At 37.0% G+C, this 144,179-nt stretch overlaps 5 protein-coding genes across 9 annotated transcripts in view; 3 read left to right on the top strand and 2 right to left on the bottom strand.

Annotated features, from left to right (window-relative positions):
• The first annotated feature begins 25,856 nt into the window (after positions 1-25,856).
• Positions 25,857-94,806, top strand: LOC141401142 (uncharacterized). Of its 5 annotated transcripts, none has more exons than XM_073981046.1 (4): positions 25,857-26,032; positions 26,277-26,423; positions 76,140-76,334; positions 92,687-94,806. In XM_073981046.1, exons 3-4 carry the CDS (start codon positions 76,272-76,274, stop codon positions 94,412-94,414), a joined length of 1,791 nt encoding a protein of 596 aa, XP_073837147.1. In that variant the 5' UTR covers positions 25,857-26,032; positions 26,277-26,423; positions 76,140-76,271; the 3' UTR covers positions 94,415-94,806. The 5 variants fall into 5 exon arrangements, with proteins under 5 accessions (XP_073837147.1, XP_073837148.1, XP_073837151.1 ...); XM_073981047.1 differs by having other exon boundaries at positions 25,860-26,032; positions 26,282-26,423; XM_073981050.1 differs by lacking the exons at positions 25,857-26,032; positions 26,277-26,423 and adding an exon at positions 26,732-26,747.
• Positions 94,807-105,445: 10,639 nt separating this feature from the next.
• LOC141400940 (adrenodoxin-like protein 2, mitochondrial) lies at positions 105,446-106,337 on the bottom strand. Its single transcript, XM_073980643.1, has 2 exons — positions 106,080-106,337; positions 105,446-106,002 (listed from the first exon to the last, which is right to left on the bottom strand). The coding sequence occupies exons 1-2, from the start codon at positions 106,199-106,201 to the stop codon at positions 105,663-105,665; spliced, it is 462 nt and encodes a 153-aa protein (XP_073836744.1). The 5' UTR covers positions 106,202-106,337; the 3' UTR covers positions 105,446-105,662.
• Positions 106,338-114,320: 7,983 nt separating this feature from the next.
• LOC141401138 (uncharacterized) lies at positions 114,321-115,651 on the top strand. The gene is made up of 2 exons (XM_073981039.1): positions 114,321-114,461; positions 114,527-115,651. The coding sequence occupies exons 1-2, from the start codon at positions 114,368-114,370 to the stop codon at positions 115,525-115,527; spliced, it is 1,095 nt and encodes a 364-aa protein (XP_073837140.1). The 5' UTR covers positions 114,321-114,367; the 3' UTR covers positions 115,528-115,651.
• A 1,228-nt stretch (positions 115,652-116,879) lies between these two features.
• LOC141401137 (uncharacterized) lies at positions 116,880-123,715 on the bottom strand. The gene is made up of 4 exons (XM_073981038.1): positions 123,519-123,715; positions 118,506-119,318; positions 117,186-118,447; positions 116,880-117,114 (listed from the first exon to the last, which is right to left on the bottom strand). Exons 1-4 carry the CDS (start codon positions 123,544-123,546, stop codon positions 117,064-117,066), a joined length of 2,154 nt encoding a protein of 717 aa, XP_073837139.1. The 5' UTR covers positions 123,547-123,715; the 3' UTR covers positions 116,880-117,063.
• Positions 123,716-139,553: 15,838 nt separating this feature from the next.
• The window catches only part of Ctr9 (RNA polymerase-associated protein Ctr9), a 5,081-nt gene continuing 455 nt past the window's right edge, over positions 139,554-144,179 (top strand). The window contains exons 1-9 of the mRNA XM_073981024.1: positions 139,554-139,707; positions 139,766-139,864; positions 139,932-140,864; positions 140,928-141,553; positions 142,475-142,685; positions 142,749-143,087; positions 143,155-143,273; positions 143,332-143,666; positions 143,726-144,179. The exon at positions 143,726-144,179 is cut by the window's right edge and continues 455 nt beyond it. Coding sequence (XP_073837125.1) covers positions 139,666-139,707; positions 139,766-139,864; positions 139,932-140,864; positions 140,928-141,553; positions 142,475-142,685; positions 142,749-143,087; positions 143,155-143,273; positions 143,332-143,666; positions 143,726-144,179 — 3,158 coding nt within the window. The 5' untranslated portion in view covers positions 139,554-139,665. The remainder of the gene's footprint in view (positions 139,708-139,765; positions 139,865-139,931; positions 140,865-140,927; positions 141,554-142,474; positions 142,686-142,748; positions 143,088-143,154; positions 143,274-143,331; positions 143,667-143,725) is intronic.

Here is a 144,179-nt window from a genome sequence, read left to right as displayed (position 1 = left end):
ACGGGAAACCGAAGTCTCCGTGTGGGACGGGAAGCCGAAGTCTCCGTGTGGGACAGAAAACCGAAGTCTCTGTGTGGAACAGGAAACCGAAGTCTCTGTGGGGGACAGTAAACAGAATTCACTGTGTGCAATTTATTAATGGGACAGCCACAATGGGTAGTCCCTTCCAAAATTTGCCAACGCAACAAACCACCCAGGAATGCCTTGGTGGATAGCAAGCCCCCAGCAGTAGCAAGCTGACTTCAACGGTGAAAACTGGAATACTAAAGTATAAACTGGAATGAAGTGAATGCGAATTAATGTGTACTGAGTACAGCAAGTAAATGACTTCAATGCATGACTGGCAGAGATGGAGATGCTGTTGAGTGCATATCGACTCATTGCTACTATGGTGGTAAGGGATGACTGTAGGTGTTGTTGTATGTATGTGGCACTTGTCACGTTACATCTCCCCCCCCCCCGCTTCGGAAAGGGATACATAGTAGACCAAAGGGACGTAAACTAAATGTTTATTCTGGCTCTTATCATCGTATTTTCTTTCTGTTTCTCTTATTCGCCTTCGGAACATTTTGCAAATCTCGTATAACTTCTTCCCTCGTGCTTTCGGATTTCTTTTCAGTTCCACTGTTTTTGTTGGCATGGTCGGTCTCATCATTACTGTCATTATTGGGTACTGTAGCAACGAGCGGCGTATCGGTTTTCAATGCACCGACTCTAGTTGACGGGTTGACGAACTGGTCTTTGAGGATAGGCAGGATTAATGTTGATTCTCGGTTTGAGGTCTGTGGCGAACGTTGTCTGCAATGTTCGGGTCGGGCCCCAGTCGATGTTTTGGTTATGGGACGAGTTGGACACGAGTTCTTAGTTTGTGAGCCGCTTGGTTTGTCTGGTTGGTTTTGATCTGTTGGGCTATAGAGGTAGTATAAACCGTTTCCGTCACTTATCGCGGCCTGAGGAACGACTTCCCCATCAAGCACGATATTAAGGCCTCTTTTCAAAAGGAAGTCCATTCCCAAAACCACATGTTCAGCTAGACTCGGCAATACTGATACCCTCATATGTGTGACTTTTGCGTTATAACTGATGTTCACCGGGTATACATTGTTACAATTAACCATTTCCTGGTCGGCCATCTGCACTCTCCGGTTAGCTGCAACTGGGGCCACCCCACTACTTTCTAGGAAACTGGCAACTGATTTGTCTATGAAAGTAAGGGAGGATCCGGTGTCGACTAAAGCCCACATCTTTCGACCGTTAATCTCCACCCAGATGTAATACCGACCGGGGTGTTCAACGTCGACGTTAACGCCATTTCGGCATTCACAGTCCCTTGACAGTACATCGTCCATGCCGCAGTACGAACAAAATTTCCTTCTTTTGCCTCTACACTGGAACCGAATGTGTCCTCTTCTTTTACAACGCCAGCAGTGGGTTGATTGGTTGTAAATTTCGGTTGCTTCGGACACCATGTGCGATTTGTGTGGTCTTTCATGGCGGGTTTCTTCCTTCTTCAACTGCTCAAACTCATCTGTTAGCGATATTAACTCGTCTAGGCTATTGAAGTCTTTTCGGCGAACATAAAGGCGGTAGTCTGGTCGTAGGCCATCATATATGCGGTCCAGATGATCCATGGTTCGGAGGGTAGGGTGTTGTCTGGCTATTGTTAATAGTTGAATTATGTATTGCTTTGCGTTTTCTCGGCCGGACTGTCGGCAGTTGTAGAAGGAGTGTTCAACCTGCTGTAAGTATCGCTTCGGCAAAAAGAATTTTTCGTCTTCCCTGCGAAACGAGTGCCACGTAGCTATGCCATCCTTCTTAATTCTGTACCACTTGAGAGCGTTACCTTCCAAAATGCTCGGTAATGTAGAAATTAATCGATTATGTGGGATCTGGTAACAATCGGCTAGTTCCTCCAGCCTTTCCAAAAACTCTGGGAGATTCTCTTCGCCAGTAAATTTTAGGTTCCATTGACGGACTATTTCCATCGTCTCAAAATTACAAGCTTCTCGGTTTCTAGGTTGCAATTCCTTATAGCATTTCTGACTCGATCCGTCCTCGTTGGCGGGGGTTTCGATTTTTCAGCAGTTCGATTTCGAATCGGGTCCCTGCTCGGGCGCCATTTGTAACGTGGTTTTCTCAACGGCTGGGGTAGCTCCAGTCGCGTCCAGGGGCTCCATAAGGACCCACTAAACCTTATGAATTAAAAGACTAGTGTTTTCCCTTTTGGGGCTAAATCAGTACTTTATTGATTTAAAAGAAACTAGCAAGTTCTACTTCAATGAAATGCGATATTATTACTTTGGCCCTTCTTCGGAGGGGAGGATGCTGATAGGACAGATGCTGACGATTTGTAGATGATCGGGAACTTTATCAACTCTATGTGTTCGTGTTCGGCAACTCGGCAAAAGCTGTTCGGGGACGACGATGGTTGATAAAGCTCGGTGATGTTCGGGAACGAAAATGGTTGACGAAGATCGGTGACGATGACTCGGCTAAAGTTGTTCGGCAACGACGACGGTGGACGAAGCTCGGTGACGACGATTCGGAGATGTTCGGTAACTCGTCCGAAGCTGTTCGGGAACGGCGACGGGTGACGACGTTCGGTGATGACGTTTCGGGGGTTCGGGAACGCCGACGGCTGGCGGGGATCGGTGATGACGATGCTGGCTGCTAACGATAGTTGTCGATGATCGGAAGCGACGATCCTGGTTGCTGATTCGTTTCAGTAGTGATCGGGAACGTGTTGATTGATGTCGGGCGGGTTGACGATGATCTGCTGTTCTGTTCGGAACGACTACTATACAACACTAATTACAGCTACGAACTCATACAGACTACTGCGTATAACTAGGAACAAAGAACCAAGGTCCCTGTGTGGGACGGGAAACCGAAGTCTCCGTGTGGGACGGGAAACCGAAGTCTCCGTGTGGTACGGGAAACCGAAGTCTCCGTGTGGGACGGGAAACCGAAGTCTCCGTGTTGGACAGAAAACCGAAGTCTCTGTGTGGAACAGGAAACCGAAGTCTCTGTGGGGGACAGTAAACAGAATTCACTGTGTGCAATTTATTAATGGGACAGCCACAATTGGTAGTCCCTTCCAAAATTTGCCAACGCAACAAACCACCCAGGAATGCCTTGGTGGATAGCAAGCCCCCAGCAGTAGCAAGCTGACTTCAACGGTGAAAACTGGAATACTAAAGTATAAACTGGAATGAAGTGAATGCGAATTAATGTGTACTGAGTACAGCAAGCAAATGACTTCAATGCATGACTGGCATAGATGGAGATGCTGTTGAGTGCATATCGACTCATTGCTACTATGGTGGTAAGGGATGACTGTAGGTGTTTTTGTATGTATGTGGCACTTGTCACGTTACACCACTACTGATGCCAGCCATGGTGAATCGAATTGGAGACTTGTTTCATCCCCAGCATAGGAAATAGCTTTCAAGTTGCCGATCATCAGCATGGGTTCCGTAAGCAGCACAGCACTACAGCAGCGCTGCACGACCTATCCACACACATTAGTCCAGGAGTCAACCAGAGCAAGTCGTGTGGTAGAAGAGTGAAGGTGGCTCTCGATTTATCGAAAGCATTTGCTACTGTCAAGCACTCCACTCTGTTTGGGGAGATTAAGCAGACTAATCAAGTTTGAAATGTTGGATAACCCCAGTCGTACCTGGAATTCAGGAACAAAATGTTCAAGCCCAGTTGAGTGAAACAGGGTGTTCGCCAACATGGAGTGATTGTACATCTTGGCGTCTGGTACCTTCTCTGATGTCATTTGTGAAAGGCTGAACATCTATTTGAATGATCTTACCACATTTTTCACCACGAGGAAAATGCAAATACTCGCCAATAAAACTAAGACCACTCTGTTCACCACATGGACTGCAGAGGTGAACACTGAGTTGAATGTTATGGTCCGGCCACAAACTATCCCAATTTTATAGCACATCCACGTCGTCCGCGCATGCCACAGCTATCTGCGACAAGTTGAGATGTAGGAACTACTATCATAGGCCCCCATCCGGCGGAATTTGGGCTGCACACAAAGAAACCTTGTTGGCCGCTTATAACGCGATAGTTCGGTCTTTGGTAAGTTATGCTGCGCCAGTGTAGTCTGTGAATAAAAGTGCAACGCAATCGAAAAATATTCAAATGTGTCAGAATGTCGCCCTGAGAACCTCAACAGGGTACTTCCTCATGTTATCAGTGGTCCATGAGTAGTCGAAGATTCTTCCAGTACGGCAACACAATGGCATGTCATCCACTATAGTACCCCCACCTAGGCATGCCAGAAGACAGGTTTGAATAGCGTTCACACAACTGCAGTCGCAGATGCCATAAACAACTATCGTTTGAATACGGTCCTCGTTGTACATCCCCCGTCTATCTCAGCTGAGGAGCCGTCCAGGTGGTGAAAAGTATTTCTCATATGAAAGAACTGCACCATCGATGATGCCGAGAAATGTAGATGTTAAACAAATCCGGAATACCCCACCTGGAGCAACTCACTGCCTCGGCCTGTACGATTCGACTCTGCTGTCATCCTTGGTGGCTAACGACAACTTATGGACATTTATTAAATACTCAACTTCGGTTTTATTTAGTCGATTATGCATTATCATTGAGATTCCGTGTGGGCTTAGCACTTTGGATGATTTCATGTTTCGAATGGCATCTGCAACATCGCTCATCGTAAATTGTGGTGCTACTGAGAGAATTCTTATACGGCGTATTACGACTCGCCCTATAATTCTCGGGGTAATTTACGAATTCACGGTTAAAAGAACGTTCCATCATCCTTTTTTCCCGGATTCGAGAGTGATTTAAACGTTTACTTAATCCTGTACCAATGTTGCATTGCTTCAGGTGGTCTAACCACTTTTTCTGTCTATGCTTTCGTTAACTTCTAGAGTCTTCAGGATTCGTACGATGAAACTTATCATGTTCTTTTGCCAGTACTATTGCCTCTGTTGGAAAATTTGTGATGTATGATTGGGTGACGTAGGGGATGGAAGATACCAAGGAACGGTCCTGACCGGCTTTAACATGGCAAAGCCCAGGATTTATCTTGGTCCCTCTTTCATCTCAAGTGGACACTGACCTCCCCGTGGTATCACCTCGGAAACTGTCTTTTCCATCCGTTAAAGGTAGTGAGCTAACATGTGCCGCGCGTTCACCCATAAGAACTTGGGTTTGGGCGTCGGGTTAGTAACCCTCCCCTAGAAAAAACAGGCTACTATGAAGAAACGAAAGAAAAGAAAAACAAATCCCTCAAAAGTTGACGGCCCTCGCAAACGCTTTAAGGACCATGATCTGCGAATCTGCACCTGGAATGTTCGCACTCTTTATAGAGAAGGTGCAGTTTACGCATTGGCAGATGTACTTGAAAAGTACAAGGCCGACATTACTGCCATACAGGAAATACGATGAAACGGGAAAGGCGTCACAACAACACCTAAAGGTGACGCACTGTATTGTAGCTGCCAAGACACAAAGCATGAGTTTGGTTACGGATTTGTAGTTGGTCGGAGGTTAAAATATCTGGTCTCCACCTTCACCCCAGTGAATGAAAGACTCGCTGCGATTCGATTAAATGCAAAATTCTTCAACATCAGCTTTATTTGCGCTCATGCTTCCACTGAAGACAAGGACGAACAGACCAAAGATATATTTTACGAGCGCTTAGAAGAAACTCTGCCCATGACATTAAAATTATACTAGGCGATTTTAATGCCAAAATTGGAAAGGAGAATATCTTTGGCCCAACAGTTGGGAAATTCAGTCTCCACAGTGAAACATCTGACAATGGTATGAGGCTGATAGACTTTGCAGCTGCAAAAAACATGGTAGTTAGCAGTACCAGATTTAAGCATCTCGATATTCATAAGGGCACCTGGCTGTCGCCAGAAAAAAGAACAAGAAATCAAATTGATCACGTTGTGATAGATGGAAGACATGCATCAAGCGTGTTGGATGGTCGATCGTTCCGAGGTGCAAACACAGACTCGGAGCACTACCTTGTTGCAGCAAAGGTACGTACCAGATTAAACGTAGCAAACAAAGTGCAAACAGACACAACACGGAAGTTAAACTTCGGTAAGCTGCAATCATAACAGATAGCCACAGCATATTCCACTCAACTGGTCCAACTACTTAATCAACCACCAAGGAATCCTTGGTATGATCAGGAGTGTCGTGCTGCTACCGAAGAGAAAAATGCGGCATATAGAACTACTTTACAATCTGTAGCAACGCGTACCGCACGAGAGAGATATCGGGAGAAAAGGAGAGAGGAGAAACGTCTTTTCCGCAGGAAAAAGAGAGAGATGGAAAAGCGGGAGTGTGAGCAAATCGAGATGTACAGGAGACAGAAAGAAGTCCGAAAATTCTACCAAAGAGTGAAAAATCAAACTGATGGCTTTGGAACTGGCACATCCTCCTGTAGAGACCAGCAAGGTAATCTGGTAACTGATACAGATAGTGTGCTAAGGATATAGAAAGAGCATTTTTCCAAATTGTTGGAAAAATAAACCGGCTGAAGAATAATAAGGCAGCAGGAGCTGATGGCCTACCGGCCGAGCTGTTTAAAGCCGGAGGCGACACGCTGATAAGGTGTATGCATCAGGTAGTTTGCTCCATCTGGCAGGAAGAACGCGTACCCGACGATTGGAACCTAAGCATCCTGCGTCCCGTCCATAAGAAAGGAGATAAGACTTAAAGCTCCAATTATAGGGGCATTTATCAGACCAGGTGCCACAATAATGATGTCTGGCGTGCTGTACCAATCTCCTCTCGGAAGTGGAGAGTGAAAATGCTCGAAATAGAGTATTAAATAGAGTATTAATTGATGTATTTTTGGAAAAATGTTTGTATAGTGCGGACTAATTTCAGACACTACTATTCACTACTATTCATCGGCGGTATATACACTAGGGTGGGGCGATTTGAACATTTTAAGGGGCGCTTCGCGTTTCTGATTCCATGTATTGTACTGAACAAAAAAAGGCCACTGGACCATACGTCTACGGTGAAAATCGACCCTCCTGAGTTTGACTTGGAGTTTTTTTTCAGACTTTTATCACGTTATTTTATACTTTGGCATATAACAGCCAAGACAATAAATAAGAAATCGCTAGTACTTCGCAAAAGCTTTTTTCAACATTGTTCATCCTCTATTTGTTACTTCATTATAATTTTTCATCGATTTCATTCATCCAAAGACCATTGTTATCTTGACTTTGTAAACTTGGAAAACCTATCAGCACAATCCCAAGAATCAGAATCGCGCCCACTAAGATGTTGTCCTTCCATATATACCGCCCGACCCTACTATACATATTAAGCAACTCTACCTCGGCAGTCCTACACTTTACTGCTTTCTGTGTTTGTGTTCGTATCTCAGTGGGTAGTTGTATTAGTTGCGGCAGGATTTCCAGAAGTCTGCAGAACTTTGATCGCATGCTGACAGTACTGATTGCTTGGAACAAATTCATCTATTTTCCAGTGTAGGGTAGTCATTCAAAGCTACATATGGTTCTCCAAAGTCCACAGCGCGAAACATTTGACTATTAAACCAAAGATCGGTATTGGCTTTATATAATAATTATAATTTACTGCATTGAAAATTGCACTTTAAAATTGTCCTTGAAAATAAATACTAAAAAATCCTTTGAAATTTTCCAGCAATTTTTTTCCACAAAATGGGGAGTAAGGGCTGCATAAGGTAAAGTGGCTAAAGCGACCCTTTTTAAGACTTACAATCCAAATAAGCAGAAGGTAAAGTGTTCCCACAATCCTTAATAAGACAAGTTAAGTCCCATTGCAGAAGCAATGGCCTCCGCGTGGTACTCCCTGGGGACCACTTCATAGTTATGTAGTGGTAGCTAATACGAGCACCAAATCTTACAAATTGATATTCAGCTAACGATAAGATTAATATATCTAATTATTAATCACTTTTGGTCGAACGAGCACCTGCCGAAACAACTAAAAGAGGGATTAGTCATAAAGTTGCCCGAAAAATGCGATCTTCAAAACGTTAGCAACTGGAGAGGAATAACGTTGCTAAATATGTTAAATAAAATCATTGCACTTATTCTTCATAAGCGCATATCAACAATTATTGAACCCCAACTAAGACGAGAGCAAGCCGGTTTCAGACCAAACAAGTCATGTGTAGACCACATTAACAGCATCCGAGTGATCGTGGAACAGTCTGCTGAATGGCGTTCTCCACTGAATCTAATATTTGTGGACTTTAAACGAGCGTTCGACACAATCCACCACAACGCTATTTGGAATGCATTGGAATGTAAAGGTGTACCCCGTAAAATAATTAACATGATCAAAGAGCTATGCAAAGATGCACATTGCCTTATATCTCACGAAGGCCACGTAAGTGAAGAATAAAGGTTAATGTTGGAATAAGACAAGGCTGCCTCCTATCGCCGCTTCTATTTAACATTGTTCTTGATGTTATTATGAGAAGAGCTATGGCAGAACAATGTGGAGTAACAATAGGCCTACATGGAAATTTAAATGACCTTGACTACGCAGATGACATTTGCCTCCTGTCACACCGTTTCTCCGACATGTCTTCAAACTTAAAAATCTTACGGATAGAGCTGTTACAGCTGGACTTCACATCAAAATAGCAAAAACCAAATCAATGAGAGTATATAGCGGAAACACCAACCACTTCCAAGTAATGAATCAGCCAATTGAAGATGTATCCTCATTCAATTATCTTGGCAGTATTATAACTACAAATGGCGGTAGCGACAAAGACATACAATGTATACTAAACAAAGCTAAAACTGCATTTGGAATGCTTAATAAACTATGGAGAGATAGGACTATATACTCGGGAACCAAACTAAATGTATTTAACAGCAATGTTAAAGCTGTTATGCTATATGGCTGTAAAACCTGGATGATTCCAAAGAACCTAATGCGCTCCATGTAAGCATTTACGAATAGGTGCCTGACGCATATATGGTATTTACTGGCCCAACACCATAACCAACAATGGAATATGTGGAATCAACAACCACTGGAAGCAGAAAATAAGCGAAAGAAATACAGATGGCTTGGTCATACCATGAGAAAAGCTTCAACAGACGTAACCAAACAACTAATCGAGTACAATCCTTAAGGTTCGAGACGTATTGGTCGACCGAAATGCACCTCCAGGCGCCAAGTAGAATCTGAATTAAAACAGAGCCGAATAACAGGAATGTAATGAAAAATCTTGCCATGGATAGAGTTAGATGGAAAACATTTATGACGGCCCTATGTTCCAGGCGGAATTAAAAGGACTATATATATTTTCCACAAAATATATGTTAATATCCTTCATATAGTGCAACACTTCCCGATTCAATATTCTATTCTAGAAACTGGTTTTTGAGATCAAAGTTGATCATGAAACTGAACTGTAGACCAAAACGCAAAAAAAAAATATTATAGGGCAAAAAGGCCTTGAAGATGAGGTTTGGAGGATCTTATGTGTTCAGAATTTATGATCTTTAAGACAAGAGGTACAACTTTGCCTCCGAAAGCCTGAAAAAATTATCACTTTTGAAAACAAGGCCTCAAACCTTCGGGGAAAATAACCGCGAAAGAGGAAGTGATGGGGAAACACACCAGAACAGGTGTCTTCTTATTTTTGATTTTCTATCATGCTGCGGTGTTAAAATAGGGTTATTTATTTCGTGTCGCACATTGAAATAAAGCAAAATATTTTTTTTTATGAATTTCCTGTAAGTATTAAAAAAACTACAAGGCTAGAATATTGAAACTTCCGGAAGTGTTCAAAAAAATTGCAGAATATTTTCAAAGGATTTTTTAGTATTTATTTTTTCAAGATAATAATATGACACCAACACCAGCATCGTGTGTTAAGTACAAGTATTTAAAATATTTATTTTTTTTTTTGAAAAATGTCGTTTGAAATTTGGAAGTTCTTTGAAAGGTCTGATTCAAATTCCTTAGAATCATCTTTACATATCATTGTTGCTTTAAAACATTATTCACAACTATATTAATTCTTCCATATTCCCAACCATTCGTGTTGTTACAAACTTTTGAACACAACTGTCATTGGTATTTTAAGTAGATTTGCTCAAAACCCATTTCTTTATCATCACGTACAAACAAACGTACAATATGACTCTATGACTATGATATTGTGTAATAAAGCCGAAGGCAAAATACAACAACCAGCACAGCAATGGTAAGAAAATAAGGTAATAATACTACACATTTCCACAAAATGGAAACAATTTAAAGAGTCACCAGCAACACAAATACAAAATACCACCACCATTACAATAATAAGAAAAAAACTGAAGAAACAGTCATCGTCGCCAACAAGCGGTAGTGCCTGCGCGGTAGTAAAAAAAACAACAAAACTTACAATCGCAACAAAAACAAAACATAATTGGTGTCAATAAATTATGCGATTTGAGTTTTGAGTAAAAATAATGCTAATTTAAATAAATTAAATAAGGGCATACAAACAAACGGACAGACAGATAGACAAACAGACATACGGTGTTCACACCGGTTGCTGGTGATAATGCCCAAATGCGGACGATTATGGTGGCGATGTTATTTGTTTATTCCCGTCTATGACAAAAGCTTTCGCTTTCATTCTGCAAAATAATTTATAAAGGTGACACATGAGAGCTTATTGTTGCTGTTGCGTTAACCTGTTAGTCAGCCCTTAGAGGTCACAATAAAAACAAAAGACTTAGGTAACAAACGTTTTTTTTTACTTCTGTTTGACCTATAAAATGCATTCCAGCCTATTATAGTCATTTTTTATTGTTTTTGTTATTATTTTGCAAATGATGTGTTATGTCTTTTTCATTTATTATTTCAACACATGGAACATGGAGAATCCCACAACAGAATTCCACTTGCATCATACATATTGTTCAATTGCGAAACCAGAAGTTTAGGTGGGACACCAAATGTTGAGTGAACTGTATTTTGGAATGTGAAGCATCCAAACAATGGGTGGTTGACACACGACTAAAATGAAGTTAAACTAGAATAACAAAAACGCCATTTGAACTTTAACACATATTGTTCATGTTTTTTAAAATTGTTTTTTGTATTTGTTGTTAGAGTATAATTTTATTGGGCAACCTAAAGAAGAGAGCATCAGGAGAGAAGTGAGTAGGCTTTGCTGGACAATGAAAGAAATTCAACGTTGGATATCGGAAAGGGTATATAGAAGCACTTTTCTTTCAGAAAGGGTCTATAGAAGCACCCTTCTTTTCAGAAAGGGTCTATAGAAGCACCTGCTTTTATTGACCCTTTCTGAAAGACAGGGTGCTTCTATAGAGCTTTCTGAAAGAAAGGGTGTTCCTATAGACCCTTTCTGCAAGAAAGTGTGCTTGTGTCTTAAAGGGTGCCTTCTGTAGTGTGCTGCGATAGACACTTTCTGAAAGAAAGCTTGTTTCTATAGACCCCTTCTGAAGGAAAGGATGCTTTGATAGACCCTTTCTGAAAGGATGGGTGGTTCTATAGACCCTTTCTGAAAGAAAAAGTGTTTCTATAGACTCTTTCTGAAAGGGTGCTTTCTGTAGTGTGCTGCGATAGACCCTTTCTGAAAGAAAGGTTGCTTCTATAGACACCTTCTGAAGGAAAGGATGCTTTGATGGACCCTTTCTGAAAGAAAGGGTGCTCCTATAGAACCTTTCTGAAAGATAGGGTGTTCCTATAGAACCTTTCTGAAAGAAAGGTTGTTCCTATAGAATCTTTCTGAAAGAAAAGGGTGCTCCTATAGAACCTTTCTGAAAAAAAGGTGCTTCAATATACTCCTTCTAAAAGAAAGTGTGCTTCTTTAGACCCTTTCTGAAAGATGGTTAAGTCATTCTCGAACTTCCGAAAAAGGAAAATAGGAATCAGTCTCTTTTGAAAGAAAGGGTGCTTCTATATACTCCTTCTAAAAGAAATTGTGCTTCTATAGACCCTTTCTGAAAGAAAGGTTGCTTCTATAGAACCTTTCTGAGTTAGAGAGTTACTTAACCGCCTTGCAGAAAGGGTCTAAAGAAGCGCACTTTCTTTTAAAAAGAGTATATTGAACCACCCTTTCTTTCAGAAATGGTCTATCAACGCATCCTCTCTTTCAGAAAGGGTCTATAGAAGCACCCTTTCTTTCAGAAAGGGTCAATAAAAGCAGGTGCTTTTTTAGACCCTTTCTGAAAGAAAGGGTACTCCTATAGAACCTTTCTGAAAGAAAGGGTACTCCTATAGACCCTTTCTGAAAGAAAGGATGCGTTGATAGACCCTTTCTGAAAGAAAGGATGCGTTGATAGACCCTTTCTGAAAGGATGGGTGGTTCTATAGACCCTTTCTGAAAGAAATTGGTGTTTCTGTCGACCCTTTCTGAAAGAAAAAGAGCTTCTATAGACTCTTTCTGAAAGGGTGAATTCTGTAGTGTGCTCCTATAGGCCCTTTCTGAAAGTAAAAGTGCTTCTATAGACTCTTTCTGAAAGAGTGCCTTCTGTAGTGTGCTCCTATAGATCCTTTCTGAAAGAAAGGATGCTTCTATAGACCCCTTTTGAAAGAAAGGGTGCTTCTGTAGACACTTTCTGAAAGAAAGCGTGCTCCTATAGAACCTTTTATCAAGAATGTGTGCTTCTGTAGACCCTTCTGCAAGAAAGTGTGCTTGTGTCTACAGAAGCACACTTTCTTGCAGAAGGTTCTATAGTAGCACCCTTTCTTTCAGAAAGTTTCTATCAGCATCCTTTCCTTCAGAAGAAGTCTATAGAAGCAACCTTTCTTTCAGAAAGGGTCTATAGAAGCACAATTTCTTTTAGAAGGAGTATATAGAAGCACCCTTTCTTTCAAAAGAGACTGATTCCTATTTTCCTTTTTCGGAAGTTCGAGAATGACTTAACCATCTTTCAGAAAGGGTCTAAAGAAGCACACTTTCTTTTAGAAGGAGTATATTGAAGCACCCTTTCTTTCAGAAAGGGTCTATAAAATCACCCGTTTGAAAGGGTGACTGATTCCTATCTTCCTTTTTCCGGGGTTCGAGAGCGACATAACTTTGCCCACAATTTCGACCCTTCACATGAACTAGTCGCTTGCTCCGCTTATGCTCACCGACCATCCTATAAACTTCCAGTGTCATAGGAGTGGCGTGACGAAGCTCATTACGCTCATTTGCTTGTCCCGCCGCTTCCGTTAAGAAATTCCGTCACACTTCGGGTATGCAACAAGCAGGTATAACATCCTTTCTGCTACCCGAACATCAGAGGGAGCGGTGATTGGAGAACTCTGTAAAACTACGCCAATTAACTTTCCCATGATTGACGAAAGTGCGTCGTTCAGAGGTGATGAAGGTCATGAAGACGATTATAGGGAGATGGTTGGACCAAAGGAAACAACAGGTTGCCATTTGTCAGACCAGGTGACAGGATGGCGTTAATTGTGGCATAGGCGTCCTCATCGACCATGGGCAATCATATTCTAAGAGCAAAATAGTGTATTTTAAAAAATGTGAAAATATCAGCAACCTAAGTGCCGCCGGGCAACGACTTGAGAACCTTGTTCCTACTTCTGATGTCGTCGCAAATAAATGCAGAACACCCAATATCTTGGGGTGGTTAGTGGTCAGAATCAGGGCATCATCGACAAATGTGTTCAGAGGGAGCCTCATTGAAACAGTCCAGGTGGTGAACGCTACCAAGATCGTACAACCATCCACATACATACATTATGATCTCTATGCCGTCTGGATAGTGTGGAATTTCAGAAAGGTAGAGGTTAAACAGTTCCTGAGATATCACCCCGCCTGCTTCACTCTACGGGTTTTGGACTTCCAACGTTACAAACGCGGCTGGTGGGAAGTCTTCTGTATATCCTCGGACAACTTGGTATAGTTGGCGGTATCGAAGGCCTTCCATAGGTTAAGAGCCACTATAAGCCTTTCGCTCGCACGGCGCCTGATTCAGTCCTCAACTATATGTGTGAATATGGCGTGTGATGCTGTTGTGTCGCAGTGAATTTTCCGGAAACCATACTGATGTTAGGCAAATAGGAAACTGCTATTCATCATGGGGAGGAGTAGTGACTCTAGAATCATTGCTACTGGCGACAAGAGGGAGATAAGTCTGTGGTATTCTGCTGGTATCTTTGTCTAACTTCAGTATTCCGGTATTATATGGGCGGCTAACGATAGATTGACGACACTTGTTAAATACTCAAAACCGCGTTCATCTAGTTCCTTGAGAGCCCTTGTGGACCCAAGGCTTTGAATGATTTAGCGTATCGGATGACGTCTGCAACATCGCTCAATGAAGTCGGGCGGTATGTTTATGGAGACGATTGAAGGAAGATGGCTTGACCCAAAACAAATGACGGACAGCCAGGGGACGTTATTACTCAAAGCAGGTGACAAGATATTTGACCATATGTGACATTTTCCACCAATTCTGGTAGGGACGTCCTTATTGACCGTGCGAAACGTAGAACTATCAATCTGATTAGCAAGCCGTATACCTCTCTGGTCATTACAGAGGACCGAATACAACAACTATGATAGGCATAAAGTCCCCTAAGTCCAGTAGATTATGACTTTCCAACAGCGGGCTAATTTATCTGCGGGATGTATACGTTAAACAATTCTACCTCGGCAGTTCCACGCCTGACTAGAGTTGTGCCAATCTAGTTCAATGGACTCCGGCAGTTTGTATGAACAAAATGCGTATACGTAACACCTAACGTTTGTTTTTATGATGTTACTCATACGTTTTTGAACTAGGGTAGTGAACTATGAACTAGATTGTCCAACTCTACACCTGACTAATACCTCCATACACCATGTGTGAGTTATTAGAGCCAAGTTCAAGCGAGATAAGTCTGTAGTAAACAAACTGGTGCAATAGGAAACCTAGTACCCAGCCTCCACTTCTGGTTCGATGCTTTTTCAGTACGTTGCACTGTGCGGCCAAATCCAATATTTTTTGACAAAAATGCTGAAATATTTTTTTTTCAAAAATTCTCAAAAATTTGACATGGCGTGGTAGAAAAAAGCTAGTTAAGAGAGAAACATGAAAATTTCGTTTGTTGCACAGTTAAATTTTAAGTAACGGTACCTATAGCATGACCTTTTTTCGTTTGAAAAATACTCAAAAACGACCAGGAACTTCGCCCATTTTGTGTGGACCATATTATCTCGAGGTATTGGAATTTGTTAATGGTTATTTTTGCTATCTTCTTAGGAAATAACTAAAAAGTTCCACGGAGTTATAATAAAGTTAATGACTAAATTATACCGTAAATATTTTAATTATTAATTCACCTTTTGACAATTAAATTGATTTTTCATAATACAGAAAACAAATTTTAGCCAATTACAATTTCACAACTCCTCCACAAGCAACAATTATTTCGCAAGTTTGTGTCTTAAATCTTTTATACCACAAACCATAAAACACTAAATTCGTGACGCCGCCGGGTGTGTGGGTCGTCATCCACTAATGGCAATATTTTTCTAGGGATTATTTTTTTTTTCTTTTTGGTAATGAAAATGTTTTATGTAAATGCTGAGACAAGCCGAAATCTCAAAATGTGTGACTAATTATTTGTGAATGCCATAACGGCCAAACACCATCGAATGCGGATGAATGAATGACTGAATGACGATTACAATGAAATTACGCACGTCACGAGTTACCTTGACACAACAAATCAACAGCAACAGTAGGCAAACATAAGCAACGATTAAAAGCGAACGCAGCAGGAGGAGAGGAATATTATTACTTACAGTAATATAAAACCAACAACAACAAACATTAATTCCCATATGCAATCAAAACCGAACACACATCCATCCAAACATTGATGCAGGCAGGCGTGCCGCATGTACGTGAGCCAGCACAATTGATACTAATTTTAAGGAATCTTCAGAGAAAATTTCGACTAAGATTAAATGGCAAAAACTACAACAATATTATGTCAATTTGTTTTCCGTTAAAATTAAAATTCCTTTCAAGTTTTGTAGCAGTAGCCGCAAAAATTAACGTTGAAAAGAAGACAGCGATCATCAGTTGAATGAAAAGCCATCATCCACATCCAATGCCGTGATCATTATCGCCCCATTATTGCAATGCACAAAATAATGTATGTATGTATGAGATAAGCTTCTTCTAACGTGTATCCCTCGCATTTACCTTTTCCGCCAATGGGTAGACTGAAAAAAAAAACAAAAACGCTTGTAACATATGGCATTGGATGAGGCAAAAAAAAAACCCAACAACTCACTCTTACTATCGTTGAGGAAACCCGTACGGTACCAGTTGTAAAGGTTTTATTTATTTTTCTTTTTGTTTAAACGAACACAATCAAAGAAACCCACAATAAAGCTTAGCACATTTTCAAAGATTGTCTGGAGTAGATTGGCTTTGGCTATGAAGAGAATATAACATTTTCTCTTTTTGTTATGAGAGAAATACTTCTCTTAACTAATAGTCGTGAAATCTTCATAAATGTGGCGGAGATGGTAAACATTTTAGTGCAACAAATTTATGTTTTTGAAGTTAAAAATAATACTTAATTTTAAGAAGCACCCTTTCCCTGGGAAGGTTTCTTAAGGAGCAGCCTTTCCTTGGGAAAGAGTCTTAAGGTGCATCTTTTACTTAGGAATGGGTTCTAAGAAGCACTCTTTCCTTTGGCATGGGACTTAAGAAATATCCTTTCTTGGGAAGGCTTCTTATGAAGCAAATGAAGGGAAGGGAATGTTTCTTAAGTAGCACCATGTCCTTGGGAAAGTTTCTTAAATGTCACCCTTTTTTTGGGAAAGGGACTTAAGAAGAAACGTTTCTTGGGGAAAGGGTCTTAAGAAGAAACCTTTCTTTGGGAAAGGGTCTTAAGAAGCACCCTATCCTTGGGAAAGGGTCTTAAGAAGCACCCTATCCTTGGGAAAGGGTTTTATGAAGCACCCTTTCCTTGTTGTTTCGAAGCACCCTTTCCTGGAAAGGGTCTTAAGAAGCACCATTTCCTTGGAAAGGGTCTTACGAATCACCCTTTCCTTGGTAAAGGGTCTTAAGAAGCGTCCGTTCCGTGGGAAAGATTCGTAAGAAGCACCATTTCTTTGGGAAAGGGTCTTAAGAAGCACCCTTTCCTTGAGCAATGGTCTTAAAAAGCAACCTATCCTTGGGAAAGGGTCTTAAAAAGCACCCTATCCTTGGGAAAGGGTCTTAAAAAGCACCCTATCCTTAGGAAAGGGTCTTAAGAAGCACCCTTTTCTTAGGAAAGGGTCTTAAGAAGCAACCTTTTCTTAGGAAAGGGTCTTAAGAAGCACCCTTTTCTTAGGAAAGTGTCTTAAAAATCACCCTTTTCTTAGGAAAGGGTCTTAAGAAGCACCTTTTCTTTGCGAAAGGGTCTTAAAAAGCAAAGGGTCATATGAAGCAACCTTTCCTTGGGAAAGAGTCTTAAGAAGCACCCTTTCCTTGGAAAAGGGTCTTAAGAAGCACCCGTTCCTTGGAAAAGGGTTTTACGAAGCTCCCTTTTCTTGGGAAAGATTCTTAAGAAGCACCATATCTTTGGGAAAGGGTCTTAAGAAGCACCCTTTTCTTGGGAAAGATTCTTAAGAAGCACCATATCTTTGGGAAAGGGTCTTAAGAAGCACCCATTCCTTGAGAAATGGTCCTTAAAAGCAAAGGGTCATATGAAGCACCCTTTCCTTGGGAAAGGATTTTTAGAAGCACCCTTTAATTGGGAAAGGGTCTAAAGAAGCAAACTTTCCTTGGGAAAGAGTCGTAAGAAGCACCATTTCCTTGGGAAAGTGTCTTAGGAAGAACCCTTTCCTTGGGAAAATGGATTAAGAAGCATGCTTTCCATGGGAAAGGGTCTTAAGAAGCATCCTTTCCTTGGGAAAGGGTCTTAAGAAGCACTCTTTTCGTGGGAAAGGGTCTGAAGAAGCACCTTTTCCTTGGGAAAGGGCCTTAAGAAGCACCCTTTCTTTAGGAAAGGGTCTTAAGAAGAGCCCTTTCTTTCGAAAAGGGTCTTACGAAGCTCCTTTTCTTTGGGAAATGGTCTATAGAAGCATCCTTTCTTTCGGAAAGGTTCTAATGAAGCACCATTTCCTTGGGAAAAGATTTTAAGAAGAACCCTTTCCTAGGGAAAAGATTTTAAGAAGAACCCTTTCCTAGGGAAAGGATCTTAAGAAGCACCCTTTCCTAGGGAAAGGATCTTAAGAAGCACCCTTTCCTTGGGAAAGTGTTTTAAGAAGCATCCGTTACTTGGGAAGGACTCTTAAGAGGCACCCTTTCCTTGGGAAAGGATCTTAAGGAGCAGTTTTTCCTGGGTAAAGGGTCTTAAGAAGCACCCTTTCCTGGGTAAAGGGTCTTAAGAAGCACCCTTTCCTTGGAAAAGGGTCTTAAGAGGCACCCTTTCCTTGGGAAGGGATCTTAAGGAGCACTCTTTCCTGGGTAAAGGGCTTTAAGAAGCACCCTTTCCTTGGAAAAGGGTCTTAAGAGGCACCCTTTCCTTGGGAAAGGATCTTAAGGAGCACTCTTTCCTGGGTAAAGGGTCTTAAGAAGCACCCTTTCCTTGGAAAAGGGTCTTAAGAAGCACCCTTTCCTGGGTAAAGGGTCTTAAGAAGCACCCTTTCCTTGGAAAAGGGTCTTAAGAGGCACCCTTTCCTTGGGAAAGGATCTTAAGGAGCACTCTTTCCTGGGTAAAGGGCTTTAAGAAGCACCCTTTCCTTGGAAAAGGGTCTTAAGAGGCACCCTTTCCTTGGGAAAGGATCTTAAGGAGCACTCTTTCCTGGGTAAAGGGTCTTAAGAGGCACCCTTTCCTTGGGAAAGGATCTTAAGGAGCACTCTTTCCTGGGTAAAGGGTCTTAAGAAGCACCCTTTCCTTGGAAAAGGGTCTTAAGAAGCACTCTTTCCTGGGTAAAGGGCTTTAAGAAGCACCCTTTCCTTGGAAAAGGGTCTTAAGAGGCAACCTTTCCTTGGGAAAGGATCTTAAGGAGCAGTATTTCCTGGGTAAAGGGTCTTAAGAAGCACCCTTTCCTGGGTAAAGGGTCTTAAGAAGCGCCCTTTCTTTTGGAAAGGGTCTTAAGAAGTGCCCTTTCTTTAAGAAAGGGTCTTAAGAAGCGCGCTTTCTTTAAGAAAGGGTCTTAAGAAGAGCCCTTTCTTTGGGAAAGGGTCTTAAGAAGCACCCTTTCCTCGGAAAAGGGTCTTACGAAGCACCCTATCTTTGGGATATGGTCCTAAGAAGCACCCTTTCATAGGGAAAGGGTCCTAAGAAGCACACTTTCCTTGGGAAAGGGTCCTAAGAAGCACCCTTTCCTTGGAAAAGGGTCTTAAGAAGCACCCTTTCCTTGGGAAAGAGTCTTAAGAAGCACCCTTCTTTGGAAAATGGTCTGAAGAAGCATCCTTTCTTTGGGAAAGATTCTAATGAAGCACCACTTCCTTGGGAAAGGATTTTTAGAAGCACCCTTTCTTAGGTAAAGGATCTTAAGAAGCACGCTTTCCTTGGGAAAGGGTTTTAAGAAGCACCCTTTCCTTGTGGAAGGGTTTTAAGAAGCATCCTTTACTTGGGAAAAGATCTTAAGAGGCACCCTTTCCTTGGGAAAGGATCTTAAGAGGCACCCTTTCCGTGGGAAAGGATCTTAAGGAGTAGTTTTTCCTGGGTAAAGGGTCTTTAGAAGCACGCTTTCCTCGGGAAAGGGTCTTAAGTAGCACGCTTTCCTTGGGAAAGGGTCTTAAGTAGCACGCTTTCCTTGGGAAAGGGTCTTAAGAGGCACCCTTTCCTTGGGAAAGGGTCTTAAGAAGCACCCTTTCCTTGGGAAAGGGTCTAAAGAAGCACCCTTTCCTTGGGAAAGGGTTTTAAGAAGCACCCTTTCCTTGGGAAAGGGTCTTAAGAAGCACCCTTTCCTTGGGAAAGGGTCTTAACAAGCACCCTTTCCTTGGGAAAGGGTCTAAAGAAGCACCCTTTCCTTGGGAAATGGTCTAAAGAAGCACCCTTTCCTTGGGAAAGGATCTTAAGAAGCACGCTTTCCTTGGGAAAGGGTTTTAAGAAGCACCCTTTCCTTGTGGAAGGGTTTTAAGAAGCATCCTTTACTTGGGAAAGGGTTTTAAGAAGCACCCTTTCCTTGGGAAAGGGTTTTAAGAAGCACCCTTTCCTTGGGAAAGGGTTTTAAGAAGCACCCTTTCTTAGGTAAAGGATCTTAAGAAGCACGCTTTCCTTGGGAAAGGGTTTTAAGAAGCACCCTTTCCTTGTGGAAGGGTTTTAAGAAGCATCCTTTACTTGGGAAAAGATCTTAAGAGGCACCCTTTCCTTGGGAAAGGATCTTAAGAGGCACCCTTTCCTTGGGAAAGGATCTTAAGAGGCACCCTTTCCATTGGAAAGGATCTTAAGAGGCACCCTTTCCGTGGGAAAGGGTCTTAAGGAGTAGTTTTTCCTGGGTAAAGGGTCTTAAGTAGCACGCTTTCCTTGGGAAAGGGTCTTAAGAAGCACCCTTTCCTTGGGAAAGGGTCTTAAGAAGCACCCTTTCCTTGGGAAAGGGTCTTAAGAAGCACCCTTTCCTTGGGAAAGGGTCTTAAGAAGCACCCTTTCCTTGGGAAAGGGTCTTAAGAAGCACCCTTTCCTTGGGGAACGGTCTTAAGAAGCACCCTTTCCTTGGGAAAGGGTCTTAAGAAGCACCCTTTCCTTGGGAAAGGGTCTTAAGAAGCACCCTTTCCTTGGGAAAGGGTCTTAAGAAGCACCCTTTCCTTGGGAAAGGGTCTTAAGAAGCACCCTTTCCTTGGGAAAGGGTCTTAACAAGCACCCTTTCCTTGGGAAACGGTCTTAAGAAGCACCCTTTCCTTGGGAAAGGGTCTTAAGAAGCACCCTTTCCTTGGGAAAGGGTCTTAAGAAGCACCCTTTCCTTGGGAAAGGGTCTTAAGAAGCACCCTTTCCTTGGGAAAGGGTCTTAACAAGCACCCTTTCCTTGGGAAACGGTCTAAAGAAGCACCCTTTCCTTGGGAAATGGTCTAAAGAAGCACCCTTTCCTTGGGAAAGGGTCTAAAGAAGCATCCTTTCCTTGGAAAAGGGTCTTAAGAAGCACCCTTTCCTTGGGAAAGGGTCTTAAGAAGCACCCTTTCCTTGGGAAAGGGTTTTAAGAAGCACCCTTTCCTTGGGAAAGGGTTTTAAGAAGCACCCTTTCCTTGGGGAAGGGTCTTAAGAAGCACGCTTTCCTTGGGAAAGGGTCTTAAGAAGCACCCTTTCCTTGGGAAAGGGTCTAAAGAAGCACCGTTTCCTTGGGAAAGGGTCTAAAGAAACACCCTTTCCTTGGGAAAGGGTCTAAAGAAGCACCGTTTCCTTGGGAAAGGGTCTAAAGAAGCACCGTTTCCTTGGGAAAGGGTCTAAAGAAGCACCGTTTCCTTGGGAAAGGGTCTAAAGAAGCACCCTTTCCTTGGGAAAGGGTCTAAAGAAGCACCCTTTCCTTGGGAAAGGGTCTAAAGAAGCACCGTTTCCTTGGGAAAGGGTCTAAAGAAGCACCGTTTCCTTGGTAAAGGGTCTAAGAAGCACCCTTTCCTTGGGAAAGGGTCTAAAGAAGCACCCTTTCCTTGGGAAAGGGTCTTAAAAAGCACCCTTTCTTTGGGAAAGGGTCTAAAGAAGCACCCTTTCTTTGGGAAAGGGTCTGAAGAAGCACCCTTTCTTTCGGAAAGGGTCTGAAGAAGCACCCTTTCTTTGGGAAAGGATCTTAAAGAGCACTTTTTTCCTGGGTAAAGGGTCTTAAGAAGCACCCTTTCCTGGGTAAAGGGTCTTAAGAAGCACCCTTTCCTTGGAAAAGGGTCTTAAGGAGCACTCTTTCCTGGGTAAAGGGCTTTAAGAAGCACCCTTTCCTTGGAAAAGGGTCTTAAGAGGCACCCTTTCCTTGGAAAAGGGTCTTAAGAGGCACCCTTTCCTTGGGAATGGATCTTAAGGAGCACTCTTTCCTGGGTAAAGGGCTTTAAGAAGCACCCTTTCCTTGGAAAAGGGTCTTGAGAGGCACCCTTTCCTTGGGAAAGGATCTTAAGGAGCACTCTTTCCTGGGTAAAGGGTCTTAAAAAGCAACCTATCCTTGGGAAAGGGTCTTAAGAAGCACCCTTTCCTGGGTAAAGGGTCTTAAAAAGCACCCTTTCCTTGGAAAAGGGTCTTAAGAGGCACCCTTTCCTTGGGAAAGGATCTTAAGGAGCACTCTTTCCTGGGTAAAGGGTCTTAAGAAGCACCCTTTCCTTGGGAAAGGGTCTTAAGAAGCACCCTTTTTTTAGGAAAGGGTCTTAAGAAGCACCTTTTTTAGGAAAGGGTCTTAAGAAGCACCTTTTTTAGGAAAGGGTCTTAAGAAGCACCTTTTTTTAGGAAAGGGTCTTAAGAAGCACCTTTTTTTAGGAAAGGGTCTTAAGAAGCACCTTTTTTAGGAAAGGGTCTTAAGAAGCACCCTTTCCGTGGGAAAGGATCTTAAGGAGTAGTTTTTCCTGGGTAAAGGGTCTTAAGTAGCACGCTTTACTTGGGAAAGGGTCCTAAGTAGCACCCTTTCTTAGGGAAAGGGTCCTAAGTAGCACCCTTTCTTAGGGAAAGGGTCCTAAGTAGCACCCTTTCTTAGGGAAAGGGTCTTAAAAAGCACCCTTTCTTTTGGAAAGGGTCTTAAGAAGTGCCCTTTCTTTAAGAAAGGGTCTTAAGAAGCGCGCTTTCTTTAAGAAAGGGTCTTAAGAAGAGCCTATTCTTTGGGAAAGGGTCTTAAGAAGCACCCTTTCCTCGGAAAAGGGTCTTACGAAGCACCCTATCTTTGGGATATGGTCCTAAGAAGCACCCTTTCATAGGGAAAGGGTCCTAAGAAGCACACTTTCCTTGGGAAAGGGTCCTAAGAAGCACCCTTTCCTTGGAAAAGGGTCTTAAGAAGCACCCTTTCCTTGGGAAAGAGTCTTAAGAAGCACCCTTCTTTGGAAAATGGTCTGAAGAAGCATCCTTTCTTTGGGAAAGATTCTAATGAAGCACCACTTCCTTGGGTAAGGATTTTTAGAAGCACCCTTTCTTAGGTAAAGGATCTTAAGAAGCACGCTTTCCTTGGGAAAGGGTTTTAAGAAGCACCCTTTCCTTGTGGAAGGGTTTTAAGAAGCATTCTTTACTTGGGAAAAGATCTTAAGAGGCACCCTTTCCTTGGGAAAGGATCTTAAGAGGCACCCTTTCCGTGGGAAAGGATCTTAAGGAGTAGTTTTTCCTGGGTAAAGGGTCTTAAGTAGCACGCTTTCCTTGGGAAAGGGTCTTAAGTAGCACGCTTTCCTTGGGAAAGGGTCTTAAGTAGCACGCTTTCCTTGGGAAAGGGTCTTAAGAGGCACCCTTTCCTTGGGAAAGGATCTTAAGAAGCACCCTTTCCTTGGGAAAGGGTCTTAAGAAGCACCCTTTCCTTGGGAAAGGGTCTTAAGAAGCACCCTTTCCTTGGGAAAGGGTCTTAAGAAGCACCCTTTCCTTGGGAAAGGGTCTTAAGAAGCACCCTTTCCTTGGGAAAGGGTCTTAAGAAGCACCCTTTCCTTGGGAAAGGGTCTTAAGAAGCACCCTTTCCTTGGGAAAGGGTCTTAAGAAGCACCCTTTCCTTGGGAAAGGGTCTTAACAAGCACCCTTTCCTTGGGAAAGGGTCTTAACAAGCACCCTTTCCTTGGGAAAGGGTCTAAAGAAGCACCCTTTCCTTGGGAAATGGTCTAAAGAATCACCCTTTCCTTGGGAAAGGGTCTAAAGAAGCATCCTTTCCTTGGGAAAGGGTCTTAAGAAGCACCCTTTCCTTGGGAAAGGGTTTTAAGAAGCACCCTTTCCTTGGGAAAGGGTTTTAAGAAGCACCCTTTCTTAGGTAAAGGATCTTAAGAAGCACGCTTTCCTTGGGAAAGGGTTTTAAGAAGCACCCTTTCCTTGTGGAAGGGTTTTAAGAAGCATCCTTTACTTGGGAAAAGATCTTAAGAGGCACCCTTTCCTTGGGAAAGGATCTTAAGAGGCACCCTTTCCTTGGGAAAGGATCTTAAGAGGCACCCTTTCCTTGGGAAAGGATCTTAAGAGGCACCCTTTCCGTGGGAAATAGTCTTAAGGAGTAGTTTTTCCTGGGTAAAGGGTCTTAAGTATCACGCTTTCCTGGGGAAAGGGTCTTAAGTAGCACGCTTTCCTTGGGAAAGGGTCTTAAGAAGCACCCTTTCCTTGGGAAAGGGTCTTAAGAGGCACCCTTTCCTTGGGAAAGGGTCTAAAGAAGCACCCTTTCCTTGGGAAAGGGTCTTAAGAAGCACCCTTTCCTTGGGAAAGGGTCTTAAGAAGCACCCTTTCCTTGGGAAAGGGTCTTAACAAGCACCCTTTCCTTGGGAAACGGTCTTAAGAAGCACCCTTTCCTTGGGAAAGGGTCTTAAGAAGCACCCTTTCCTTGGGAAAGGGTCTTAAGAAGCACCCTTTCCTTGGGAAAGGGTTTTAAGAAGCACCCTTTCCTTGGGGAAGGGTCTTAAGAAGCACGCTTTCCTTGGGAAAGGGTCTTAAGAAGCACCCTTTCCTTGGGAAAGGGTCTTAAGAAGCACCCTTTTCTCGGGAAAGGGTCTTAAGAAGCACCCTTTCCTTGGGAAAGGGTCTAAAGAAGCACCCTTTCCTTGGGAAAGGGTCTTAAAAAGCACCCTTTCTTTGGGAAAGGGTCTTAAGAAGCACCCTTTCTTTGGAAAAGGGTTTTATGTAGCACCCTTTGCTTGGGAAAGGATTTTAAGAAGCACCCTTTACTTGGGCAAATTTCTTAAGAAGCACCCTTTCTTTGGAAAAGGATATTAAGAAGCACCCTTTCTTTGGGAAAGGGTCTGAAGAAGCACCCTTTCTTTGGGAAAGGGTCTGAAGAAGCACCCTTTCTTTGGGAAAGGGTCTGAAGAAGCACCCTTTCTTTCGGAAAGGGTCTGAAGAAGCACCCTTTCTTTGGGAAAGGATCTTAAAGAGCACTTTTTTCCTGGGTAAAGGTTCTTAAGAAGCACCCTATCTTTGGAAAAGGGTTTTATGAAGCTTGTGAAAGGATTTTAAGAAGCACCCTTTCTTAAGAAGCATATTTTCCTTGGGAAAGGCTCTTAAGAAGGACCATTTCCTTGGGAAAGGCTATTAAGAAGCAGAAGATAAACAATTTGTACATCAAAAATTGGAAGGTCTATATGAAACAACGCCTTCGTGTATCTCCCTCCCAAAGGTGCAAAACTTTAAGTGCAATTTAAAGTCTGTTCGAGTATTGCTTTTAAATTGTCAGCGAATGTAGTCATTGTTATTCTTATTACTGATGTTGACGCTTGTAAAGCCGGTGTGACCTGGAAGAATCCATTCTAGTCTACTAATCGCTGTCTTACTTAGCGGAAATATATACTTAATTCTATCATTAAAAAGCTTAGTTGAAGGTTGGACCCATTCTGGGTCCTCGAAGTAAAAATGCTGGAAGTAGACATTCTGGCAATCGCCACCTTAATCATAGCCAAAATACGCCCATCCACCAATTCTTTCTTTTTCCAAGACTACTCGCCCACATTGGAAAATCTTCATTATAATGGTATTAAAAAATATTTTGATATTCTTTACCTTACGTGCAGAATGTACAATTAAATTTCAACACTGATGGCAATGAGTAACCCAACAAAAATCCAATCCATTATCTGTAATCCAACTTCAAAGTCTGCTTTATGTAATGCTCTTGTTTAAGCTTACTTTGACGAAACATGTTAAGCTCTCTTATACAGTAAAAAAAAGAGAAACGAAATGCTTTAAAGAGAAATTAAAACCAGAGTTGAAGTCAGCTGTGACGTTGTGAGCAGGGAAAGAGGTCACAACTTTCACGCAATATAAAATCATGTTATCAAAATGCCAGTGCCGCATTTGCGAGTGAACTGTTCGTCCGAAGAGAGGTGCTTCTTCTTAAGCAGATTTGAATAGAAAAAAAGAAAAACAATCTAAGCGACGTAACATTAATCAAATATCAAAATCCTGTATAAAAGCGGATATAAATTATTAACCCCAAAAAACTAATTCTATAGTGGATTAAACGGTAATAAAGGAAAATAATAAAAAATAAATAAAAAAACGCACAAAACACACAAAGAAACAAATAATACCAAAAACGAGTGCAAAGTGTTTCCAAGACAAATAAAACAATTTGAAACAAAATTTTGAAAATAATATAAAATAAAAATAACAATAAAAATTACATAGTGTGTTTGTTATGTAATTAAATTATTAAATAAATTCAAAATTGTAATTAAAACAAAATATTTCAATAATATTCCTTGCAGAGCAGCTGTATTTCACAAACAGTGTTGAGTTGAGAATATATAGAAGCGTGCCATTTTATAACGGATTATTTTCACAACAAAAAACAACCCAACCCAATTTTGTAACGGATTATTTCAAAACAAATTGAAAATTTAAAACACACACAGGTAAGAATTGAAAACAAAACAGTAATAAAAAAATCGAAAAAAGAATTTGAAATTAAAAGTCAAGAAATTAACAAAACAAAGTGTGAACTTTCAATTTTTATTTTAAAAATTTCCATTTTCTAAAAAGGAGACTTTTGTCTCAAAAAAAGGAAAGAAAAAACAAATTCTTTGCCCAAATTCAAAAGACAATATTATATTGCTAAGCAGTTTTCCATTGTTTGTGGTTTGAATGACTTTTGGGAAAGTGTTGCTTTGTGGTTAAAACGCTAATGTGGATGCTGGAGCTGCATTTAATATCTCAATTTTAGAGACACAAGTGACAATGTATGTATGTTTGAATGACTGTCTTTCTCTCTCGGCTTTTTTCTGTTACGAATTTTTGTCGTTTCTTTGCAATGATGGAAGATAATGATGCTGATCTTACCATCACACCACTCTGCTTGATAATGGCAAAAAAGATAGTTGGTCATTAACGGATTGTGTATGTATTTCTGTTCATTATTTTTTATATTTGTGAAATAGTTTCACTGCTGCATATCAGTGATTCCCAAATTGTTGTTTATTGATCATTAATCATTTTGCGGCGAAGAAAGCATAACAAACATTTTTAAAACTAGTTCGAATTTATGTTAAGTGGAATTAAGAACGTACTTATTTCCATTTACAAGTGGAAATCGAGTGTGGAACAAAATAAAAATGATAATTATTGATCGAAAGTTAAAAAAACGGATCATAATGGTGCTAGAATGGGTATTACACTCCTAATAAGACTTAAAATACACCTACAGAAGATCCGAAAATACAACAAGGGCCCAGATACACTGTCTACAGAAAATCAAATGTCCGAGAATTTAACTTTTTAGGATAAACGCCCAGAAAAATGCTAGTCGCATTTCCTGAATATTTTGGTTATATATCTCCTCCGGATTGCCTTCCAATTATCCTTTACAACGGACTGCATAAAATGTCCTACCTATGAAGGAGCAAAATGTTATTCTTACGAACGATTTAACATACTTCTTAGATGTTTTGTTAGTTACTCGCTCCGTTTACCCGAACTTACTTGAGTTTTGTTACTTTGACATTCAGAGCACCCGTCGGATTCCCCAAGTCCGTGCCAGTTCTGAATTGATTGCTAATTGATAGTCGTTAAACTGCAATGTTCATAGATGAAAAAAAACAAAAAACAAAAAAAATCGCGGAGCGCTTTTTAAATAAATCGCGATTCAAGTTGATATTTTTAGGGGTTGTTTAGGTTTTTGCGATTTTGCTTGGAAACTGCAAGTCCTATCAAAAAGGGAATAAAGAAAATGTTGTAGCTATCAAACTTCTCTACAAGATTGACCTTAATATGATATTTTCGTAGGTTTTACAACTTTTGAGATATAGAAATTGAAATTGGGACAATTCAAATTCAATTCAATTCTGTATTGTCTCCTTATAAAACAAAGTCATGACTGCAATTTCCCAACTTAAACTTCTATAACTAAAAAAATGGGACAACCTAGGAAAAATTACATAAGACAGTCTTGTAGAGAATTTGCACAGCTATAAGATTTTCTTAGGTCCCATGCCGATAAGACTTGCCGTATTCAAGCAAAATCGCGAAACCCTAACAAAAAAACCTAAAATGTAAACTGAGCTTCTTTATCTTAAAAATGGTACAGCCTGAGAACAAATCATAAACATCAGAATTTTCACAGCTACAACATTTTCTTTAGCTTCATTTCGATTGGACTTTCGGTTTCCAAGCAAAAGCGTGAAAACCTAAAAAAACATCTAAAAATGTTAATTTTGACCGCGATTTATTTGAAAATGCCTACAGCGATTATTTCTTGTTTTTGGATTTTTGCATTGCTGTTTCAGAATTCACAAAAACTTTCCCTGTGTAAGTGATTTTCATTAAAAGTTAGTTAAGGCGATACAGTCAGTGCATTGTCCCAATTTGAACTTCAATATCTCAAAAATGGTAAAACCTACGAAAATACCTTTAAGGTCAATCTTGTAGAGAATTTTCATAGCTACAACTTTTTTTACAGTCTCATTTTGATAGGATTTGCGGTTCCTAAGCTAAATCGTAAATACCTAAACAACCCCTAAAAATGTCAACTTGGATCGAGATTTATTTAAAAAACGCTCCGGCGATTTTTTTTCGTTTTTTGATTTATCTCATCTATAAACATTATAGTTTCAGAATCCGCAAAAACTTCCCAGTGTAAGCACCTTCCATTTAAATTTGATTCAAGAGCACCGTGTAAAATTTATAGAGTGCAAACCTTGAGATGCGACCCTAACAATTTTATCAAGGAACTTACAATTGGTTTCATAACCACTACTCCAGTAACAAGATCCGTAGACCTCTATATTATTGCTTCCCAATCAAGCCCGACTATCTCAATCTTCAAAGCCAATTCTTCTTTGCCTACTTCCCTTACATAAATTATTATATCGAATAGTGACTCTTCACCTTGGAGACCAGGAGCTGGATTCTTGTTCTATGAAAATTTCGAATGAAACAGAATTAAGCCCCAGTAGTGGAATTCTGTAACTAATTTTTTGAATACTGACAAAAATCGGTAAAATGAAAACGCGAAATTATGAATAAAAAATTATCAATAAAAGTTGACAACACTGTTGATATCAGTAGGACTTAGCAACGACTTTATTTTGGTTGCCAACTTACCGAAAATTTTTTTTAATACCGAAATTATAAGCATTGTAATTTTAACAATTTTTTCATTTGAGAATCGCACTACAGCTGCAGTTATTGGTATGGCCTATTGAGAAGATTGCGTCAACAGCCCTGTCAAGGTCCGAGGAGAAAATATCGACACAACAGTATAAGTGATTCTCTTCTAGTCCATCTTCCATATCTCTCTTCGAAAGGCATCTATATAATGGTTGTGCGACTATAAAACAGGAAAGAAAACTCATCCGATACGCCGAATCGTTCACGCTCAACGATTTATCGCTATAAACCAATCATATTTTACAGTAAAGTTAATTGAGTTTTTGAGAAAGACTATAGAGGAGCTCTTTCCTCTTCGCTCTCTCCCAAAACCTCAATTTACTTTACCAAAAATTGTTATGTGTGACTACTGACATAAATCCAGCACTCAATTTATTAAATCGTCACTATAGACAGGTTTGCGGATCTGTGTACAATTATCTTAACTTGAAACAAATTTTCAAGGACTTTTTATTTAGGAAACTAGTACTTGTACAGTTAGCATCAGTACCATTTTCGCTCCTTCCGTGTATACGCTTATAGTAGACTGAGATTTCATGTACACAGTTTATCTAGTGGCTCATCACCTGCTAGTGCCTTATTGTTCTTCAGTAGGGATAGGTAACTCGACTTTCGTTTAATATGCGAGCGATACAAAACTAATACCTCTACAGTTGACATCTGTACCATCTTGGAACTTTGCTAGTAGACGGCTATATTAGCTGAGAGTTCATGCATACAGTTTAGCTGTTGGCTCATTACATGCTGACGCCTTATTATTCTTCAGTAGGGATAAGTAACACCACTATCGATTAATCAATTCGTCGACTTTATATGTTGAAAGGTGTAAACATTGAATTCCACTTCTGATTATGGAGAAAATAGTTAAGTCGACTGGCATACGATAGCACCCATATCTACATATAAAAAAACAAGTGAGCAAAGGGTATAGTCGGGACGGGTCCTACCATGTGATACCCTACACCACTACCCCTGTGCATAAGCTTTTCACTGGTAAACATTTCTTTTAGGGAATATAAACCGACTACCACCAAAAATAATATGCCTATTTGTCTCTGGGACCCCCATAAGCAACCAAAATTTCGTGACCATCCGATCAAAATTACGACCTGTAGCTTGATTGCAAAAAAATGGAAGAATTGGATGCATTACCGACTATTGTGGTATCTCCCTTGTTTGACCACCTTCGCCAACCTGCTTTACACCAATGTAAAGGTAATATTTTCTTCTTCCATTGCCAGGCTTTGTCGTTGGAATACCCCTACTAGAAGCCAATATATTCACAAAGAATAAAACTTTGAATTTGTCTCCAAATGAGTTTTTCCCCATGCCGACCCCTAAATATTATCCGGCTATCACCAAAATCAATAGGCTTCTTCCTATGTGGGACCCGCATCAACTCCCAAAAAATTCGTGACGATCCGATCAAAATTGCGACCTGTGGCGTGATTACAAAAAAATCGGAAATCGGATTCATTATCGACTATTGCCATATCTCTGCTATTTGACCACCTATGACGACCTACTTTACACCGTTGTAAAGGTGATATTTTCTACTTTCCTTTCCAGGTTTTGCTTTTGATATACCTCTTAAAGAAACAGAGATATTGGCTTTGAAATAAAATGTTGACTTTTCTCCAAATAAGTGTTTGCCCATTCCGACCCCTAAATATTATCCGACCATCACCAAAATCAATATGCTTCTTCATCTGTGGGACCCGCATCAACTCCCAAAAAATTCGTGACGATCCGATCAAAATTGCGACCTGTGGCGTGATTACAAAAAAATCGGAAATCGGATGCATTATCGACTATTGCCATATCTCTGCTATTTGACCACCTATGACGACCTACTTTACACCGTTGTAAAGGTGATATTTTCTACTTTCCTTTCCAGGTTTTGCTTTTGATATACCTCTTAAAGAAACAGAGATATTGGCTTTGAAATAAAATGTTGACTTTTCTCCAAATAAGTGTTTGCCCATTCCGACCCCTAAATATTATCCGACCATCACCAAAATCAATATGCTTCTTCATCTGTGAGACCCCCATTAACCCTGAAATTTTCGTGACGATCCGACCAATATTGCGACCTGTAGCGTGATTTCCAAAAAAATAGGAAAATGGGATGTATTACTGACTATTGCGATATCTCCGTTATTTGGGTGCCTACGCCGACCTAGTTTGCATCATTGTAAAGACGGGATCTTCTACTTTCATAGTCAGGCTTTGCTTTTGGAAAATTTTCAACCAAAGCTGTGATATTTGTCAATATAATTAAAATCGCAAAAATGAAAATTAGGGTTTTATTTGCTACTATTGCGATATTTTCGTTGTTTGATCACCTACGAGCACCCACTTTACATCATTAGAAAGGTGATATTTTCTGCTTTCATTATCAGGTTTTGCTTTTGGAATACCCCATATAGAAGCTGAGATATTGGCTTTGAAAAAAAGCGTTGTCTTTTTTAAGTTTTTTGCCCTTTCCGACCCCTAAATATTATCCGACCATCACCAAAATCAATAGGCTTCTTCCCATCCGGGACCCCCATCAACATCCAAAATTTCGTGACGATCCGATCAAAATTGCGGCCTGTAGCGTGATTACAAGGTTTAGATGGACAGACGGACAGACGGACTGACGGACGGACACACATAGCAAGATCGACTCAGCTCGTCTAGACATTCATTTTGATATATATAAGTATGGGTCTACGACCATTATTTCGATACGTTACAAACTTTTTGGCCAAAACCAACTTATAATACCCTCCCCACATAGTGGTGTAGGGTATAAAAATCGATCACGCAACCGATTATAGTTAGTTTAACTGGTTTTTTAAAATCGAAATATCGAAAAGTCAACTCCTTAGTTTTAAGGCAAGTATTGAAAAGTCGATTAGTTATCCCTATTCTTTAGCTGATGAATTGCTGCCCAGACCTTACTGTGGGTACATGTTAGACTCCCAATAGCGACGTTCGGAATTCAAGGTCCGGAGTGCACAGCACAATGTACTCACGCCGATTCTGTTGCTGGTCCCAACACAAATGTCTGCCGTTTTTTTTTCATGCTGAACTATATCTCAATCGACTTTTTTCAATGGAAATCCTCCATTTCACAATCAACTTTTAACCGGCTTTTTTTGTATAGGCATGACACACTTTCTATATAAACTGCACGTCAGTGGTTCATTTTTCAGTTGAATACATCACTCTTGTGGTATTTCCTTCTTGGGTATTTTGTAGAATTGTGTAATTCCGGAACGAACTAGTTCCAAGGAACTATTCCGGACAAGGAACTATTGGAACTATATCCAGTTCTTGCGTTCATGTAGTTCCTTTAGTTCATATAGTTCCTTTCGTTCTTCTTGTTCTTTCAATTTAAAGTCGCTGCGATTTATTTATTTTTATGATTGGTGGATAATCCATGAAAACATTTCGGTCTCGGAACTATTTGGAACAAAGGAAACAAAAAGAGCGACGAAAGATTCGTTGAACTATATCGGTCTCGGAAGTATTTGGAACGAAAAGAACGATGAAAGTGAAAATTTCGTTGAACTATATCGGTCTCGGAACTATTTGATACTATGGAACTATATTAAGGGCCTAGCTTCTTTTGGGAAAAGGAACTAGAAGGTTCGATCCGCTCCGGGAACTAGATTGCCCAACTCTAGTATTTTGGTTTCATCAGCCTTTTTGACATTGAATGTATGTATTTTTATTCACTTTCAAATGTGGGTGCAAAGTTCGTATCGTACACCTAAAAACATTATGTATTATTCATCCAATTTTTTATTAAAACTATCGTTATTTTTACATTTTTCTACAGCACATGCATTGCAAAAGACGAAAAGAACAGAAATTAGTGCTATTTTGCTTAAAAAATGCTTAAATACCCCATATATAGTGCTTCTAGGTGTACGAAAACGAACTTTGTCACCCACACAGGCGCCATCCATACCTAAATGACGGAATAAATTCAAAATTTTTTTTGTTATTTTTAAATCTTTCTTCGTTATAGCAATTCCCATCAATTGTTTCATATTTGAATAAGACATATGGAATTAATAACGATTTAATTTATTTTTGATGGGTGAACGAATATGAACTTTGCATACTGTATAATGATTTATCTTCTAAAACACTTGGCAAACTTCAAAAGCTTTTTTGAAAATTTTTTAAAAATACGTTTTGATATAAATCCGATTTTATATATCATCCGGTTAAGGTCATAGTTTACCATGATGAAAACTATGACTGGCAAACCAAAACTCGAGTGTTGGCCTTTCGCTAAATTTTTCTGCTTTGTTTCATTTTTTTCTAGAATAAAAGGCAAAGGGCAATCTACACCATTTTCACATGTAATTCGAATAATTTCAGTTTAAATTCGAAACATTTCACCTATTATTTCAGTATTGCAATGGAATTTTGAATTATTTCATTTTTAATTTGATAATTCCAATTGAAATTCGAATTTTTTCATTTGTAATTCGAATTATTTCATTTGTAAATCGACTTGTTTCCTTTGTAATTCGAATTTTTCTATTTGTAATTTGAATTTTTTTATTTGTAATTTGAATATTTTCAGTTGAAATTACAAATAAAAAATTTGAATTACAAATGGAAAAATTCAAATTACAAATTGAAATATTCGAATAACAAATGAAGAAATTCCAACTTCAATTGGAATTCTCAAATTACAAGTGAAATATTTTGAATTTCAAGTGGAATAATCTAATTACAACTGAAATTCTTCGAATTACTTGTGAAAATGGCATAGTTCGAACTTCGAACTTGTCTCAGCCGTTCTTTATTTTTTTACCAACTAGTTCACCAAGCTATTTAAGAAACACTGCTAAGGAAAAAATTGCTGTTAATTTTTGTTACTCTTGTTGTTGCTGCTGTTGCCGTTGCTGTCTCTGATGTTATGCTTGTTTTCGTTGATTTTACACTCCAATGACGATTTGGTGAAATCGTTGATGTTGCTGCTGCTGCTGCCTAACTAACAGCCAACTACTGTTGTAACTTTTCTCGTTTTTTAGTTGTTATTGTTAAGCTGCTGATGGATATCATCGTCGTCGTTGTTGTTGTTGTATCGTGCGAATGAAAGTGTGAGGCGGCAACGGTAAGATGTAATGTGATTCAAAAGTGATCAGTTGTTGTTGCTTTTGTGTGTGTTTTCATCGCTTCTGCATGGTCGCACAATTGAGTGCCACTGCAGTTAAAATTAAAGCATTTTTTCATTTTCAAATAACTACCATAAGGCTGCACTTTCAGCCAAATACTGTACAAATTCAAGAAAACAGCAACAACAAGAGGCGCCAGGTCTACAAACATCTCAACATTGTGAATGATGCTATGATACAAAATTTTCTCTAAATAATAACAACAACAACACCAGAATCAAAATTATATGCAACTGACTAGTCAGCCTACTACTAACAATTAAATATATTTACTTACTTACCTGTGCACCACCACTTTATACGTACAAACACTCTTTGTTTGCTCCACTTTAAAATACCGAGCATACAGTATGTAGTGTTGTGTGTCAACATTGAGAAGAAAACACTCGAAGATTTTGCATCAACCTGCCACACTAAACAGCAGACAAAGCAGACACAAAATGCAATTCTGCTGCAGCATAGAGGAGATTTAATGCAGCCAACATTTCTTCTTTTTCAACACATATACATATGTATGAATGTATGTATGTGTGTACGTACACAGTTCGCCTATTTTCTGCTTCAAACGTCATAGTTTTCGAGGTTAGCAGGGAAGTATAGGGAATATATCTATGAATGTTATGAAGTTTCAATATTCCATTTTTAGAATTTTCAAAGCAAAAAGTAGACTAATCGAATGCCAACTTGCGTATCCCTGATATAAACGACCCATACAAATGTTGATATTTTCTTTACTTTTCTGGCCTTATGTTGTTGTAGCAACAAAAATATATTCGTTCGTGTATTTTATTCAGTTATCTGGTTCTGGTTCCTCTAAATCAAGATTCAAATTCTGCTACCTGGACTGGCTGCGTATATGAAGAATCAGGAAACAGATGAGTGGAGTACTGCATCAACAACATCTTGTTGTGTTGACGCACTGCTAAAACCACCTGCTGGCATCTGCGACTGCATTTGTGTGAATACTATTTAAACCTCCTTGAGAGACTTGTTGACCTGAGGGCTCTCTTTTGTATCGTTGGACCCCTCTTCCTAGATCATGAAGATCCCTCCTGACATGTCTGGGTGGGGGGTCCTATCCACCATATGGTGTTTAGAAAAGCTCCCACGGTAACACAGAATAAAGTACTGCAAATAGAGCATGCCATGGCGTTGCTGTACTGGAAGAATCTGTTTGTGTCCTCATGTAAATTATCCACTGAAGACTTGAGGAGGCACCCTGTTGCACCGGCCTATTACTTTATAAGTGGTCAACAAGGTTTTATTGTCAATACCCCAAGTTTTGCCGCCCAACGACTTAAGAACCATGTTCCTACTTCTGTTGTCACAAATACATAGCTGCGGCTCGGGTGGACGACTTAAATATTTTGTCGAACGTTACACCCAATACCTTGGGGGACAGTCGACCAATAAATTCAGAGGGATCCTCATTTCAACAGTCCAGGGGGTGAATAGTGTGACAGTGAATTTAGCGGCGGATATATACATATTCCTCAGACCGAGAAACTGCACTAAGTCAGCTCTCTAAACATTTAACCTATCACTAGACAGCGGAATCCTATGCAAATGCATATATGGTTAGGATGGTCGTAGAGAAAATCTGATTAGATAGAAACTCGTTTTATTACAAACTAAAACGAATTAGGCCCAGAAATTTTTGCATATTTTGCATATCGTGCATATTTTGACATATTTGTACATATCTGCATAAAATGAGTATATGCAAAAATATATTCAAGGATTTTTGGTCTAAATATCCCACCGAAATGGCTGAAATTTGGTATTAAGTCTTCGTTAGGGGTATGCAACTTTACAACTGAAATCTGTCCGCATAGGACCACGTCTTCATATAGCCCCCATAGAACGTTACCTACCGATATTCGGTATTTTGAAAGTTGTAGCCTCAATATCCCACCGAAATGACTGAAAATTGATATTTAGTCTTCGTTGGGGGTATAAACCATTCCACCTGAAATTTGTCGGCACAGGTCCACGTCTCATATAGGCCCCATAGAGCGGTTCTTTGGGATTTCTGGTATTTTAAAGGTTGTGCCCTCAATATCCCACCGAAATGACTGAAAATTGGTATTTAGTCTTCGTTGGGGGTATAAAACATTCCACCTGAAATTTGTCGGCACAGGTCCACGTCTTCATATAGACCCCATAGAATGGTACCTCCCGATTTTCGGTAGTTTGAAGGTTGTGGCCTCAATATCCCACCGAAATGACTGAAAATTGGTATTTAGTCTTCGTTGGGGGTATAAAACATTCCACCTGAAATTTGTCGGCACAGGTCCACGTCTTCATATAGACCCCATAGAATGGTACCTCCCGATTTTCGGTAGTTTGAAGGTTGTGGCCTCAACATCCCACCGAAATGACTGAAATTTGGTATTTAGTCTTCGTTGGGGGTATAAAACATTCCACCTGAAATTTCTCGGTATAGGTCCACGTCTTCATATAGACCCCATGGAATGGCACCTCCCGATTTTGGGTATTTTGAAGGTTGTGGCCTCAATATCCCACCGAAATGGCTGAAATTTGGTATTAAGTATTCGTTGTGGGTATAAAACTTTCCACCTGAAATTTGTCGATATAGGTCCACGTCTTCATATAGCCCCCATAGAACGGTACCTCCAGATTTCTGGTATTTTGAAGGTTGTGCCCTCAATATCCCTCCAAAATGGCTGAAGTTTGGTATTAAGTCTTCCTTGGGGGTAAAAAACTTTCCACCTAACATTTGTCGGGTTAGGTTCAGGCCTTCATATAGCCCCCATAGGACGATGCCTCCCGATTTTCGGTATTTTAAAGGTTGTGGCTGTGGTTATCAATTTCTCTATTTTATTGACTTGTCTGAAGAGAATTTTAAACAGAAAAATTGTACACACAAAAATTTTTGTACCTATTATTGAAATATTTGTTGCATACGAAAATATGTAAAATGCATAAATTTTGCATATGCAAAAATTTATGCATTTTGCATAATTTTGCATATGTCATATGTTTCGATTGCAATGTAAACAGAAGCCAAAAATATGCCCAGTCCCAACATTTGACATAAATCGGAACAAAAATAGGGGTTGCATAAAATTCCGCTGTCTACCTATCACATATGTCATCAACGATAGGACCGGACTCCAAGATCGTACAATCATCCGCAAACACTGCGATCTTTATGCCATCTGGAGGATGTGGAATTTCAGTAAGATAGAAGTTAAATAGTTTCGAAGATATCAGGGGAACTCCCTGTTTCACCCTACGAGTCTTAGACTTCTTATTTTTAATTCTATTGAATTGATTATTCAACGTTTCAAACACGGTTCTCTATATCCACGACGTTAGCGAAGGCCTTCTACAGGTCAAGAGCCACCAAAACTGTTCAGTCGCATGGCCTGCTCTGGTTCTGCCCTCGACTTATATGCATGTAATGTTGCATTGGTGCTGCGCTTTTTCCGAATTCCATGCTAATGTGGGAGTAGTAGTGCCTCGAGAATCTTTGCTACTGGCAACAAGGTGGAGATCGGCCTATACGATACACCTCTGCTAGCATCCTTGTCTCTTTGCCTTGGCTTCAGTAGCGGAACAACCCTGCCAACTTTCCAGGCTTCCGTTACAATATGGGGGTGGCTAATGATAGATTGAGGACACTTATTAAATACTCAACCCCGGGCTCATGCAGTTACTTAAGCATTGCCATTGAGATTCCGTGTGGACCTAACGCTTTGGATGATTTCGAATTTCGGATGACCTCTGCAACATCACTAATTGCAAATTGTGGTGGTACCTCCTCGGCTGGGAGGGCTCTTACACGGTGTAGAACGGTGTAGAACACTCCTCTTCCCCTCTATCACCCTCGGGGTGCTTTATAAATTGCACCAATATGGATCTGTTACTATAATGCAGTTGAAGGTAACTGTCGTCCTTCATTCTCGGATTCATATATTGGAACATATAAAAAACACAAAAAACGCTCATATTTTGATTCAAAATATGAACAAAATCAAAATTTTAACTTCGACCTTGAATTCCTCTGCAAGTACTAGACCGAATTTGATTCATCGGAAAGCTTCTTATCAAACAATAAAATTATGATACTCTATCCACTGAAAAGCTAGAGAGTTTTGACTAGGAAAAACATTCTGAGCCACAGTGCGCCGTAATTACATCACCAATTGGTTAAAAGTCAGCTGACCTAAATTAAAAAATTTGCAAGTTCTCAGTCACAGAACTGTCAAAAAATCTCTCTCAACTCGCTCTCTTTTACTGGACAATATTGTTATCGAACAGCATCCAGAAAAAATGTACGAATTTTTACGAATTTCTTTAACATAACACAAACTTGATGTTGTCAATTCCATTGTACATCTGTCAAATAAATGAACATCGTCATCATTGCAATATTCATATGTATAACGTTATTGACCATTACCAATTGAATACTTGGCATTACTTGATTGTTGAAAAATTCATTACAATTCATTTAAATAAAAGCATTAAATCCATATCACATTACTTTGTATGTATGTAAGTGATATGGATTTGCGATAACAGCTAACTAGAGAAAGTGAAACCAAATTTCCTGGAAGTATAAACTACATAGAGACCAACAATAACGGTAACTAGAAGACGGGGAAAAAGTAAAGTCCCACAGAAAAAAAAACTCACAAATAAGTGATACAAAGACAAAATCGCAATGAAATGATTGTAATAAATCAATGACAAATACAATCTATAATGTTTGACAGTTAGTTGTAGATAGCAAAGCAACTTTAAGCAGCAGCAGTGGTCAAAGTGGACAGCTCAAATATCGAAGCACGTATAAAACTTAACTTGGACATACCCTGCCAGCAATTGGAAGTGAGTTTTATCTAATTTTATAAATGAGGATCTTTTTGGTGTCTAATTTTTTGTAAAAATGCGACATTTGTCTAATATACAATAACAATTGCATTGTTATCCCATTTGTATCGTATCCAGTCACCATTTAGAATAGAATACGATAGACAAATAACAACAATAACATATGTATCTAAAAATAAATGTAAGCTATCTCATTTATATCCCAATAAAGGATGGAAATTAGATAGACATATCTATTTTCCATCCTTTATTTGGATACAAATTAGGCAGCTTACATTTATTTTTAGAACTGTTGTAAGTTGAACAAATAAGACATTTGTACACAGATGGTTACATACGCAGGTGGTGCAATGGTAAGCATGCTCGCTTTGCAATCTGAATGTCCGGGGTTCGATTACCAGGTCAGGCGACATCACATTTTTCAAATGACAAAATTAATATAAGCGACAATTCCTGAAACAATTATAAAAATATAAATATAAATAATGAATTAAAAATTAAATAAAAAAGGATTAAAAGGATTAACGACACAACAACAACAATAAAACAAAACATAAAATAAAAAGGAATTAAATTAAGTTAAAAAGAAAATCAAAATAAAATTTTGTTCTTTTTTATTTATTATTATTTTTATCAAGTTTTTAGCTATATTAATGTTTTATAGTTAAAAAAAAAATTTGTCATTAAAAAATGTCGACTGGCCTGGGAATCGAACCCGGGCATTCAGATTGCAAAGCGAGCATGCTTACCATTGCTCCACCGATATTATCGTTTTAATAACTTTCTGAAGTGTCCAATTAGACACTCAAAAAAGTATCTAATGAGTGGAACAGTTCTTCCCGAGAGCTTTATCTTTTTGGATAAGAATGCGACTATCGCATTCGTTTGTGCAATCTAATTGAAGTGACTCATTGGACAATAAACAGATAGCAAATGTTGGCAGGGTAAGTGACAATAAACACATAGACACACATTTACAAATACCAAACCAAAAGCACATCACATCTCCCCCATATGTGATCTGAAGATCATCAATCATTGATTTTCACAAAAATTTAAACCAATTGTGGTTTTGTGCAACAACAACAACAACACTGCTGTTGCGTTGTTGTTGTTGTTGATGCAAGTGACATTTTCCGCTGTAAGTCTGAAGATGAAACGTTAACAACTTTTATGCCTACAAAATAGACAAACGATCGCAACAGCATTGTTGTGTGCATGGCTGAATGGTTGGTTGGTTGGAGGATGAATGGAATAAGCCAAGAAATTGTCTAGCGAATGTAATTGGTCTTCTTTTAAAACGAAAGAAGCATGTTGAGTTTTCTCCTCACCAAGCAACGTACTTGGACAAAACAAAAAATAATATAAACTATAAAAACAGGCATATAACAACAATAATTATTGCTGCATTTTACATTATTTAATGGCGGCCGAAACACACACACTCCAGCTGACGCCGTCATCCACAAACATTTTGATTGTTGGACATTCAAAAATCGATAAAAAGTGCTATTTAAAACGGATCGTGTGTAGCCGTCAGTCAGCTGTGCCGTCAGAGAAGTAAACGCAGCACTTCTCACGTCTATAGGGTTTTTTTTTCAGTTTTGGACCAATTTCTCAGGAAGTACAAACTTGCCCTCGAAAAAAAATTGTACCGTTGTAACTAGGACCGCATACACAACATATGCTCTGTTCCAGAAACTGCAAGAATCTACAAATTTCTACTACGATAAACATTTTTCCTTTATGTTATCGAAAAAAATTGTAAAAATTAGTAGATTCCTGCAGTTCTGGAACAGACCAATAATTTAATTTAAAAACGATCCCAGGTGAGTTCTTAATCCGAAAGAGTGATCCGATATTCTGACATAATCTGAGTCTGCAATTAACAATACGATGTACAACGTTTGGATCAATCAGTTTTTTCCTTCGCGGGGTATCTTACGTACTATTTACATTTTGGGGAATTATCTCAAGAAGTATGGACATAGCCCCGAAAAAATCTGCGCCGTCGTAATAGGGCCCGCAAGAATAAGTTGTTGCAAAAAAATTCTAAAACGATCCGAGACGAGTTGTTAAACTGTACTTTTTCCAAATTTTGTGTGGCAGGTACACGAAGGAGTAAACCGATTTAGCCCATATTCAAACCTATGTCTAGGTCTATGCCGGGATGTAATATTACCATTTTTTTGATGAGGCAAAACATTGGTAGTACCAAAGTGTATATAACCCTATTTAGCCTTTAGACTGAGGGTATAATAAGGATGTACTAAAAACGCTGATTGAATGCGTCGCAGTATATAAGGTCAGAGCAAGTCCCAGCAATCCGTTTGTTGCCGTATATATTTCACCATGGGAGTGAAAATATATCTTAGAATGTCTGTTCCGAGCTCTTTTGGTGCAGGACTACTGTGATAGGAGTTGTGCTGCGCCATAATATCTCTTAGCACCTTGTCGTCGAAATACAGAAACCCCTGCAGTCTCCCCCAGTCTCTCTCTCTCCCAACAACAAACGCAGTATCTAACACCACAGGTTGTTATTTAGCTTTCCGAAAATATATAATTGCTGTAATACAATTGCAACGGTCTCCACAACAAAGTTAGCGAAATCGTAGACATTATGAGTCGGAGGTCTGCCGTATTGTAGCAGAAGCCCTCAGAGTCAGTTTGTATCGTAACGGGGGCCTCTATATCTTCCTGTATCGATACAGATGTATTCAGAGGCCGTCTATATAATAAAAGAAGGCTTTCGGAGTCTTCTTTATAATAACAGAAGGCCTCGGAAGTTTTCTGTTTATTAACAGAAGCTCTCTTAAAGCTCTTCTGTAAAGTAACAGAAGGCCTCAGAGGATCAAAGGTCTTCTGTATAGTAACAGAAAGCTCCTTAGATCTTCTGCAAAGTAACAAAACCCCTCAGAGATCTACTGTATCGTAACAAAAAGCCGAAGAGCCCTTTTTATTGTAATAGAAGGGTAAAGAGGCCGTCTAGTAATAGAAGGCCTTAAAGTTCTTCTTTACAGCAACAAATGCCTCCTAGGTCTTGTGTATACTAACAAAAGGCTTCAAATTTTTGGTATAGTACAGAAGGCCGCTGAGATCTGCGGTATAGTAAGGTCTTAGAGGTTTTTTTATGGCAACAGAAATCCTCAAAGGTCTTCTGTATACTAACAGTAAAAGAAGGTACATAAGGCATCTATTATAACAGAATGCCCCCTAGTTCTTATATATAGTAACAGATGGCCTCAGAAGTCTTCTGTGTTCACACAGAAGGCCTCAGAGACCTTATGTATAGTTACAGAAGGCCCTAGAAGCCACAGAGACGCTTGTACCACATCCAAAGGCTTTAGAGGTATATTGTGTAGTAACATAAGACCTCAGAGGTCTTCTGTATTGTAACAGTAGGCCTCAGAATTCTTCTGTATAGTAACAGAAGGCTATACAGATATTGTGTATACTAACAGGTCATTTGTATAGTAACAGAAGACCGCAGAAATCATCTATATAGTAACAGAAGGCCTTGGAGGTCTACAGTATAGTAACAGAAGGCCACAGAGGACGCCTGTATCGTATCCGAAGGCTTTACAGCCCTTCTGCATCGCAACAGAAGGCCTGAAAGATCTTCTGTATACTAACAGAAGACCACAGAGATCTTCTGTATACTAACAGTAAACCCCAGAGATCATCTGTATAGCAACAGAATGTCTCAGAGCTCTACAGTATAGTAACAGAAGGCCACAGAGACGCTTGTACCACATCCAAAGGCTTTAAAGGTATATTGTGTAGTAACATAAGACCTCAGAGGTCTTCTGTATTGTAACAGTAGGCCTCAGAATTCTTCTGTATAGTAACAGAAGGCTATACAGATTTGGTGCATACTAACAGGTATTTTGTATAGTAACAGAAGCCTTGTGTATACTAAAAAAAGGCTTCAAATTTTTGGTATAGTAACAGAAGGACGCGGAGATCTGCGGTATAGTAACGGAGGCCTTCAAAGATCATCTATACAGTAACCTAAGGTCTTAGAGGTTTTTTATAGCAATAGAAATCCTCAAAGGTCTTCTGTATACTAACAGAAGACCACAGTGATCATATGTATAGTAGCAGAAGGCTTCAGAGGTCTACAATATAGTAACAAAAGGTGCAGGACTACTGCGATAGGTGTTGTGCTGCGCCATAACATCTCCTAGCATGTCGCCAACTTCGTCTTCAAAATACAGAAACCTCTGCAGCCTATGAGTCGGAGGAACATACTGCGATGAATTGCTATGCCTTCCGTTATATGCCCGACATTAGTTCGGTTTTGGAGGGCAATAACCGTCTAGTGTTAGGAGACTTCAATGCTCATCAGCCCTTGGCAGAGACTTTGGCATTCAGCCCTTGATAGAGGAGAACAGCGCAAATCAAGCAAATTGACAGCTCTATATTTTGCACGATGAATAAAGCCGCTACTATGAGGATAAGAGGAGATTGCCACCGCTCGCCAGACATCACCATTGTGGCACCCGTACCGATAAATTAAGTGTACTGGCAACCCTGAATTTAAATTCAAAAAAATCCAATAAATCACTTGAAACCATAAAATATATGAATATAATTTTATCACAATTTGCCGCCACATGTGAGTATAATCTTAAATTTCATTTCCGATTCGGAAGCATAAAAAGTATTTCTCAAGCTGCAGACAAACTGGACTAGTCTTGTGTCTGAAGTGACAAAGAAAGAAAAAGAAATAAAAACAAAATGTGGAAATGATAGTCCAACATTCCCTCGTCATTGATATTGGATTACATGGAAAGGAAGAAAGTATGGAAGAAGAAAAAACTTAAATGTACTTTTGCTCTTTTTGCAATGTGGTGATGAATTTTAAAATAAGAACAACAAAAACAAAAAGATTTCTTTTGGAATACTTCACATTTGTTGAGCTGTAACCAAGTTTTTTTTTGTGTTTCTTTTCTAATGATTTATTATCAGATTTTGGCAAATCTATAAAATTTGCAAAACAAATGCTATGTATGAATAAATTAATCAAATGCATAGATAAAAAATTAAAGCATACATGCAGACATACAAATATTAACGATCATTATTATATGATGACATATACTACATACATACAATATGTATGTAGAGTAACATTTGTCAAGGAGGCCCAACTCTGACTAAGCCACAATAACAACAACAACATCTAAAACGCAAACAAAAACAAGTCGAGCAAATTTCAATTCAATCGTAAAGTTGTAATTTAATAAGGAAAATGAAAACCACTTTCTTCGCAAAGCAAAGAAAAACAAGAACAACAACTGAAAAAGCCCACAACTACACAGAAAATTAAGCGAGTGCACATCTGGTGCATAAACCATAAGAAAATATCTGAACAAAAAAAATAAAACTAAAACAACAATGCTGCAAAGACTTCGCACCAAAAGTAAATGTATAGCCGGTTCGTCGGTTTAGCCTACCAACCAGCTAACCAACCAAGCGCGTAGTTAAGTTTTCACAAAAGTCTGTTGCTGCTGCACTTCTTTGTTGTTGCATTTTTTTGCTTTTGCTTAAAACACTCACTCGAAATTGGGTCAACAATTAGCAAGCAGCCTGTTGTTGGTGGTGGTGGCAGTGGTAGTGCATGCAACCACCAGCCAGCCATCCAACCAGTCAACAACAAGTCATCTCTCTTTGCCCGGTTTTGTTTTTCTTTGTTCATCTCAAACTAAACTAAATTATGGGTATTGCCACACGTTGTGGCAAGGTAACTCTGCCGAAACGCATGCCTTCTTTTGGTCAAAATTGTATGTCATATCTCGTAAAAATTGAAAATTCACAGTGCTGTAAATTCAATTATTTGTTGTTCTAGGGAAGACGTATTCGAAGCTCCCACCCCGACATATTTGCGAATACAAATATAGACAAATATTGGCAAAAAAGTTCAGGAAATTCTTAACTTCAAAAAGGAATACCCAAGTCAACATTCAATGGTCGCGTTTTGGAATGTAACCCTTTGTTAAAAATAATATGCACCCAAAAGTCTCTAAAATCAATCTCGAAGTCGACTTTGAGGAAAAAATTCCAAAACTTCACCTTTTAGAGACCGGCTGTATTGAAACAAAAGGTCTCCAATGTAGGAGCAGAAGGACCCAGAGGTCTGCCTTTTATCTTAGAGGCCTGCCGTATAACAGCAGAAGGCCTCAGAGTCCGTCTGTATTGTCACAGAGGGCCTCAAAGTCTTTCTGTATCATAATAAAATGGCTTAGAGGCGCTCTATATAGTAAAAGAAGGTAACATAAGGCCTCTATTATAACAGAATGCCCCCGAGTTCTTATGTATACTAACAGATGGCTTCAGAAGTCTTTTGTATACCAACAGAAGGCCTCAGAGAACTTCTGTATAGTTACAGAAGGCCTTAGAAGTCTTCTGTATACAAACAGAAGGCTTTAGAGGTGTTTTGTATATTAACAGACAGCTTTGAAAGTAATTTGTATAGTAACAGAAGGATGCAAAGATCTTCTGTATAGCAACAGAAGGCCTCAGAGGTCTTCTATGTTGTAATAGTATTGTATTGAAACAGAAGGCCTTAGAGGTCTAATGTGTACCAACAGAAGGCCTAAGAGGTATTCTGTGTATTAACAGAAGGCCTTACATGACTTCTGTATATTAACAGAAGGAGAGTTCTTCTGTTTTGTAACAGAAGCACTTAGATGTTTTCTGTATACAAACAGAAGGATCTACAGATTTTCTGTATACTAACAGAAGGCGTTACAAGTCGTCTGTATAGTAACAGAAGGCATCTGTATTGTAACAGAATCCCTTAGAGGTCTTTTGTACACAAACAGAAGGGCCTAGAGATCTTCTGTATACAGATCTTCTATAACAGAAGGTCCCAAAGATCTTCTGTATGCTAACAGAGGGTCTTTGGCGTCTTCTGAATTGTAACAAAAGACCTCAATGGTATTCTGTATGCAAACAGAAGACCGCGGAGATCTTCTGTATACTAACATAAGGCCTTTGGAAGCTTTGTAGGTCTTCTGTATAGAAACCGAAGGTCTCAGTGGTCTTCCGTATAGTAACAGAAGACCGCAGAGATCATATGTATATTAACAGAAGGCCTTAGAGGTCTACAGTATAGTAACAGAAGGGCACAGAAGACGCCTGTATCGTATCCGAAGGCTTCAGAGTCCTTCTGTATCACAACAGAAGGCCTAAAAGATCTTCTTTACACTAACAGAAGACCACAGAGATCTTCTGTATACTAACAGTAGATCCCAGAGATCATCTGTATAGTAAGAGAATGTCTCAGTGCTCTACAGTATAGTAACAGAGGGCCACAGAGACGATTGTATCGCATCCAAAGGCTTTAAAGGTATATTGTGTAGTAACATAGGGCCTCAGAGGTCTTCTGTATCGTAACAGTAGGCCTCAGAATTCTTCTGTATAGTAACAGAAGGCAGGTCTTGTGTATACAGAATACAGGTCTTGTGTATACTAACTGGTCTTCTGTATAGTAACAGAAGGCCTCAGAGTTCTTCTGTATAGTAATATAAGGCCACAGAGATATACTGTATCGTAACATAAAGCCTTAGTGGTCTTCTGTATGCTATCAGAAGGCTTTTAAGGTCTTCTGTATAGTAACATAAACCCTTAGAGATCCTCTGTATAGTGCCAGAAGGCCTTAGGGGGCTTCTGTATACTAACAATTATTTTGTATAGTAACAAAAGTCGTCCGAGACTGCTTCTGTCATAACAGAAGGATTCAGAGACAGTCTGTATTGTTCTCATTTGGCGATGGACGGATGTGTGGAGCCGTGTATGGGTGTTTGGATCCGTCAAGGCGGAAATCATGTAAAACCATTACTGCAAGGCATTTTCTTAAATAACTATGACCGAGTATTAGTCACGGATGCCACAGGGGTGATGTGGGTTGCACGATCACCTTGCATATTGAGAGTTATTTGTTCTTGTTATATAAAACTCGGTTTAGGCTATCAGGACTCTTTGACAAGTAGTTCAGATTTAAACGTCTCAGAGTATCCATGAATGACGCTTCCAACTAAAATTTGATTCTGTGCTTGTACACCTTTAGGCAAAGTCTCCACGAGCTTTTATTTTTTAATACCTATACCCACCTATTTCCAGTAACTACCACAGACGCTGCTATATTTGGTTTAAAACCACTATGAATGTTGCGAATTTAGCTGGTTGTTGTTTCATTTCTTTTTCTTCTTTAAAAATGTAATGGGAAAGCCAGGCATAACAAGCAGAGACAACCACGTTGAATTTGCAAAACCGGTTAGAAGATGGCATGCAATGCAATTCAATCAATTCAACTTGCCTGGCGGCTGTTTGCTTATTATGGCAAAAACACACCAAAGAAGAACTAGAAGGCCAACAACGGCATACAACAATCATCATCTCCTTTCCTTTTAACGGTGCATAGGAGAGCTTATAACAAATACAGATACAAACTCTCACACACTTACTCATTCACTCACTCGCATTCACATTAACGACCGGTCTTGCGCTAAATGAAAAGTGTGAACGAGCCCTTGAGTTTTTACTTTCATTTCACTTTTCCACATTTACTGCTCCAGTTTGTTGTCAAAGTTCGTTGCTATCATGAGCAAGCTGTGTGTGTGTGTTTGTGAGGGACTAGGGGCCACCATTTTCATTCAAACTGCTGTATATAATGGCGGCATTGTTAATGCTATGTGTGTCTGTGTGCCTGAACGGATATTGGCAATAGTGATGGTGGTTGCTTGGTGGTAGTTTGGTTAACGGTTTATGAAAAGTAAAAGTTAAAAGAAATGCACAAAAAAGCCAAAAAAGAGGGGGAACCTGTATGCCGTTAATGGCCTTAAAGACATTCCCATATTAATATTTGCTAAACTTAAAAGTGGTTTATTTTATTTTCGAATTTTCGAGATAGTTATTAAAGTGTTGTTTTAGTTTTAAAATTGTGTTATTTAATGTTTTTAATTGTAGATTTTATGTTCAAAACATGTGTGTTTGTGTCTTAAGTCTTTTGTTTTGCAGAAATAAAATCACTATATTCCAAGGCAATCGCCCACTTTTGTATAGTAACAGTAACAGAAGTCTTCTACATTGTAAGAGGTCAGCTGTATATTAACAGAAGGACTCACAGGTATTCTGTATTGTAGTAGAAGGCCTTGTAGGTCTTCTGTATACTAACAGGTATTTTGTATAGAAGGATCCAGAGATATTCTGTATACTAACAGAAGGCCTCAGAGATCTTCTGTATAGTAATATAAGGCCTCAGAGATCTTCTGTATAGTAACATAAGATCTTAGAGGTATTCTAAATTGTAACAGAAGTTCTCTGGGGTCTTCTAAGTTGTAAAAGAAGGCCTTAGATGTTTTCTGTATACTAACAGATAGTTTTTAAGGTCTTTTGTATAGTAACAGAAGCCCCAGAGATCTTCTAAAAATTGTATAGTAACGAAAGACCTTAGCAAAAAATACCTCTGAGACCTTCTACATTGTAACAGAAGGCCTCAGAGGTCTTCTGTATAGTGACCGAATACCTTAGAGGTATTCTGAATTGTTAGAGACGTTCTTTGGGGTCTTTTGTGTTGTAACAGGAGGCCTTAGAGATTTTCTGTATACTAGAGTTTTTTGTATAGTAACAGAAGACCCAGAGATCTTATGTATATTAACAGAATGCCTCATAGGTCTACTGTATAGGAAGAGAAGGCCTCAGAGGCCGCTTTTATGGTAAAGAAGGTTTTAAAGGCCGCTTGTATCGTAACACGAGCTTTCAAGGTTCGTATATATAGTAACAGAACACCTCAGATGTCCTCTTTTTAGCAACAAATGCCTCTGAGGTCTTCTCCAACGTAACAAAAGGTCTTAGAGGTCTTCTATATTGTAAAATAAGGTTTTGTAGGTCTTTGTATACTAATAAAATGCTTTTTTGTTTGTTTTGTTTTTTGTTGAAGATTCAATCTCATTTTCGATTGCTTGAGTGGAGTATTCCCCCATTGGCTCAACTTCATTTATTACCCTCTATTACAGAGAGTAATGTTTTTCAAAACGAACTGACAGTGTTGCAAAATTTTACTGATCGCTACCAATATCATGATTTCATCCCGGCGAAGGGAATTATCAATTGGCTTCTCAGTTTTTGAAATGATGCCTTTTTAGTGAAAAACCGAACTCTTTAAGTGCTTTAAAAGTCTTTTGTATGTTAACCAAATGCCTCAGAGGTCTTCTGTATAGTAACAGACGGACACCCAGGTCTTCTGTATTGCAACAAATGCTTCAGAAGTCTTCTGCATAGTAACAGAAGTGCTCGGAGGTCTTTTGTATAGTAACGGAAGTCTTTTGTGGTGTTCTGAGTTGTAAGAGAAGTTCTATGGCGACTTCTGTATAGTAACAGAAGGACTCACAGGTCTTCTGTATTGTAACAGATGGCCTTAGAAGTCTTATTTATGTAAACATTGTAACAGAAGACCTCAGTGGTTTTCTGTATTACAGAAGACATTAGATGACTTCCGTATAGTACTCACAAATGGCTTGGACTCAAAGGTCTTCTGTTTCGTAACAGTAGGCCCTCCGAGATCGTCTGTGTAGTAACAGTATACTGTATACTAACAATACTTTTGTATTAACATAAGTCCTCCGAGACGCTTGTATCGTAACAGAAGAATTGAGAGGCCATATGTTTTGTTATCGTTCAGTGATGGACGGGAGTTTAGAGCCGTGGAGGCGAAAGCCATGTGAGACCCTTAATGTTTAATGCCCTTTTGCAAATGTATATGCCATAACAAACCATAACTTTAAGGAGGTTTCTCAAAGAACTACGGAAGCGTAAAAGTCATGGATGTCACCATGGTGCTGTGGTTTGCACGGTCGCCTTACACAAAGAGAATTGTGAGTTGGGCCTCATTCCTGAGTGTATAAATTCATTTACGTTATTAATTGATTACATGTTGTTGGTTCTGTTGCCTTCTCAGTGTAATATTGTCTTACATTTTCCAATTACTTAAGGCATGAGCTACAAATAGAATTGGGAATGTATCGTCTTTAAGAAACTGACCATTAAATTCTAGTACATTTAATATTTTTATTTAGTTTCAATTTTTTTCCCACCACTTTTGAAATATTTTCAAAATTTTTAAAAATAACTATGCTAATGAATTTCGTAATGAAACTTCACAACATGTGTCCGATATTCTAACAGCATCACAAATGAAAGTTATTTGTCTTACGTTAAGTCAATATTAGAAAGAAAAAAAAGAAAATACTTGCTAATTGTGGTAATCTGTTAATTATGCTAGAGATGTCTTCTTTGTGATTTTGAATACAAACACACACACATAGATATAATTTGATTAGCACATCAATACAAATACATATTATGAAAAATGAGTGAGTTTCACTTTCTCTCTTCATCATTGATATGTGGCTAATGAGCAGAGTATGACCAAATAAAGGGCTCATATGTTCTACTACGAAGGTTGTAAGCGGTCATTGGCGCCTCCGTACCTTCAAATATGTATGTGTAAAAGTCAAAATATCCATGTTCCAAGTAGTAAACGGCATAAACTTTTAAAAGAAAGCGCTCGAAAAGGATATTTTCAATGTATGGCATGTAATTAGGGTATATCGACGTAAGGAGAAAAAATACTTCTAGTGCAGAGATCAGCATACAATTTTGGTCACAGCCTTATAAAGGGGAAATCATTTCGTACAAACACCACATAACGTACCTTTCTTTCTAAGTCCTTCGTATTTTTGAGGGTTTTTCAATATATAGTTTTCGATTGGCTATCCTGTAATTGATACTTTTGGATTCTTAAGAGATCAAAAATCATCATACCAAAATTATCAGCGATAGACCCTAAGTGATGGTAACACCCAAAAAGAGAATTTTATATTTTCAACTATTTCTCAACATATGTGTATTTATTCCAAATTTTGGATGAAAAGTGGTAAATTGGATAATACTATATTTGAGAGGAAAGAGCTCCTTCAACTCCGCGCTCTCTTCCAAGCAATCCAAACATTTTCATAGAAACATGCCATTGCCTCTCTTCGGACTTATGCAGGTTCAATTTTTTCTTATTTTTAGATTTTTTTTAAATCATTTCTTTATACGACAGGAAGTTTTTGACTATGTACCCATCACCATCCAAAATAATTTATTGACATTTAAGAATATGACATTTGAGAAGTTATTTCAGGTGCCACTATGGTGCAATGATCACTTTACAGGCCTGGGTTCGAACATTTTCAATGGCGGCAAAACTGCCACAGCGAAATCTTGGCCTACTTTTCCTGGTTATTTTTCAGTCATGGTGTCGCTTCTGACTCCGCGGTAAAATAAATTTCTATATCTTAAAGCTAAACATAGAATCAGACTGTTTTCATTGATGTGAAATGTGAAAAAAGACCCCCATTATCCCGTATTCGTAATGTTCGGGGAAAATATTTTTCTAGCCTCAGCCTTTAGACTAATGTGGGAATATACACTTTGATAGGATGAAAATGTGCCTCCTCGAAACAATGGTTGGAGAAGCCACTTTGAAAACTTGCAAAAACTCAAGCTCGACACCAACGAGAAATTAATTAAAATTAATATTAAAATGATCTTCGCCCTATTAGGCAACATTTTTAAAGAGGCCAAGTATGTTTGGACGAAATGCATTTTAGACAATTTGGAGTCGGTCTGCCTCGAACGCGTAAACGTTTTTGTTCCAAAATTTGGTCCTTGTAATATTTTGTCCAAACCTTAAGGTACCTCTCCCTCAAAGGTTTGAAATGTTTACCTAAAATGTTTACGAAATTGTTCAGGTTCGAATATGGACTAAGTATGTATATGCAGTTGGAGGGAATGTCTCGGATCTATTTTTTGTTTTTTTGCAAAAGTGCAGTTTATGGACGTGCCTCGGATCATTTTGAATCTTTTGCCATATTTTTTATTGTTGGTAAGTCCAAATGTTTCGTGAAATAATGGCCCAGAAGCTCTAAAAATCCCTGCTGGAACCAACTTAAATTTTCTTGTAGAATTATTACATACGAATTTAGCATTCCTGAACTTTACACATCGTAAAATTTCTTCCTAACGTACATCATGTTTCAAGAAAGTCTATATCGGACAAAATCGTAGGGTACCAATTTAGGGGTTGTTTGAGTATCGTTTTGAAATGTTCACCATAGGTACTTCTTGTGGTCCTGTTTATAGCGATATATTGTGTTTTATGGGCAAGTCCATGCATCCTGACCATTAATCCAAAAACTCTAAAAATCCTACGAAGACCATTTAAATTGGCTGGCTGGTGGGTACGATAAGTATCGAAAGCAGTTGTTGTTGTTGTAATAGCGTTTCTTATTATGTTTGCATGTTCGTTCTTCTGTTCAATCTGGCTCTGGGTCTATCTTCAGTTCGAGGAAATTGGCTGCTTCGATGGGATGTAACCACAGATCCACCGGAGTTAGATGAGTACGTTTGGCGGGGCAGTTGAAAAGGTGTTTTGTGTCGGGCGCGGTCATGCCGCATACTTGGCAGATGTCGATCGATTTCCGCCCAATAAGAATTAAGGCGACTTCAATATCCCGAGAGTAGTTGAGCCAAAACTGGTTTGTCGTGGCAGCTGACGCTCCTCAGCTGCGATAGATTGGGGATGTATTCCGAGGATTTTATTCATACTATATTTGCTACCGTTGACCATTCTCTTCCAAACTGAGTTGCCCATGTGGTGAACAGAGTGGCTGTAGATTTTGTGGCGGAAATCTGCATATTCTTCGCGATCGGTTAAATAGGAGTTCATGTAGGAGGAGTAGGAGTACATGTGTTTGTCCATCGAAGGGAGTGACTGACATTGGTCCAACATGTGCATATCGTAATATTACTCTCAAACTTACATCAAGTTCCGAAAAGGTTTGTAACGGTCAACACCCTAGGTTATCTCCCTCAACTTTTACGGCTAAGTACTGCTCGAAAATCGTTTTGAAATTTTTACCATAGGTACTCATTGTGGGCATGGTTTAGAACGACGTAATGTATTTCGAGGGCAAGACCATGCTTCCAAAATCTATAAAAATCCTACGGTGGCCAATTTAAATGACTGGTGATCCCGATAATCGAAAGGAGTGACTGACATTGATCCAACCTTGGCAAATCAGCTACATTGAACATGGCCTTCGGGAGGTCTACCTCACAAAAGTATAACAATTTTAAGGTTTGTTCGAGGATAGTTTTAAAATTTTCACCTGGTCCTGTTTACAGCGATATAATGTGTTTCGTGGGCAAGTTCATGCTTCCAGATAGAATTAACAAAAAGCTGTGAATAATCCTACAATGACTAAACTTAATGGCTGGTTACCACGATATTGGTCCAATCTTTGAACATCGGAATATTTCTCTCAAATGTAGATCAATTTCCAAAAAAGGTCTACATCGAACAAGGTACGCTCCCAGACAAAAGCTTAAGTGTAATTTAAGGGCTATTGGAAGATTGTTTTGAAATGTTCATTAACACGGTAGTCTATGTGATTCTGATTACAATGATCTATTTTTTTTTCGTAGGAAAGACTATGCTTCCGGACATATTAACCCAAAATCCTCAAAAATGATTGTTTGGCACGATAACTATCGAAAGGAATGGCTTTAAAGTTAGATCAAATTCCAAGATGCACTGTGGCGTGTGGAAATTTTAATAGATTGTAGCTACAATATTAGGTCTGTTCCTTTACTTTGGAAAATGGTAAAACCGGCAAAAGTAGTAAACTGCCCCCATATGAATTGTATGGTATCCGAATTAAGGAACGCTTTTCGAGTAAAAAGTGGTGAAACATGAAGATTCTTGCACGTAAAGGAACAGAGCTATTATATATTGACTACAATATTATACATACAACATTTTTTGCTAGGGGTAGACAGACAATACTTTCTAAGAAATGGGCCCCGAAATGACGCAACAATTAGGGCCACATCATACATCTTTCACACTAAAGCTTTTAGAAATTTGTTTAAAATGCTTTAATTTTATTCTTTGTACACTGTGCATAACTGAGACTTGAAATCTCGACCTACTGTGTGCAAAACGGCCATTGGATAAAATTAGTTTAGCATGCAGTTAACCGTAGTTCCATTTGCAAATTGATTACTTCAATGAATTTTGTTTATGATGGGAAAATCTCCGCTTTTTTTGGTAAACAGCAAATGAAATTAATTAACTTAAATTTCTTTCTAATGGAGCTACCACCAACCATTTCACTCATTGATGGCTCCTGGTGGGTTAGTATTGGTCTTTCAACTCTACATGCTGTTATTAATAGCCATTAAATTATTGCTGTTTTTGCTAGTTTTGTCCGAAAATCTAAACCATTAACTTTGACTAACAGCAATTTGTAAAAGAAAAACGAAAAAAAAAAGTGCTACAATTTGTGGCCGAGTCGTTTGTATAAATTATTTTGTGTCTCTTTTAATAATTATGAACAAAACGAGTGTGTATGTGTGCGGAAACTCAGTCAATGGAATTTCACAAACCACTCACAACACATACGAGTACATGTGTGTGGTGATTTACAATAGACCAGCTCTCTTAAAAGTTTAATGATGATAGCATCGTTATTATGTTAGGTGAGGTTGTTGATATTTTTCTTCACTTTTGACTTCATTATCATTTTTCAGTTTGGCGGGCTGCTGACTTTCAGTTCGAAAGGAGTGCTGTTTCAAGGTGAAGCAGCAGCAATAATGAATGGTACCCCCATTGAGAGTTACATGTTAAATTGACGTTATATATGCACACGTGAAAGTGAAATTGGAATTTAAATTGAAATAATAATCAATGACATGTATTTTGTTGTTGTTGTTTTTGCATGGACCATTCATTGTGTAGACAAAAAATTGCCATAATTTGTAGGAGTCTTGACTTTTATAGAAATACATTGTCTACATTGGCTGTATTGTTATTAAATAATTATGACAATACAGGGTTGCAATTTAGGCCTTTTTGTCTATTAACGCCGTTTTATGTGCCATAAACAATGAACGAATTTGTAAAACCGTTTTTTTTTCGTTGTATTATTTGTTTGAGTGTTTTTTTCTTCTTTATTTTTTTATGAGTAATTAAATTAAGTCAGTATGTTTTTAGTAAGTTGAAAAATTGTATGTGGTCATTGTCTTGTTAAATGGATTTCCATCAATGTCACACATTTACAAAGTGAGGAGAAACAACTTTCTTCAAAAAATGTTGAATATGAATTTTATTGCCATTTTTATAATTATGGCTTGAAATCATGTTTTAGTTACAATAACTTTTTTTTGCTTAGTGTAATTTCACCCCAAAAAGCTTAAAAAAAGTTTAAATAAAAGTATTTATGAGACAGTTACTTGTTTTTTTTTTCTCGACAATTTCATTAATGATCAAAATTCAAAATTTATTCCAAGAGTTGATCGTCCCAACTCTAGTGGAAGCATACCTTACCGTGATGTTATATGGGGAGATGCCTTTAATACCTAAAGGTAATTAGCGGTGTCTGACATAACTCCCAAAGCAACTTTTGGGACTTGTGTCACCATTTTTCAGAATTATGTTCGATGTTCTGAGGTGAACATATTTCAAAAAAAAAATATATTTTTTTTTTTTGAAAAAATGTGTGAAATGAAAAAAATTCCTAAAAGTTATTTCCTGTTGCTAAAATAACGTTTATTCCATTCACATATTGGAAAAGGTCATACACCAATCAATTTGAAACAATTTTGAGTTTTGATTTTTCTTTCTTTTTTTTTTTTTGTAAAAAAATTATATCATTGAAAAAATTGTTTACGACATTTTTATGATTCTTAGAATTAAAGAAAACCAGTGAGAAACAAATGTTATGTCAGTTTGGATATCTCATGTGGCTCTACAGTTTACTTTCAATTATATATCTGCTTACAGTGACTTCACAAAATTGTCCTCAATTCTGATAAATTCAAATTTTAAAATCATTTTGTGCGTTACGTTTTTATTTCACCGAATCACCTTATAATTAAGATTTAATGTAATCTTATGTAGAAACGCTATGATACAGGGTTATGAGGTTGTAAAAAAGTCATAACCCTAGCGGACAAAACTTCGAGATAACTCAATAACAGTAGCTGTAGTCCTAAACGCGTCAGGATCCGATCCCTTGTTCTAAACCTAATTTGCATTTTTAGTAGGTGACAAAATAAGTTTTCAAAGTTTTCAGAGTAAATCTTTAAACGGTGGTCCTAATTTTATAATATACATATAATTGTTCCACAAACATCCCAGAAGGGACAAGGGAGACTTCTCTCGTATCAATGAGTGCACACCGATTCATATTAGATCAATAATATGGGACCTACAGTTTATCGCCGAGTCCGAACGGCGTGTCCTAAGACACCACTTGTGGAGAAGTTTTAGAAGGCTGAAATATTCAGAAAATGTCGCCAATATTACTGAGGCGTATTTTGCCTCCGTTGAAAATTTGATATTGCCTGGACGGGGAAACGAATCCACTACCTTTTGGGTGCAAGGTGGCTGTGTATACCATTGTACCACGGTGGCAACAATGAGAAATCTGATCAACACAATCTGCACAGAATAAAACTATAGTATTGTAACAAATACTACCATAATTATATATTTCGAGGCCCATATCTCTTAGTAAAAAAAATAATAAAATTCCCACACGCTAACTTGGAAGTGGATCTAATGTTGGGAGTCATTCCTTTTATAAGTTATGGCCACCGTTGGATTTTTTGGGGCTTTTATGTCAGAAAGAATGGACTTGGCCACGAAAAACAATTTATCGCTATAAACAGGACTACAACAAGTCGCTTCAGAATAATTTCCAAAGCAATCCTCGAACTTAAATGAAAATTGTTATCTTTCGTGATGTAAGTACCGGACCTTCACTTCATGAACGTTTGGACGCAATTTGGTTTCGAAGGCTTTATCTTAAGAAGCGTGGACTTGCCTCTGAAAAAATTATAACGTTATAGTAGGTGACGCGAGGACAATCTGAAGCAAAAAAAATCAAAACGATCCGAAACAGGTTCCTTTACTGCACTTCTTCAACAAATTTAGATTTTTTTTGGGAGAGGTACCCGACGAATTGGTCCGATATACTCCAAATTCCAAACCTAATGTATATCTGGTAGAAATATTACGAGGACCAAATTTTGAACCCTTCGATAGTTGTCATGTGTACCAGTCAGCCAGACAGACCGACATAAAGATGGACGGACAGAGCTAAATCGACACCAAATTATGTGAAAAGGATTTCTTCCAAAGATACTTGGGATCTAAAACCTTTGTATCGATGAGGCACAGTCAGACCAGCCAGTAACAGATCGTCGAGTCATCCAAGGTTTTAATTGCATAAAATTCCGATCGTTCTCTCCGTATCTAGTTTTCAGTCATAACACTTGACATTTTAGATACTACAAACCATCTTCCCGAGAGCCACTGAGTTTGCATGCAGTTTTAGTGGGTTCCCTCCCCTCCTTATTTCACTGCTGATGATTGCTAAGAGTTTGTCGTTTTGGAACAAATCGTTTGATACATTCGATAGTTTTCATGTGTACCAGTCAGCCAGACAGACCGACAGAGAGATGAACGGACAAAGCTAAATCGACACCCAATTATGTGAAAAGGATTTCTTCCAAAGATACTTGGGATCTAAAACCTTTGTATCGATGAGGAACAGTCAGACCAGCCACTAACAGATCGTCGAGTCCACGACAAGGTGGGACTCCATGTTAAAGGACTCTCATCTCTTCCCTTCGAAGGTCATCCAAGGTTTTAATTGCATAAAATTCAAATAGTGCTCTCCGTATCGAGTTTGCAGCCTTAACACTTTAGATACCACTAACCATCTCCCCGAGAGGCACTGAGTTTGCATGCAGTTTTAGTGGGTTCCCTCCCCTCCTTATTTCACTGCTGATGATTGCTAAGAGTTTGTCGTTTTGGAACAAATCGTTTGATCCATTCGATAGTGGTTATGCGCACCAGTCAGTCACACAGCCCACAGAGAGATGGACGGACAGAGCTAAATCGACACAAAATTATATGAAATGGATTTCTTCCAAACATACATACTTGGTGTCTAAAACTTTTATATCGATGAGGTACAGTCAGACCAGCCAGTAACAGTCCACGAGTCCACGACAAGGTGGGACTCCCTGTGAAAGACCTCTCATCTCATCCCTTCCAAGGTCATGCAAGGTTTTAATTACATAAAATTCCAACAGTGCTCTCCGTATCGAGTTTGCAGTCATAACACTTGACACTTTAGATACTACTAACCATCTCCCTGAGAGTGAATGAGTTTGCAAGCAGTTTTAGTAGGCTCCCTCCCCTCCTTATTTCACTGGTGATGATTGCTAAGAGTTTGTCGGTGACTATTTTCTCAAAGGGTTTCTGATGATCCGTGTACTTTTTAAACTTGAGTCCTGATAGCTGGTTGCTTTCGGTTGTGAGCTTTGCGATGCCCTAGTCACTTTGTCCACCATGTTGTGGTCATTCTGTTTGTGTTTATTTTGCTGTTTCTGCCGGATTCGGGGTCAGATTCGCTACCAGCTTTTGATGTTTTCTGTTAAACTCCTTCAGGATTTCCCTGCATCTTGCTTACTTTTTTTTACCCGTGCTTGTAGCATTGCCTTCGACCAAAGAACCAACATCTGTAGGAAAAAGTTGCGCACGATCGCTGGATGACGACCAATCGCCACCGGTACTGTCGTGTTTTGGCCTTTACTTTCTGACTTTTACCTTCTTCCGTATGTTTTTAGGGGAAAGCCCCCATGCGCAGTTTGTTTGTCTACTCTACTGCAAGCAGGTCATATCACAAGTGATTCCCTAATTCGGAGTAGAATAGTATGACCATACTGGGCTAAGATTCCACAAAATGGGGCATCCTTTCCTCATACCTAATTTTACAGTTCGGTGGATACATTCTCCTTAAAAGGATACCACAACATCTGTTAAATAATTAGCTCCTGTGATCTCATTATTTTTATGCTGCTAATCGCTACATGGATTCTTAGGATTGTCCAGGAGTTCAAAGGATCGGATACCATTGCGCTGCATTGGTTCGATTGCTCATTACATTTTCTGCGGTGCTAGTAGGGTTTTGGGTAGGGAAATCCCGCACCGGGAATTCCCGGGAATTCTCGGTTTCTTTGGTTACGGGATTTTCCCGGGAAACAAAATCGTATTTCCCGGGAAATCGGGAAATATATTTTTACATTTATCGCAACTAATATTGAATGAATGAATAAACTATGCACGTCACTTTTATACCATAGAATCAGAATTCGATTAGATTTTACAAAATCAATCAATTACAAAATCTACATAAGTGTTTTCAGGGAAAAAGTTATAAGAGCCGCACCAAAAACATAGACTATAACGACGGATTTTTATTCTGTTCCATTTAAGTGCGAAAGAATATTTTCTATTTTAAAGTCACATTTTTATACCCTCAGTCATTGGGCTAAAGACGATAACAAACGCGCACGATAACTATCGAACGAAGCCACCTATCAGGTTAAATATTTGGCATTCGAGATTTTTTTCAAACTTACAGCCAGTTTCTGTATGTCGAAAGAAGAATGTGTGCGAATGAAACACGCCCGAACATTAGTTTTCGAAATAATTTTACATTTGCTTTTGCTTCAAAACAAAAAACAAATTTGAAAAACACACAAGATTTTGGACGTGTTTCTTTCGCACACATTCTTCTTTCGACATACAGAAACAGTTAGTTTAAGTTCGAAGATGGACCATATCGGTGGTCCACTACTTCCGGTACCATCCCCACAAAAACTGAACAATTATCACTAAAATGGTGCGCACGACAACTCTCGAAGGGAGTCACCGAATCGGTCAAAATTTTGCATATGGTAATATTAGTTCCAGGCACAGAACGGGTTCCATGCAAAATTCGGAAAAAGTGAAGTTTAAGAGCTACTCTCTGATCGATTTGAAATTCTTTCCAAAAAGTTCTACGACGGCGTAATTTTTTTGGGAGTGCAAGTCCACATTTCCTGAGGTAAAGTCCCAAAATCTCAAAAAAAGCCTGCCGAATCCAACTACATTGGGTAGTACGTAAGATAACCGTCGAAGGGAGAAATCTTAAGCATAAGAACAATTTTCGAGGTCCATCAAATTGTATCAATAACTTCATTGCTTGAGCCAAATCACTTTCCGTGGAGCGATTTCCTTAGCTTTAATAATGGAAATGGTCAGTGTAGGCAAAATCCGGGCAACATGTTGCATTTTTCCAATTTTTATACCCTCAGCCTTTAGGCTAAAGAGGGTATTTACACTTTGATACGACCAAAAATGTGCCTCATCGAAATAATGGTTTTAGACCCCAAGTATGTTTGTACGATATCCGTTTCAGACAATTTTGAGTAGATCTAGCAATGTCCGTCCGTCTGTCTGTCTGTCTGTCCGTCTGTCTGTCTGTCTGTCCGTCTGTCTGGCTGGCTGGTGCGCACGATAACTCTCGAACGGATCAATCGATTCGGTTCAAATTTTGGGTATCAAAATATTTTGTCCAGATTCGATTTAAGTTCGAAGATGGGACATATAGGTCCACTCCTTCAGGTACCTCCCCCACAAATGTTCAAAAATTGTCGCAAAACTTGTGCGCACGATAACTCTTGTAGGGAATAACCGATTCGTTCCATACTTTGCACATCGTGTAATTTCTACCAAACTTTGATGAGGTTCCAATATGGACTCAATCGGTCCACACCTTCGGGTACCTCCCACACAAAATTTCGGAAAAGTTCAGTTTAGGACCTGGTCTCGAATCGCTTTGATTTTTGTTTAGTTTTGTAAGTTTCATTAGGGGCAAGTCCATACTTCCTGAGAAAATAGCCTGAAAGTTACAAAAAACCCTATGACACCGTGTGTAGTGGCTTTCGTAATATTTTGTCCAAACTTAGTTCAAGTTCAAAGATGGATTATATCGGTCCACTCCTTCCGGTACCTCCCCCACAAAAGTTCGAAAATGTTCGGAAAATTTGTGCGTACGATAACTCTTGAAGAAAGTAACCGACTTGGTTCATACTTTGCACATTATGACATTTCTACCAGACTTAGATGAGGTTCCAATATGGACTCAATCGGTAAACTCCTTCGAGTACCTCCCACACAAAACTTCGGAAAAGTTCAGTTTAGGACCTGCTCTCGAATCGCCTTGGTTTTTGTTGTAACATCTTGTATTCACTGTCCCCTATACGAAGGTACAAGTTTCCTCAGAGGCAAGTCCATACTTCCTAAAAAATAGCCTGAAAGTTGAAAAACAAACCCTATGACACCATGCTTATGTGTGGAAGCGCAAGATAATTCTCGAACGGAAATGCCGATTCCGGACAAAATTTGGCCTTCGTAATATTGTTTCCAAACTTAGTTTAAGTTCGTACATAAGCCATATCGGTCCACTCCTTCAGGTACCTACTCCACAAAAGTTCAAAAATATTCGGAAAAATTGTGCGCACGATAACTCTTGATGGGAGTGACCGATTTGGTCCATACTTTACACATTCTCATAATATCTACCGGATATATAGATCAGGTTCGAGTATGGACTATATTTGTCCACTCCATCCCGTACCTCCCACACAAAATTTTGGATAAGTTCACTTTAAGACCTGCTATTGAATCACTTTGATTTTTGTTGAAGCAACTTACATTCGCTGCCTCAATTACGATGGTAAAAGTTGTTTCAGGGGCAAGTCCATACTTCTTGAGAAAACAGCCCGAAGGGTGTAAAAACCCCCTATGGCACCCCCATGGTCTACGTCGGTCCATTCCTTTAAGTACCCTTTCCGCAAAATTTTTGAACTTTAATCCTAATCAACATTTTTGTCGGTTCATACGACCAAAATTTTGAAACACCCCAAAATACATAAGTTTTTTGTGAAAAAAGTGTTTCAATTTGCACAGGCTGAGGGTATATCTCTGTCGGCAAAGCCGACTGATAATTTTTTACTTGTTTTCGTTTTTAATCGATAGAACGAAAACGTGTAATCAATTTTTGAGCCCGCAACTCTCTGCAAATATTGTATTTCATATAAGTTACTATGGATCCACTCTTGTATTTTAAAATTTCCCGGGAAATCCCGGATTCCCGGGAATGGCGATTTTATGATTCCCGTTTCCCGGGAATGATAAAACCAGGGAAACCCCAAAACCCTAGGTGCTAGCTACATTATTTTAGAGTACCACACCCTGTAAAGAGGTGTCTTCTGACACAACACCAACAATTTGAAATCCCAATGTGATCAATTTACGTAAACTGATCATTTTTTTTGAAAATCTCCAATCAATGCAAAATTTATTTTCCAATACATATAAAAAATTAATTTTCAACATTAGGTTATTGACCAACCATTTAGGTGAAAGGTTAACAAACAACACTAAAAACAAAACAAATCAATAGGAAAACAAAATAAGTTTCCCTCCAAATTTCAATACAAAACTGTAATCAAATCAAAAGAAAACTTTCAATTTCTTTTTAAACAACATTCATTATAGTAACCACAAAAAAAAACTCTGTTTTACTTTTCCCTTTATCTCAATGCTGGACACTGATATTTTGTTATTCTTTTTTTGCCTCCGCCTTTTCTTCACTTTTAATGTATTTGCAATTTTTGTATCCCTCCTCAGCGTTTATTTTATAACGGTAGTTGTTGTACAGCAAGTCAAAGTAGCCAAGTCATTTTGCTCAATCGACCTTTACGTAATCGAAAGCAAAAAATCCCCAAACGTATTGTTTTCTTTCGAAAATTGTCTACTTTTTTGTTAAAAATACAACATACATAAAAGATTTGTTGTTGTTGTTGATTTTTATCATTTACTTTATTGCCAACAGCATTAAGGTAAAGGTTTACTACATTGGCTCCCCTTAATTGCAGAAGAGAAGACCGCCCAGCCATACCACTTTAGTTGTGTCTGTGTAAACTTTACACAGTAAAGTACAACAAACAAAAGCATCTCTATGTGGTACTCGGCGGTGGTACATTGGCTTTTGTATTTCGAAAATGATTTCAAGAAAAAAAGTTGTGAATTTGTATTGTTTGTTGTTGGTTAAACTTGTTTGTTGTTATTTTTGTAGTTCAAGTGAAAGTTTTTTTCAGCTCAGCTTTGCTCTTGAAGGTGAGAAGGGTAATTTTCTGTTTGTTTGTCTGTTTGCTTATCTAAGTGTGAAATATTTCTCACAGCAACGAAAAAGGAAATACGCATTTGTTGTTTTTTTATTTTGTTTTGTAAACAATAATAACAAAATTGTTGTGAATTTTTTACCAATTAATTTTTTCGTCATGTTTTAGGTTTTTTTTTTCAAAGGGACAATTTGTATTTTAAATTGAATGAAATGAGAAAAATAAAAATTGGTTTGAAGCAGGGACGTAGCCAGAATTACATTTCAAAACAATTTCGGGGTGGGGTAAACTTTACAAAATGTAGACAAATGATCAGGGACGTTAAAATAAAAATACGGACCTGTTTCGCTGTGAAAAGGATTTCTTCCAAACATACAGTCAGACCAGCCAATAACAGATCGTCGAGTCCCACTGCAAGCTGAAACTCCTTGTGAAAGATCTCTCATCTCATCCCTTCCAAGGTCATCCAAGGATTTAATTGCATAAAATTCCGATCATACTGTCCGTATCGGGTTTGCAGCCATAACACTTGACACTTTAGATACTACTAACCATCTCCCCGAGAGGGACTGAGTTTGCATGCAGTTTTAGTAGGTTCCCTCCCCTCCTTATTTCACTGCTAATGATTGCTAAGAGTTTGTAGGTGACCATTTTCTCAATGGTTTTCTGATGATCCCTGCCAGACCCTCTACTGGTGTCGATTACAGCAAAACGCAGTTTGTCCCTGTATTGCATTTATCGTAAGTTAATGGCGGCTCCTTGCCTGTCTCCTCGGCCATCTTCCTCTACTGAAAGGTCCAGGATTTCTTTCCCGATTCCCAATTTTTCCAGAAAATTCAATCATCGGTTTGACTTTCTTCATGTCCCAGCTCACTGTATCGCCCTCTGCCAAGGATTTCTCGAGACAGTTTGATATGCATGCGTCTTGACAACGTTTACTCGGGGCATTTGCTGGTGGAAAGCTGTTTTCCTTTATTAGTGGTTTCTTCTGGAGATCTTATCCTCTTTGCAGCTTCCGAGGAGGTGGGTAGCGTTTTTGATCTCCTTGGAAGCATCCTTCTTTTTTATTGTTTGTTCAACCGCGCCGTGTACTTTTTAAACTTGAGTCCTTGATAGGTGGTAGCTTTCTGTTGTGAGCTTTGCGATGCACTAGTCACTTCGTTCACCATGTTGTGGTCATTCTGTTTGTGTTTATTTTGCTGTTTCTGGCGGATTCGGAGTCAGAGTCGCTCCCAACTTTTGATATTTGGGTCGAGATTAAACTTCTCCAGGATTTCCCTGCATTTTGCTTACTTTTTTGTTCTTGTAGCATTACCTTAAATGCAGACCTGTTTCGCTGTTTTTTATGCAGCTCATTGGACACATCGGGTGTGGAAGTGACTACTCTGACAATGCTTCGAATGGTATCCATACGCCGTATTTTTGCTATTTTTTACCGTCAGACTTTAGTCTTTTTAATACGATAAAAATGTGTCTCATCCCGTCTTTCAAGAAGATTCAGTCGTCGGACTGATCTTTTTCATGTCCCAGCTCTCTGTGTCGCTCTATGCCAAAGAATTCTTAAAACAGTCTCCTCTGCGTGCGTCCTAAAGAGGTTTATTCGGGGCTTTTGAAAGTAGGAAGATATTTTTACACAGTTGTTTCGCAGTGTTCTGCTCTTCGGGAGATATTATCCTCTTCGCCGCTTTCGTGGAAGGTAGGGAGTGATTTTGATCTCCTTGGGATCATCCTGCGGTCAGAGTTGCTCCCAGCCAATGATGGTTGATTCAAGATTAAACTGGCCCTAAGTTTTTTTATTCTCCCTTCCCCCTTTGTTTTGTCCATGTTTGTTGCAGTACATTCGACTAGAGAATTACTTACGATCGTTGGATGACGATGAGGTATGATTCGCAGGCAGATCACAAATCGCTTTAAATAAATAATACAGTATATTTAGGCCTTTACATTATAACTTGGACTTTATATAAACAACATTTCTATGTTCAGCCTTTAGACTGGCGAGGCTGTAAACTCTTTGATACGATGAAAAATGTGCCTCATCCAAAGAATGGTTTTAGATCGCGAGCGAGTTTGGACGAAATCATCTTCAGACAATTTGGAGTTGATTTAGCCCTGACCGTCCGTTTGTTTGGCTGATTAAAGCGCACGATAACTCTTGAACGGATCAACGATTTGATGCAAAATTTGTTCCTCGTAATATTTTGTCCAAATTTAGATCAAATTCGAACATGGACTATATTGATTCACTGTTTCCGGTAGCTCCCCCTCACAAGTTCAAATTTTGTCGCTAAAATGATACGAAAGATAAAACTTTCGAAAGGATCAAGTGATTTGGTCCAAAAAATTCATTCAGACGCTGATGAGGTTCGAATATAGACTGTATTGTCCTCGGCTACCCTCCAAATTAAATTTCAAAAATTTTCGAAGAATTTCTTTTGAAATTTTTTACAGCAGGTTGTTCTCTCTGTCCCTATTGTAACGTTAATTTTTTTCAGGGACAAGTTCATACTTTCTGAGATAGTGGCACAAAATCTCTGGGGCACCTTCTAAAATGATTGGCATGTACGAATTAAGTATACGATCAGGCTTCAAATTTGCACATCGTAAAAATTTTTCCAAACATACAACAAATTCCAAGAAGGTATATATTGGAGAACACCTTCGGTTACAGCTCTCAAAAAATATCAAAATTGTTGCTTAAGTGCAGTTTAAGGGCTGTCCGAGAATCGTTTTGAAATTTTTACCAAATTTACTCCTTGTAATCCTATTTACAGCGATATAATGTGTTTCGTGGGCAAGGCCATGCTACCATTTATTATTCACGAATTGAGTACCCGATTTAGCCTAAATTTTACACATGTAAATTTTCTTCCAGCCATACATCAAATTCCAGGAACGTCTATATTGGATAACACCTTCGTTTACGTCTCTCAAAAATGTTCAAAATTGTTGCTTATGTGCAGTTTAAGGACTTTTTGAGAATCGTTTTGAAATGTTTACAGAAGTACTCTTTGTTAACCTGTTTACAGCTATATATTGTGTTTCGTGGACAGGTCCATGCTTCCACACAAAGTTGTAAAAAAGCTTTAAAACATCCTACGGTGGTTGCTTGACACGATAATCGAAAGGAGTGACTGACATTGATTCAAACTTTGCACAACCTTATATTTTTATTTCAAACGTTCCAGTTGAAAGTTCCAAAAAGATACTTTCCTCATTCTTAAGCACCCTTTCGAAATTTAATAAAGCAGTTTGGGGTGCTCTTCCTAGCTCGAAGACCGAGTGAGTTCACTACGTACCCAATAATCTAGTCTTTAAAGGGGAGAATTAAAAAAAAAACAAATTGTGGACTATTTAAAAAAAAAAAAAAAAAACAATTTTTGCCCCAAAAAAAAAAAATTAAAAAAGTATTCGTTAAAGTCAACATTTCTATGTACTCAATTGGCCAAAAAATATAAATATATATTTTTAGTGGACGAATTAAAAATCTCTTTAATTCACCAATGAGTAATCCTGATAAATCGTAAAATTTCAGCGTTTATAGGAATTAGAAACTATTCGAATTCTTTTGTATGGAAATTTAACAATTCAAACATTCAGAGGTCGTTTCCTGAGTCTTTTGATATTTAACAATTTCTCTCATTAGTGTGTAGCTTGTGTCTTAAGTCTTTTCGTTTGCAGTTTCTTGGTACCCATTCAAAGGTTTGTTTCCTATGTATGTGTCTAGTACTATGTCTTTTGATATTTAACCACTTCTATCATATGTGCATAGTTTGTGTCTTAAATCTTTCGTTTTTTTTTCTTTTGTTCAAAGGTTTGTTTCTTTTGTCATATAACCACATCTCTCTCATATGTGTAACTTGTATCTTAAGTCATTCGTTTCAAATACCCCGATCTAACTCAAAGTTTCTTTCTTAAGTCTTTTGATATGAAGGTACTCCTGTCATGTGTGTAGCTTGTGTTGTAAGTCTTTCGTTTATAATTTCCTCGTCCTTCGTTTACAGTTTTCTCGTACTCATTCAAAGATTTGTTTCCCCATGTCTTTTGATATATGCATGTATATCCAACATTCTCTAAATATTTGTAGCTTGTGTCTTAAGTCTTTCGTTTTTAGTTTCCCTGTATTCATGAGGAAGTTTGTTTCCTAAGTCTTTTGATATATAGGGGTGTCTATCATGTGTGTTTGTGTCCTAAGTCTTTTTTACGTCGTACTCTCATTTTAATTCTTTGTGCAACAATTGAACAATATGAAAATTTTCAAGTTTTACCACATTCTTCCACGCATAAATTAGGTTTGAATATGGACTAAATCGGTATATTCCTTCGTGTACTCCCACGTAAAATTTGGAAAAAGTACAGTGTAACTCATCTTGGATAGTTTTGAAATTTATTGCAACAAGTTTGTTTTTTCAGGGGCAGATCCATACTTCCGCACTTGAGATAAAGCTCCACAAAAGCCTGCCAGCACCAATTAAAATGGGTAGCATGTAAGATAATCTTCGAATGGAGGAACCGATTTGTTCGAAACGTTGTACATTGTATTATTTCTTACCGGACCGCATTTTCGAGTACCTCCCACACAAAATGTGGAAAGAGTGAAAACTCAAAAAAAAACCTATAGACGTCAGAAGAATAGTATTTACTTTAGGACCGATGCTGAGGGTATATCTGTGTCGGCACACCTGACTGATACTTTCTTACTAATATTTGGGCTACCTAATAGAATTAGATAAAACTTGGCATTTGGGATTCCTTAGGTTAAAAAAGCATCTTATATATTTGCAACGATATTTCCATTTTTGAATTTTTTGAAATCAATAATCATGCTAATTAAAAGCCCTACTCTTCCTATTAAAAAGTATTACAAAACAATTGTCTAATCTTGCAAAAATGCCAAGCGGGTTTCCGACAAAAATCGCTAAACCTGTCAGAGTAGAAAATAAAACACTTACCTTTTCAACCTAATTATACGCTTGTTATCACTCTTCCAGAACTATCATCTTTTTAAGTAAATGATGGAAGAGTGTCGAAATGAAAGAAAAAACTGCATGAATGAATGAGTGAACCAATGGATTCACTAGCCAGACATAATTTGACCAGATAACAATCTTGTTTATGTTTAGTTAACAAGGCCACAAAGACTAGCTAGCAACAACAACAGCAACACCATTCACTGAAATGACGTGCGCTAACCATAAAGCTGTTCTTTCACAGAACCCTAACAAACAAGCAGGCAGACAAAGCAAACAATGACTTGTATTCTTGTCTAAGAGATAACGGCTAGAAAACTTGGAGAATAGCTAGCTTTGGCATCTGATTGTCTACAAACGAACGAACAAACAAACCGCAAAACACGTGAGTAAACTTGCCCAAAAGGAAAACAAGAATCTTTGCAGTGGCGCTTCTATGCTGCTTTTGCTGATAATGACGTTAAAGCTACCTACCACTTGTTTTGATGGAGAAAACCGAAAGAAAACTAAGACAGAATCAAGAATGATGTTTATATTTTTGTTGTGTTTTGCTTTTTGCCGTATTTTCTGTGGGTTAATGGCACACTTGTTCAATAACATTAACACATGGTAAAATTAAATGTGCAACTGTTGGAAGAAATTGACTGTTTATCATTCTACTACAAAATTTACTATGTGTATGTGAGAATGTATGTATATTGCGGTAATTTTTTTAAAGATGAACAAAATTATGTCTTTCTTAATGATGATGATTTCCCTCTTCCCCTCTACCCCTTTTTACACATGATTTAGTAAAAGAGAAGAAAACATCTCTGCCGCATGAGATATTGAGATAATCAACTAGTTTTTTTGAAATAAGAGCACATTAGAGCAGCATTGAGAGTGAGAGAGAAACTAAAAGATGTTGAGATATTTTATGGCTTTATGAGTATGAATTTAGAAAACTGTCAAGTTAACAGCTTTCTTTTAGCCACGGTTCATAAACCAAACAGCCGACAACATTCACTTGTAGCCAAGACTTGTTTGGGGCATCAACGGAACGTTTAAAGAAAACGCGGCGGTGGTGAAAAACGTAAATGAACAAAAAAAGAAACAAGATTTAATGTGGCAAGAAAATAGTGAAACTTTTTTTCGTTCATAAATAAAGCGAAAAAATTAAAACGAACAAAAAAATAAATAAAATAATTAGAAACAAAAGTAATTAAAAAATAATAATTTAATGTGGTGGAAATTTTAAAATGCGTTGTAACTAGTCAATAGTAGTGCAAAAATGTGCTAATTTGTAATTTTCAAATATTTTTTTAAAAAAACATCGCCCCATATAAATCTGCAGGAATGAGTGGAAAAATCAGTGTGAAAATTATTGGTGTTTTGTTTCGAAAAGAAACAATGTTTGGAATTTTGCCATCTCATTTCTCTTCTATAAGAACGAGACTCAATGCTAAAATTACAGAGGCATAAGTATCCACCCCATCGCCTATTAAATCGTATCTCTCATAATGTGCGAATGGCTAAATCAAATAATTGGAGTTTTAGACCTGACAAATCCACGATTTACCAAATTTTCACATTGCGGCTAATCTTGCAGAAACCAAGGGATTGACACTTGCCAAACAGTTTCAAATCTGAAAGCTTTTTCAAGCCCATATATTTTTTAAGATACAACCTTATTTAAGGCAAAGAAGAAACAAATAGAAAGGCCTTCGTTCGATAGTAACTAAAAAAATCATGTTACGATTTCCAAATGAAATTTTGTGATACAAAAAACTTTTTAGGAAAACAAGTAATTTATTTGAGGATATATTTAATAGGTTGCCTTCAGGTCGTGCAGCAAACAAAGAACTAATTTTTCAAGGATTTATCGATTTTTGACTGTTCAAAAACTAAAATGTTCGTGGAAGTCTGACAAACATGGAAGGTCACACCGACCAGGATGCATAATATAAGCCAAACTGACATTCAAAAACGATCGTATTTATCACGCTTAAGGAATCATACTAAAATTCCGTGGGAATATCCGAAATTGCCTTGCATATGTACAAACATGTGATAACGTATACGTGTTGTCACAACGTATACGCACACCATGCTCGAGAAAAAAACTATTGCAAACCATATAACTCAGCCTTTGTGAATTTGAACTTTTATCTCATATTCTCCTTTTCCCAAAAAAATTATGAATTTAGGAGGGTTTTCAGAATTTTATGTCCCTTTTTGGACGTATTAACTTGCCGACAAAAATATGAGCTGTGTTTCTTTACTTACCTGAGGTTACCATTTTTACCATTTGTTACCATTTTTAACCTGCCAAGCGTTCCTTAACCCCGAAAAGTGGCAAAACTGGAAGCAATTTTTAAGAGAGTGAGAGAGGAGAGAAGGCGAAAATGGCTTTCTCTTCTACCACAGGCTACCAGTAAAATTTCTGCAGGTAAAAAATGGTAGAACTGATTTTTCGACTTTTGTTTGACGATTATTTCACAATGAAGAAGAAAATGGACGAAAAACAGAAGAAAAAGTCGAACGCTGAAAAAACCAAATTAAAAACTGTGAAATAAAAGACGAAAATTGATGTTTATATGTTTCTTTTTGACATTGTTGCCAGATCTACCATTTTTCCGTTCCTTTACTTTTCTGGTAAAAACGTTCATGTGAGAGAAATTTTGAGCAATTTTGACACTTTTCTCTTTTACCACTCTTACCATTAAAAAAGTAAAGGAACAAAGCTATTGATTTTGATTAAAGCTTAAGTGTTGCGGAAGAGATACCTGAAGAAGCAAAATCTTCGAGCTTTATCCGAGATTCGCAGAAATTTTACGATATGCAATATTTGGACCAACGCAGCATACAGTTCCGCTACCGCTACACATGTTGGTCGTAAGGGGTTTTACAGCTTTCGGGCCATTTTCTTAGGAAGTATGGACTTGCCTCTGAAAAAACTTGTGCAGTCGTAATAGGGGCTCCGAAAACAATATGTTACAAAAAATTAAAATGATTCGACAACAAATCTTAAACCGCACTTTTCCGAAAATTTGCATGGTAGTTACCCGAAGGAATGGGCCAATATAGTCCATATTCGAACTATATCTATGCCTTCTAGAATGTAAAGTATGCAAAGTATGTACCAAACAGGTTACTTCCTTCGAGAGTTATCGTGCACACCATTTTAGCCAATAATTTTGAACTTTTGTGGGGGAGTTATGTGACCCATCTTCAAACTTGGTCTAAGTGTGAACAAAATATTTCAAAGACCAAATTTTGAATTAAATCGTTTGATATTCGAGAGTTATCGTGCACACTAACCAAAGAGACGGACGCACGTGGCTTTAAATGGAATATTTTGACTTGTTAGCCTAAATGCTGGGGTATCAAAATGTGGCTAGTGTCTTAAAAATACCGAAATTCGTTTGTATGGCGACAATATCAAAACGTGGACCTCTTTTTTAAAAATTTTCCACACCAAGGTTCCCTTTCTAGCCAATCGAAATCGCAAAAGCTAACTTAACGCCAATTCGTTTAGAAAATGTATTGAACATTTTCTACAGAAAGGAAGGAAGGGAACCTAGTAGGAACCCTTAAAACTCAAATGATATTGATTATCATTGCTATAAAAATCATTCCGCTATAAAAATGTGTCAAATCCCCAATCAAAATGCGTCGAATCAAGAGGTGCCTTTATAAGGCGGATATATAAAAATGCATATGTACCTATAATGAACATTTTTGTACAGAGAGGTTCTCTACCCAATAGGAACCCCAACAATCAAATTACAGCAAATTCCGGTGAAATATTTAACTAAAAACCCTCAAAATGCCTCATCTCAAGAGGTGCTTTTCTTTAGAAGGCTGCTATACCAAAATGTGGACCTATATTAAAAATGATCTACAGGAAGGACAAAAATAAACCTAATTGAAAAAATGTAGCTCAAATCCCCACAAAAGCTCCGAATCGAGAGGTGCCTTTATAAGACGGTTATACCAACATGTAGAACTATATTGGCAATTCTCTACAGAAAGGAATAATGAAGACTCAATAGAAACCCCAAAAGCAAAATTACAGTAAACACGCTTGTAAAATGTGGCCAAAAGCCCCCAAAATGCCTCGAATCGAGAGATGCATTTCAAGGCTGATATACAAAAATGTCTCGTACAGGAGGAAAGAAAGGAACCCCAAAAGCCAAATTACAGCCAATCTGTTTGGAAAATATACCTTCAACCCCCTCAAAATGCATCAAATCGGGAGTTGCCATTATGTTGTCAAAAACATTGTAGTGATTTAAAATACAAAGAAATTCAAATAAGAATAATGAAAAATATTTATGTTTGTTTGTTAAACGTAGTCCAGAGGCTGGAACACAGCTAATGTGTTATACCAAGGGCTTAGGGCGAAACCTATAGCTCTGCGTGTGCGTTCAAAAATACAAAAACAAAATACAAGTATTTGTTATTGATTTCAATTTGAAATACATGTATTTTGTTTTTGTATTTTTGAACGCACACGCAACACGCAGAGCTATAGGTTTCGCCCTAAAATCACACCAAATGTAAAAAAATTGTTTATATTTCATATGCTATTTATTTACTTTTTGAATTGTCATTTCGATCGAAATAATATATTTTGACAGCTCTGATGATCGGTGGTTTTTGATGGAGTATTTAATTAACTTAATCCTAGTACAATGATGCATGCTATACTATGGTCTAATCATGCCACAATAATACAGGTACAACGGGAAAAACAGCTGATTATCACACTAGTTGTCAAAATGCATTATTGTGAATAAAATCACATACAGAAGGTAAACAAGCAATTCACAGTAATGCGTTATTGTGAACAATTTTGACGTTTAGTATGATTTGATCATGGTGGAATAAGAAGAGATTTGTTCCAGAACTAAAAAGTTTTTACAATTTTTATCACTTTTACACATTTTGCGTTCCCGTACACAAAATTTATATGAAAATCGTTTACGACTTTTACAACTTTTACCACTTTTACCACTTTATAAAGTACGGGAACAGGCCAAAGGTGTTACATCAAATCATACCCAACGTCAAATTTGGTCACAATAATGTATTATTGTGAATTGCTTGTTTACATTTTGTATGTGATTTTATTCACAATAGTGATTTTTGACAACTAGTGTGATAACCAGCTGTTTTTGCCGCTGTACCTGTATTATTGTGCCATGGATTTGATGTAACACCTTCTTATTCCACCATGGGTGTAATCATGGAGTCGAAAACAGATGATCATCTGTCAAATGCAGTAGTTTTTAAAATGCATTATTGTGAATAAAATCACATACAGAAGGTAAACAATCAATTCACAGTAATGCGTTATTGTGAACAATTTTGACGTTTAGTATGATTTGATCATGGTGGAATAAGAAGGTGTTACATCAAATCATACCAAACGTCAAATTTGATCACAATAATGTATTATTGTGAATTGCTTGTTTACATTTTGTATGTGTTTTATTCACAATAATGAATTTTGGCAACTAGTGTGATAACCACCTGTTTTTGCCGCTGTACCTGTTTTATTGTGCCATGAATTTGATGTAACACCTCCTTATTCCTCCATGGGTATAATCATGGAGTCGAAAACAGCTGATCATCTGTTAAATGCAGTATTGTGAATGAAATCAAAACTAAACAAAATTCAAGCAATGTACTGTTACGGTACATTTGCCGCTGTACCTGTTTTTGCCGCTGTACCTGTTTTATTGTGCCATGAATTTGATGTAACACCTCCTTATTCCTCCATGGGTATAATCATGGAGTCGAAAACAGCTGATCATCTGTTAAATGCAGTATTGTGAATGAAATCAATACTAAACAAAATGCAAGCAAAGTACTGTTACGGTACATTTAGACCTTGGCACAATAACACAGGAACTACACAAAAAACAGCTGATTTTCATTATAATTTTCAAAATACAGTAATGTGAATAAAATGACATACAAAACGTAAACAAGCAATTGCGAACAAATTTTGACGTTTAGACTGGTTTTGAGCAACTGATGAAAGAATAAGGTGGCGTAAAACGGACAGCTATTAGTTTTCAATTTGTCAAATTTGTTTTATTGTGAATCAATTGTATGTAAATGTAAACAAACGCTTTGACAGCTTGAAGCATTTTCTTGATGTTGTTGACTCGTTGTCATGGTCCACTTATATACACAGTTGCTCAAAATAATAGATACACATAGTACATTTTTCTTTTTAAAATGAATTAAATTTAGGTAATGTTTCAAATAAGGGCAGTAGATTTGCTGTTCATAATAATAGATACACTTCAGTTATAATCGGAAATAATAAACTTTTATTAATTTTGTATGTAACATGTTGTTAAAAATAACACAATGGACTAGTAGCTGGTATTTTCAAATCTTATCCCTAACACTTTCCTAACAATACAGGACCTTACTTCTTGACATATCCCAGGTGACATTTCGTAGCATACTTTCATCGTTTTTACCCATAAACATTTAACACAATGTTTCCATTCTAGAGGGAAATAATATTAAATGCAATAAAAATAAACAAAAATAAAAATCCAAATGCGAATTAATGAAATATTTGGAAAATGTTGAGTCCTCTAAGGACTCTACATCCTTTTCCCTAGGAGAGTAGCATAAACCGTTCTATTGAACTTTCAAGAAAAATATACAAGGTGTATCTATTATTTTGAACAGCTGTGTAGGTCCTCTCTCAAGCGAATTCAAACAAAAACACAGACTTGAAATGTCAAAATTCGTAAACAGAATCAAAAAATTGTTTTCCCTGTGACGGAATGTGTTTGAGGCTAATTTCTTTACTGTCAATTAAGGCAGACACATTAATAAAAATTTCCGATAAAAAATTGTTAACACAGTTATTTTTGTTTGGCGTAATAGAAAATGCAAGCTGATCGGACTTGAACTGCCAAAATAAGTTGTTGTAAATAGAATTCTTATACAAAAACACAACAATGCTGAGGTGTACAATAAGAGATTTTTATCGCGATGCATCTACCTGTTTATATACAGCTGGACATTTCCCTACCTCACAGTGAATTCAAGTGACAAATATGAATTTTGACAGCTCAAATCGAAATCAGCTGTTTTTGAGAGAGAACCTATAATAATTGGGCCATGCTCGTTGTTGTACCACATATGTACGTGACCGGAATCTTGGTTTAGATCACAGCCGACCAAGAAGAGGACACACAAAATTCTCAATATTTGCAACTTTTGACAGTGTGTTAGTAACGTTGTACGCACGCATGCTGCAAAACAAAAACAAATCAAAACATTTGTGTGCTCTTTCGTTGCGTTCGGGTCGTGTGTGTGTGAATTGCCGAAAAACTTCGTAACTTTAACAATATCAAAGCACGACATTGGTTTAGATTAGGCTTAATTAAGCAAATCCAGTGGATTTAAGTTGTCATTTTCATATAATATGAGTAAAATAAATCGATATAATTTATGCACTTAATCATCGCAGAAGTCTATATAAAGTCTAAACCAAGCTTGAAAAGTTTGGTGTGAATTTGAGCAACTGATGGATCCAATCTACCAAAATACAATTTTTTTGAATAAATTTGTTTAAACCTTAAAGTACTCTTAGTCGATCTTAATTCATAAGTTTTTTGGACATTTTCATTGGAAATAATTTAAAATAAAAATTGAAATTTTTTGACTCAACAATTTTTGAATTTTAAATAAAATCAAAAATAATTCTAATTTAATTACCAAATTATTATTAAAAAAATAACAAAAAAGAAACAGGTCCCTAATAATTTGTATTTCCTTCTTTTCTTTACAGTTAATTTACTTTGGTGTGTGATAGCGTTTTCATATATATGTATGCTATCGCCAGGCTTTGGACGTAACAGTATTTAAATTAAGGATTTCTAAATTTACCACAGAACACCACTCACACACAAACACACACAATATGGGACAACCACATAGGCGATCGAATTGGCTGGCCGTATTTTGTTTAGTTTTAACGTTAAAGGTGAGTAAAAACAAAGACAAACAATTAAACAATACCTCCAAGTTTTGGTTTCTCCCAAAAACCCACAGCCATGTGAATCCACATGAAAGTAAAAATAAAAAGTGAAATGATTTTTTTAGTTAAACTTTTGTCTCTTTTAGACAAATATTAACGGTTTTCAAATGATTAACCCCATTCGTATTCAGTCAGCAAATATACCAAAAATAAACGAATATTGTCATTGATTTACATAGATATGTAAATAAGAATAATAATACAGCACAGATACAAAGATGTTGGGAATTTAAATTTTTTTTGTAGTTATCAACAACAAAAAGTTTAAAACATTTCATGGACGACATCGAACTGGCAATCTGATAAAACAAACGGAACTTGTTTAGTAGTAGACCCCACAGACAAGAAGTAGATTGTATTTTTTTTTCTGTTTCTTTACAAAGCTTTGCTGTTACAATACAGCTAGTTTGAGAAAAAAAATGAAAGAAAGAAATGTATTTCCCAAAGAGAAACAACGAGAGCAGCCAATCCAACGAAGATGTTTAGAAATCGAATGAACATTAATGTGATGTGAGTTGTTGTTTAACGTTGTTGGTATATGATGTCTGAGTTACGAACTGAACTGAAATTAAATGAATGAACGACGAACAAGTGAATGAATTCAAACAAAAACGATGATTTCTTAATCGACATTCGACACTGACCGTTACACACTGTTTTTTTTTTTGTGTTATTGTTATTATTATTAATGATTATGCAGTGAGTGCTACAGTGTAGTCTGCTAAAAAATATTTCTATGGTTTGCATTTGGTGTTGCCGCTTACTAGGGGCAAGTCGGGCATAATGCCGGGTTTTATACATAAATACATTTAAAAATTGAAAGGCGGTTTTAAAATATATTTATGTAGAAAAGCCCGTCAATTGTCAGTTTGTCGGTGAGAGAGGGTGGAAAGAGGAAAAGGGTTACCATAAACCTCACCTCTCTCCCCATCAAACTGACAGTTGCCGCAAGGAAAATTGCCTAATATAAATAAGGACTACGTTAAGTTTTTTTACAAATAATGGTCTGTCCCCGTACTGCAAGAATCTACTAATTTTTACTATTTTTGTCGATAACATAAAGGAAAAAATGTTATCGTAGTAAAAAATTGTAGCTTCTTGCAGGTTCTGGAACAGAACATATAACATTTTTTCTCTCTAATACCCTAGACAGACGGCAGAGTTAATTTGCATTAAAAATTCCTTAATTTGAATTAACTTTTTACCCTGACAGATGATAGTTTCTGCATTTATCAAACAGCTGTTTGTGTTGTTTGTTTGTACCCAGCAGACCATTTTATAAAGTTTTACAAAAGTTCGCCAAAATATGCGAAACAAATATACTTTCTACCATTGACTTTTTCACCACGATAATGCAAAAATAAATTTAATTTATTCGCGATATTTTTGAGTCGTTTTTAATATGAAAAAATGTCGCAAATATCTAAAGGAACATTTGAAGAAGATATTATTTTCGATAGAATTGGTATGGTGGGTAATGAAATGCTTGTGAAAATAAAAATTTGTTTTTGATTTGTTTTCCTTTTTTATTTTCTTAAGGTAGAGTTACATTAGGCAAATATTTGCTCCAGCGACCGGCAGTGTGCGCTTACTGAGAGCAAGGGAGCATAAATTCAATGTATTATTAACACTCACTTGATCTCAGTATGCGCACAATGCCCGTCGCTGGAGCAAATATTTGCCTAATGTGACCTTACCTTTAAACATGGAAATTTGACAAAAGACAATTGATTTTCAATGCAAATTGTGTCGCAGAGCTCACTCTTCTACATGAATATGGACTCTCTTTTACAGCATTGCCATATTGAAATATCTAAATTCAGTTTTAATTTCTTTTGATTTTGTGCATTAAGAATGTGGATAATGCACGAATTAATTTGAATTAAGGCAGTCAATGCAAATTAAGGCTGCTGTCTGTCTAGGGTATTAGTCCATGTTTATATTAGTCCCAATTTACATTAGGCGAGTTTACTTGCGGCAATTGTCAGTTTGCTGGTGAGAGAGGGTGCTGAGAGGCAAAGGGTTACCATATACCTCACCTCTCTCTCCTACAAAATGACAATTGCCGCAAGTAAACTCGCCCAATGTAAATTGGGACTTAGGCAATTTTCCTTGCGGCAATTATCAGTTTGATGGAGAGGGAGTTGAGGCATATGGTAACCCTTTGCCTCTCAACACCCTCTCTCATCAACAAACTGGCAATTGCTGGCAAACTGGAAAATTGCCTAATGTAAATATGGAATAATCAAAATGTAGTTTTATTAAACACATTCAGAAATTATTAATACATTTGCGAACTTTTACATTTACATTAAAAGCGCGTAAAATTGCAATAGATTGTACCTAAAATCGCAACTCAAAATGTGTAAAGTTTTGAACATATTTGGCGTAAAATTTCACAACCATAAAGTTGTTGAAAATTACGCATTTTTGTGTCGCATCTTGTTGCCTATATCAGTCCACTCCATGAGATACCTCTCAAACAAAATTTTCTATTACACGGTGCAGTTGTTTTTTGGAGAGCAAGTCCATACTTCGTCAAATAATGGACCAACAGCAGTGCGATACTCTAACTCATTTTTTCAGTTACCGACAATTGTCGGTAAAATTAAAATGCTTATAATTTCGGTAATTACCGATGTTTTTCGGTAAGTTAGCATCGAGTAAAAAGCTGTCGTAAAGTTCTACCGATAGCAAGAGTGTTGTCAACTTTTATTTGAACTTTTTATTCATAATTTTGGGTTTTAATTTTACCGATTTGTGTCGGTAACTCAAAAAATGAGTTAGAGAATCGCACTACAGCTGTAGCCTGGTCAACACCAATTAAAATGACAAAAGAGCAAGATAACATATGAAATGAGTATACGATTTCAACGGAACTTTACACATCGTAAAATTTCTTAAGGCCTCGACACATAAGAAGCATGGCATTTTTGCTTAAGTCATATCTGGTAAATGACTAAAGACCAAGTTCGACCTAATTCAAATGTGATTCTGAAATATTTTTATTAGGTCGCACTTGGTCTTTAGTCTTTTATCAGATATGACTTCAGCAAGAATGCCGTGCTTCTTATCTGTCGAGGCCTTTATGATGGTCTAATGGCTACAGTGACCAACCAAAATGGCTGCTGGGCGCAGTAAATAAAGAGGGACTGAATTCCAAAATATCCATATCCACTTCCAAAATGGACTATGTGGGCCGTTTGCTTCAGGTACCCACTCCGCAAAAGTTCAACACTTTAATCCAAATCAAATGTATTACCAAAAGGTCCACAATCATTAAGATAAGTACACCACAAGTATCGATATTTTCTAGGCAAGTCCATATGTCCAAAAGAAGGCAAAAAAATTCTGAGAAACCAGTATGGTCACCTTTCACAATTAAGTTCATATATTCGATCCTTAAATATAAAAGGAAGACTTTTTGGTATGAAATACTTAAAAAAGAATTAAAAACCGGGCGGACTATGAATATACCGCCCATTTTTTGGGGTATCTTGAATGTTGTATGCTCCCGAATTGGCTGCAATTTAGTTTTTAGGTTTGGAATTTAGCAATCCTTTAGAAAACTGTCAATATAATGACACGTACCGACTCGAGGCATATTGAGGGAGTTTCAGCAACATTTTGCAAAAGGGATTGGCTATAATTTAACTTTTGGAGTTTCTATTGTGCTGCTTTTCTTTGCGTTTCTTCCTGTAAAACAGTTTTCAATATAGGCCCACAGATTGGTATTGTCGCCTTATAAAGGCACCTCTCGATTCGAGACATTTTGAAGAAGTTTTTGTCTTTTGGCCCCTTTTTTAAGCGTATTTACTTTAATTTGGAAGCCACCGTGGTGCAGTCGTAAGCAATGAACGTAAACAAACAAAACGATTCTCGTACCAATCATACAAAGCCACAAACTTTTCAGCTTCTCTGAATCGTTTCATTCTTATAACCAAAACAAAACCCAAAACTTTTCAATGTAAAAAGATGGAAACCGTACGATTGCTGAAATGTAACTTTGGCTATGCTTTACCGAGTTGTTTCATTCACCACCGAAACAAAAAGAATTTTTGGGAAACGTTTGCCGTGCGTTATGGTCAATGACTCGCACATGTGATTGATTAACAACCCTATAAACTAACATCAACATACCACAGTGAATATTTTATCAACCACCAAACGTTTTTAGTGCTATTTAGTTTTCTATCTACGCTTGTGGAGTTGAGTTTTTTCGCTTTTCGTTTTGTTCGCACTCACGAATGTAAACAAAACGATACTAAACAGCTAACTCCGCCAGCGTGGGTTATGTTTCGTTTTGTATTGTTCCCATGGAAAATACGAAACGAAACGATTGGAAATGTTATTTAAAGTATTTTTACGTACGCTCGTCGTAAGCACATCCGCCTTGCACTCAGAAAATCTGCGGTTCAATCCATGACCAGAACATCCAAATGTTCAGAGGTGGCAAATTCCTTCAGTGTAATGTTGGCTTTCATTTTCCTGAGTATTTCAGTCATGAAAAACTACTCTACAAGTAGTGTCGTAGGATGGCCGTTCGGACTCGGCGATAAAAAGTAAGTCCCATACTCATTGAGCCAATGTGAATCGGCGTGCAATCATTGATTTGAGAGAAGTCTCCCTTGTCCCTTCGGGGATGTTGTGGGAATATATCTATGTATTTACTGTAATTTAGCTTTTGAGGTTTCTGTTGGTTCTTCCTTCTTCCTTGCTGTAGAGAATTATCAATATAGTTCCACTTGTTGAAATAGCCGCCTTATAAAGGTACCCCTCGATTCGAAGCTTTTGAGCGGAGTGTTTGAACTACATTTTTCAAATGGATCTGCTTTAATTTGACGTTTAAGGTTCCTATTGTGTTGCCTTTCTTTCTTCCTGTAGAAAATTTTCGATATTGGTCCACATTTTGGTATTGCCACCGTATAATGGCTCCTCTTGATTCGAGTCATTTTGAAAAGTTTTAGCTACATTTTCCAAGTGGATTGGTTGAAATATGACTTTTGGGGTTCCTATTGGGTTGCCTGACTTCCCATCTGTAGAACATTTTCAATATAGGTTCACAATACACATGAAAAAATTACTGTATTTTAGGAATAGTGTTCATAAAGTCTTGCCAAGGTTCAAATTTCTGCATTTTAAGAACGTCTTTCATAAGCAAAAACAAAAAAATACTGGTTTCTTCTGAGAGATTTGAAAAAAAATGTTGGCGAGTTGTTTTGTTTTTATTGACTAACAACCACCGCACAACACCACCAAACACTTTTGCTGGTTTTTATTAATGCTTTTATTTTGTATTATTGTAATTTACGTTTTCATCGTGTGGTATAGCAGAATAATATGAACAGAACAATCAGCACTAGGTTGAGATATTAGATGTTGCCTTTATATTAAAGAAATTAAAAAATTGTAGATGCGAACTGTATCGTACAGTCAATTTCTTTGTTTTTCGACACCAAACGCACTGTAGTTGTTTGGTTTGTCAGTTAACTAACAAGAATTGTTGCGACAGTGGTAGTTGTTGAGTGTGTTGTAGTTTGTTGATAAAGTCTCAATGTGGGGGTTGTGGTTTCTTGTTACAGTGTCAATGTGATGGTGAGACGATGAGACCATTCAAAAAAAAACTAAAACAAAGTTGAGAGCATTTACCAAACAAGAGAAATATTGGGAATATAGGGAAAAATAGGAAAGTGATTTAGCATCTCATGAAAATCTTACATATTTTTGAAAAAATAGTGGTTTTCGGATGGGTATAAGATACTACACATGTGTCTTATGTGAGGTGCCTGTACAATATGAAAAAGCTACATCACGAACGAAAATATGTAAAAATTCTTGTAATATTTTTTTATGAGTATGGTATAGACCCTTTTAAAGGTCACTGCCTATTCAAAGTAGTATTTTGAGGAATTTAGCCATAATTTGCAAACGAATTGTCTTTAATTTGACTTTTCAGATTTCGATTGGCTAGGGAACCTTGGTGCATAGAATTGCAAAATAGAGGTCCACGTTTTGCTATAGCCCCCATAGAACGGTACCTCCCGATTTTTGGTATTTTCAAAGTTTTAGCCACATTATCCTACAGAAATGAGTAAAATTCGGTATAAAGTCTTTCCGAATATACAACATTTCTGTGGAGAATTGTCGGTATAGGTCCACGCTATAGAAAGGTGCCTCCTGATTTTCGGTATTTTAAAGGTTTGGTTACCGAAATGACTGAAATTTGGTACTTAGTATTCGATATGTGTGCAAAACATGCCTACAGATAATTGTGGATATAGATGCACGTTTTAATATAGCTTCTGGGTTCTCAGTTTGGAAGGTACCACGACACCGATCGATGTGAAGTTTTTTACAAGTCTACTGTGGTGACTGTAACTTAGTATTCCGGATTCTGCTGAATGGATGGAAAACATAGGTATCTCATTGGTATTGAACATTGTTTAAAAGAAAGTGATATTCTTAGCATGTTCCACCTCTCCAAGGAATAATCTTAGACGTGGCGGAAGATCTTGGTGTTTTCATAAACAAAAGGAAACTAATTGTTAAATTTTACTTTAATACAATTTTACTTTTACTTTAATACACTATAACAAGTTCGACCCGAGCGAACTTAACGCCCTTCTTATTTGTTTTTATTTTATTTTGATAATACACTTCTCCTCTCCTCGTTTGTCTTCATTCGGTAAGCGGGCATATTGAGGGGAATAGGCTTTTGCTTGTCAAAATTTGTTTCTTCTCTCTTCTTTTTTGTTGACACTCCTTCAGTAGGCCCGGGATTGTTGTTTACCGGTAGGATGACTGGAGATATCCAGGGCAATCATGAATATTTCCCTCGGATTTTTTGCACAAAAAATAATTGAAAAGGGTGAAATTCTTTAAAAATCAATATTTTAAAACATGGAAAACTACTAGAATCACATAATTATAGAATATTCTCGCCTAAACAAAAAATATTCCCTTTAAGGGCGTAAATACGGAAATAAAAAATTGGGAAATTGGGAAAAAAGAACAAATTAAATTCCGCACCGAATTCTTAATAATGATTGCTCTGATAATAAATATTACACTGTGCAACACTGAAAATGCAAACAACTTCAAATATGCATTTTTTGAAACTACATATTGAGACTATAAAAACCCTAGTAGAGTTTTGTCCTGTCAGATCCAGTTCGGATTTTGTGGCCTCAGCTAAACCGGGCTAAAACTACATTTATCTCAGAAACTATTAGGAATTTGGTCTTGCTGTCTTTGGTAATATTGTTGCCCTGAACTAGTAGAATTTATCTTTTGAACAGACTACATAAGAAAAACTCCATCTAGGGCATCAAAATCGATAAAATATAGAAATTTTTACATAATTGCTGAAATTCTGGTCAGCATCAACTAAACTATTGGGAGTTGAACCAAGTAAGATTTTGCAAAAATATTCCTAATAAAGTTCTCAGCAATTCTTCAGAACATTCTAAAATTCTTACTTCATGTTATTTCATCTGTATTTTGCATCATACTTTTTACAACACGTATTTCAAACACAGTTTATTCTCGCATTTCGGATTTCATCACATTAGCTTAGTTCCTTTACTTTTTTAATGGAAAGAGTGGTCAAAATTGCTCTCTCATGAACATTTTTACCAGAAAAGTAAAGGAACGGAAAAATGGTAGATCTGGTAGCAATGTCAAAAAGAAACATAAAAAATCAATTTTCGTCTTTTATTTCACAGTTTTTAATTTAGTTTTGTCAGCGTTCGACTTTTTCTTCTGTTTTTCGTCCATTTTTTTTCTTCATTGCGAAATAATCGTCAAACAAAAGTCGAAAAATAAGTTCTGCCATTTTTTACCTACAGAAATTTGTCTGGTAGCCTGTGGTAGAAGAGAAAGGCATTTGTGCTCTCTCTCACTCTCTTAAAAATTGCTGCCAGTTTTACCACTTTTAGGGGTTAAGGAACGCTTTGCAGGTTAAAAATGGTAACAAATGGTAACCTCAGGTAAGTAAAGGAACACAGCTATTATTGACATATTTATTAAATGGTCGTTGTAAAATAGGCATTTTACAACAATGACATGTTCTGAAGAGTTGTGTATTACATTCCAGGGAATATTTCTCCAAAAGAAAACATTAAGAAAAAATAACGGTTTTAGAGATATCGTGCGAAATGTATACAAATTATGAAAATTTTCGATATTTTATAAAATTTGATGCAATAAATGTAGATTTTCGACTTCATTATTTCTACAAATATTTTATTCTTGCCATTATCTACAAATTTGCTTTAGAGGTGCGATGAAGATTCACATAGGTTTCAGAAATATAGCCCAGAATTGCTTAAAAAAGACAATATTTAACAATGTTTAGATGGGACCATAAAATCCAAGCTGGATGTGACACAACAAAACCCAACAAAGGTTTTTGTCGTTTGGGTCTGTACTTTCATAAATCCTCATCCCAAATTGTTTGCACAAGATCATATATAGATATTTTAGCGAATATTTTCGAACTTTTATGGGGGAGGTACCGGAATGAGTGGACCTATAAGCACCACCTTTGAATTTCATCTAATATTCGAAGAAATATTATGATGTCCAAAGGGTGGAGAAACGCAGTACTCGGTTCGAGCTCTCAAGCCGCTACATGTAATGCTATAGGGGTTTTTTACAATTTTCCCCTGAAAAAACTTTTACTGTCGTAATTGAGGAAGCGAATGCAAGTTGCTTCAACAAAAATCAAAGTGATTAGAGAGCAGGTCTTAAAGTGAATTTATTCAAAATTTTGTGTGGGAGATACCCGAAGGAATGGACAAATATAGTCCATATTCGAACCTGATCTATATCTGGTAGATACATTAGTATGTGTAAAGTATGGACCAAATTGGTCACTCCCATGAAGAGTTATCGTGCGCACAATTTTTCCGAACATTATGGAACTTTTGTGGGGGAGGTACCGGAAGGAGTGGACCGATATAACCCTTCTTCAAAGTTAAACTAAGTTTGGACAAAATATTACGAAAGCCAAATTTTGAACCGAATCGATTGATCCGTTCGAGAGTTATCGTTCCAGCCACTACACACTGGGTCATAGGCATTTTTCACAGCTTTCAGGCTATTTTCTCAAGAAGTATGGATTTGCCTCTGATGAAACTTGTACCGTCGTATGGGGGGCACTGAATACAAGTTGGCACAAGTTGAGAGCAGTCCCTAAACTGAACTTTTCCGAAATTTTGTGTGGGAGGTACCCGAAGGAGTGGATCGATTGAGTCCCTATTGGAACCTCATCTAAGTCTGGTAGGAATTTCACGATGTACAAAATATGGGCCAAATCGGCTACTCCCTTCAAGAGTTATCGTACACACAAATGTTCCGACCATTTCCGAACTTTTTTGGGGGAGGTACCGGAAGGAGTGGACCGATATAACCCATCTTCGAACTTAAATTAAGTTTGGACAAAATATTACGAAAGCCAAATTTTGAACCGAATCGGTTGATCCGTTCGAGAGTTATCGTGCGCACCAGCCAGCCAGACAGACAGACGGACGGACATTGCTAAATCGACTCCAAATTGTCTGAAACACATTTCGTCCAAACATACTTTGGGTCTAAAACCATTATTTCGATGAGGCACATTTTGCCCGTATGAAAGTGTATATACCCTTTCTAGCCTAAAGGCTGAGGGTATAAAAAGAGACATGTCACTGTACTGCATTTATGTACGCACGCATTGCTTTACTTTGTTTACATGTTGTAAAATTCAGTTTTTTTTGAAAATAAATTTATTATATTAAATAATTACCACAAATCCGCAAATTTTTAATTGTTTCTTATGTATTTTTTTTTTGTTTTCTTTGCAAATGTCAGTTGACATAACAGTACTGAAGAAATGTCAATTGTTGTGCAGCACAAGTGGTGACACTGCACAAATTTGGCAATAACTGCGCAATACGACGTTTCGCGTGACATTTATGAAGTCACGACGATGTCCATAAAAATACATGCTGCATTTATGAAGGCACGACGATGTCATTTGACGCATCATACTGCATTTATGAAGTCAGCCAGAATCTTAGGTATCCGAACATGATATAAAACACATTCTTTCTTACTAACGAGTCCAACGGTACACCATTTCGACTCTAGCAGGGTACATAGTGTTTGATTCCCTTATTCTTTGCTTTTGACGTGGTAGTATTTTTCGATGCCCCAATCCAAGTTTTAACCTGGAGTTAAAAGCCATCAGACACCATAAGGAGAACAAGTCTCACATGAGATGGAAGGGGAGAAATATTAAATACTGGATTTTAACACTTTCCTACGACTCCCGCTCCTATTTTTACGATATATTAAAAACTAATCCATAATGAAATCATAGAAAAGTAAATTGAATTAATTTAAATTCATTATTTCATTTCATTTCACTCTCATATTAATATTAATAAATACATACGTATGTGTACACTTTTGTGTATAAAATAAATTAAACCAAACACTGAATTAGTTCTATTTATATAAAGATTTACTACTCGATTTTACTTAAAATTTCATTTTTTATACAAAAAAATAAAACTCCAAATCGCATGCTTCAACAAATTGCATTAAAACTATATGTAGGTCTTTATATATGTATGTATGTATGTTTATATATACATGTAGTATGTGTTTCTTTTCAACTAAATCTTCTTATACGTTGTTTTTAGCTTTACGCTACGCTATTCAGCGTGTGTTTGTGTCTAGCTAAAATGCAGTTATGCTCTGATTTGTACCAGTTTTAACTTTCTTCACTCATTCATTTACCACGATGTTCAGCATGAACATTTTCTTTCATATTTTCTCGAACTTGTTGTTGTTGTTGCTGTTTTGGTGTTATTTCTTTTATACGCAGCTTAAACATTAAACAATTTTAGATATTTAGACGTTTTTTTATTTGTTTTGCCGTTTCAAATAAGACAAAAATTGGATTAAAAATTGATTTTAATCATTTAGAATTTGATTGTTACTCAATGTTTGTTAGGGTGGGTTCTTCTACTGTTATTTGAATATAGTGTTTGTCCTGGATTCAGGAAATACACTGCATAAAAAGGAAAGGAAATTAAATAGGAAGAGCTATTAGAGAAAAATGATCTAATGAGGCTAATTAGCATGACACCAAGTCATCAGCTGTAAAAGAATAAAGAGCTAATACTGCCTTATTAAAATGTTGATCTGGCTGTTCTTTATTCTTTTGCCAGAAATGACGCAAAAGACAATGTAATACTAAGAATGTAATAATAATAAACGTATCATTAAAAATGATATCCTAAAAAGAACGTTTTGTGCCATAAGCCGAGCTGAGAATATTTTTCTCTTACACCTTAGACACGATATGGAGACATAATTTTTCAGTTGTATTGGATTATTTTGTTAAATTTCAAAACATTTCACTTGTACTTTAAGAATTCCAATTGAATTTCGAATTATTCCATTTATAATTTAAGTATTTTTCATACGTGATTCGATTTTTTTCCATTTGTAATTCGAAATATACCATTTGTATTTGAAATTCGAATCATATACATTTAAAATTTGAATTATGCCATTTGTATTTCGAAACATTATATTTGTAATTCGAAAAACCGAATTTAAAACAATTTTGAAATTTTTTGTTTAGAATTTCAAATGGAATAATTCGAATTACAAATAGAATAATTCGAATTTCAATTTAAAAGAAAAAATACAAATATAAAAAATCGAATTACAAATATTCCAATTACAAAAAAATTCAAATTACAAATGAAATAATTCGAATTGCAAATTAAAAACTTAACTTAGAAATGAAATAATTTGAATTTCTATTGGAATTCTCAACTTACTAGTGAAATATGTCGAATTATGACTCAAATTATTCGAAAACGAAGTCACGGTCGCAGTTAAAGCTCATCAAGTCCTACACAAAGAACCTGTTGTTGTATCAACGCAAATCTTTTCGTTCGTTTATCTTTTTTTAATTATCTGGTTCTGATTCCTCTGTGCCCAGATTCAATGCAACCTGGAGAGTTTGCGACCATAAAGAATCAGGAACAGGGTGAGTGGGGTAATCCAGACAATTAAACAACTGCAGAGTGCCGTGTCGGTTCCTATCCACATACAGGGCATGTGTTGAGAGGGTTACATGTCATTTATTCGGTCCCAATACAAAGTGAGGCGACTGCATCTTCAAGATCATAAAATTTTCAAATTTTGCAATTAAAATATACAAAGAATGACAATTTGCCCAGGGATACCCCGTGCTGCCCCCTGGCTACCTCGGTGGTATGTATGAATGCTATTTAAGCCTGCCTGATAAGCATGTTGATCTAAAGTTTCTCACTTGTATCTTTGGAGCTGGGTGAGTCAAGCCTGCTCACGCAGTTAACACTCATGCGGGTACTGCTGATTTACCAGTCCTCGGTGCGACATTCATCCAGTGCGTGGCGCTAACGTTTGCATGTCACACTGGCGCCGCATAGTTACCGCAGACCGGCATATTGCATTATAAGCGTCCAACAAGGCTCTTTGTCAGCACTGAAAGTACTACCGATCAGCGATTTGAAAACCTCGTTCCTACTTCTGGTCCTACTTAAACGTGCTGTCGAACAATACACCCAATATCATGGGGTAGTTTGTGGTCGGACTCAGGATGCCATCGACAAATGTTATGAGAAGAATATGAAAGGGTCCATTGACGCCCAAATTGCTTCAGAAAGGGTCTAAAGAAGCACCATTTGCTTCAGGAAAGGTCTATAGAAACACCGTTTGTTTCAGAAAAGGTCTACAGAAACACACTTTGCTCCAGAAAGGGTCTATAAAAACACCCTTAGTTCAAAAAGGGTCTATAAAAGCATCCTGTGCTTCACAAAGGTTCTATAGAAACATACTTAGCTCCAAAAAGGGTCTAAACAAGCACCCTTTGTTTCAGAGATGGTCTATAGAAGCACCCTTTGTTTCAGAGAGGGTCTACAGAAGCACCTTTTGTTTCAGAGAGGGTCTATAGAAGCACCCTTTGTTTCAGAGAGGGTCTATAGAAACACCCTTTGTTTCAGAGAGCGTCAATAGAAGCACCCTTTCTTTCAGAGAGGGTCTTTAGAAGCACTCTTTGTTTCAGAGGGGGTCTATAGAAGCACCCTTTGTTTCAGAGGGGGTATATGGAAGCACCCTTTGTTTCAGAGAGGGTCTATAGAAGCACCCTTTGTTTCAGATAGGGTCTATAGAAGCAACCTTTGTTTCAGAGAGGGTCTATAGAAGCAGCCTTTGTTTCAGAGAGGGTCTATAGAAGCATCCTATGCTTTAGAAAGGGTCTATAGAAACACCCTTTGTTTCAGAAAGGGTCTATAGAAGCACACTTTGCTTCAGAAGGGGTCTATTGAAACACCCTTTGCTTCAGAAGGGGTCTATAGAAACACCCTTTGTTTCAGAGAGGGTCTATAGAAGCACCCTTTCTTTCAGAGAAGGTCTATAGAAGCACCGTTTGTTTCCGAGAGGGTTTATAGAAGCACCGTTTGTTTCCGAGAGGGTCTATAGAAGCACCTTTGTTTCAGAGAGGGTCTATAGAAGCATCTTTTATTTCAGAGAGGGTTTATAGAAGCACCTTTTGTTTCAGAGAGGGTCTATAGAAGCACCTTTTGTTTCGGAGAGGGTCTATAGAAGCACAATTTGTTTTAGAGAGGGTCTACAGAAGCAGCCTTTGTTTCAGAGAGGGTCTATAGAAGCATCGTATGCTTCAGAAAGGGTCTATGGAAGCATCCTTTGTTTCAGAGAGGGTCTATAGAAGCAGCCTTTGTTACAGAGAGTGTCTATAGAAGCATCTTATGCTTCAGAAAGGGTCTATAGAAACACCCTTTGTTTCAGAAAGGGTCTATAGAAGCACACTTTGCTTCAGAAGGTGTCTATAGAAACACCCTTTGCTTCAGAAGGGGTCTATAGAAACACCCTTTGTTTCAGAGATGGTCTATAGAAGGACTCTTTCTTTCAGAGAGGGTCTATAGAAGCACCCTTTCTTTCAGAGAGGGTTTATAGAAGCACCGTTTGTTTCCGAGAGGGTTTATAAAAGCACCGTTTGTTTCCGAGAGGGTCTACAAAAGCACCCTTTGTTTCAGAGAGGGTCTATAGAAGCATCCAATTATAAACCTTGTTCCTATTTCTAATCTTATAGCAAATACATAGCTATGTGTACATGCTGTCGAATTGTTACACCCAATATCATGGGGTAGTTAATTGTCGGAATCAGGACAGGACACCATCCTCCAATATGTTTCGGGAGGAGCCTCATTGCAGCCGTACAGGTGGTGAACAGTGTGGTTGAGAGAAAAATTGCGATGTGCAAAGATTGGAACAATGCCGGACACTCCTATCGCGCCACCAGCCATTTTTGTTGGTAATCGTAGAATTTTTGAAGCTATTGGACCTTTATGTCCGAAAGCTTGATAAAAATTTAAAAGCGGTCCTTGAACAGCCCTTGAAGCGCACTTACGCGAATGTTTTGAACTTTTGAGAGGGAAGTTATCCACCTTGGAGCTTGATGTATTTTTTAAGAAATTGTACGATATGTATGGTTTCTGCCAAATAGGATATTTAATTCTTAGGCAATCGTAGGCAATTATAACTTTTCGATCTTTATCTCAGGAAGTACTGATTTGACCCGAAAAAAATGGTACCGTTGTAGTGGAGGCAGCGAGAACAACCTTCTAAAGAAAATATAAAGGTGACATGATCTCGAATTACATACTGCCCGTTACCACAATTTTGTATTCTCGCAATCTGACTACCAGGATGATCACTTCACTTGGCGACAGTGGGTCCAAAGGTTTGCTTCCTTACAATTTTGTAATTTGATTTTTATTGAAGAAACCTTTTGCCTACAGTGGGTTACAATTCAACGCCGTATATCGTTCTTATGGTGTGAACATAATGTGCGGTAGTATGTGTCACTTACTATCTGTAAAGAGTTTTAAAGGATTCTCCACAGGTGGCACAATGGCATGGACAATATCTACTTGAGATGAATGAAAAGCCAAGAAAAATGCTCAGTCATCAAAGACCATCTGTATCCTTGTTCCTTCAAACCAAGCCCAAACGTCCGATGTTGCTGACTCAGGACCAGCCAGCTCTTAAGCCCCTTGCCTCCATCACCATAGCCCGGTCAAGCAGGCCAATAGAGCATTGTTAAACGCAAAGACAATATGGAAGGTGGCAATTTGGTTTCTTTGGGCAGACTTTCTCGCCTTGTTGAGCGTCTAGATGACTTGCGAGGTGTTCGCAGACGTCGTGTTACCATCGATATTACTGTTAATCCTAAAATCTACAAACGTGATGCCCAAGAAATGACCGATGTCAACAATGATATATACTTTACCCTCAACACAAATGCTATTTTCCATACCATATGTCGCCCTTCAAATGCTATACGAGCAGACGTCTTCACTAGTAATAACGTACATCCATAAAGTTACAACAAAGCTCCCAAAAAAATCCAAAATAAATTAACTTTTAGATAATCTCAACATGTCGATTGCATTCAACGTTTCCTTGAATAGACTAGACTACAACATCGTACATTGTGTGTATTTCTGTAACACTCGAGCTCAAGAAGGGCCACGAAGCAGAAAATTATAAAATATCTTAAAAGTGGCTACACCAATTAATGACAATGCGGATGTTATGGCAACAGTTTTCGACAAAGAGTCATCAACTTAACACAATTTTTTTGTTTTCGTTTAAATAAAACGAAAAACAATCTTACAACTCCGCCACCACCGCCATCGTTACTAACAACAACAACATGCTTAAACCATAAGTGATGTTGATGATGACATGGTGTTACCACAAAATATTACATAATGGGCCAAAATAAGCGTTACGTAAATTTGGATACCCGCAGTGAGACGCACTTTGCTGTCGACAAGCAAGCGGATGGATACATTAATAATGTTGGCAAATGATTTCGAAATACAGTTCCAGAAAATGGTAACGACAAAAACATTCATTACCCCTCTTTGGAATCTGGGCTTGGGGTTTTATTAAACAAACGAAAAATAAATATGTTCATAAAAAATTACAACGATGTTATTGTTGTTGATGACGAAGACACACATGATGATGGTAATGGTGTTGAGTAGGGTTTAGTTTGACGAAAACATACAAATTTCGCTTTCTACAACCTTGGATGGGAATTACGTATTTATTTTTATTATTACCATAATACAGCTAATTCATCTTTCTTTTCCCTTGTTTCCCTTCATAATCGCCACTTGGTTTTAATCGTCTGTTTCATTCTTCTCTTTTCTTTCACACAGAATGCTTATTGTGAGGGACCACACGTGGACTCAGCTTCCCTGCCTCTGGAACACAGATCGGTATATGGACCACCACCACCCTCACCCGTCTATGGATCACCACAGACAGCATTAGCGGCCAGTCCCAGCAATGACATCTCCGACGAAGCTTGGCCACTGGCAACAACGAACGACAGCCCCCAAATCAAACATCTGCAGGTGCAGTGTGAAAAAACTCACATGCGCGTGAATATCGAATTCGATCGTCCCTTCTACGGCATGATATTCTCGAAGGGTTTCTACAGCGATCCCCATTGTGTTCACTTGAAACCAGGTACCGGCCATTTAAGTGCCACTTTTGAAATTTTCCTCAACAGTTGCGGCATGACCAGTTCGGCAAATCACAATGCCGCCGCCGGCTATGGAGCACCCACACCATCGGGCAGCTATGTCGAGAACACCATCATTATTCAATATGATCCCTATGTCCAGGAAGTTTGGGATCAGGCCAGAAAATTGCGCTGCACATGGTATGATTTCTACGAAAAGGCTGTGACTTTCCGACCATTCCAGGTTGATATGTTGCATGCTGTTACCGCCAATTTCTTGGGTGATAATCTGCAATGCTGGATGCAAATTCAAGTTGGCAAAGGTCCTTGGGCTTCCGAAGTGTCGGGTATTGTTAAGATCGGTCAGACCATGACCATGGTGTTGGCCATCAAGGATGATGAGAACAAATTCGATATGTTGGTACGCAACTGTGTGGCTCATGATGGCAAGCGTGCTCCCATACAGCTGGTCGATCAAAATGGCTGTGTTGTCAGACCAAAGATTATGAGTAAATTCCAGAAGATCAAGAACTTTGGACCCTCTGCTTCGGTGGTTAGTTTTGCTTACTTCCAGGCCTTCAAATTCCCCGACTCCATGAATGTCCACTTCCAATGTGTCATACAAGTGTGCCGCTACAATTGCCCTGAACCCAAGTGTGGTCCCAGTTTGGCCGGTGGTGAATATGGTGTACCCCAAATCGGCGGTAATGCCCTCTCTTCAGAATACGGTCCACCCGAGCCCTATGAACGTGGAGACTTTGGTCTTGGTGGTTTGCATCCAGCAGCCTATCCCGATCCCAGACACCCAGCCAGCGACTCGACCGGTGCTTATTCCGAAAATCAACCCGATGTTGTTCCTTCACCCCAAGCCCAAACGGCCGGTTTGGCTGATTCAGGACCAGCCAGCTCTCAAGCCCCTGCCCAAAATCCCAACGACCTGCACATGCCTCCACCACCATTGCCCGGTCAACCAGGCCAATACAGCACCGTTAAACGTAAGGACGATATGGAAGGTGGCAACTTGGTATCCTTGGGCGGACGTCCTCGCTCTGTTGAGGGTCTTGATGACTTGCGCGGTGTTCGCAGACGTCGTGATACCATCGATATTACTGTTAAGCCTAGAATCTACAAACGTGATGCCCAAGAAATGACCGATGTCAACACTAGCCGCATTATTCAAGTCGTTGCCCCCGGTGATGTAAACTTTGCCCTCAACAGCAATGCCAACAACGAAACAGTGGTCATACAATCAGCACGCAATGCTGATCCAGAAACCATCTGTATGTCTGTGCCCAGCTTTGTGGGTGGTCTTGTTATGCTCTTGCTTGTTTTGGCTGTTGCCTCCCTAGTCGCTGCTTTCCTCTTTGTCCGTGTCCGGCATTTCGATCGCAAAGGAGCTCCCATGGGTTATCATAATTAAGTTATTATTCTAAGTTAGGCTTGCGAAAGGCCTAGCTCCCAAATAGATCTTCTCACCCAATGCGTAATCCTTCCATTGTTAATGCTTGTTTTTATTTGCGACATCTTTTTAGGACAAACTTCCATTACCTCTTAAAAAAAAGAAATCCTGTCAAGAAAAAAAAATAACAACAAAATGAACAAAAAACCGAGACAAAGGATTCTATTATTATTATTTATGTATGTGTGTAATTTATTTATTAATTAATTTATTTATTATTTTTTGTATTATTTATTTCCGTTCTAATTGCAAAAACAAAACAAACAAAAAACTTTTTGTATTTATTTAATTAAGTTTCGAAAAATAAACGAATAAAAAGTGAAACAAAACGATATTTTATAAAAATCATAAAATGTATTTTGATATTTATTTAAATACATATGTATATTGGTTTGGGAGGTTTATTTAAGAGAATTAAAATTTAAAGGGATTTTTTCATTAAATATGTGGAAGCGTTTAAAGATACCACCCACTAAATACGCTTTGAAATTCCTTAACGACAAAAAATTAATTATCATATCTTGCTATATGTCCCAAGCGCAAAAGATTGTTGGAGATGATGGGGGTTATTCGCAATGAAAACTCCCCTTGAGTTGTATCCCTCTGCCGTTTCAACTTAAAAGGGATAGTGCAAAATTCACGCTAGTTTTCATTCAGAATAACCCCCAATATGTACGTAATCTAAGTGTTTAAGGTCATAGTCAGCACACTGTATCCAAAATTGATCGTTTTCACGAGAAGTGTCAATAAGTCTCAATTCCAGAAAAATCTGTATGTACGGAATCTTTTAAAAAAGAGCGAGAGAGAAAATTCTGATAAAAATTCATAACAACCTACGTTTACGCTTTAGACTATCGAGGGTATATCAAGCTTTTTGCAGAAAATTAACTTATGTTGAAACTGACGTATGGGGTATTGTAACTCGCGAACAGTTGTAATGTACCATGACCATTGCACGTAGTTAGGTCAACTGAAGTTTTTAAGCTCGATTCACCGATGTATTTTTAAAAATATCAATTTAAGCGTATGCTATGGTCGTATTAATGTAAAAAAATCGGAAAAAATCGTTGAAGGAAACGAGTTTTTTATGTTAATTTTCGAAAGATATGTTAAAGAATACACTTCAGAATTGAAGTTTCTAATGTATGATTTTTTAATATATCCACTGTATCTACCTCAAACGGATACGAACATTGAAAAATTAGGTTTTTTGAATTTTTGCTCTAATCGGGACGCGCAGCTGGATTTATATAAAAGTTTATTATTTGATTGTAGTACTCGCGATTTCGCATTTTTTAATGTATAACATGAGCGCGTAGCCTTCATAGGATCACAGTAATTTGCGCCCAAACCCGAAATTTGTGTGCGTAAATTTTTCTAAAAAAACTGTTTTTTTTTTTTTGGTTTAAAATTTACAAACGTCATTCGATTTCCGTGGAAACCCGCGTAAATTTAGTTTTTTTTATGTTCTGAATCTAATAAGCAACTGCGCGTCTAAATCCACTATATCGGCGGATATGATACCCCTCAAATTTCGAAAATGTGCATCAAATGTTTTTGAAAATATCGCGTATTTAAAGGCATTTTGGATGTGTCATTTCTACTCAACTAAAGAGCGATACTTCTGATGAGTGTTTTGTTGACCAATGTTGATATTATAGATGTTTTTATTGGGCTTTTTTGGTCAGGTTAATAAATGAATTTATTTCATGTTTGCTCAACGTTTCGTTGGCTTGTTTCCAACTTTTTCAAGAGGGTCTTCTTATTCAATTCTAGTAACAGATGAGAAAATTTTTCATTAAAATTCATTAAATTTTAAAATGTACGAAAACAGATATTTCTAAAAATCAAGTGCGATGCTACATCCACGGTTACCCATGGATCGCAATGAAACGACATCAAATGATGTATTTTTTAAAGGTTATTGAAATCGGATGCTCATAAAATGTAAATGAACTTCGTGGAAATTATGATCATTTTAATGTATTTTGCGCCTAATATGCATCAGATGCTACATCGTAGCCTCCAAATAGAATTTCACAAACTGTACATCAAATAAAAGGGATTGATTCGCTCTGTTGAAAATGTCATTTTCACTATTACGCGGTTTAATGCGTTTCAAATGTTGTAATATTTAATATAACATTATTTGATTGTAATGCCACAATTGGAATTCCTTGAGATTTAATATAATGTTCTAAAAATATTCGCCAATAGGAAAAGTATAAGCGAAAAATTTGTTGCAACGGAACATCTTCATTATTGCGTGAAATTTTGACGAAAATGACGAAGAACTCAAATATTTTTCTTAAACTTTTCTTATAAAACCATTAAAAAAAATTAGAATAACATGATTTTTATTTTTTTCATCATATTTTCTTCGAATTTTTGAAAATAACATAAATACTATAGCTCCAATCTTCACGACTGTTATAAGTTTTTTTTATATATTTTTTGTAAGTAAAATTCTGAAATTATTTAACTAATTTGATTTTTAGCGAATCCATTGAGATTTTCTTTTTTTTGCATCATCGCAAAGGGTACGAATTCAGTTAACGATAACATCATAATATACTAAGCCCCGATTTTTTTAATTTTTTTCTAATTATCATAATTAATACGGTCATATCTTTTGCCCGCAACGATCAAAGTTGGTAACGAAAACAGATTTGGAATGAAGATTTTTTTCTTAATCTATGTACCAAAAATCATTGATGTAGCATCAACATTTTTTCCTTATTTTTTTGAAATGGAAAAGACGAATTTAAATATCTTTCCTGATATGTCAACGTTTTTGTATAGCCCCATACAAATCGAAACATCACTTTAAGAAATGTTGGTGGTGTTAGTCCTATTTGACCGCCAATTCGGTTATTTTGTATTTCCAAAAATTGTATTTCTACAAAAATTATTTATATACGTCCACGGCCCATATAACGAACGGTACCACCATGTTTCACGTTTTATAAATATTTTCAAAATAATTGGCCGTAATTTGGCAATAACGATTCCCAGTGAATAAAAACTTCTCCACCAAATATGCAAGTGCTAACAAAACAAATATACCATAGATATATTTTTTATGGTGAGAATTGTATTTCTATTCTATTTTAAATCTAGTTATAAAATAACCACAAAAACGCTTCAACAATTGGTTTGAGGGCGTGAAAAAGTGTATAAATCATGCTGGAGAATTCTTTGGAATGTAATAAAACTATTTTCATAATATCCGCGTTTTCATTATTTGGCCGGAATCTTTGCTAGTAGCCCTCGTACATTCCACTCGCTGAAACCAAAAAACATTCAAATTGGTGCGTTCAGTTGTAACTGTTCATGTCATAAACACATTTTTCCCCTAAATAAAAAAATTCAGTCTTTCAGTTCTGTGTTGTATATGAACGAGTTAGAACTTTATTTGTTTTTTTCCTTCTCAAGTATCTGTTGTACAACAGATTTGTTTGTGAATTTGGAAAATGAGGATGTTGTTTATATGAGGATGTTGATCTGGCCAAAGATTATCCATATTTTGTCTTTTATCAGAATAAATAGTTTAAAATCTATAGTAACTTTAAATAAAAATACTAACGCCATCTACCAATTTTCGAAAATTTCGAAGATAAATGCTGAGAGCAAATAAACGTCTATAAATTTATTAGTCTATGCATAGACTTTAAACATAGACTAATAAATTTATAGACGTTTATTTGCTCTCAGCATTTATCTTCGAAATTTTCGAAAATTGGTAGATGGCGTTAGTATTTTTATTTAAAGTTACCATAGATTTTAAACTATTTATTCTGATAAAAGACAAAATATGGATAATCTTTGGCCAGATCAACATCCTCATATAAACAAATTCAAAAAAATATTGTAACTTGCTCCAAAACATTGTGTAATTGTGTGAAAAGATTAGGTACTTTGCATACCGGCGACACCTACAAAAAGAGAAGACACTACAATCTCTTTGTCTATGAATTTATTAGTCTATGCTTTAAATAAAAATACTAACGCCATCTACCAATTTTCGAAAATTTCGAAGATAAATGCTGAGAGCAAATAAACGTCTATAAATTTATTAGTCTATGCATAGTCTATGCATAGACTAATAAATTCATAGACAAAGAGATTGTAGTGTCTTCTCTTTTTGTAGGTGTCGCCGGTATGCAAAGTACCTAATCTTTTCACACAATTACACAATGTTTTGGAGCAAGTTACAATATTTTTTTGAATTTGTTTATATGAGGATGTTGATCTGGCCAAAGATTATCCATATTTTGTCTTTTATCAGAATAAATAGTTTAAAATCTATGGTAACTTTAAATAAAAATACTAACGCCATCTACCAATTTTCGAAAATTTCGAAGATAAATGCTGAGAGCAAATAAACGTCTATAAATTTATTAGTCTATGCTAAGATATTTTAAACACTTGGAGCTAAATAACAATTTATCGAAAATGTTAAAACAAGATATAAGAACACGTTGGAATTCAACATACATATATTATGCTTGGGAGCATATACCAAGTCCAGAATGAGATTAAGAGTATTTTGCTAGAAAAGAATGAGTTGAATGGTATATCTGACTTAAAGTTTTCATTTCTAGAACTTCTATTGGGGTTTCATAAAATATTAAAAGAGTGTTCCGATACATTAAGCTCGGAAAAATACCCTACTATGCACATATTTGCACTTTGGTCTAAAAAACTTTTGAAAGTCTGCTCAATTGATACCATTGACTCTTAATTCATGAAAGATTTGAAAGCTAAAACTAAACAATCATTGCTTAAACGCTTTGTACCAACAATGACACATCTAATAGGGACGTTTTTATTTCCGTCGTTTAAGAAGATGATTTTTTATTTGCTAATGTAAAAGCAATGTTACTTGATATACAAAGTGAGAACATATGATGAGCAGGAAATTACAATGCCACATTTACACGAATTACACTGTGCAACAAAATGGAGATGAAAGTGTGGGGCACGGAAAATTCCTCTTGGGGAAGAAAGGCCTTGGTGAGTATATTTAGAACCCCGAAGGACAGATCCGCCTTGAGTTGAACTTCCGCGTTATGGCGTGATGAAGTTTTTGCTAGAGACCCTGTAAGCCGTAGGGAATTAGTGCTCTACGAAAATAATCGTCATTCGATTCGACTGAAGACATGTCATCTCAAAAATAAGCTAAAACAACAGTGAACAAAGATATAACGCTTATTCCTGATGCCTTACAGGTTCTCTAGCAAAAACTTCATCACGCCATAAGGCGGAAGTTCGACTCACGGCGGATATGTCCTTTAGGATTCTTAATATACTCACCAAGGGATTTCATGTCCAAAAGGAATTATCTCTGCCCCAAAATTTTTGTTCACAGTGTTATCAGAGTTTTTGGATAAAAATGGCAAAACGACGAAAAATGAAAAGTCTCCAATTGATACAGAAATTGATATATGTATATTATCGAGTGCCGTATCTAGCCAGACTGATGTTTTAAACTTTTAGAAACAGTCTAATCTAAAATATTTAAAACAAATAGCCATGAAATTTTTGGCTATACTCGTTAGCTCAGCAACGGGCGAGAGATTTTTTTCCATATCTGGAAATATTCTCAACGAAAGGCGTACTAGACTTCTGAAGTCTAACTTGAACAAAATAATGTTTTAAAATAATAATAGAAAAATTAGAAGTACATATGAATATTTTTTAAAAACAAAGAAATGTACACCTATATCGATTTCTCCTTTTTTGTAATTTCGTGCGTAAGTGTGCGAAACGAAAAACGCCGTGTTTGTGCGTGAATGTGCATAAAAATTTTGGTCCGTGTTCGTGTCTAATTTTTTAGGCACGCGCCCATCTCTAGTATACACAACCCAAACAATATCAAACCTGTTACGCTCATTCCCACCATTCCCACATTTATATCATATTATATCTGTTATGTATATGATATATCTGTTTTGTTGATACAAACAGTTATACCATTGCACGTGTTTACTTCGAATATTAGATGAAATTCGAAGGTGCTGCTTATAGGTCCTCTCCTTCCGGTACCTCCCCCACAGAAGTTCGAAAATATTCGCTATATCCCCGCAAATTTTTGAGCTTTAATCCCAGCAAAAAGTTTGCCTCCAAAGAGGCAGTTAAATGATATGTACAAGTGATCTGGAAGTGCATCAAATTATGCATTTTCACTCATGATTTTTACAAGAGTGTGACTACTGAAAGAGGCACTCCATTGCACTGCATTTTAACTGACCCTTTGGCACTGCATTTTAACTGACCCTCTGGCACTGCATTTTAACTGACCCTTTGGCATTGCATTTTAACTAACCCTTTGGGGTAGATAGGAGGCAGTCCAAAGCACGTGTTTTGATACAGGCATTCTGCGGAAATTGTGCAAGCCATTACAAAATATCCCAGAACAAATAAAATGCATTTATTATTTGTGTAAAACAAAAATATTAAGAACTTTATAACATTAACACAAATTATAAAAATTTTCCATTGAATTCAATCACAAACATGCGTGTTTCCTCCACTCTCCATTTAATCCAAGCTGAACTGTTTTTGCTTCATTTGCTAAATGGGTTGTCTTCCCATCACCAGTTAAGATTTCGACGTGTACTCCAACAGCACTCCATTCGGAAATTTTCTTCTCGTGAGTTACCAGAAAAATGTTCACAAATTAAATATTATTTAGTTTGTATTATCAAATGTTTGGAAATATTAACACGCTTATCTCTTTTTTGAAAATGTATGCCGCTGACTGTAGAGATGTACAAACTGATTTATGTACATATAGGGAACTCTAACAACTGCTAATAAAATGTAGCGAACGGAGTGCCTTTTTCACGACTCCGTTTGGACTGCATCCGGATGCTGTTAAATTGTGAGGAATTGGAGTGCCTTTTTCACGACTCCACTGAACTGCATCCGGATGTTGTTAAAATGTGACAAGTGGATGTGATTCTTTGGATTGCATCCAAATGCGGTTAAAATGTGAGGACTGGAGTGCCTTTTTCACGACTCCGCTTGAACTGCATCAAAACATGCAGTGACAGAACTAGTCCACATTGCACTACTTGCTGGGATGTTATTCATACTTCTGTCGGTTTATACGGTTTCAATCCACACAAGCTGAGGGTATATCCCTGTCGGTTGAGCCGACTGATACTTTTTTACTTGTTTATATTTAAAACAAAATTGCAGATCATTAAAGAATGCAATAATAATTTGGTGTAACTAATTTCAAATTTCGAAATTTCTTTTCCCATTTTTTGCTTCTCCCAAGTCGTTTAGAATAGGGATTCCCACGTATATTTCGCTGGGAAAGCAATGACTTTTTCCTAGCCGCTCTTGGCCAATACTTCTTGTTATGTACAGTAATTTCTGGTTACCTGCATTATTCATAGCTGCATTTTGGCGTTACCTGACCAAAAATCTGTTTATAGGCAACTATTCTCTAGAATCCGTTCAATATATAATGTTTTAGTGCACATTCAATAGCTGCATTTTTGGCATAGCTGCATCAAAATTTTGGTGATTTTACTTTAATTTGGTTGTAAAATGTACATATACGAGTATCTGCACAAGAAAAATTTTTAAGTTTTTTTGCCAATTTAAAAAAAATTAAAACTTCAACCACTCTGATTTTGTACTGATAAGTAGTGTGCAAAACAAATACAACACAAGAAAAGATAATGAATTGTAATAAATTGTAACGTTTTCTCTCCCGAACTTGAAATGTCTCTCAGTTTATTATTTCAACATTGCTTATAGCTGCACATCATATGCACGTAAGTAATATTGAAGATATCGGCCTTGTTGGGCAGGTAAGCGAATTAAAGCTTCCTGCATTTTGAGGATTGCTGCACAAGAAGTCGTGCAATTTTTGATAGTGCAGGTAAGCACTATTCTGATTTGTTCATGTGACTCCCAAAGCCTTTTCAATTAGAAGAGTCAATTTTCTGAGGCTGGTTTGGAGACTATCTTTGATTTTTTAATTATTCTTCTTTAAATTCGTGTGGTCACTGTTTTTAGTCTGCCAGGTGACGTCTTCAGCTTGAGCCTTCCTTCTCTCTCGGCACGGTATTATAATGTTGTACACGGTTCATCGCTTAAGGGAGGTGATTTCAGCGATTTCTCGGAACGGTTGGAATAGACCAATTGTGTCATATCTTTCGAAGCCTGATTGTCGCCAATTGTCTTTTTCCGAATATTCCTTCTCTGGTTAACTCTCGACAATCAACTAATGACAACAAGTTATAACTAGAAAATCTGATTAGACAGAAACTCGTTTTATCACAAAATTAAACGAACTGGGCCCAGAAATTTTTGCATATTTTCCATATCGTGCATTATTTTTACATATTTGCATAAAATGACCATATGCAAGGATTTGTGTCCTGAATATTCCATCGAAATGGCTGAAATGTGAAATTTTGAATTCGTTGGGGGTATGAAACTTTACACCTAAAATTTGTCCGCAAAGGGTATTTTGAAAGTTGTGGCCTCAATATCCCACCGAAATAACTGAAATTGGCTATTTAGTCTTCGTGGGGGGCACAAAACTTTCCAACTGAAATATGTCGGTATAGGTGCACGTCTTCATATAGCCCCTATAGAACGGTACCTCTCGATTTTTTGAATTTTGAAGGTTGTGGCCACCGAAATGACTGAAATTTTAGTGTTTAGTCTTCGTTGGGGGTATGAAACTTTACACCCGAAATTTGTCCGCAATTGTCATATAGCCATAGAACGTTACCCTAAAAATCCTTCATTAATTTTGCATTTATTTAGTTGGCACCAAGGCAAATTTTGTCATGGTTGACACAAAAAAGGTACTCACCCTTTTTGCCAGTTGTTTTTGTTATTTCCAACTGATTTCTGCATGTTGTCATAAAAATGTAAATCAACTTATAGCCCAACATCATTGTTGTAATTCCTAATTGAAATCCATTTTTTTAATTAATCGTTTTCAATAATTTAGTTGGCTAACTGTGTATAAATCTAAGGTCAAAACCTAAAACTTTACGTGTTGCGTGTGCGTTCAAAAATACAAAAACAAAATACATTTATTTCAAATTGAAGTACATGTATTTTGTTTTTGTTTTCTTTAAATGCACACGCAAAGTTATAGGTTTTGCCCTAATATAGGCTGACTTCCGTATCGTCAATTGCTTTGTGTTCTTTAAACTTCGTCAAATATTTCAGTTGCACACTCATACATTGTTCCTCGAAAATGTAACTAAGGGGTCGATTATGGATAGCAACCCAACTCCAGTTGCGTTGCCCACAGCAAATTTAGTAATAGAATTTTCTATTTTCGCTTTAAAAATTTATACTTCTTTACAATTAAACTAATAGCTGAAGGTTCAAAACACTGATATTGATTGAATTTGACAAAAAAAATTTGGTCTTTTACTCATTTTAATTGCATGATTTTCTCTTCTGGCAACGCAACTACAGTTGAGTTGCTATCCATAATCGACCCCTAAATGCATCAGAAATAAAAATGGTACAGGTTTGCTATTTTACCTGCGTTAAAAATGCGTATTTATGACGTTTTGAAACAAGTAGCTTCGCAGTTGTTAAATACAACGGCGTTAAGAAACACAATACTTCGCAGATTTTCAGTCATTTGTAAAGAACTGACGATACGGAAGTCAGCCATACACAAATAAAAAATGTTTTCTATTACATTTTCGAGAAATCCAATCAACGATATCGAGTCTTGAATAACTGATGTAGATTGTACAAACATACTTTTATGCATACCCAGCAAAATGTTTGCCTCCAAAGATGCAGTTAAATGATATGTACAAGTGATCTGGATGTGCATCAAATTATGCATTTTCACTGATGATTTTTACAAGAGCGTGACTACTGAAAGATGCACTCCAAAGCACTGCATTTTAACTAACCCTTTGGCACTGCATTTTAACTGACCCTTTGGCATTGCATTTTAACTAACCCTTTTGCACTGCATTTTAACTGACCCTCTGGCACTGCATTTTAACTGACCCTTTGGCATTGCATTTTAACTAACCCTTTGGGGTAGAATAGGAGGCAGTCCAAAGCACGTGTTTGGTACAGGCATTCTGCGGAAATTGTGCAAGCCATTACAAAATATGCCAGAACAAATAAAATGCATTTATTATTTGTGCAAAACAAAAATATTAACAACTTTATTACATTAACACAAATTATGAAAATTCTCCATTGAATTCAATCGCAAACATGCGTGTTTCCTCCGCTTGCATTTGTTCCAAGCTGAACTGTTTTTGCTTCATTTGCTAAATGGGTTGTCTTCCCATCACCAGTTAAGATTTCGACACGTACTCCAACAGCACTCCATTCGGAAATTTTCTTGTGGTGAGTTGCCGGAAAAATGTTCACAAATTAAATATTATTTAAATATTAATTATTATTTAGTTTGTATTAACAAATGTTTGGACATGTTAACACGCTTATCTCTTTTTGGAAAATGAAAACCGCTGCCTGTAGAGATGTACAATCTGATTTATGTACATATAGGGATCTCTAACAACTGCTAATAAAATGTAGCGAACGGAGTGCCTTTTTCACGACTCCGTTTGGACTGCATCCGGATGCTGTTAAATTGTGAGGAATTGGAGTGCCTTTTTCACGACTCCGTTGAACTGCATCCGGATGTTGTTAAAATGTGACAAGTGGATGTGATTCTTTGGATTGCATCCAAATGCGGTTAAAATGTGAGGATTGGAGTGCCTTTTTCACGACTCCGTTTGAACGGCATCAAAACATGCCGTGATAGAAGCAGTCTACATTGCACTACTTCCAATTTATTTTGCTGGGTAAGTGTTCTAGTGATTTAATAAAACTTGAAAATCGCCTTGTCATTTAGTTATTGCACTGATAACAAAAATTTGTCTTATTCATTCCAATAACGTTATCTGCTACATTGTTTTGTCAATTTATGAGAGGCGCAATGATAGAATAAATTACAACTTCTCCTTTTTATGTATATTATATTTACAGTATATTTTTATAAAAATAATCTATATAGCAACAACTTTAAAACTACATATCATATGACGACACTGTTAATTGTTCAATTATCTATTTTTGTTATTGTTTACAATCGCATTAGTTTCTAGTCTACTGACATTGGTTTTGAGGAAAAAGGTTGTTTTGTAGCACTGACCATATCGAAACATTGCCATTCCAACTGTTACGCCGCTCTAGCATCATTTATTGTGGCAGGTACATGAACTTCTAGACCATCCAAATCCTTGGATAATATTATTTGGCATCCCAATCGTGAGGTATCGGTTAAATCATAAGCTAAGTCTAACATATCTAATTCTTCGTCACTTGGCTTCTCGGGTAGTTTATTATAATCTTCCGGTTTAAATATTAAATGGCAAGTTGAACATGTCAGAGTTCCTTCACAGGCGCCAAAACCATCCAAATCAATATCATTATTGACCACCACATCCAGCAGCGAATCACCTATTTTGCCTTTTGTTTCTATTCTTTCGCCATTAGCTCTGATAAAAGTCACCTTAACTCTAATGTACACAAAAAAAAGAAAGTTGTGGTCATGATCAGTGTCTTAATAAAAGCTCACGGTCGCGTGCATACTTACTCTTGTTTCAAAGCACGACCTAATGAAAATGTCCGTGTTTGTGCCAGTTTGACTTTTGACGATGCCATTAATTGGCGACGAATTAAATTATTTGTACAATTCAAAACATTTCTAAACGCCATTGTGCTAAGGGTTTAGGGGGGAAACACTATTATCTAATAACACGCAGATTACTTTCACACCAAGGTATATTCCGAACTACTATTACGGCCCAGCAGTTTTCCATTCAACAACAAACGTCAATCGCCAGCCATCGCGTATTCTTCTTCTTTTTCATTCACGTCTTCTTCTTAGAAGACATTGCCAGATTGAGAAAATAAGGAACTGACATGTTGCCACTTTCACGGTTATTATTTCATGAGAATATGTCCCAATTTACATTGGGCGAGTTTACTTGCGGCAATTGTCATTTTGAAGGAGAGAGAGGTGAGGCATATGGTAACCCTTTGCCTCTCAGCACCCTCTCTCACCTACAAACTGACAATTGCCGCAAGTAAACTCGCCTAATGTAAATTGGGACTTGGGTAGATTTATGGGCTGTTCCTTTAAAGCTGGAAACACATACAACGTTTGGGTAAAGTTTTGTGCCGTTTTGTCCGTTTTTACACTGTTGGGCACGATGCCGAAAAATTCAAATTCATTTGAAATGTATGCCGACAAACAGATAAACGCTGGACTTTGGTATCGTCGTCGCCCTGTTGTTGTGTATATGGCTTCGCCATATAAAGCTGAAAACAGATACAACGTTTGATTAAAGTTTTGCGTTGGGCGTCGAGAAAAAAACAACAACAACAGGGCGACGACGATACCAAAGTCCAGCGTTTATCTGTTTACCGGCATATATTTCAAATGAATTTGAATTTTTCGGCATCATGCCCAACAGTGTAAAAACGGCCAAAACAACACAAAACTTTGCCCAAACGTTGTATCTGTTTACAGCTTAAGAGCTGGGGCTCAATTCTGTTTCTATGAAAATATGAAAACTGTCAAATGAAACAAATTACAAAGGAACTATTTTTCATTTCAAATTTTCATAGAACAAGAATCCAGTCCCAGTGTTCCTTTAACCCATATCAGCCAAGATCACCCATATACGTTAACTTGACTGCAACAACAACATATTTTCTCTTTATTCTCATTTGTCGTGATTTAGCAAAGGAAAGACTCGTTCAGAGAGACTAATGCACAAAATATTTTGAGCACCACCGCTATATTTACATTAGGCAATTTTCCTTGCGGTAATTGTCAGTTTGTTGGAGAAAGACTCTCTCTGAGAGAGGTGAGGTATATGTTAACCCTTTGCCTCTCAACACCCTCTCTCACCAAGAAACTGACAATTGCCGCAAGGAAAATTGCCTATTTACATTAGGCAATTTTCCTTGGGCTGGCGATTGACGTTTGATGTTGAATGGAAAAGCCATTTTTACCATTTTTAACCTGCAAAGCGTTCCTTAACCCCAAAAAGTGGTAAAACTGACAGCAATTATTAAGAGAGTGAGAGAGGAGAGAGAGCACATATGCCTTTCTCTTCTACCACAGGCTACCAGCAAAATTTCTGCAGGTAAAAAATGGTAGAACTGATTTTTCGAATTTTGTTTGACGATTATTTCACAATGAAAAAAAATGGACGAAAAACAGAAAAAAAGACGAACGCTGACAAAACTAAATTAAAAAGAGTTGAAGCCATACATTGAGTTTAGCACGTCTAAAAAAACTTTAAAAATAGTATTTGTCATGGTTTAATAAGAAAGGTTAGCCAAAGCTTTATGTCAATTTAAATTTTTTCATTCGAGTATGCTTAAAACTTCAAAACAATGTAAACAAACTGTGTATGTGTGTGTGGTGTTTAAATAATATGCCAAACAATTTTAAAAACAATCAAATTCAATGATTTTTAAAATTGTTTTTAGACGATTTGTATGGAAGAAATTGGTGAGATTTGCATTGAAACAATCAGTTTATCATATTCACAACTCGATTATGTGGAGAAAACTTAACTCTTTATTAATTTTTCGCGTTTTTTATAAAATGCTCAAAAATGCATTGTAAACAAACCCACTAGTTGCTTTTATTTTGAAGTTTTAGGAATTCCAGAAAAACAAGGGTTCTATAGATTTTTTTCATTTAAATCTACCTCTTTACTTATACCATGGTATTTGTTATGCCCTTCCATTTTCATAATATTTTTTTTTTAATATATTTAAGAAACTGTGAATTGTTATCTTATGCCAAGTTTATACTTGCGCTCCAAAATCCACTGGATTTCACGAAATCCTGAAATACACCCCGGTGTTCACACTTATTTTTTTGTTGATTTCAAACATATCACAATGATCAAGGTAGATGCATATGCGCTGCTGATCGAACATGAATTTTCAAAACAAGTTGTTGTAAATTGAATTAAGCATCAAAAATATACGACAATATAGAACTTTAAAACTTTATTTGGAAAATTATCGTAAAATGATCTATATATCGTATTAATTGTGTATAGTACTAACAAATGTAAATATCAAAAAAACGATTTTATCGTTGAGACTTCGTTATAATAAATTTTAGCTCTGTTCCAGAACTAAAAAGTTTTTACAATTTTTACCACTTTTACACATTTTCGTTCCCATACACAAAATTTATATGAAAATCGTTTACGACTTTTACAACTTTTACCACTTTATAAAGTACGGGAACAGGCCGTTTGATAGATAAAAATTGTGCTCAGAACCTGCACAATATTAGTACTTGCAGTAGTTTTCCCGTTTAGTGCTAAAAATGCGTTCCCATACTCCGAAATCTAGCAAGACTTGCACTTCTCTTTAAACAAAAATAGCGCCGAATAACACAAGCATGTTCATTGGCATCTAATATGAATTATTTTTTAAGAAATTTGTATGGGGAAGCAAGTTTTGACAATTCGCTCTTTTTTCTAACATTACCATTAAAAAGTACGGGAACACAATAAAAATATCATTGTAACAAAGTAATTTAATATTTTTTTTCACATTGTTTACAAATTTTGATACTAACATTTTTTGTTGCAGCAATTGACCATCTACCTTGTTTATTGTGATACGTGAAAAGTGTTGCAACTTTTGGTATTTTTTCAGGCAAAAGCAGGGTTGTATATCATGTGTACTGTGATTTCGATGTTGATTTCGCTGAAATCACGAAATGAGAGGATTTCATTTTTGTATGCGAAATCATGATAAATTTTGCTTGATTCCGCGCGATATCACGAAACGCCTTCGAAATCACGAAACGACGCCAAATGTAAACTAAGCATTAGTCTGTAAGGAAACTGAATTCCATTGACTATAATAAATAAATATATCAACAGAAAAACTGTGAAATAAAAGACCAAAATTGATTTTTATGTTTTTTTTTTTTGACATTGCTACCAGATCTACTATTTTTCCGTTCCTTTACTTTTCTGGTAAAAATCATGGTAGAACAAGAAAAGGTAGCAGCAATACCCAGCTGACTGAACTGGGTTGTAGTGTTAGTGTCAAATTCCATTCGACATTTTATGTATTTATTTCTATGTTCGATGTATATTAGGGATATATATTTTTGAAGAACAAATTTATACATCAGAAAAAAAAACTATTTCCCATAAAGACGGCTTCATATCATTGACATGTAACCTCCTCCAGGTCCGAACGACATGCCGCACACTAAAACACCGCTTATAGAGGCGGTACAATATTTGTTAATATGTGTGGTATTTTGTTAAACTCGAAAAGAATAAAGCCCTAATAAACATGTGCTTTTTTGTTTTCAAAAGCAAATGATTGAAACAGCTTCTCTTTTTTCAATGAATTACCAGCGACCCGAAACATTTTTGCAAGTATTCTACTTTCTGCGAGAAATTATGCATTTAGTGGAATGATATGGAAACATTCAAATTGAAAATCTAACGAGTTTTCATTCATGTTTTCCAAAATATTTATTCAAATGTGAAAAATTATTAGTTTTTTAAATTCCAATAATTTATAGACATTTCCTTGTTTTGTTTACATTTACGTTGACACTAAGGTTTACAAACAAAAACAAATTCCTTTGTGATTGTTGTTCGAGTTGTATTTGTTGTAGTATTAACTTTACCTTGTATTTGTTCTACCATGGGTAAAAATGTTCATGAGAGAGCAATTTTGAGAAATTTTGACACTTTTCTCTTTTACCATTAAAAAAGTAAAGGAACAAAGCTTGTATAAACTATGGTTCATGGTACAATAATACAGGTAGCATTATCAAGCCAGCTGATGGTAACATAATGTGTCAATTGCATTGAATTGATGTCAAATTTTGACATCTTATGTTACCAACAATTGCCGATGCGGCTACCTGTGTATTTGTACCATGCTATGGTTATATGGTTTGCCCTTATTCACAATAAAGCATTTTGACAACTAGTATGATGATCAGCTGTTTTTGGCTTTTTATACCCTCAGCCTTTAGGCCAGGGACGAGCTTCTTTGCTTATATCGTATAGTGAGGGCGCCCACTGAGTTGTTTTTGCATTTGCTTCTCTCTCTCACGTACAGTGTAAATAAATGAAAACAAACAAAAACATAATGTGGTTGTTGCTTTTTTCACTCATACGTTCATACATGTCTTCGCTTTGGTTGTATTTCTGTGGTCGTCGCTGCTTTAGGCTAAGGAGGGTATATACACTTTGATACGATGAAAATGTGCCTCATCGAAATAATGGTTTTAGACCCCAAGTATGTTTGGACGAAATGTGTTTCAGACAATTTGGAGTCGATCTAGCCATGTCCGTCCGTCTGTCTGTCTGTCTGTCTGTCCTGCTGGCTGGAGCGCACGATAACTCTCGAACGGATAAACCGATTCGGTTCAAATTTTGGCTTTCATAATATTTTGCCCAAACTTAGTTTAAGTTCGAAGATGAGCTACATCGGTCCACTCCTTCCGATACCTCCCCCACAAAAGTTCGAAAATGTTCGGAAAGTTTGTGCGCACGATAACTCTTGAAGGGAGTGACCGATTTGGTCCATACTTTGCATAGCGTAATCTTTCTACCAGAGTAATATGAGGTTCCAATATGGTCTTAATAGGTCCACTCCTTCGGGTACCTCCCACACAAAATTTGAGAAAAGTTCAGTTTAGGGTCATCTCTCGAATCGCTTTGATTTTTGTTTTAGCAACTTGTATTCACTGCCCTCCATACGACGGTACAAGCTTTATCAGGGGCAAGTCCATACTTCCTGAGAAAATAGCATTAAAGTTGCAAAAAAACCCTATGACACCGTGTGAGGTGGTTGGAGCGCAAGATAACTCTCGAACGAATCTGCCGATTCGGTCCAAAATGTGGCCTTAGTAATATTTTGTCCAAACATAGTTTAAGTTTGAAGATAAGCCATATCGGTCCACTCCTTCAGGTACCTTCCCCACAAAAGTTCAAAAATGTTCGGAAAAATTGTTCGTACGGTAACTCTTGAAGGGAGTGGCCGAATTGGTCTATACTTTACACATCCTAATATATCTACCAGATATAGATCAGGTTCAAATATGGACTATATTTGTCCACTCCATCCGGTACCTCCCACACAAAATTTTCGGATAAGTTCACTTTAAGACCTGATATCGAATCACTTTGATTTTTGTTCAACCAACTTGCATTCGCTGCCTCATTTACGATGGTAAAAGTTTTTTAGGGGCAAGTCCATACTTCTTGAGCAAACATCCCGATGAGTGTAAAACCCCCCTATGGCACCATATGTTGTGGCTGGAGATCCACATCCATAATGGTCAATGTCGATACATTCCTTTTAGTATCTCCTCCGCAAAACTTTTGATCTTTAATCCTAATCAACATTTTTGTCTGTTCAAACGCCCAAAAACTTTTAAAACCCCCTAAATACATACGTATTTTGGGAAAAAATTGTTTCAATATACACAGGCTGAGGGTATATCTCTGTCGGCAAAGCCGACTGATACTTTTTTTACTTGTTTCCTTTATTATTGTCATGATCCTGTTGCTATGATTTACTTTCTATCATGGTGGAATAAGAAGGCGTTACATCAAATCCAAGGTGGAATAAGAAGGTATTACATCAAATCATACCAAGCATCAAAATTGTTCACAATAACGCATTGCTCTGAATTGCTTGTTTATTCACAGTAATGCATTTTGACAACTAGTGTGATAATCAGCTGTTTTTCCCGTTGTACCTGTATTATTGTGCCATGATTGCTTGTTTACGTTTTGTATATGGTTTTATTCACAATAACGCATTTTAACAACTGGTATGAAGATCAGCTGTTTTTTGTGCTACACCTTATTATTCCACCATAATAAAACCATACCAAACGTCAAATTTGGTCACAATAATGTATTATTGTTAATTGCTTGTTTACATTTTGTATGTGTCTTTATTCACAATCATGAATTTTGACAACTGGGGCTGGATTCTTGCTCTATGAAAATTTGAAATGAAAAATATTTCATTTATAATTTTTTTCATTTGACAGTTTTCTCCTTTATAAAAGTTTTCATTTCACATTTTCATAGAAACAGAATTGAGCCCATGATGAAATTATAAGGTGGCGTAAAACGGCCAGCTGATTGGTTTCAATATGTCAAATATTTTGTTATTGTGAATAAATTGTATGAAAACGTAAACAAACATTTTGACATATTGAAGAGTTTTCGGCCAAAATAGAGTTGTTGTTGTGCTACTTACGTGACCTGTTAAATAGATCTTGATTGAGCCCCTGGTGTGATAACCAGCAGTTTTTGTCGCTGTACCTGTATTATTGTGCCATCCTATATAGTGAACCACCCTATAATAGAGTTGTATAGTTCATGAACGAACTAGTTCAATTGAACGATTCATTGAAAGGAGCGTATGAACTAGATCAGTTGATATAGTTCAATAGTTCACTGAACTATAATCAGTCGGTGACCGTACGATCAACGAACGATTCACAATCTAGTTCAACATGTCGTTCACAAATACATAAAGTGACGGCGTCGTCTATGTTAAGGGATGCCTTTGTAATGTGATCAGTTTGTTTAGACCGTGTTTAGACATTCACACTGGAAAGAAAATTTTTCTTCTCAATTTCTTTTAAAAATTTCCTTGTTGTTTAGACACGGAAATCATGTTTGTGTCAATTTTATAATTTTTCTTATTCTTCTTCACACTCATTTTCTCATTGCGCCGTTCAAAAACAAAGCCAAGGCAAAATTGTAATGAAAAATAAAAATGGACGTGTGTGATAAACAATTAATTATTAAAGAAACCCTTGAATTGCATTTAAATTTTGATATTTCCACTTATTTCAAATTGTTTTTGCCTAAAAAAAATAGTTTTTCCTCCAAATGTTTTTTTCAATTGTCTCCGCTGTTGTTTGTTTCTCGACAGAGAAAATAAAATGAAAGAAAATGCAAAAACAAATCTGCAGCAAACTTCAGGTTGTATACGAAGAAAAACGAAACAAAACAGAATTTGCCAGTACAGAGGTTTGTGTACCCCCTCTTATTCCTCTCTACTCCCTCGCCCATAAGCTCAATTTTCTTTCCCATCAACTTTCCCTGTATAAACAGGGACTTATGTTTTGGATCAAGGTACATGGAATAGCTGTGCGAAAATGAAGATTTCTACAAAAACATACGAGACATAACATATTACAATATGTCGAATCCATAACCTATTGAATCTGCCTTTTTGGATAGAAAAAAGAAACACACACAAAGCTTTTTTGCAATGACAATTTCTACACACACAACATACAATTTTTTGTCAGCCACCTAAATGAAGGATTTTTTTTCTAAAATTAATTAATCTTTCTTTAAGAATGCAATAAAACTATGCAAATTTAATATTTTTATGGAGTAGTTAAATTATTGTTCTGTTCCTTTACTTCTGAAAATGGTAAAACCGGCAAAAGTTTCAAAAGTTGTAAACTGCTCCCATATGAATTGTATGGTGTCTGAAGTAAAGGAACGCTTTTCGAGTAAAAAGTGGTAAAACTTGAAGATTCTTGAACGTAAAGGAACAGAGCTTATATTAGTCTTTTGTTTGTTTGTATTTGGTGTATGTATCCGTTTTCATCAAACGACCGATTAAGAGCCAGTGAACGATTTTGATCCGAATGATTGAACTGGACAGTGAACTATGAACTACTGACCTAGTTCAGTTTAAAGAGCTGAGCTATTGAACTAGATATTTCAAATGAACTAGATTGTACAACTCTACCCTATAACTGACTAAAACAGCTGTTACGCATTGTTCTTCTCCCCTTAATTCATAACAAATAAAAATCTCATGCGATTTGAAAGAAACATGGATAAACTTTGGAATGATTTTGAATTAAAGAAACCACCGTTTTTGACACTTCCCTCAACAAGATCATCTTTTGGTACGTCTGAGTTTTATTAATATCAATACAATATTTAATCACTAAAAAACCAAATTAAATTTCAGTTGTAAATCTCCACGGATTGATTGATACATTTTTCAGTAAACACACCAACCATGAAGAAGAATTTAATGAAACAGCAGCTCTCCTGGGCAGGTTAATGGCACGACGTAAAAATTCCTTTATTAAAATGAAAGGATTCAAAGACATTTGCAAGATAAATGCCGCTCTATGTCGCCTTTTAAGATTGGATTTTAAGAGGGATTTGGAAAGTTTTAGAAGCACCCTACCCGATGTGGCCTACGACGAAGGTACCGTTGTGCATCTACCCACCCGAGACACATTATATTTTCTACTTGCACGTCTTGTAGCCTTCTGTGAACTTTACAAACGCATTGTTGAATGCTGTGTACATGCTGCTGAATATTTCACAGGGCAATTGAGAATACATTTCTTCTTCGAAACGTGTACATTGTTACTGGCTGTAATAGCCAAAATACACAGCTTGAGTATAAAACAGGGAAATCTTGCGGCACATTTCTATAATAATCTACAGCAATATCGAGAGAAATTACCATCTAATAACAAGTCACAGTTTCTTAGCATTGTAGCGTCACTGCCATCCAAAATGGAAACAATCAAAAGAAAACCTATTGCAGAGGTTAAAAGTGAAGATACCCATAATTCCAATTCCAGTGCACAAAATCCTGATGACATCAAATTGAAAGATCTTTTGGAAAAAGAACGACTTGATGTCTCAACAACACCGGTAAAAGCCAAGAAACTGAAAAAGGCAGATTTAGGAAAAATTGTAGAGAGATCGGCTACCAATGCCAATATAGTGCCCAAATTCAATATAGAAGACCTGCAAACCGTACAAGATATTCAAAATTTTATTACCTTGGAGACTAAAGAGAGGACTCAAAATGCCAAATCATGTACAACTAAAAAGGTTTTGAGTCATGAATGGTCTGGCGCTACGAAACTATTTGAGCGTAAAGTACAAAGTGGGGAAGAGAAAAAGGCTATAAATATATTCAAAAAGTTTATAAGTTCGAAATTATAAATTTCTTAGAGTTAATTATGGTAATAATAATGGAAGATGTTATAAAATATGTCTCTAGAGAAATAAACATACTTAAGACCCTAAAAGCTGAGTTATCTTTAAACTAGGGTGAAATTGACTTTTTGATTGAGTGGGGTGACGAAAAATTGCGAAGAGTATTAGATACCAACGTTTGAATTTATGTAAGATTAACACTTGGAGTACTGTATACAAAACGGCGATTGGCATGAATCTTAGAAGACCATAGAAGACGTAGTAGACCATATCATTATGCTCGGTACTAGAAGAATCTTCGTCTCCTCATGCAAATGGTCCACTTATGTTATCAGGAGGAAACCTGGTGCAGTTGTCTTGGCGGAGTTCTGACAGATTTCATTGTTCCATTCGCTGGCTACACTGGCGTCAAATAGCTTACCACAGACCCACTTATCGCATTATGTGTAGTCAACATGGTTTCTTTGTTTGCACCCTGCCCGGACTTGTTCCTACATCTCCCAGATACTGCGTAATGTTTACCCTATAATCTTGGGATAGTTATTGGTAGGAATTATGTTACCTTCGACCAGGAAAAAGAAAAAGGTTGGTAAGGTCGATCAAATAGGAGTTTAGTCCATTACAAATCACACCAGGGAGTGTCCCTGTCACCAAGATCGTCTGGAGGGGGTGGCGTAATGGGGAGGTTAAACGGTTCCGGAGACATCTACGGGACTTGGACTTCTTTTTCTTGAATTCCACGTATGACTAGCGTCCACACATATAAGAGATTATTCAACGCTTCAAACTTGGCCGGAGGGAAGTCAACTTAAACATAATGACGTGGAGCGCTGTTGTCGTGATATGATCGGCAACTGGATAATTATCTCTGATGCTGGGTAGGAGAAATGCCTCCAGGGTCTTTGTTATGGGAAACAAAAGCTAAGCAGGTTTGTACGATTCAACATTGTTGAGCAGACATTCCGGGATCAAAAATTAGGCGTAACTTCAAAACAGTAGGGACTTTTGTTATTGTAACAGTATATGATATGTTTGAATGTTCGTTTTTCTGCTAAACCTATATCCAGTTCTAGGAATGTGACTGCTTCGACACATGTTTGACAGTAATGATTGAGTATTGTATATCGGGGTCGTATGAAAAATTTACTATTCTAAGATTGAAGTAGGTCATATGTATTGTATGTTCAATCAGAAGTCACCTAAGAGAGGAGTGGTGATCATGATTCTCCTCCCTGCCCAACTTCCAAGTGTATTAATTGTATCAAAATAACGTGTTAGCATTAAAAAGTGTATTGTTTTCATTATAAGTCTTCAAAAGTGAGGAAGCAATAGAACAGAACGATTTAAACGACAAAGTATGTGTTTTTGTTCACATGTGAACTGAGAAGGGAATATATCTAATCAAATTGTATCATCAATATTGGACATTATAGTACATAATACATTAAGTGTAAATAAGTTTTTGAAAAAATAATATTTATGCGTTGCCTTTTCTTCCATTCAATCATCATGATGCTACTACTAAACGGTCTTATGGTCAAATTAACGAATGTGTAATTGTATGGATGTTGTTTCCGATGGAGGTTGGTATTTCTAAAAAGAAATAAAAATTAAATCCATTTTAAAATCATAAAGAAATGTATACATCATCTCACTTGACTTACCTTGACAAAAGTTTTAAAATTCCTAACAGTTCCATTCAAATTAGCCGTTGTATCATTTCCACCCTTATATCTATAATGTGAACGTTCATTCATTTTCATGTTTGTGTGCAAAGAGATTTCTTGTATTTCAATGGCATTCTTCATGTTTTCCAACCACTTGCGATGATCTTCGGTTATAGCATCCTCATCATCATTGCCATTAATTTCATTTTTGATCTTCACTTCGTCATCGTCGCCATCGCCAATTGACGATTGACCATCACCACCATTTTCATGTTTAACGTCGCTAGGTTCCGTCTTGATTGCAACACCATTTTCATTCTTAATTTTAATTTTTCCCAAGGAACCCGATATCCAATCAATGGCAGAAATTTTACGCGGTAAAATTTTCGGTTTGGGCATTTGTATCATGGAATAATTTTTTGCTTTTGGTTTTTCAACAACCACGAATTTTTGTGTCGACACCATTACATCACAACTGTCCTCAGTTTGACCAGTTTCCGAATTGGACTGATCGTTGGTATTGGAATCCTTAAATGCAAACAATTCGTCCTCATTTTGACCATCTGCACGCTTTTTCTTGCTAGTTTGTGTATCACCAAAGCAAAATAGATCATCTCCCTCGCCATCATCGCCATCTTCCTCGCCCAGAACTTGAATATGGGGCCGTTTGCGATTTGTACTGGTTGTAGCATTGCCCCCATCATCATTTCGTAAAGGTGATGATGGTTTCATAATTTTACTACTGGTCTCGGAATTGTCATTGTAAGTGGCAAACATGCTGCGCTTTATCGGCCGGGCTCCCTTAGCAGCAGCCTGCTGCTGCTCTTCAGTTGCGGTAGATGTGTTCGCTGCAATATCCTTACATGTCTTCTTGGGGAATTGGAACAGTTCCTCATCATCACTGTCCTGTGATTCAGTGCCCAACACGTTGATGTGTTTACGCTTTTTCGGCTGCTCAACAGGTGTTTCAGATATGTGAATATTGGGCATAGTTTCTTGCATGTCTTGTGAGTCGTTAGGCGGTGCAATGTCGTACGGCGTAGAAGTTACCAAATTAACATTTGTTTCCGGTGCCGCAAAATTAAGCGACTGGGTATTAGCACCTCCATTTACATCCATCGATGACAATCTTGCAGTATTCGAATCACTTTCGGGTACTTTGTACAGTGGATTGCAATTTTCTTTAATTGAGCAATTAATAATGGCCAGACCAATTTCATACTCGGGAATAATGCGTTTAGAATTAGCTTCAAGGATTTCTGAAAAATTCAAGAAAATCAAAAAGAGAACTTTTCCTCCTTCAAATTCCTAACTTACCATTGATGTCATTGATTGTTTGCGAACTCTGCGATTGTGTGGATGGTATGTGTTGGATGACAACAACATTATTCTTAGTGAGAAAACTCTTTTGTACACCAGATGTCAGATCTTTACAAGCTCCACCGGCAGCTCGAACGATTGGGCCATACATATCGAAATGCTTGCGGCACAAAAAGACGAATGTCAAACCATTAAAAATCGTACGCCTTTGAGGTTTCGGTCTAACATCGACTTCAGTTTCATCGAATGCTGGACGATACAATTCCGGTTTGGGTAGCTGTGATTGTCTCTGGGCCATTGCTTTGGCAAAATCCTCCCAATACTTGGTGGTAACAACATGACTTTGATCAATTAAAGCATTCAAGAGTTTAATTGTAACACTTGGCGCATTCATAGTCAAATGGGAGCAGCATGGCGACCAGTGATTTAAAATTTTTCCACCAATGGATTTAATGTTTTTATTAACTTGAGCGACTTCATCCGCTGACAAAGCCGATGTAACCGTTATAATGCTTGACTGTTGAATTTTCCAAATATTTTGTAAGCGACCAAAACGAATAATGTCGTTGTTCTTCAAACGAGTTTTTACGCCCTTCTGCAGGGGTGCATTTTTCTCGATATCCTTGTTGATAAAAGTTCCATACTTGGAGCCCATATCTTCCAATTCAAGATATGTTTCATTTTCGGACTCTGTCATATGGAAGACAGCATGCGAACGACTAACACAATTATCATTCTGTAATTCCAGGTCGGTGCCGACACGTCCCACAGTATGTTTCGGTTTATCATTGGAGAAATAATACCGTTCACCTATTTTAAAAGAATAAAATGATATGCAAATTCAAATCATAAATGAAGGATTAAACTAAACAGAACGGACAACATTTGTTGCTGGAAACGTTAAAATTCCTTATCAAAATATTAAATATTATGTTAACAATTTCCGATTTAACCTCCTATTTGCCATTTTAGATTTTCAGTGAATGCAAAAATAATTCCATACATTTTCGATGTCTTGGTCTGATGGTGGATAGGCACCTTAATCCATGTTAACACTATTGTTTGGGCAATTAACTTCGTTCAAACTATGATTTACAAACTGCGATTTTGAACAGCACATCCGCATTTATTTCCCCAGAGCTTCGGAGCGAGTGGGCGGATTTTAAGGATTGCTCAGGACTAGTCGATGTGAGCGACTACGAAAGGGACAATCCCACGGCGGCGGGTTCATCGATAACGGATTGACCCGGAACCCCACAATATTCGTGTTCCGGTCAGCGGCTGCCACCTCAATATAGTTTTTATCCCGGTATGCCTTCTCCGGATTCTTTAGTTCCGTACCGGGACGGAGAAAACGTAGGACTACTATACATGTGCCCGGTTTATCACATCTGCATTCCCCACAGTCAGGCTTCTGTGAGATGCAATAGATGTCGGGTGGGTGCATTCTATTGCAAAAGTCATTGCATATCCATGTTACCATGTTACCTCTATTGTTTGGGCAACTAACTTCGTTCAACCTGTGGTTTACAAACTACAATTTTGAACAGCACATCCGCATTTATTTCACCAGAGCTTCGGAGTAATGCAATAGATGTCGGGAGTGGGTGAATTTTAAGGATTGCTGTAGACTCGTCGATGTGAACGACTACGAAAGGGACAATCCCACGGCGGCTGGTTCATCGATAACCGATCGACCCGGAACCCCACAATACCCGTATTCCGGTCAGCGGCTGCCACCTCAATATAGTTTTTCTGTCTTGGAAGCGTAAAATCCCGGGTGGGTGCATTCTATTGCAAAAGTCATTGCATATCTACATATGTCGCTTGAGCCTGGTTAATGAACCGTACATGGAATGTATTGTAATTACCCGTACATACACTGTACGAGGTAAGAGTCAGGTGTTGAACTGTCGAGGTACTCCAGTTTATAGGCCCAAAAATAGCCGGTTTTTGGAAGATTATTCGGTCCTAGGTAATGAACAAAGGGATATAGCGCTTGTTGAGTAGATTTATAGATCAAAATTAGCTGAGAGTTCTACAGTATGCCAGAAGTAACCATCGCCACACCTACATGTTGTTAGTTGTTACAACAACATCGTGTCACCTGGCCTGACAAATTACTTCACCTGCCAACCCGTCGTTTCTCCTGAGTCAGACCACAACATCCCATACGGGACAAGGGAGACTTCTCTCATATCAATGAGTGCACCCCGATTCATATTTAGCTCAATGATATGGGGACCTACTGTTTATCGCCGAGTCCGAACGGCGTGTCATAAGACACCACTCGTGGAGAAGTTTTTCAAGGCTGAAATACTCAGGAAATGTCGCCAACATTACTGAGTGGTATTTTGCCACCGTTGAAAAATGTTTGATGTTGCCTGGCCAGGGAATCGAACCCACGACCTTCTACGTGCAAGGCGGGCGTGCATACCATTGCACCACGGTGGCACCCACGCGTCCATCAGACCGACCTAATTGGACTAACTTCAGGAAAAAGGAAGTTCCGACATATCATGACAGCTGCATCCATCCGTTCGCTATATACCTGCTGGTCGAATACTCGATGTGAGACCACATATGACTCTGGGCGCTGACACTGGAAGTTAAAAGGTTAGTCGGTGAGCACAAGCGGAGCAAGTGGCTAAATCATCTGAAGAGTCGCAACATTGAAGCCGGAATAAGTGAATTGTGGGCAACGGTTACGTCACTCTCCAACTCTGGAAAGAATTAAGATACAACCTCAGCCATGTTTGGCGACGTTACTTGAACTGATCGGTAGAGGTGCGCAAGTTATTTTAATCGACAATTTTTCGAGCACCCCGGGAGTGTCAGAACGAATTTACAATGGATGATATTAAAAATGCCATTAGGAAGGTTAAATCAACCAAAGCCAGGTGTTGTGTATCTAACGAATGTTCTAAACTTGTCCTTTACCGACATTTGTCCGTAACTCACAAAATGTGTTAGAGAATCGCACTACTGAACTACATAAAATTATCGATCTAACAACTTTTTTAGCTAGGAATATGTAAACACTATGCCCGAAACACTATGGTTTCAGGTCAAGAAAGAATGCCAACAAACCTACGCTTCTACATAGGTTTCTATGCTACCTTAACAACAAGAACATGGAGATGAGCCCTGAAAATGCCATGTTTGATGCTACAGAATTCATATTCAACTTCTACAAGATTCTAGAGGTCACATTCGACAGCATGTTCACGTCCTCCGCGAATTCCACAGCTAACTGTGACAAGCTGAGATGTAGGCACAAGGTCCTTAAGTCACTAGCCAAAAGCAATTTGCGTGCACATAACGTAAGCTATGCGGCGCCAGTGTGGTCCGTGAATATATGTAAGTGCAACGCGATGGAAAAATATTCAAATGTTCATTCTATGCCGCCTCAGAACTGTTACAGGGTGTCTTCCATGAGGGCCCTCTACATGAGGAAACAAAAACTCTTCCAGTACAGCAACACAATGTCATGCTCTCCTTGCAGTACCTGCTCGGGAACATTCCTAGTTTGACTATAATTGTCCGATCGATTTGAAATTTTCACCATAGATAGATCTCGATGCCATGATTACGAAAATATAGAATATTGCCAGCGGTCATAAACGGATATTCCGTTATTTTAATCGCAAGTACGGGTAAAAAACCGGATATATAACCGGGTTTTCTGAGCCGATATGGGTATCAAAGAAAAGCTTAGGAAAACACTTATCCAGAAATGTAATATTTCAAATTTTGGGTACGCGGGAAAAAGTTTCTTTAAAAATGTTAGTTTTCTTAAGTAGCCGGCCTTCGGCCGGAGATTTAAGACTTTCTCCTATGGACAGGTACAAAGTTTGGCTACGCGGACAAAAGTTTCTTTAAAATTTTAAGTTTTCTTAAGCAGCCGGCTTTCGACCAGGGGTTTAAAACTTTCTCCTATGGACGGGTTCAAATTTAAGCTACGCGGACAACAGTTTCTTTAAAATTGTAATAATTACCAGAATTTTTAAGCAAAAAATACACTTTTTTCTCTAACTCCCAAACTGGATTTATTTATTTATTTATTCATTTATTGCGATTAAAGCTTTTTCATATTCATATTCTGCATAACAAAAAATCTTAAAACTATTATTAAGGATTTAGCATCTTAACGGAATATAAATCATTAAACAGGTGTTATTTTAAACTTTCATTTGATACCAATATCAGAAAACCCGTTTATATTTTTGACCGTACTTTCGGTTCAAATAATCGGATAACCGGTTATGACCGCCGGTAAAATTTTATATTTTCGTAATCAGGGCATCGATATCTATCTATGGTAAAAATTTCAGATTTATCCGACAGTTATAGCTAAACTAGGAATAAGCAGCATATTTGATTACAAAAATCGATGGGGCCTAACCTTGATCTTGTAGCAGGACTACGGTTCAAATAACCGAGTTAATCCCAAAACAAAATTATACATTCCTGTAATCAGCGGAACAATATCTACCACTGCAAAGAAAATGCAGAAGAAAACATCAACAACCTAGACAAATCTGTCTACTTTTGAATGAACTATGCTCTTGGTATCACAACTTGTGACTCACAAGTAAAACAGAGTAACATAAAGGTCGGCCACAATGAATGCAACTTGCTATCCTCCATCAAGAAAACATGTGAAATTTTAGCGGGATTGATTTATACTATACATACAGAAGATACACATCCATACAAACATCCTGATTCACACAAGAACAAAAAATAAAACATTAGCATTTCATACATTCATTTTTTAAACGAAATAAAAGTTCGCCATACGTGCACACTTTCATTCATTTTATCCTGTGTAAGTCAGACACTTTACCTGAATCCAGACAAACAATTTGCCGCAGAAGCAATCAAATACCAATTTTTTCTGTATAGTATAAGTGCAGCAATAGAGTTAGTGGGTGCATCGAATTGATGTTTTTCCTGATCAATTGAAAACATCGCATAGTCAACAATTAACACCGCAAAATCACTTACCACTTGAAGTATGTGTTATATACCACATTTTTATCGTAAAATCTTGTTATACAGGTGCCAATATTGTATGGAAATACGATTTTATTTGGAACAAAATTTCCTTTTTGTCTTCAACAATAAATACGCGATAAAAACAAAGCGACAATTGAGTGTTGCCAGATCTACGAACTTCCAACCAAGCATACTGCGCCAAAAATACAACACTTTGTTTACATACGATTTTATACATCTGATCCAACCCAGCAAAAAATTTTGGAAGTTGTGCAATTGGATTTATGATTTCACAACATCTTTCGATGTAGTCCATGGTAGAACAAGAAAAGGTAGCAGCAATACCCAGCTGACTGAACTGGGTTGTAGTGTTAGTGTCAAATTCCATACGACATTTTATGTATTTATTTTTATGTTCGATGTATATTAGGGATATATATTTTTGAAGAACAAATTTATTCATCAGAAAAAAAAACTATTTCCAATAAAGACGGCTTCATATCATTGACATGTAACCTCCTCCAGGTCCGAACGACATGCCGCACACTAAAACACCGCTTATAGAGGCGGTACAATATTTGTTAATATGTGTGGTATTTTGTTAAACTTGAAAAGAATAAAGCCCTAATAAACATGTGCTTTTTTGTTTTCAAAAGCAACCGATTGAAACAGTTTCTCTTTTTTCAATGAATTACCCGAAACATTTTTGCAAGTATTCTACTTTCTGCAAGAAATTATGCATTTAGCCTGTGTTTAGACACACAAATTTCTCGGGAAAGTAAATTGAGTTTTTTGGGAGAGAGCGGAGAGGAAAGAGCTCCTCAATACTCTTTCCTACCCCCTATTGCCTAAAAACTGAATTTACTTTCCCGAGAAATTTGTGTGTCTAAACACGGACTTAGTGGAATGATATGGAAACATTCAAATTGAAAATCTAACGAGTTTTCATTCAAATTCAAAATTCAATCAAATGTGAAAAATTATTAGTTTTTTAAATTTAAAATTTAAATAAATTGAAAATTCGCTATAATCAACTTTGTTACCTAAGCCAACTAATTTTTGATCAATATGAATTTTCCTTGTGGCAAATGTAAAGTAGACACAACTGGCTCTAATTGTGTTCTTTGCAATAAATGTAATACATGGTTCCATGCAGATTGCGAAAATATATCGAAGTCTTTTTTCACAATGTTGACAAAAAACGCACATCTTTCATACACCTGTACTAAGTGTGTAGGAAATCCAGCAAATTCCCCAAACGATATTGATGATGGTTTCAAGGCGGAAATTAGACAGCAATTTGCTGAAATGAGGGATTCTTTTCGTTCACTGGCCAGTGATATTAAAAAAGATCAAATGGATATGAAGCATACTTTTGAAAACATGGTGACTGAAATTCGATCTGATTTGTCAAAGGGACTCCAGGAGATAAGGGAGGATGTGCAAGAGTGTAGAGATCTTGTTGGGTCTCATGATCGTGTTTATAATAATAAATTCATGGAGCTTGAGCTCCAGAATCATTGTCTTCAGCATAGACTAAATCGATCGGACATTATTGTTACTGGCCTTCCTGATAAAATTGATAATTTAAATGATATTGCTATACGAATCTGTGGAATTTTCAAGGTGGATATTGTTCCGGAACTTATTGATAGCGTCATCTACATCAGAAAGGGCCGTTCCATTTTAATTAAATTCAAGAATGTTGGAAAAAGAGATGAGGTTATGTCTTCTTACTTCAAATTAAAATCACTCAAGGTTTCTGATGTCATTGGTGGATCCGACGAAGCTCGTGTTTATCTGAATGATAATTATTCCAATCTGGCCAACAAAATTTGGAAAATTTGTCTTAAACTTAAAAAAGATAACAAAATCTCTGGCTTTATTCTTATTAATAGAGAAACAATAATAGTTAAATTAATCATGCCCAATAATATTTCCAAAATATTGAATTTTCATGAATGAGTCGATTTTTTTAAAAGCAATGGATATAACTTTTAAATTATTCAGTGTCAATTCATTAACTTTAAATTTTTTTGAGTTTGTGGCTTACGCCTTTTTATTATTAGCTTCAAGTGGTCTAACCACTATAAATGAATTAAATTTTTTCATATTGAAATTGTTATTTATATTCTTAAATATGTTATATATATTTTCCATTTCTCGGTTCCCCCAAATATAGCTTTGTTCCTTTACTTTTTTAATGGTAAGAGTGGTAAAAGAGAAAAGTGTCAAAATTGCTCTCTCATGAACATTTTTACCAGAAAAGTAAAGGAACGGAAAAATGGTAGGTCTGGCAGCAAAGTCAGAAAAAAAACATAAAAAAATCAATTTTCGTCTTTTATTCCACAGTTTTTAATTTAGTGTTGTCTGTGTTCGACTTTTTCTTCGGTTTGTCACCCATTTTGTGAAATAATCGTCAAACAAAAGTCGAAAAATCAGTTCTGCCATTTTCTACCTGCAGAAATTTTGCTGGTAGCCTGTGGTAGAAGAGAAAGCCATTTTCGCTCTCTCTCCCCTCTCACTCTCTTAAAAATTGCTTCCAGTTTTGCCACTTTTCGGAGTTAAGGAACGCTTTGCAGGTTAAAAATGGTAACAAATGGTTAAAATGGTAACCTCAGGTAAGTAAAGGAACACAGCTTATATGAATATTGCTCCTATTTTGATGAGTTATAACATTAATCTTGGTCCTGTAGCTACGGATAATGCTATATTGAAATATTTAACTTCTTCTTTTTTGAGAAACCTTAATATTGGTCATGTTAATGCTCAAAGCTTATGTCCTTCTAACTGCAATACTAAGTTGGAAGAGTTTAAGCTAGTTTTTGGTGACTGTGGATTGGATATTTTGGGAGTATCGGAGACTTGGTTTAAACCCAATATTTGCTCAAGTTCTTTAAAACTGTCGGATTATACCATTGTGAGAAATGATCGTTGTTCTCATAGAGGAGGGGGTGTATGCTTGTACATATCCAAAAATCTACGCTACAAAGTTGTTTTTAGGGCTATGGATTATGGAGTTTGTGAGTCCTTGTTTGTTGAAATTTTCGGCATCGATTCCTCTTTTATTGTTGGTGTGGTTTATTTACCCAGTGGTGCTGTTGATGTTTTTGAAAGTCTTCATTCAGGTATATTTGACATATATTCCAATATCGTAGTAATGGGTGACTTTAACTATAACTTGTTCGATCCTGTAAAATCCTTTAACTTTCGCTCGCTTGCAAATAGATGTGGTCTTCATAGCGTTCATAATTCGTTACCAACACATATTAACATTCCCACTAACAGTACTTCTTTGCTTGATTTGTTCCTCTTAAGTCAGCCATCTTTTGTAGCCTACAAAAGTCAGATTCAATACCCATTTCTTTCTTCCAATCACAGTCTTATTTTTTTATCTCTTAGGTTTGAATCTCAATTGAAGCAAAGATTTCATGGCATAATAAGAGAGGTAAAGTCAGGCAAACATATGATTACAATTTTTTTAAAAATTTGTCTTTGACAACACTCAACTTTCAAATGAAATGAAAACATGCAATTGTCAATTGTGGCAAATATTATTTATGTATACATACTTTTATGACAGATGCCTTTAAAATGAATTTGAATTTACAAATTGTGATTTCAAACGAAATATTTTCAATTTTTCAAAATGAGATCCTGCTTTTTGTGTGAAAAAAAGGACTGTGGAAGAAATAGTTCCTTCTTCCGCATCCCAACAGATGAGGTAATGCGCTTGAAGTGGTCAGAAGCATGTGGGATTAATTTCAGTGGTTAAGAATTTATATCAGAGAGACCACTTTTTGCCATCTGATATTTTAAAGATTTCCAGAGGATGTTATTTATTACCAACTGCCGTACCATTTGTTGTTACATCCGGATATGACGAGCTTGAGTAAGATTACAAATATTTCAAGAAAAGAATTAATTAAACGAGAATTTTTTGGTATTAGTGAATGTCTTATGGCCGTAGATGAAGAACGTGAAATCTTGGAAAGTACTGAAAATGTTATGGGCTCATATGATGAACTTGAATTCTTGGAAAATACGGAATGTTTTATGGGTATGAATGGGGAACGTGAATTCTTGGAAAATAATGATACCGTTGACTCAATTGAAAATGGGTAAATATTTATTTAAAACATGATTATTTAAGTCGTTGACATTGTCTTCATCGAAACAAACTAAGTCACTATGGCGTATACTAAAATTTTTTTTCATACCCTCCACCATAGTATGGATAGTATATTAAGTTTGTTTTTCCGTTTGTAACGCATTGAAATATTCATTGTGATTGTGATTGTGTACCATTACACTTGTTTATTATAATACATCATTCGTCATTTATTATTCCAGCTCGAAATACAGAAATTCTTCAAGAAACTAAAAATGTTAAAAATGACCCCACTGAATTTATGGTTTTAGGATCCAATGATCAGATCAACCAGAATATAATGAATTCCTCTAATTTCAAAGAGCTTTATCTACAAATAATCAGGTCAATCCGACTGCAATTGATCCCTTGAATTTCGAAGAGGCTGAAAATGAAGATGTTGCTTTATGTTTCAATGATCAGATGAATACTAGTGAAATTTGTTCCCTTGCTTTGTGAAAGTTCTGAAAACGAGCTGGTGCCTTCAGAATCCAATATTCAGATCAATCCCAGTGCAGTTGATCCATTTATTTTCGAAGGTATTGAAAACGAAATGTTGGGCATTGAAGATGTACAAAGAGAACCAGTTGAAGATGTCGGGCAACTCCAGGGAGACGCTCTCGAAAAATGGCTGGGTACGTTATTTGGAAACTGAATTTGAATGAATACGAAGATCACGAGGAAACCGACTCATGGGTTGATCAAATTTCTTTGGGCTTCCTTAAAAAACCTAATCAAGAGTTCTTAAAATACAAAAATAGATCATAATAACAATTTACAGCGTAGACTTTTGCAACTTAGCAATCAAGTAAATTTACTAGAGAAGGTAAAAAAAAATCTTTTTTAAATGCCGAATGCATTTTAGAATTAGACATTCAAATAACAATTTAGGAATAGTGAAAGCAAAATGCAAATTGAAAGGATATTCAAAATTGGCAAAAATGAAACTATAATCGTTATTAAATTTATCTTCAAACTACTAAAACTTTTCAAATGTACGGTTTAGGATTTTAAGTTGTCATCTAACGCATAAACTATACAAATATCCGATATGAAATACTGTTGAAAATTAAATAAAAGTATATTGTTCTAAAATGTTTTATGTATATAAAAAACAAAAATTTTTCTGTTGGTATTCATTTTAAAATAATCTAAGAAGAGGTACGTGCGTTTGATAATGGTGTCACGCGGTATTAATTTTAAATACATGTATTTTGTCGAATTTTCATCTACCACGCAATATTCGGACAAATGGCCTACAGACGTTCTATAACCCCACCATTGAATTAAACTAGTTCTACGAAGATATTTTTATTGAAGTCTCATATAACAGCATATCCATGACAATACCTTGTGTCAAATGTGATTTAAATTTTCAACGTATCGCTCATTCACTCAGTGAGTTTCTTATTTGAAGGTTCTCGAAAATCATCATAAAGAATCGTCAAACAATGCTTAATCTTCTATATATTTAGCACTCATGTCTATTTAGTTGTATGCCATTGATGGCCTGAGTTTGTAAAAGCGAAGTTGATGTGTACATTAAAACCATAACAAAATACTCTTTCTAGCTCGTTTTCACGTTACCGACATAAACTGGTAAAATTAAACGCTTATAATTACGGTAATTGAGCAAATTCAATACTCTCCAGCTGGAGCTTTTCATCCTAATTACAAAAATAACAAGTGAGCAAAGGCTATAGTCGGGACGGGGCTGACCATGTGATACCCTATACCACTACCCCTGTGCATAAGCTTTTCACTGGTAAACATTTATTTTAGGGAACATAATCCGAACAAATCGGAAAATTGGATGCATTATCGGCTATTGCCATTTCTCTGCTATTTTACCACCTACGACAACCTACTTTACATCGTGGTAAAGGTGATATTTTCTACTTTCCCTGCCAGATTTTGCTTTTGATATACCTCCTAAAGAAACAGAGATATTGGCTTTGAAATAAAACGTTGTCTTTTTATCCTCCTAAGTTTTTGGCCCTTTCCGACCCCTAAATATTATTCGACCATCACCAAAATCAATAGGCTTCTTCCCCTCCGGGACCCCCATCAATATCCAAAATTTCGTGACGATCCGATCAAAATTGCGACCTGTAGCGTGATGACAAGGTTTAGATGGACAGACGGACGGACACACATAGCCATATGGACTCAGCTCGTCGAGACATTCATTTTGGTATATTATTTCGATGCGTTAAAACTTTTTGGCCAAAACCAACTTATAATACCCTCCCCACATAGTGGTGTAGGGTATAAAAAGTTCGTCGAATGAAATAATCCCATGCTTCCCGGGATATGGACCTTTCAAGTTCAGAAAATTCTCTTGTTTATAACTTCGCAATTTTTCAATGGATCATGATAATATGATTACTATCGTAAACTTTAAGGAATATCATACACAGTATAATGTATATCTATATTGTCGGGCTTCGGTCCGGGATGTAAGACTTTCTCCTATGGACAGGTGCAAATCTGGGACATGAGAACAAACTTTTCTATTCCAAGTAAACAACGGAATTTTCGGAACTTCAGAGGCACATATCTCGGGACGTATGGATGGAGTTTTTTACTGTTTCATTGTCGCAGTTATCAACCCAATAAAGCTACAAACGAAATTATTAAAAATTCAGACTTAAATGCACTAGATTGACTTCAATTACAAACATCTTACCCCCTAAATAGGTAGAATACCAGAATACCACACATTGCTCATTGTTTATCGCCAAACTTATTCGGTGCAAACATATCTACTGGGTTTTTAATTGCTGAAACCACCAAATACATATTTTAGATGCTTTAAAGGCGCTTAATTGCACACCATCACTTTTTTTACATGCATATATCACATGTCATACTAATGCTTGAATTATTATTTGTTGCAAAAAAAAACTTTACTTTTAACGTTATATGACTTGAGCTCCAACAATTTTTATTATTACACACCATTGAAGTAATTGGAGCCAATTTCATACATGATTACATTACAAATTATTTCTGCCAGTATTTTGTTTATTTACAATTGGATGTTGTTTTGTCATTTCTTGTCATATCTGAAAACGATGACGCATATACGCATGGCTGTATTTGTATTTTTTTTGATTGATGAGTTACAGATTTACAGAGTTGTATTGCCATTATTCTAATGACTTTACCTATATTATTATGCCATGCAAAGATTTATTGACTTTAAAGATTATAACAAATTCAAAATCAATGATTATTCTCAGTTAATAAATGAGTTTGACCTGAGTTCTGTTTACAATACTAATGATGTTGACTTTCAATTATCTGTGTTGAATAATCTTATCAACTTACTGCACGCCAATGTTCCAACAGCAAGAGTCAGAGCAAATTGTAAGGATTCCTTGTGGATGAATTGTAGTGAAATAAGGCAGGCTAGGAAGGAAAGGGATATATCATACTCTGTCTATCTTAAAAACTCAAGTCTTGAAAACTGGAAGGCTTACAAGCGTTTAAGAAATAAGGCTAAGTCCATAATTAGAAAGATTCGTTATCAGTTTGGTAATTCTTATTTTAAGGATGTCAATGGTGTAAACTTGTGGAGAAAAATTCGACAATTAGGTTGCATTGAACGTGAAAATTCTGAAATTGATGTAAGTGAAGTTCAGACTATTGCAAATAACTTTCTTAGCAATATGAGTCCTTCTGATAATTCTTCGTTCAATTTTGACAGTTTTGTTGAGGATGCTGATTCGTTTTCCTTCCGCTGTATATCTGAATATGAGCTGTCAGCATCATTAAATTCTATTAAATCAAACGCCTGTGGCTATGACTGTATTCCGATCAAGTTTATTAAAAAAATTTTTCCCGCAATTTCGTCTGTTTTGTTGCATATATTTAATACTGCTCTCACCGTCTCCAGTTTTCCTGATATGTGGAAACTTGGGAAAATAATTCCGATACTTAAGGATCGCCAAAACTCTATTGGAAACTATAGGCCGATTTCCATATTACCTGCGTTATCAAAAATACTTGAGAATGTCCTTAAGGACCAAATTCTGGAACACTACCGTCGTATATCGTTTTTTAGCCCTTTTCAGTTTGCTTTCCGGAAAAAACATAATACAACTTCGGATTTGCTCTCTATTACTGAATCCATTAGACAACAATTGAACACTCATACCAGCTGTATGCTCGTTTCTTTGGATATCACTAAAGCATTTGATCGTGTTAATCATTGCGTTTTGATTGAAAAGCTTCGTGACAAATGTAAATTTTCTAAAACGGCGTGTCGCTTAATTTACTCATACCTTTCTGATCGTAGACAGTATGTTTCAGTAAATGGTCTTGATTCTACTGTTGATTATGTGACTTCTGGTGTACCTCAGGGATCAATTTTAGGTCCTATTCTCTTTCTTTCATACATTAATGACATAGTTACTGCTGTTAAAAGTCCAATTTGTGATCCTTATGTCTTTGCAGATGATTTTTTTCTATTATTTAAGTCCTTTGATTCTGATAATTCTATAAACTCCCACCTTCTTTACGTTTCTAATTTACTATCACATAATAAGTTGGAATTAAATCCTCTTAAAACCAAGGCAATGTTTTTCCACTCTCGTAATCAGTTCTCTTCTGGTTTCCGAATTAAGGTTGGGGCCACTTTTATTGATAATGTGGATTCTATGAAATGTCTTGGCGTAATTATTGATTCAAGCCTTAATTTCAGTTACCACATCGATGATATATCAAGGAAAGTTTGCCTTATCTTAAGAAGACTTTATAGCCTAAAAGCGTATACTCCTACATCTGTGAGGAAAACATTAGCATTTTCGTTATTGATGTCGTTGGTAAATTATGGAATTGAAGTTTTTTCCGGGACCTGGGATTATAATCTGGATAAAATTGAAAGTATTATTAGGAAAATTGTTAGATATGTCTATCAAATAAGTGTACATAATCACGTACTTACGTTCGAGTTATTGGAAGTATTTCTTGGTTGCAGCTTTAAGGTCTATATTAAAACAAGGAATATCTCACATTTTTATAAAATTATTAAATATCAACAGCCTGAAATATTGGTAGATCAGTTTTTGTTTATACACTCAACACGAAACGTGCAAATTGAAGTTCCTTTGGTGAGAAATTCTGCACTTGAGCATTCGTTTTTGGTTCGGGTTTATAGAGTTTGGAATTATTTACCGAGTCCCTTGAAAATGTTCTCTTATTCTAACTTCACATTTAAGAGGAAGCTAATAGCAGAGCTGAGCAGAACCGTGAGAGAGGAAAATTTAAGAGAGAATTAATATGTAATCTTTCTTGATGTTTCACTACTTATTTCAGATTTTTTTATACATTAATGTTGTCTTAAATCGTATACAATGCAAATCATTAAAAAATATAAATAAAAAATTGCATAAACTTTTAATTGTTAATGGTTCACATAAAACTAATGGTACGTTTTCACAATTTGTCTGTGTGCTAGCACACAGGCTTGCTCACACCTGCTGATAGTATTTTTCATTTCCCAACAAAAAAATCTTAAAATTCTTAATATTTTTTTGTTATTTCAAAAAGACTTCTGTTCTATGGGACCATAAAGGAAAATTTAACTTAGATTTTTATCTTTAAACATTTAGTAACATGCAATATTCATATGGCTGGGGAGCCGTTTATCGTTTTTTCTATGCAATTATCTTTAATTATTATTATTACTTTTGAATTATAATTGTTACTACCATAGTATTTGCTTTTTTATTGTAATCTCCAATACATGTATAATTGGCTAGGAAGCTTTCTATGTATTGATTTTTAATAAATAAATAAATAAATTCCAATAATTTATGGACATTTCCTTGTTTTGTTTAAAGCTGTGTTCCAGAACTAAAAAGGTTTTTACAATTTTTACGACTTTTACACATTTTACTCGAAAAACCGTTCCCGTACACAAAATAGTTGTAAAACGTTCACTTCTCTTTAAACGAAAATGGCGCTGAATGACGCTCTCTTTAAAAACTTTTTACACGACAAATTTGGGCGAGTAAAAAAATAGTAACATGGTTGCCGGCGTCTGATTGGCTGATACGCCGACTTTGACATTTGTTCCAGTTTTTTTGACGTATTTTCCATTATTCCGTTCCCGAACTATTTTAAAAAACTTGTGTGTGAGAACAAATTTTTTGCAGTTCTCTCTTTTACGAGCTTTACTATTAAAAAGTACGGGAACGAAGCTTAAATGTACGTTGACACTAAGGTTTACAAACAAAAACAAATTTCAATGTGGTTGTTGTTGAGTTGTATTTGTTGTAGTATTTATTTTACCTTATATTTGTTCTACCATGATTAAAAATGGTAAAAGTGTCAAAAATATCAAAAGTTGTAAACTGCTCTCATATGGATAAATCGAGGTTTGCATTAGAGCTTTTGTCTTTATGCAGAAGCATCGACATTGGCATCGACATATTTGTAATATGTTATTTCAAAATTTTCTTTATGTTGTTGGGGAAATTAGAACAAAAATAATTTTTTATAAAGGGATTAGACACCTCATATTCAAACAGCTGGTGTGATACCACTACCTTGGTAATTGTGCCATGATCAGAAGCAATCAAGGTCGATGGTCAGACTAGCACGATTTCAACATGGCGACGTCAAGTTTATAGGCGAGGGGTATGAAGTAGTGAAACCCATGTACATGGTTTTCTGTATTTGTTGTGTTGCCTCTTCTTGTTATACCCCGGTTACACTTAACCGAATTAACCCACTAGGTTTGGATTTCAAATGTAAATTCCGTAGCGCAAACTTCAAATAAATCCTCTCGAAGTTGGTTAACCCGACAAAAAACTCTAGTGTAACCGTACTATTATTCGCTGCAAGTTGTTTTCTTCCATTTTCTTTCATTTTTTTTCTCAAACAAACGTTAACAACAAAACAAGCATAAAAAGATTTAATAAAAACATTTAATTAATGAAATAGTGAAATTTAACTATTAATATTAATTTAATTATTAATGTTAATTATTTTGTGTTGCTTTTCAGTTTATTATGTTTGTTTTGTTTTTATTGGTATGAGCAACACAACAAACGTGAATGTTAAAATTAAGTGGACACGAAAAATCTTAAATTTCACGTTAACGAACACTAAGTCCCGGTCCACACTAGCGTGAATTTCATAAAAAAAATTCATGAAATTAGGTGTTCTTAAATCGAATTCCCCACTACAGCAATTTTATGATTTTACTCTACTATGGACGTCGATCTAGAGACGCATAATTTCATATCAAAATTTCAGTGAAATTACTGTAGTGTGGCCCGGGACTAACGAAACTTGAAAAGAAACTTTAACGAAATTGGTTTCAAGAAATCTTGCTAGTCTGACCATCAACATACGAAACTTTCCCATTAGTCCCGGGCCACACTAAGAGTAATTTCACTGAAATTGTGACATGAAAGTAAAAGAAAATATAAAATAAAACGGTCTGTTTGTTTCATACGAATATTGCAACAAAGCAAAATTGCAGAACACCTGAAACCGTGTACAATAGTTTCTTGAAATTATGCATTTTTCCCAAAAAATGCAAAGTTTCATGTCAAAATTTCATTGAAATTATCTAGTGTGGCCCGGGGCTTATTTTGGCGTTCTTACTTTCAAGCCACACGCTGAAACTTTCATACTAAACTTTCCCATTATTTTAGCATTCTTAGGTCGAGTTCCCCAATACAGTAAGTCCCGGCCCGCACTATCGTGAATTTCATTAAAAATTTCATGAAATTAGGCGTTCTTAAATCGAATTCCCCACTACAGCAATTTTATGATTTTACTCTACTGTGAAAGTCGATCTAGAGCAAGCATGGTCACATTTGGCACGGCGGTGCCGATGATTTTCGGCAATTTACACGCACACGACCCGAATGCACAAAAAGAGCGTACAAAAGAGAACAAATGTTTTGATTTGTTATTGTTTTATAGCTTGTGTGAATATAAACTTACTAACACACTGTAAAGGCAGGCGTACATAAGCTGCTCTGCCTGATTACCTTGCTTTCCTGCTTCATTTTTGACATAATAAAAATAAAAGAATAAAGAAGGCCGAAGCAATTTCTAACTGGGTTGCCCTTTTCTTTTTTATTCTTTTATCAGAAGTAAGCAAGGTAAGCAGACAAGGCAGCTTATGTACGCAGGCCTTTATAAGTTGCCAATATTTTGAACATTTTCTCCGTTCTCTTTTTGGTCATGCCTGATCTAGAGACGCATAATTTCATGCAATTTTTTCAATGAAATCACTCTAGTGTGGACCGGGACTAATTTCATAAAATCACTTTAGTATGTCGATGGTCAGACTAGCAAGGTTTCTTGAAACCAATTTCGTTAAAGTTTATTTTCAAGTTTCGTTAGTGTCCACACACTTAAACGTGAAAATTAAGATTTTTGCGTGTCCTCTTTATTTTACCATTCGCGTTTGTTGTGTTTCTCATACAAAAAGAAACACAAAAGCTGTGTTCCTTTACTTACCTGAGGTTACCATTTTTGCCGTTTGTTACCATTTTTAACCTGCAAAGCGTTCCTTAACCCCGAAAAGTGGCAAAACTGGAAGCAATTTTTAAGAGAGTGAGAGTGGAGAGATAGGAAGATGGCGTTCTCTTCTACCACAGGCTACCAGCAAAACATTTAATTAATGAGTTTTCGACTTTTGAGTCGAACGCTGACAAAACTAAATGAAAAACTGTGAAATAAAAGACGAAAATTGATTTGTTTATGTTTCTTTTTGACATTGCTGCCACATCTACCATTTTTCCGTTCCTTTACTTTTCTGGTAAAAATGTTCATGAGAGAGCAATTTTGACATTTTTCTCTTTTACCACCCTTACCATTAAAAAAGTAAAGGAACAAAGCTAAAATAATTAACATTAATAATTAAGTTAATATTAATAGTTAAATTTTTACTATTTCAATAATTAAATGTTTTTATTAAATCTTTTTATGCTTGTTTTGTTGTTAACGTTTGCTTGAGAAAATAAAAATGAAAGAAAATGAAAGTAAAAACTTGCAACGAATAAGAAGAAGAGGCAACACAACAAACAGAGAAAACTATGTACATCCCCAGCAAAAAGTTTGCATCCGCGGATGCAGTTAAATCACTAGAACAATTGCCGCTGGAGTACATCTTTTCCTATGAATTCACCTATGAATTTTACAAGAGAGCGCGCAGTTAGGATGCACTCCATTTTGCTTCCACGGCACACAGCTAGGATGCACTTCATTTTCGATCCAAATCACAGCCTTTGATGTAGTGTTTTGGATTGAATTTAAATGCAGTCTAATAAAGATGTTATAAAATGCAAGCCATTACAAATATCCCAAAATAAATGAAATACATTGCTTATTCGTGTAAAACAAGAATATTAACTTTATTACATTAACACAAATTATAAAAACTCTCCATTAAATTTGATCGTAACTAAGTTTACTTCCTCTACTCTGCTTTTATGACATCGAAATTGATATTGCTTCATCATCCAAATGGTTTTTCATTTTTCCTCCTACTTCAGTTCAGATTTCCAAAAAACTCCAACTCCATTTCAAAAATAATTTGCGTCTCGTGAATTACAGCAATGTTCATTACTTTAGTTTGTATTTCTTTATTTTTTATAAAACAAATTCTTAGAATTTTAACACTCTTTCTTGTGTTCAGAAAAAAAGATCAAAAAATTGGCTTGCTTGGCTAGGGATCTTTAAGCGAGTGCTTCCAAAATGTATCGAGCGCAGTGCATTTTCATAATTCCGTGTGGGCTGCATCGAAAGATGTATCGAAATCATAACTCTGCATTGCACTACTTCCAAACTCTTTTGCTGGGAATGGGCAAAAATGTAACTGCAATGAAAGGGAATAGAAAATTTACTATGGTTTAAATATATACTAATCGTTGAACCGTTTACTTTTCGTTCATGTTTTGCCGTTTTTCTAAAAAGCCCTACCTTTTTAAATTTTGTATTTTGTCTGTCATAATTAATTTATTTCGATTAATGCTCTCATTTGTTAGATACGGGACATATTTTGTCGTTGTTCGGAAAGTATTTCTACTTGAAAACCCATGGCGGAATAAGAAGGTGTTAGGGGGTGATAAAAGAATAAAAAAGAAAAGGGCAACCCAGTTCGAAATTTGCTCGGCCTCCTTTATACGCTGTTTATATATAAACGGATTTAACAAACCGACTGGGTTTTAAATGTCAATTCCATTGCTTATATTTCAAACAAATCCTCATAAAGAAGGTTAACCCTGCAAAATCTCTAATATAAACAGCATATAATTCTTTTATTTTTATTATGTCAAAAATGAAGCAGGAAAGCAAGGCAACCAGGCAAAGCAGCTTATGTACGCAGGCCATCACATCGATAACAATAATCGGGCCATTCATGGTATAAGTAAAGAGGTAGATTTAAATAAAAAAAATCTATAGAACCCTTGTTTTTCTTGAATTCCTAAAACTTCAAAATAAAAGCAACAAGTGGGTTTGTTTACAATGCATATTTTGAGCATTTTATAAAAAACGCGAAAAATGAATGAAGAGTTAAGTTTTCTCCACATAATCGAGCTGTGAATATGATAAACTGATTGTTTCAAGGCAAATCTCACCAATTCCTTCCATACAAATGGTCTAAAAACAATTTTAAAAATCATTGAATTCGATTGTTTTTAAAATTGTTTGGCATATTATTCAAACACCACACACACATACACAGTTTGTTTATATTGTTTTGAAGTTTTAGGCACACTCGAATGAAAAAAAATTTAATTGACATAAAGCTTTGGCTAACCTTTCTTATTAAACCATGGGGCCATTTACCTCACAAACGCCAACATTTGTTCACAAATTTTGACGTTTGGTCTGGTAAATGGTCCGATTATTGTTATCGATGTAACACATTATTACACCATGTGAAAAACGTAGAAAAATCGTCTTTCGTTCTCAGATTTTTTATGAGGAATCAAGCAATTTATTTGCATTTGAGGGTCGAACAACGAATAGAGAACAAACGACGTACCGTGGAAACGGGCTATTAATCCACAAGTTTTGCCGTTTTAACTACTGCTCTGTTCCTTTACTTACCTGAGGTTACCATTTCTTACCATTTTTAACCTGCAAAGCGTTCCTTTACTTTAAAAATCATGCAATTTATATGAGAGCAGTTCACCACTTTTACCATTTTTTGCCACTGTTACCATTTTCAAAAGTAAAGGAATATACCATACATGTTTCTTTGCCTATTTAAAGCCTTTACCTAATTAACTGCGTGTTGCGTGTGCGTTCAAAAATACAAAAAAAACATATATTTCAAATTGAAAACAAAAACAAATACATGTATTTTGTTTTTGTTTTTTTGAACGCACACGCAACACGCAGTTAATTAGGTAATAGCTATATTACATTACGTGTATTTCATGTGTATGTTTTGAATTTTTTTGTCCTCGTGTAATTCTTTGTGTGTGCGAAAAATGACATTTTACATATGATTTATAATTTTTGCTATTACACCAGTATATGTTTTTTTTTTTTTGTGTGACATAACCTATAAATGTAAACAAATCCTTTATCAAATCGATTTATTTAAGTTTCGTTAAGAAATTATTTCTTTCAGCAAATTTTGCAAATTCCTGCTTTCATCAAAACAAACAAATCAGCTGTTTTCGATTTATTGTACATACAAAAATAGGAAGGGCTCTAAAACGAAAAAGTTACACATGGGTTCGCACATCATTTTGATAGATGAAATTTTTTATATGGATCACACTATGTGTACAACATGTAGATGTAAAAAATGCAAAACATACACATTAAATACACATAATGTAATATAGCTATAAAGGCTTAAGGGTTAAACAGATTGTGGTGTGGCCACCGCGCCTAATTTCTTTAACTAAAACTCGATTTATAGATCCCTTGCTTTTAGTTTTCAGCTTTCGTTGTGTGGTGGTTTGTTAGGAGTTTATTTTAGTTCTTAAAAACAAGAATTAATAAAAATTTAGGATGTCTGCTTCTATAGAAATACCTCTTCGTGATACCGATGAGGTAAGTGAACATAAATATTTGGTTTTCATTCGGAAATAATTTGCAATATTCATGATAGGTTATAGAGGTGCATCCCGATCAATTGCCAGAATGTGAGGAAGTTTTGAGTATTTTGCGGCAAGAGCATTCACAACTCAATACTTGGGTCAATGTGGCGGTATGTAAAAACCTTGTGACGTTTTTATTTTGTTGCGGAAAATAAATGTGATGTTCATGTCTTCCAGCTTGCTTACTACAAACAAAACAAAACCGATGATTTTGTTCGTCTGCTTGAAACGGCACGCAATGAGGCCAACACCGAGTACCGAGAAATGGAGAAAGATAAAATGCGTTGCTACGATATGTTGGCGGCGCACTATGTGCATGAGGCGAATCGCGAGAAATCAAAGGACAAGAAACGGGAACTCTTCATGAAGGCCACCAACTTATATACGGCAGCCGACAAAATCATTATGTACGACCAGAATCACTTGTTGGGTAGAGCTTATTTTTGCCTTTTGGAAGGGGATAAAATGGATCAAGCTGATGCCCAGTTTAATTTCGTTTTGAATCAGTCCCCCTCGAATATACCCTCATTGTTGGGTAAGGCATGTATTGCTTTCAACAAGAAAGACTATCGCGGTGCTTTAGCTTTTTACAAGAAGGCATTGCGAACAAATCCCAATTGCCCGGCCAATGTACGCATGGGCATGGGACATTGCTTTCTAAAGATGAATAATCCCGATAAAGCCAAGTTGGCATTTCAACGTGCCCTTGAATTGGACTCGAATTGTGTGGGTGCTTTAATTGGCCTCGCTATACTTAAATTGAACTTGCATGAGCCGGAATCGAACAAAATGGGTGTACAAATGTTGTCAAAGGCCTATACCATTGATTCGACTAGTCCAATGGTTCTAAATCATTTGGCCAATCACTTTTTCTTCAAGAAGGACTATCAAAAAGTGCAGCATTTGGCATTGCATGCCTTCCACAATACCGAAAACGAGGCAATGCGAGCTGAAAGTTGTTATCAATTGGCAAGAAGTTTTCATGCTCAAAACGATTATGATCAGGCTTTTCAATATTATTATCAATCGACACAGATAGCACCGGCGAATTTTGTGCTTCCCCACTATGGTCTGGGTCAAATGTATATTTATAGAGGAGATACCGAAAATGTGAGTTCTTGCTATGAGAAATGCTATTCTTTTTACTAAGTGCTCTTCTACTATGTTTTCCAGGCTGCCCAGTGTTTTGAAAAGGTCCTAAAAATACAACCAGGCAATTATGAAACCATGAAAATTCTTGGTTCTCTTTATGCCACATCCAGTTCACAGACAAAACGCGACATGGCTAAGGCCCATTTGAAAAAGGTCACTGAACAATTCCCCGATGATGTTGAAGCTTGGATTGAATTGGCCCAAATCTTGGAACAAAATGATCTACAAGCCTCTTTGGCAGCCTACGGTACGGCGTCTTCAATTCTAACAGAAAAAGTTAGAGTTGAAATACCCGCTGAGATACTGAATAATGTAGCGGCTTTGCAATACCGTCTGGGCAATCTTAAAGTCGCCAAGGAAAAACTTTTGGAGGCATTGGAAAGAGCCAAAGCGGAGGCGCCAAATGATTCGCAATATTATGACTCCATATCAGTGACAATGACATACAATTTGGCCCGTTTGAATGAGGCAATGAGTAGTTTTGATGTGGCCGACAAATTGTACAAGGACATATTGAAAAAACATCCCAATTATATTGACTGTTATTTGCGCCTGGGATGTATGGCCCGAGACAAGGGTCTAATTTTTGTGGCATCTGATTTCTTCAAAGACGCCTTAAATATTAATAACGATAATCCAGATGCAAGGTAGGTTCATTTTTGTAATTTTTTTAAGATAAGTTCCAGTGTCTAGTTTGTTTGTAAAATATTCTTTGTTTAAATAGTTTTATTACATCTCTAACTAATTAAAAAAAAAAAAAAAAAACATTATTCCACAACATCCCATACAGGACAAGGGAGACTTCTCTCATATCAATGAGTGCACCCCGATTCATATTTAGCTCAATGATATGGGACCTACTGTTTATCGCCGAGTCCGAACGGCGTGTCCTAAGACACCACTTATAGAGAAGTTTTTCAAGGCTGAAATACTCAGGAAATGTCGCCAACATTACTGAGGGGTATTTTGCCACCGTTGAAAAATGTTTGGTTTTGCCTGGCCAGGGAATCGAACCACCGACCTTCTGCGTGCAAGGCGGGCGTGCATACCATTGCACCACGGTGGCACCCACTCTCTAACTAATTACTAATTCTAAAAGTCTTTTTATGTACAAAAACCTTATTAAAGGAGTCTTACTCCTTGAAGAGATTTTCTGACCATACGAAGGGATGTTCTAAAGATAGAATAACTCTTAAGAAGGGCCTTCTATCAATAGAAGACACCTTGAAGGTGTTTTCTATTTATAGAAACCTCTGAACCTAATGGAAGACCATCTATACATACACACAAAACATTTTAAATGGAGTTTCTGTCAATAAAAGCCCTCTTCTTATTAAGGTTCTCCTTTCAATTGAGGTTCTCTTCAATGAGTCTTCTTCCAACAGAAGACCACATGAATGGTTTCTTTATATGCAGAAAACCTTTAAGCGAAGTACAATGTATGCAGAAGTTTAAGACGACATCTTCGAGGGATCTTTTATCTAGAAAAAGAAACACTTTAAAATTCAGCCTTGCTTATATTTTCATTATTGTATCAAAATGTATTTTCCTGTCTTTTTCTTTTACAGATCACTTTTGGGCAATTTACATTTGGCCAAAATGCAGTTCGCTTTAGGCCAAAAGAATTTCGAAACAATTCTCAAAAATCCTGCCACCTCACAAGATGCCTATTCGCTCATTGCTTTGGGCAATTTCTCATTACAAACATTACATCAACCCACAAAGGACAAAGACAAGGAACGAAAACATCAGGAAAAGGCTTTGTCAATTTACAAACAGGTTAGTCAACTTCTTGGTAATATTCTTCCGAACAAAAAACACGAAAACTTAATTTCTTTGCAGGTTCTGCGCAATGATCCGCGTAACATTTGGGCTACAAATGGCATTGGAGCTGTATTGGCACATAAAGGCTGTGTCATTGAGGCCCGAGATATTTTCGCCCAAGTTCGTGAAGCCACAGCAGATTTCTGTGATGTTTGGCTTAACATTGCCCATATTTATGTGGAACAAAAACAATATATCAGCGCCATTCAGATGTATGAGAATTGTATGAAGAAATTCTACAAACATCATAATGTGGAAGTAATGCAATATTTGGCCAGAGCCTATCTGAGGGCCAATCGTTTGAAGGAGGCAAAAATGGTACTTTTAAAGGCTCGAAAAGTTGCACCCCAGGACACAGTAAGCAAAGCCATTAAACAAAATTTAGTTTCAGTTTCTAAACATGTATTTTATCATAATTTTCAAGGTTTTGCTGTTTAACATTGCCGTTGTTTTACAACGTTTGGCTATGAACATCTTGAAAGATGAAAAATCCACTTTGGAAGTTGTATTGCAATCTGTCCATGAGTTAGAATTGGCTCAAAAGTAGGTGGTACTCTAATTTAAATACAAAATCAACTGCTAAATTCTTGTATTCCCTCAGATATTTCCAATACCTATCCGTTCATGGAGACAAAACACGTTTCAACATCGAAGTTGCTGGCATTGAGGCCAATCAATGTCAGGATTTGTTGTCACAAGCCCAATATCATGTGGCACGTGCTCGTCGCATAGACGAAGAAGAGAAGGCCTTGAAACGCAAACAAGAAGAAGAACGTATGGCCTTCAAAATGCGCCAAGAGGAGGAACGTCGCAAACGCGAGGAAATCGAGAAGGCTTCACGCGAACAAATGTTGGCCAAACGTCAAGAATATGTGGAGAAGACCAAGAATTTGATGTTAACACTGGATGTAGCTCCAGAAAAGGAACGCAAAAAAGGTAAATACGATGGAGAATTCCACAAAGTTATAAATAAAATTTTAAAATATATCTTTTAGGCGGCGGCAGGGGACGCAAGGATGAAATTGTCACCGATTCTGATGGTAGTGAAGGTGGTGCTGGACGTACCGAAGATGGTGGTGGGGAACGTAAAAAGAAATCCAAGGGAGCACCACGCAAGAAGAAGGAAGGTGGAGCACCACGCAAACGTAAGGCAAAAGAAACCTACAATAGTGACAGTGATGGAGAAGGTGGCGGTGCCAAGGAAAAGAAACAGAAGAAGAAACAAAAACTCAGCAAGAAGGCTGCTGCCATGGAAGACAAGATATCGGCTAAACAACGCATGAAAATTGTTTCGAAAGCTACCATCTCAACAAGTGAATCGGATAGTGACAGCAATGCTGCTCCAAGAAAACGTAAAACAGACATTGTCAGCGGTAGCGATTCTGATGCTAGTGCAGGAAGTGTTAAACGTGCCCGCAAACGTATTGCTTCTGGCAGTGAATCGGATCG

Source organism: Musca autumnalis, unplaced genomic scaffold, assembly GCF_047663935.1.
Source record: "Musca autumnalis isolate F117 unplaced genomic scaffold, ASM4766393v1 scaffold_4, whole genome shotgun sequence".
NCBI classification, from domain to species: Eukaryota; Metazoa; Arthropoda; class Insecta; order Diptera; family Muscidae; genus Musca; species Musca autumnalis.
This window is presented reverse-complemented; position numbering and strand designations above follow the sequence as displayed.

Bases quoted from the DNA above. Each gene is read 5' to 3' on its own strand.
- LOC141401138 (XM_073981039.1), top strand. From the start codon at position 114,368: ATGCGATTTGAAAGAAACATGGATAAACTTTGGAATGATTTTGAATTA. The intron at 114,462-114,526 runs GTACGTCTGAGT...ATTAAATTTCAG, and splicing joins CTCAACAAGATCATCTTTTG to TTGTAAATCTCCACGGATTG.
- LOC141401137 (XM_073981038.1), bottom strand. From the start codon at position 123,546: ATGTGGTATATAACACATACTTCAAGTG. The intron at 118,448-118,505 runs GTAAGTTAGGAA...TGAATTTTTCAG, and splicing joins AACAATCAATGACATCAATG to AAATCCTTGAAGCTAATTCT. The intron at 117,115-117,185 runs GTAAGTCAAGTG...ATTTCTTTTTAG, and splicing joins ATTTTAAAACTTTTGTCAAG to AAATACCAACCTCCATCGGA.
- LOC141400940 (XM_073980643.1), bottom strand. From the start codon at position 106,201: ATGGCGTTTAGAAATGTTTTGAATTGTACAAATAATTTAATTCGTCGC. The intron at 106,003-106,079 runs GTAAGTATGCAC...TGTGTACATTAG, and splicing joins GGTCGTGCTTTGAAACAAGA to AGTTAAGGTGACTTTTATCA.
- LOC141401142 (XM_073981046.1), top strand. From the start codon at position 76,272: ATGGGACAACCACATAGGCGATCGAATTGGCTGGCCGTATTTTGTTTA. The intron at 76,335-92,686 runs GTGAGTAAAAAC...TCTTTCACACAG, and splicing joins GTTTAGTTTTAACGTTAAAG to AATGCTTATTGTGAGGGACC.